Source organism: Lissotriton vulgaris, chromosome 5, assembly GCF_964263255.1.
Source record: "Lissotriton vulgaris chromosome 5, aLisVul1.2, whole genome shotgun sequence".
Lineage (NCBI taxonomy): Eukaryota > Metazoa > Chordata > Amphibia > Caudata > Salamandridae > Lissotriton > Lissotriton vulgaris.
In genome coordinates, this window is record NC_141693.1 from 623,415,618 (window position 1) to 623,559,796 (window position 144,179).

At 42.4% G+C, this 144,179-nt stretch overlaps 1 protein-coding gene across 1 annotated transcript; it reads left to right on the plus strand.

The window, feature by feature from the left end:
* Window positions 1-11,014: 11,014 nt before the first annotated feature.
* LRIT2 (leucine rich repeat, Ig-like and transmembrane domains 2) lies at window positions 11,015-72,855 on the plus strand. The gene is made up of 2 exons (XM_086919462.1): window positions 11,015-11,783; window positions 71,299-72,855. The coding sequence occupies exons 1-2, from the start codon at window positions 11,015-11,017 to the stop codon at window positions 72,117-72,119; spliced, it is 1,590 nt and encodes a 529-aa protein (XP_086775588.1). The 3' UTR covers window positions 72,120-72,855.
* Window positions 72,856-144,179: the final 71,324 nt, after the last annotated feature.

Consider the following 144,179-nt stretch of genomic DNA (forward strand, 5'->3'; position numbering starts at 1 on the left):
TGAAAGCCACATCGACGGAACCCTCGACAACAACGCAGACCAGTGCATCGCTTCTACTGTGAGTCACATCTTTAACATGGATCCTTGCAACGCTCTGCAAACCAGAATTTAAGATACTTTTGATCAGTGGGCCCAACTGGGTACCTGTCGCACACTCCATTGTGGTTGGACTGAACTTGTGACTTTCACCCGGTCCAGCATGACCCGATATACATAGTTGACATTTTGTGCTTTTTGGCACTAATTTACAAAAACCCTTTAAAATTCCATTATCTCTGGGTCAACAGATTGGATTTTTGTTGTTTTGGTCCAGTTTTATTTATTAAAGACATTTCTAGTCTTCTAACTTGGTACAGAATTCTTTTTTGAGGTGTTTTGACTTTATTACTGTTTGAAGTGTTGCAGAAATACTTCACAAAAGGCCTCTTACTTAAGCCTTACTACTCTCTGCCAAGCTACCAGATGGTTTGGAACAGGTTAATTTGGGGTTGGCTTGTACCTTATCTGGACAAGGATTGTGGTTGTTGCTTGGCGAAGGCTCATACCTCAGTTAACCAGCAACCCAATTTCTCACAGACTTCGATTCTGGAGTAAACCTGATGTTTTCTGTACCACACCTTCATGGGTGTTTCCTTTCAACTGAGAACAGTAAAATACTGTTTAATGAACCATTCATACTATTATGAAGCTGTTCAAGTAAAATAGTCAGGTCTTTCAGATCGATGCTGGCATTATCTTTGAAAATCATATTTTTTTTAAATTCTATGTGGCAAAATACATTCGATAAGCCTCCAACCAAATGAGAAAGATTGCCAACACTTACAAACAGCTGCCAAATCCTGAAGAAAAATAAATAAATGTTGCTCAGTACATTTAAAACTTCATTTCATAATTTTAGACTTCGAGATTTTATGGTCTTTCTCTTCAAGGGGGTCTGCTGCCTGCTGCCCTCTTGCCTGGATGAGAAGAACTGGACCTCCACTCTGGAAACCCAAGGGCTAGCTGACTGTCTCCTGATCTGAAGCCTCAGGGACACAACAGACTTCCACCAACCTTGCCCCTGCACCTTGGCTCTGCCAGCTGTGAATATACCCTGCCAGGTAGTGCCACCCCAGTCCTGAACACTTGGAAGTGTAACGAAGGTTCTTTTCAGCCCCTTTGGATCCAGCAGAACAGACACATCTCCTCTTTTGTGTGCCACAGCATGAAGCAGAGCCGATGCAACTCTGCAGCTGCATGGATTGGACCTGTCTTAATAACCTGCATTGCCTCCCATGCCCTCAATGCCTTTTGGAACCACCACTGCATGATGCATCCTCAGTGCAGGCCATGGTACCCCTTGCCGATAGCAGCCTCAACGAAGATGACGAACTCTGCATCGCTTTGCAATTGATGCATCGCCCAGTCCGCACAACGCATCCTCAACACCATACTCCACTCCGAAAGCCACATCAACAGAACCCTCATCAACAACGCAGACCCGTGTATCGCTTGGACTGTGCGTCACATCTTAAACATAGATTCTTGCAACGCTCTGCAAACCAGGATTTAAGATACTTTTGTTCAGCGGGCCCAACTGGGTACCTGTAGCACACTCCATCGTGATTGGCCTGAAGGTGTGATTTTCTACCGGTCCAGCATGACCCAATATACATAGTTGATGTTTTGTGCTTTTTGCCACTATTTTACAAGAAACCTTTAAAATTGCATATATCTGTATCTACAGATTGGATTTATAATGTTTTGGTCCAGTTTTATTCAATAATGAAACTTCTAGTCTTCTAACTTGGTACAGAATTCTTTTTATGAGGTGTTTTGACTTTATTACTGTTTGAAGTGTTGCACAGATACTGTACACAAGACCTCTTACTTAAGCCTTACTGCTCTGTACCAAGCTACCAGACAGTTTGGAACAGGTTTATTTGGAGTTGGCGTGTGCCTTATCTTGACAAGGATTGCGGTTGTTGCTTGACCAGGGCTCAAACTTCAGTTAACCAGCAATCTGATTTCTCACAGACTTCAATTCTGGAGTAAACCTGTACCACAAATTCATGGGTGTTTCCTTTCAACTGAGAAGAGTAACATACCGTTTAAGGAACCATTCATACCATTATGAAGCTGTTCAAGTAAAATAGTCGGGTCTTTCAGATTGATGCTGATATTATCTTTGAAAACCATATATATTTTTTTATTCTATGTTGCAAAATGCATTCGACAAGCCTCCAACCAAATGAGAAAGATCGCCAACGCTTACAAACAGCTGCCAAATACTGAAGAAAAAAACTAAATGTAGGTCAGTACATTTAAAACTTCATTTAATAATTTTAGACTTTGAGATTGTATGGTCCTTCTCTTCAAGGTGATCACCTCCCCTTTGAGATGGAACTTTTAACTGGACTAAATTCTCAGAGAGACTAGAAATACTTCTGTTGTACCTTGTACATGAAGACACTGGTAGCCAGGTTTTAAGTTTCTAAAGTCTTCTTTATTAATCCATGTCTTGTAGTATCAAACAAGGATCAGCCATGTAACAGCTCTAAACCCAGCTCTAATAACTCCTATGCCAGCCCCACCAGGAGCTGCCTGCCTAGCTGCTCAGCCCATCTCCAACTGTCACTACTCATCCACACATGCACCCAGGCATTCCATTCATCACAGTCACACCAACATTCCATCACCATCTCTCACTCTGTCTGAGCAGCTAGGAGGGCCTAGGCTGATTTACATATAAATGCAAACCTTAGAATATAACAACTTCCACTCTTTCTTCTGTTCTACAAAAGATGAGGTTCGATTTGAGTTTCTCTAAAGATTAAGAAAACCAAAGTTATTTAAATATTACTTGATTACTTGATTACATCACGGTCCATTCCTCAAAAGGCTGTACATTCCAGTCAAATACAAAGCAAAACAGTTAAAAAACAATTTTCATAATTAATTTATTAAGATCCAGAGGGAGACATTTAATTACACTGGATAAAAAAGCAACAAAAACAATAACAAAATAATAACTACTCGAGATCGCATAAAATATATAAAGTCCTAGCTATACATACCCTACCCTAAAAGCGAGGAAATTGCCAGTATCAGCTCTCCATCTGGCTGCCACTTTAAGAAAACAACAAACTCTGTAACACATATTATGACTACCTACAAGCTTAAGATAAAATAACGCTAAACTCTGCACCTCCGAATTTTGAGATGCTTTAAAATTGGTTTCAGATGGTAGGAAGAAAGATCTGTAAAATGTACAAAAAACCGTAAAGTGCAACAAGGTTTGAGCAGACATCCCATCTCAAGGAGAGATTGAGAAACAAACTCCTAGATAGTTAGAGCTTTCCAAAAAAACCAAGAACTCGCCAAACCCCACCAGCCTGAAACGGAAAAAGAGTGATCTCTCACACCGCGAGAGGGCTAGGGATAGATCAAATTGCTGGCATCTATTCTCAAGCATACTAAGCATGATATACTTCTTAACTGAACTTTTGTTGGACTCAGAACATAATCTGTTAAAATGGCAACTAATTGTTAAAACTAGACTTAACCACTAACTTATAGAATTTGAGTAAAGTGCCTTGTGCATGAAACATGTGGGATACACCTAGGTCACAAAATGATTCAGAGATATATCTCACCCAGGGCATGTAACAGCCTCTATCTAATCTGAGACAGTCCAAAATATTAAGCCCACACATTGACCCAGAGTAAAAGTGGGTCAAGCTTATTTTTTTCTGGGATAAATGATAAATATAGGTCTGAGTGGATAATAAATGGAGAGCTAATATGAGGAAGATGAATGAGACACCTACATATGCGATTCTTCTCTAACGGTTGGGAGGAAGAATTAAAATGGCCACAGACCCTTGCCCCATACAAAGTCACAGAAACACGGCACATTATATATTTTTAAATGTGGTGGAATTGTTCCCTTACCTACATCCAGGGGAAGATTTCAAAGAGCCCCAGCTGACCTACTCAGTTTCAAACACCAGAGGTAGCCTGCTGCTGCCAGTATACTGACGAATTGACAGCAACACCAAGGTAGCAGAAACTATTCACACTGTGCAGGCACTGAATGTTAAGCTTTAAAGAAGAAGCCCCTTTCTTTGCCAGACCACACGCCACAACATGGGAACTTCTCAACTTGGTGATTAGATCTAGGCAGCTCCTAAAGGTCACAATGTCTCCACCACATAACGCAAAGCTCTAGGAGTTCGGGCGATTCGCTTTTCTTGGGACAACAGTGGTTACATTGGACAAATGCAAGCTCAAATTGTTTAATTTAATAATAAACAACAGAGAGTACCAAAAAGCATCCTTGGTGAATACCTCTCGAGTCAGTGGGAAGGTGTCTGAGATTTCACCGGCAGGACCATATCTCACCTTGGCGGTTAAGTTCTCATGCAGGGTAAATGAAAAGTTCACCATTATGAGCTCCAGGCCCAGATCAAACAGCATCCGCTATAATGTGGTTCTGTTGACACAGTGAAATGCTGCGGATAGGTCCATAAATGCCAGGTACAGTGGGCAGGGTCTGGCAAGGTATACTTGCCAACAAACAAGTGCAAATTCAAGCACTGTTCCAATATGGTTATTTGACTAATTGAAGATGAAACTTCAAGATGACACAATACATTAGCTCTTAACATCACATAGTGGGCATTTTCAGATAATGTTCTAAAAAAATTTTCAAGGAACCTTTTCTTCCCTACAGAGATAACATTTTGCATTGAGACCAATTTTATAGTTTGAAGTTATTCAATTTTTATTCAATGCATTCACATAATTAAACAAACTATGTCATTCAGTATTTTGTTAGTTATGGCTACAAAATCAATTACTGCATGCTGATCGGTGCTATACCAACATAATAGTAATTTGGTGAGAAATAAATGTGTTTTGTCACTTGGTGTGTCAGACCATAGTACCTAGAGTAGGGAAGCTAACTTATTTATGCGCGCCATAATTTTGTTCATCTTGCTTTATATAAAAAGGACAAAATGCTTCCATGACCTGATTACGAAAATAAATCGTCCTTAATATCCTTTTACTTTAATGAAAGAGTCATTGTATAGTAGATTCATTAGGAAACTTTTTTATATTAAAATAATTTTTCACTGCACAATAAACTCTAATTAGTTGATAACAGTAGATCCATTATTATCTGTTGCCTTTGCCTTTCTCCACTTGTGTATCTCCTAATTTATTGCTAAAATTATTTTTATATCAATTCCTGGTAATATATTTTTCTGTATGTCTAATACATTTTGGCCTATAATAGCAATAACACATTTGAGCTAGAAGAGTAGCAACAAAGCTAAAACAAGTGGGTATGCCTAATGAATATTTAGTTAAACAGATATTTAATGAGTGGTGCAAAGTGATCAAAAGGCATCCGTTATTCATACAGGCATATACATTCAGTGTTTGCTGGTTGTCCAACAACATAAAATACACAGAGTCAATAACTGAGATGCAGCTTATAATTATTTTTCTTTGTATACCGACCAAGCTTCAAGACCAGTGGTAAATTCAATTTATATGGTAAAATCTAATTACTGGAGAATTGGTATTAAGGAATTCAAATTGTAAAATCTAATCAATGAAGAATGGTTGTAAAGGAAACCTATGCATGTTTTACATGTGCCCAAAATTCTGAGTTTTGAACCAGTGGTGATTTGTACAGCTCTGAATTTGCTCTGTATTTGTGGTTACCCATACTGTTGTGTGATTCGGTGGCATTTTGGAAAATGTGTTCTTTCTTGCTTTCCAAATTTCATTTGGAAACCAAATATCTAGAGAAATTCAATTGATAATAACAAATGTTCCACTTTTCGGTGTTCTCACTCTTCTTTCGATAACAAAGTACCCTACTTGCTTGAGTGGGCCCATGGTGTGGGATACAAAAGACTGCAAAAAGTGGAGACATCAACTTTTCAATATCAAAGTTGACCAATTGTGAGTATCAGCAGTATTTGGGCCAGAACTCGACTGCCATTCAAGGTATTCTACTAAACCCAGACATTTGTTAATACTAGAAGCCCAAGATGGTGTTATTTGAGAAAATCCAAGTATGTTTTCTTGCATTATTTTAACCAAAGTTACAGGGCATTCTGGATAACAAATGTAGCATGATTCATGCTAGCTACACCACCTTGTATTTAATTGGTTCTCTAAGGCTCAGAAACGGCCAGGGTTTGTAGAGTTATCGGGTTGTTAGCTAATCCACATGGTGTCATAGGGGTCAATCAAAATATGGTAGCTGTTAGACCTGCCATCCTTGGTGTGGTCTTCCTCCAAACATTTTGCTTTCAGTCCTTCTGATTTCTGAACATTGTTTTTGTTGCCATTAGGACTCTCTGCACTTTACCACTGCTAACCAGTGCTTGCGCACTCTACTTAAAACATGGTACTATTGGTTTACACCTGATTGGCATATTTAATATACTTATAAGTCCTTAGTATATGGTAATACATGTACCTAGGGCCTGTAACTTAAATGCTACCAGTAGGTCACCCACATAAGTAGCACTTTGAACCATGTATCAGTCCTGCCATTGTTGCTTGTGGCTCAATGTAAACACTGCCAATTCAACCTGAAGAAAAAAACCTTTTTTGCCAGACCTAAATTTTCTTTTTTAAAACATATAAATCAAACCTAAGGTAGTCTCTTAACAGCCCATTTGGTAAGGTGCATTGTATTTAAAAGCTTGGAAATGTATTTGTATGTTTTACATGTTCTGGTAGTGAAAAACTCCTAAATTCATTTATCACTATTGTAAGTGATATCTCTCCCATTAGATAACATTGGGTTACCTTATTACATGTAATAAGTGCTAACATTTGTGTGGGAACAGATAGGGATGTCAAGTTTGGACTTAAATGAATTGTACTTTAAAACCCTTTTTAATGGTAAAATTGGATTGCATGTCACAATTTTAAAAATGCTACTTTTATAATGTTTGTATTTTCTTGTTCTATCCATTTGGTGCCTGCTGTCTGTGTATTGGGTCACATGACTGCGAATAGCTTGGCAGTTGGACTTTGTGTATTCCTCTCAGACAGTGAGACAAAGGAGGGCTAGGTGTTGGCAGGATGGGCCATCATGCCAGGATGTGTGGGATAGAGCTATTCCCTGACCCTCCTACATTTTAAAGGGCTGCCTCCAGCACACACACACAGAAACTTGACACCAAGTCTGTTATCACCCCAGACTTCTTGCAGTCTTGGCAGTCTAGGGGAAGAACTTCTCAGAACTAGATATGGGGATAGCTGGGATGTCACTGCCACGTCAAAGGCTGGCACCATTTATAAATATTAGGTCTCCTAAACCACCTCTTCAGTACACTCCTGGACCTGTTGAAACTTCAGAAGGAGTGCCTTGTACTCCAGATGAATACCCCGATGATTGAACTTAGAGGCCTGCCCTGCTGCTTGAGGGCAGTCTTGTTTTTCGAAGGACTGCCCTGCTGCTACAGGTATACCTTGCTGCTTGAAGGAGAGAGGACCATCTCCTTAAACACAGGATTACTAGAGTGACTTCAAGGGCTATTTAACTGCCCTGCTATGGCAGCTACAGGGGCATAACAAGCTTCAGCGACCTCAAACCATGCACCTTGCCACTGCTTTAGTGAGTTCTAACTCCCCAAGTGGTGCCCCCCTTCCTGGTGCCATGGGAGTGCCATAGAGGTACTGCACCTGCCCAGCCCTAAAAGATTTTCACCAAAAAGTGCCAGAAAAACTGACAGAAGACTAGGACCTACGTACCAGCCAATCCACCCAACGTGAACCGCTGGTCAGCTTGACTTTGTGGTAGTTCCTGCTGTGTTCTTCTCTACCGAAGTAAATTCTGTTCAGTGAAACCTCCGAGTGACCGTATCCAGCCTTGTGAAGCCCTCTAAAGCTATGGCTTGCAGCTTTGTTCCACTGGAGGTTTTCGACTTCCAATAAGCTGTTCAAGTCCACAGGTAAAAATCTTCACCAGGCTTGACGACAGGCTCCCATCGACGAGGATGGCTTCCTCAGCCTAGAAATCTAGCTTCTCCCACTTTTAGCTGTTTCCTGCCATTGTGAACAGCTTCACTGAGACCTAGTGAAGCATTCCCCGGTGCAACTTCTCCTCTGGCACAGCCTGCTGCCTTGTCTTGCTGAACTCTACTTTACAGGAACTTTTCTCCAAAATTTCTTCTACGTCGCAAGGTAAGCCAAGCCAAGGCTTAATCCCCCTTGTGTGTCCTGCTGTCCTGCTCGAGCTCCATCATGGATAGCCTAAACGTTTGACTTTTTCGCACGCATCCAGAAACCCATAGTTGGCTCTTTGATCTTTTAGGTGCTCTTCTGCACTAAACACTTAAACAATTCATACCTCTGGTTCAACCGCTGGGATTTAATTTGTTATGGTGCCATTTTATTCATTAAAATTAACTCTACTTTTCTAAATTGGTTAGGGATTTTTTTATTGAGTTGTGTTTTCCCTTTATTACTGTTTGTGTGCTTGACACATACTTTACACATTTCCTCTAAGTTAAGTCTGACTGCTTTTGTGCCAGACAACCAGAGGGTTAAGCACCAGTTAATGTAATATTTTGTGTGGTTCACCCTGACAAGAACAGTGGCTATTGTTTGAGTAGGGATTTAGGCCCCTCAATCAATAACCCAATTTCTTACAGTAGTCCATCTGATTACATGAAAGCAAACAGGAGACCAGCATGAAAAGCTTTCTCCAAAAGAGTTGGTGGAGGGTTTGAAGCGTGAAATGATGTGTCTCAGAGGCATTCAGAATATCTTGATATTTGTATCCGCCTAATACTGTAAGTTCAAATGAGGGAGAGTATCCCTCAATAGTATTATTCTTCCAAAATAATACACCTTGAGTAAGTTATAAAAAGTTGAAATAAACCAGGGAAGAGGTACTAACAAGCATATTCAGCTTTTAGAAAGTCACACATCTAATTCATGCACATGCTATTGCAGAAAGTCTTTCTTTCACACACAACAGCTCAGCAAAAGGAAAACATAATTACTTCTCGCTCTAACCACAGATGTACTGTGTGGAGTGTATTTAGTGTGCTGTACTCATAACAGGAGAAGCCCACCAGTATTGGCTATTGTTTTCAGAACAGGGATGAGTAGCATATTTCTGCTATAGAACTAAAAGGAAGACCCCTCTCCTGTGTAGTCATGATTTTTATTTTTTTCAGAACATTATCATCATTGCTTCTAGGATATCAGAATGAACTAGAAGCTGTGGAAGGTTTAACTAATCTTCCTTCAGAACTAAGGAGTTGATTTAGAGTGTGGCAGACAGGCTACTCTGTTGCAAATGCAAAGGAGTATGTACCCGGTCCTTCAAATTGACAGTCATTCAACCTTATTTAGAGAAGGGGAGACTGTCAACATTATGCAAGCTGAGCCATTGTTGCTCCAGCAACACCAATCTACCTCCAATGGGCTAATGGAGGATTTGGAGCCATTGGAGTAAATCACACCTCCTTCTCTATTTAGAAAGGACAGTCTGAGGTATTTCTGTGACCAGAGGGGGGGAAATGGCCCACTCACCCTGAAAGAAAACGCCCAGGGTGTGGGTGTCATTAGATTTTTGTTTTCATTAACAAACTCCCATGCTGGGAGTTTATTTGTGAAAAACAAATTTTAAAATTTTAGTTGCAGGTGCCCACTAAACTTTTCATACCTTGAAAGGACACCACAATGACAGTGGTTCCTTTTAACATGCAGAGATGACCACTGGGTTGGCAGTCATTGCTAAATAGGACGGACTACTGTCCATCACGGTGGTGGACGTTAGGTCCTTCATTGCCCTAACGGGAGGAAGACCAGCCTCCTGTGTCTAGATCAGGCCCTCAATTGCATTATGAGATGATTGCCAAAAATCTGCTAAGATAAACAACCTGCTCCAACTACAGTCCCTTTCATACACCTGAGTGCAGGCATGCCTGGCCTCTTGCATCAGTGCCTAACCTCTCAGGCCAGTCTGCTCCTAGCCCACGCACAAAAACACACACTAACATGCACACTACATATTCTTCCCCCGGGCAAGGAATCTCATTTTTTCCCGCCATATTATCTGTCATGGTTTTGGGAAAAGTTGAGTCCATTTTGTTGAATCAGGTAATGTGTTTTTCGAGTTTGCATTCAAGACACAGATGACTTGTACTTTGGTTGCTGATTCATTAGCCAGTATCCTGCCCTGTTGTTGTCTTGTCTCCTGCGCTCATCCCGCACGACGTCAAGGAAGATTACAGCTAATAGGATTTAAGATTTAGAAGCGGTGGGCATGTCGCTTGTGAAACCGGCGCTACTTCTTCCAAATGAGGAATATGGATCTTATTCATAATATTTTCTTCCTGAGCCTTGTTTTATTCAAAGCCAACCCCGCGCTTTCCTCCTGTGTGACCGGCTGCTCCTGTTCAAGTGATACTTTCGGGAGGTAAGATTCACGTTTATCGTATTGAAGTAGTGCCCTTTCTGCCAGGGATTAGAGACATCAGCAGAAAAAAATAGTTTCACAGAGCACGCCATCAGTACGCTCGGTTTCCAATCATATTTCTTTTTATTTTGTTTTGCATTTTTGTAAGGTGCTTCAGACCACCAAGAGGTAGCATCAGAGAGTCTATATTATCTAGTTATTTTATATGTTATAAGGTGAATGCATTATTTGACTTTAACAGAACCACGTAACCAGGTTCTTTTTTTCCTAAATAAAATTAGCAAGTCAATAAACAAATAAATATGAGATAAATACATATGCGTAAATGTATTTCATTAAAATAAAGAAGATTTTCGATCCTCTATTTGCCTTTTTGTTTTGTCTTCATTGGTACCTTTATTGACCTTTCCAAAAAAATAAATAGCTGTTCGTTGTGTAAGAACACAATATAGCAACGCCTGTTCGTGGCTGAAGGGTGCATGGGGGGATTTACAAAGCTTGGAGAGATTTTTCTTGACTTGCTTATAAATACTGTAAAAATATTCATATTGCAGGAGTCTGATGTGTATGGCGACTCCTATGAGCAGGATCCCAGAAAACATTCCTGCGGACATTCGAAAGATCCGCATTGAAAAATGTCACCTGACAGAGTTGCCACGCGGTTCGTTCCACACTGTCAGTGCCTTGGAGCATCTGTGGTTGAACTTCAACAACATCACAGTCATCCACCTGAAAAGCCTGGAGAACCTGAAGGATCTGGCTGAGTTGAGATTGCAAGGGAACAAATTGCGCTCCATACCCTGGACAACTTTTCAGGACACCCCAGCTTTGAAGATTTTGGACCTGAAGCACAACAGACTTGACGTTCTCCCTGAGCATGCTCTGAGGTATCTAGGCAACCTGACCTACTTAGACTTATCGTTCAACCAGCTTACTGTCATCTCCAAAGATGTCTTCCTCCAATGGCCGCTCCACCAGAAAATTCAGTTGGGAGTAAAGAGACCTGAATCGATGTCCAATGCAGTGCTGGCCTTGCACGACAACCCGTGGATGTGTGACTGCCGCCTCAGGGGCTTCGTCCACTTTGTTCAGACCGTCAGTCCTCCCATCATCCTCATGAACTCCTATTTAACTTGTGCCAGTCCAAACTTCCGCGCAGGCAAGTTTTTCCATGAGGTGGAACTGAACACCTGCATGAAGCCCGAGACCTCTGCCCTCCTTTCGAACCTCACTGTGCAGGTGGGGTCAAATGCCACTTTGACATGCTTGGTGCAGGCAAGCCCCACTCCCACAATTTTGTGGTCCTATCCCCAGAAATCTCTCAAAATATTTAATGGTAAGTTGTGCATGATTTGATTTTCTTTTTTAGGGGTTTTTGATGCACCAGGTCTAAGCGGAATTTACTGTACCACATTATCTAGGTTCAGACCCCCAATCCGTATTAATAATGGGAACTAGCAGGACATACGAAATTTAAATGACGCCATCATTTGCATCATTTTGTGAATTTTACTTTGCGTCTGTTATGTAGAAATCCAGAAAAAAAGCCACCTTGCGTAATGATGCAGTATTAACAGCAAAATTATAGTGCATGCAAAACGATAATGACCAGAAAGTGAGAACAGTTGCGCATAGCATTTGTGCTTTTGGTGCTATTTGTTAGTGCAAAATTTGTCATTTGCGTCGAAAATGGGCAGGAGGACACATTTTGCCATAAAACATAGCATTGAGTCCAGAGTTGCATTTTGTCCAACTTTTGCAAAATTTCCTGAAGTTTTCCTGACATTTCACATAACTATGCAAAAGTAAATTATGCAAATTTCGTACACACTCAAAATTTGGGAATATAAACATTATTCTATTGCTCACTGTGTATTCAGTGAAACAGATTGAAGAGTCCAATGTTGACCGAATTGCAGACTCAGCCAATGAATAAAAGCTCTTCGGAGCACAGAGTTATCACAGTGGTACTTAGGACCCTATTATGATGACTAGCGGATCGCCACCGCCGAGCCGGCGGTGCTCACCGCTGGCCCAGCGGTGGCGATCCACCCACCAAATGTCCCTGGTTCTCCCCCACCATATTATTATGGTGGGGGGCACCGTGGCGGACAGAAAGACCATCCGCCGCCCGCCGCTTTTCCGCTGGTCGAATTGTCGACCAGGCGGAAAAGGGGCACAACATGGTGGCAGTGTCTGCAAGACACCGCCAACCATATTATGATGATGGCAGAAATTGGCCTTTACATGGGGGCAATGCTGCCATGGAAAGCCATACGGTCCTTGTTGTTGGGGGCCCGTTGCAGACCCCCAGGGGGTTAGGGGGGTGCACATAGGGGGTACCTATGGTACCCCCCTCATTGCAATGCACTACGTGGCAGGCACCACGTGGTTCCTGCCATGTTGTGCATGGCAATGCTGTGCACACTCCTTTTACATTGCGAGTGGTCTGCAGCTAGCAGATCCACCCGCAAAGGGCCAGGATGCGCCCGCCAGTGTGGCGGGTGCATCCTAATTTGAATGACGTGACTACCGCAAAATCGGAGATCGGTCGCGTGCTCCGATGCGGTGGGGGGCAGACAAAGTCCGCCCGCCATTGTAATATGCCGCAGAGTTACCAGTTTATATTCAGTGAACACAGTGCCTATATTAACGTTTAGTTGGATGCAGCAGAAGAGACAGTTTTAGAAAGACAAAGTGCACTATAAGGACGTTGTTCATGGCATGATTACTATATGCATAGGTTTAGCCAGTATTTGAGAATGTGCTCAGGGTCTAAATTGCAAAAACAAATGAAAAAAGTTTCAGACTTTCAAAGTTTATTTGCGGCGCCCACTACCTATCCTGCAAAATGCAGAGATTACCGAAAATGAAGGCTTCTATTTGTTATTTATTCTCATGCCTCTCTCTTCCATGACCCTTCACTACCTGTCTCTTGATCGCGATATGCCTATTCTTTCTCGCATGTGTTTTCCTTTTTAGTCACTGTTTTGCTATCTTTCTCTTCAACCTTCTTTCTCTTTTTTCTGCTCTCTTACTCTAGTGATGAAAAATAGGCACTAGTTAAAAAAATTACTTCTGATGCCCATCACCTGCAACAGTGGTAATAGTGGTGGTGGTAGTGGTAGAGTTAGTGGTGATGATAGTAATGTTGCTAATCGTGGTAGTGACAAAGGTAGCTGTAGAGATGTTGGTGATGTTGCTGATAGTGGGGCCGATGGCGAGGCTAGTGCTGATAGTTATATTGGTGATAGAGGTAGTAATGGAGACAGTGGTGGTAGTGATAGTGGTAAGGATGTTAGTGGATGGTGCTGAGAGTAATGTGAAGATGGTGATAGCAGTTGGAGGTGGTAGTGATGGAAATAATGGAGGAATTGTTGATAATGGCAATGGGTTTCTTGATAATGGTGAAAGTGGAATACGTTGGGATATTGCTGCTGATGGTTGTAGAAGTGACCACGGCAGTAGTAGTAGTAGTAGTAGTGGTGGTGGTGATAGTGGAAAATATGGTATTGGTATATAATAAGGATGTTGGTGGGTATTGTGGTAGTAGTAGCACTAATGGTGCTGATGTTGGTGATAATGGAGGAGCAAGAAATAGTAGTGGCAGAAATGAAAATAAAGATGGAGGAGTGAGCGCTATTGGCGATCATGATATATATCGTGCCTTTACGTCATGCTGAGCTGCCATCTTATAGTGAGACACATCACCTTAGGACTCGTACAGAGGAACTTGATGCTTGAGCTCTCAAAAGGTTCCGCATTGGTGTAGTATAGCCGTCTGATAAACATTACCATTCAGGGGCTGTTGTGTGTTGTGCATGGCAAATGAGTGGCATGGCAAACATATTAGAGACCAAGTAATCAAAAGGAGACTAGCTATGAGTGGGGTTGGTATGATATTTATTTTATAAAAATCATGGTGACTCAGTTAAGTTTTGTCAATGGGGGGTGGCACCTGTTGGGTGTCTTTAGAAAGCCCTCACCCACCAACCTAGTTGGTGGCATGCTTCATCATCGGGCCCACCCAGTGACACCTAGCGTGTCCCGGGTGTGCTGCGACGCCTGGTTACAGCGGAGCAGGTATGTCACTGTGTGTGCGGTGAAGGTGGTGAGATAGTGAGTTTAAAACGGCTTGGCGGGGGTCCCAGTCCTCGAGAAACTTTATTAATTGGGCCTCCGTCAGCGGTTAAAAATAAGGCTGTTGGACGTTGGGGGCAAGTTACGACCTCCCACGTCCTTTAAAATGTCAACATGTTTCAGCCAGTGCCTTATCAATATGCTGGCTTTCTTCAGGACTAAAAAATATGGTGTGAATTAAAAATTAAAAACTAGTGGGTGTGTAGTGTGGACTATGTGTCTACACGCCCTAAAGTGTATCTAACTGTGAGAGGGAGGGGATTCCCTTCTCAAGATCACCTGTACAATTAACATAAAGGACAAAGACAAAACATACAAAGGAAAAAGAGTCACTAGAAGATATAGTCATATATATCATGGCAGCCGGCTTAATAGCGATGAGGTGCAGGCTATAAGCGGCTCAAGTGTAATGGTATGGGTGGTACCATTATGGTGGAAGATCGCACTAGAACTTCACCATCGAAGTTCTAGTGAGATCTTCCACCATAATGGTACCACCCATACCATTACACTTGAGCCGCTTATAGCCTGCACCTCATCGCTATTAAGCCGGCTGCCATGATATATATGACTATATCTTCTAGTGACTCTTTTTCCTTTGTATGTTTTGTCTTTGTCCTTTATGTTAATTGTACAGGTGATCTTGAGAAGGGAATCCCCTCCCTCTCACAGTTAGATACACTTTAGGGCGTGTAGACACATAGTCCACACTACACACCCACTAGTTTTTAATTTTTAATTCACACCATATTTTTTAGTCCTGAAGAAAGCCAGCATATTGATAAGGCACTGGCTGAAACATGTTGACATTTTAAAGGACGTGGGAGGTCGTAACTTGCCCCCAACGTCCAACAGCCTTATTTTTAACCGCTGACGGAGGCCCAATTAATAAAGTTTCTCGAGGACTGGGACCCCCGCCAAGCCGCTTTAAACTCACTATCTCACCACCTTCACCGCACACACAGTGACATACCTGCTCCGCTGTAACCAGGCGTCGCAGCACACCCGGGACACGCTAGGTGTCACTGGGTGGGCCCGATGATGAAGCATGCCACCAACTAGGTTGGTGGGTGAGGGCTTTCTAAAGACACCCAACAGGTGCCACCCCCCATTGACAAAACTTAACTGAGTCACCATGATTTTTATAAAATAAATATCATACCAACCCCACTCATAGCTAGTCTCCTTTTGATTACTTGACATATAAACCAGGGATCTGGACTAGCTATCTGGTCCTCTCTCTCCCTCTTGATACACGCAAACATATTAGAGAACCTGATGGGCGGTCAGCATTGGAATGAAATGAAAGACCTGTCAAGCATATATGAGGAGCTGTCAGTTGCGAATGGAGCAAAAAAGAAGCACATGAGCCACAGTAACAAGGAGGGCAGATCAGAAATCAGGATCACAATAAGCAACCCCTCACCACTGCGCCATTGTAGGAAAGAGATGAAATCACACCTCCAATAAAAACGGTGGCCTAGATTTGCTAAGGCTTTGCACCAGTGCAAAGCCATGAAAGGTCTTCCGAGGTTATTTATTTCCATTCACAAAAAGTAATGTGTATTGGTAAGATGTATTTTGTCAGCACAAAAAGTGCCTAGCTCTGCTTTGCACCTATGTGTGTTAAGGGGGAATTACTGGGGGTGGATCAGCACACACACCCGAAGGTTCTGATGAATACCCAATATACTGTGCTTGCCAGAACAGGCTTTGCATCAAACACTAACACCATCTTAAAGCAGGTGCCATTAATGAGAAATGTTTTCATTTCTCCAAAAAAACACACATAGCATGTCTGCTGAAGCACACATCACACATACAGGGTGAGGGATTCATCCATGTTTGTCTAGACTTAGAAGTTAGCCTCTTATGCCACACCCTTTTTGGGCTATTTGGGTAGGTTTGCACTTAGATCGCCATTATGTTTTGTCCACATAAGGTATCCACACCAAATATGTGTCCTTTTCTTTCAACATCCTGGGGATGCTAATGGTACCCATGGTGTGTGGATTGCCTTGAAGGGGACCAAGAAAGTGGGCAAAATACAGCTAAATTTGTTTTTGTAGGGGAAAAATGGGAATAATGCTTTAGAAGAAAGCGTCTGTTTTTTCCATGTAAATTGTATCAATGAAGAGTTTGTGGTCCTAAAATCACTATCTTCTCAGTTTTCGGTAACAGGCAGACCTTTGTCAGAAAACCAACATTTTCTACACAGTTTTGGCATTTTACTGGGACATAGCCTCTTTTTCCTATTTTTGTGTGCTTTCGACCTCCTTCCTGTTAGTGGAAGAAATGGGTGTAAAATCAATAATGGATCCCAGAAAGCTATACATTTCTGAAAAGAAGACACATTTCTGAATTCAGCAAAGGGCCATTTGCGTAGATACTTCAAGGTTTTCCTATAAAACGTAACAGTTGAAATAAACAAATATTGAAATTGAGTTGAAAAAAACAGCCATTTATGACTACATTTTCACCTGTAACTTCTAACTATGCTGGATTTTTTTAAAGCAATATACCGATATGTCCGCAGGACCCTTCTGGTTGCAAGGATACATCGGGCTTGAAGGTTCACCAAGAACCTGAGGTACCCAGTGCCAATAACTGAGCTACACCTTGCAATGTTTTTTCATTGTGTACTAGGGTATACAGCAATTCATTTGGTAAAATATAAAGAATGAAAAATAGGTGTCAGAGAAACCTATGAATTTCCAAAAAATGGAACAAGATATGGAGTTTAGCTGCAGTGGTTATTCAAACATCTCTTAATTTGTGGTTAACCATACTAGCATGTGAATTAGGGGGCTTTTTTCAAAAGGTCTTCTTTTTTACACACTGTCTTACATTTGGAAGGCAAAAATGCATAGAAAGACAACTGGTAATAACTCTTGTTCTTCTATTCTGTATTCCCCTAAGTCTTTCAATAAAAACAGTACCTCACTTGTGTTGGTAGGCCTATGGCCCACGTCAGGAAATGGGTCAAAACGCAACATGGACACATCAAATTTTTTCACTGAAAACGGACCCTTTTTTTGCAATGAGTCTAGCTGTGGATTTTGAGCCCTAGTTCAGCTGGCACCTAGAGAAACCTAGCAAACCTGTGCATTTTTTAAAACCATTCACCCCGGGTAATCCAGGATGGGGTGACTTGTGTGGCTCTCACCAGGTTCTGTTACCCAGAATCCCTTGCAAACTTTGTAAAAAAAGAAAATGTTTTTCTCATATTTCTGTGATGGACAGTTCTGAAATATGGGGTGCCACTCACGGAGTGCTGCTGTTCCCAGGTAGCGAGGGCAGGTCGTTGTGGGATCCCTGCGCTTTGCTAGCACTCATTCACCCTGTGTGTTCTGTTTGAAGGGGAAAGGACCAGGTGTGATACAGACGCCGAGGGACTGCGAGGTCCAGCAGGCTCTCTGCCTACCCAGCTGCTGCCTCTTCCCTCGGCGTTCCCGCCCCCTTGCCAGCAGTGATTTAATCTCGTTTCTATTCCCGCGATGCGGGACACGCGCGGGACATAGCCCGGGGAGAATGCCGGGCAAAGGGTGGGCCCTCTAAGGCCCTCAAAGGCCGGATAAGGACGGGACGGGCCGCCCCCTTTGGCTCTTCCCTCTGCATTCCCGCCCCCTCGCCTTGGACATTTCAAATACCTATCGTGGCCTCGCTCCACGGGAGTCGCTCACGGAGTGCTGCTGTTCCCAGGCAGCGAGGGCAGGTCGTCGTGGGATCCCTGCGCTTTGCTAGCGCTTATTCACCCCGTGTGTTCTGTTTGAAGGGGAAAGGACCTGGTGTGATACAGACGCCGAGGGACTGCGAGGTCCTGCAGGCTCTCTGCCTACCCAGCTGCTGCCTCTTCCCTCGGCGTTCCCGCCCCCTTGCCAGCAGTGATTTAATCTCGTTTCTATTCCCGCGATGCGGGACACGCGCGGGACATAGCCCGGGGAGAATGCCGGGCAAAGGGTGGGCCCTCTAAGGCCCTCAAAGGCCGGATAAGGACGGGACGGGCCGCCCCCTTTGGCTGCCACACTGAAGGCCTACTACCAAGAAGGTAAAGACCCCCTCTAACCGATTTGTCTCCATATTTGCGGATTTTTTCAAATATTACCGCCCTATACCCCTTTATCACCATGACCTCCAAGGGGGACCATTCAACTAGCGTAGCTGGTATTGGACAAATGTTCTCCCTGTTAGACGAGTTAAACCTCCTATGTAAAACTAACTATGCTGCATTGGAGACTCCTCCTCCGACCAAAAGCATTAGTACACTACCAGACAGGGCTACACTCCTAGATCCCCCCATATTATTTAATAAAACCTGCTGCCCAAACACTCAAAGTATTGAACCTCCTCAGGTCCCATCGGTGAAAAGGAAATATAACGGTGTCAATCAAGGTGGAAACGACCTCAAAATCCAAAAACTGAGCCTAAGCCCATTAACTGCTAATTCCTCATTGATCCCACCGACTATTGAGTACCCAGAGGCCATAACACCTTCTCCCCATTTGCACTTATTACCCCTTATTGAACAATTGGTTAGCTCCGTTGTTAGAAAAAATTAACATGTTAGGGGATAGGCTCTCTGGAATAGAGAAAGCCATCAAGTCAAACCTGCTGGCTGACAAATGTAGTGACACATCCAACCGTCCTAAGTCACCTCCTACTCACCTAGGCTTTAAACCATTTGTGCAGGATAAAAGGCGTCAAACACAACCAGCTGGCCCTAGTGCGTCAGGGCAAAAAATAGCTAAACACCCCGCTAAAGTTTCCCTTCTCCAGCTGACCGCACCTAGAGTAGATCACAACAAAGTTAATTCTATTCATTTACCACCGGAAGTGGCCCCATACGTGTGCGGGTGTACCTGCTCTTCCACTTGGAAAAACTGAGAGACAACATGACTTAGTTAATAAAACCAAATTCTGGCTGTCAAAAAATAGGCCACTGCCTCGTAATTTATACGGAGCAATAAGGAGCGTCAGAAGGGTGGGCTGGTTGGGCTCCCTTCCCAAAGATGTTGCTGGGGACTTGGTACTTGTGAGATTTAGAGACAGAAATATTGTCCCTTACTTGAAAACTTGGCCGCCTCAAGTAAGAGACGGCTCAATATCCATATGGGACTTACATGACTTTTATCACAAAACCCCGTGTTTTCCTCCTCTTCCGAAATCATACCCCATGTGGCAGGATTCATAAAATGCATCAGGATTTTTTGGGAAACATCTGGACATGCAACAACAATGACCAACCACGAACTCCTATGACTAACCACAAACTCCTCTGATATTGTCTCAACCTTGGAGTGGAAAATAATTTTTATGATTGGGACCCTGCCTTACTGTATCTTGATCTCTTAAAGTGTTATTTATTATAATCTGGATTGTAATTTGCATGTATTATGAACTTTTATGGTTTTGTTTCACAAAAACCGAATAAAGTATTTGATTTGATTTGAATATGTGGAGAGCCGCAAACTTCTACCCACTCCTCATTCCACAAAGTCTCCTGCTAAAAATGGTACTTCACTTGTGTGGGTTAACCCTGTGCCCACGACAGGGTTAATCCACGACAACGTGGACACATCACATTTTTCCACAGAAATCTGACCCTTTTATTGCAATATGCCTAGCTAAGGATTTTGGGCCCTACCTCATCGTGCACCTAGGGAAACCTAGCAAACCAGAAATATTTTAAAGCTAGACATACTGGGGAATCCAGGATGGGGTGACTTGTATGCCTCTCACATGGTTCTGTTACCCAGAATCCCTTGCAAACATCGTACCGGAAAAAAAACAATTATCCTCAACATTTCTGTAATGGAAAGTTCTGGTATCTGTCGGGAGTCACAAACTTCCACCCACCCAGCATTCCCCTAAGTCTCCCAATAAAAATGTAACCTCACTTGTATGGGTAGGCCTAGTTCCTGTGACAGGAAACGGCCCAAAGCACAACATGGACACATCACATTATTCCACATAAAAGTGATCCTATTTTTGCAGTGTGCTTAGCTGTGGATTTTGGGCCCTAGCTGAGCCGGCACCTAGGAAAACCTAGCAAACTTGTAAAGTTTTTAAAACTAGACACCCAGGGCAACTAGTGTTGAGTGACTTGTGTGCCTCTCACCAGGATCTGTTACCCAGTTCCCTTGCAAACCACAAACTTTGTACAAAAAAACATGTTGCTCACATTTCTGTGATGGAAAGTTCTGAAATTTGTGGAGAGGCACAATATTCCACTCAACCAGAATTCCCACAAGTCTCCTGATAAAAATTGTACCTCACTTGTGTGGGTAGGCCTAGTACCTGTGACAGGAAATGGCACAAAAAATACTGTGGAGACCTGACAATTATTGATCACAAAAAGACCTGGTTTTGCGAGGAAGTCACCTACATTTTTGGTCCTGGACTTGGAGACCATGTAGGGAAACCTACCAAACCCAGACATTTCTGAAAACTAGACAACGGGAGAGTATATTGAGGTGTTACTTGTGTTGATCTCCCAACGTTTTCTTTCTCAGATGATCCTACAAACCTCAAAGTTTGCTAAAGAAAATCACATTTGTGTGGGAAAGTTGTGGAATTACCGAGCTGACACGAATTTCCTACCACCCAGCGTTTCCCCAGGTCTCTGGATAAAAATGGTACCTCACTTATGTAGGTGGGGGTAGTGCCCACAACAGGAAACTGCCCAAAACGTACTATGAAGACTTGAAAATAATCGATCACATAACGACCTGGCTTTGCAAGGGGGTTACCTGTGGTTTTGGACACAAGCTCTACCGCCATCTAGGGAACCCTACCAAACCCAAATATTTTTGAAAACTAGACACCTGGGCAAGTCCAAGGATGTGTGGCTTGCGTGGATCTCCCACTGTTTTCATACCCCAAAATCCATGCAAGGCTCAGATTTAGCAAAATAATTTATATTTTCCTTACATTTCTGTCTGGGATCACCGCCCGGCAAAAATTTCTACCCACCCAGCCATCCCTGTTGTCTCCTGATAAAAATTATACTTTACTTGTGATCGTGACCAATGCAGAGTCAACCTAAACACACATATAAACAAAAATATACCTCTTAGAGCTCACTTTGCTCAATCTCCACCTTTTTGGCCTTTCCCAGTCGCAGGCCCTTGGCCCACCCACACATGTGAGATATAATTTTACTCTGGAGACCAAGGGAAGCACAGGGTGGTAGGAAAATTATGCGGGCACAGGAATTCTCACACAGAAATGTGAGACAAATTAATTTTTTAGCTAAATCGGAGGTTTTCATGGGATTCTGGGTAAGAAAAATTGGGGGATCCATGCAAGCCACACCTCCATGGACTACCGCAGGTTTCTAGTTTTCAGAAATGTCTGGGTTTGGTAGATTTCCCTGCATGGCCACTGAGCCTGGGACCAAAAACGTATGTGACCCCCTTGCAAAATCGGGTTGTTTTGAGATTGATCGTTTTTGATACCTCCACAATATGTTTTGGGCCCTTTCCTGTGGGGGGCCCTTGGCCCACCCACACAAGTAGGGTATCATTTTTATAGGGGACCTGGGGGAATGCTAGGTGGTGAGAAATTTGTGTCATCCTTATGTTCCCACAACTTTCCCACACAGGAAAGTGAGGATAATGTGATTTTTCTTTTAGCAAAATCTGTGGTTTGCAGGGGACTCTGGGTAAGAAAACTTTGGGGATCTATGCAAGCCACACATCCCTAGACTCCCCCAAATGTCTTGTTTTCAGAAATGTCTGAGTATGTTAGGTTTCCCTACATGGCTGCCTAACCCTGGATCAAAAACGGAGATGACCCCCTTGCAAAACTAGATCGTTTTGTGATTGATCATTTTGGATGTCTCCACAATACGTTTTGGGCCCTTCCCTGTGGCAGGCACTTGGCTCTCCCCCAAGTGAGGTAGCATTTTAATGGGTAACTGGGTAAACATTGGGTGGTAGGATATTTGTGATTTCTTTCTGCTTCTGGAAGAATATGGCGGAGTAATGCAAGGAAACTGTGTAACTGTAGTCACATTTTGAGGTTTGCAGGGCATTTTGGGTTAGAAAACGTGATGGGATCCATGAGAGGAACACCACCCTGTACTCCCCTGGGTTTCTAGTTTATGAAAATATCTAGAATCGGTAGATTTTCCCTAGATACAATGTACACCTTGGCAGAGAAAGACAGAAAAGACAAATATTGCCTCACAGCCAACTATTCCTCAAGTACACACACATACTGGTTGGTTTTGGCACAAGTGAAGGTTCAGAATGTCTAACTTTATTAACAAAATATTTCACGGTGCAGGGATAAAATATTGATGTAAAAATATCAATTTGTACAAATATCGAGGAAAAATATTGTGGGTCAGAAATATCAACACAAAAATGAGGTCAAGAATATCGATTTTAGGTAAGTAATGTCGAATTAAAAAATATCTAAGTGTTAAATATCATTTGTAAAAATGTAGTTGGTAAAAGTATAGATTTTTTATGAATGTTATGTATTTTCGTATATACTTTATAGGTGTGTGATGTTTGTTTTTTTGCATAAAAATTGTTTGTATTTTTATTATATGTTTTTACATTTTTGTAGTTAATACAAAAAAATGCATTGAATTTTCTATTTTTAGTTCCATAGGAGGTTGTGGGTTTATAGGGGAACAAGGTGGGAAGTAATTTAATTATATACATTTTGTTCATTATTTATAGTAGTTATTAATTTTCTTAATTGATTTTTGTATTATTAGTTCCGTAGCGGGTTGTGGGTTCATAGGGAAATAGGGTGGGAAGTAATTTAATTATATACATTTTATTGATTATTTAAAGTAGTTATTAATTTTTTTTAATTTGCATTTTGCGTTTTCAGTTCCGCAGCGGGTTGTGGGTTTATAGGAGAATGGGGTGGAAAGTAATTTAAAGATATAACATTAATTGAATAATTTGTTTTTATTCATATTTGTATAATTGTGATGTTATATAGTGTTAAATGTGTAAATAATAATTGTTTGACAATTAGTTGTTCAATAATTTAAATTAATTAATTAGTAATTAGCTATGGTAATTGTGTAATTAATTTTAGATGTGTGTGTGGTTTTTATAGGTGTAAATGGTGGGCAGGGTGGGAAGTAATTACATTTTTATAGATGAATTATTAATTGTTAATTATTTTAAATTAGGTATTTAGTAATTAATTATGATAATTGTGTAATTAATTTTAGGTGTGTGTTGCAGTGTTTATAGGTATAAATGGTGGGAAAGGTGGGAAGTAATTTATTTTTTATCGATGAAATATTGATTATTTGTTAATTAGTTTAAATTAGTTAATTAGTAATTATTCATTGTAATTGTGTAATTAATTTTAGGTGTGTGTTGTGGATAATATAGTGTTAAAGAATGTGTAATTGAAAAAAGTTTATTATCTTTTTTTAATATAACTATATTTTACATTTATTATTAATTATGTTAATTATGGAAATACATTTGAATACAGATGTTGATGTCTTTTTTATTGGTGTAGTGTTATAGGGTAGGAAATAAAATAAATACATTTATGTTTTAAATATTGTGTTTGTGAATATTTGTTTCTTTAAAATAAATATTGTTTATAAATGTATTTATTTATTTTTTAATATCATATTTGTAGGTTTTTATTGTATGTAATTATCATTATAATGTGTGTTATTTTTATATGTTTTATATGTTTAGTGGTATATTTTAAAAATATTTATTTTTAAGAATATATCTTTTTTTTGTAATTGTTGAAACAATATTAGTAATTTTTGTTTTTCTGCTATCCAATACTACTACTGTTGCACTCACTGGAGTAGGAATAGAAATTCTTACCCCTCCCCTATCCAGCACTTTCCCCACGGTTGCACTCACTGGAGTGTGGATAGCAGTTTCACCCTTCCGCTATCCAACACTTTCTCTACCGTTGCACTCACTGCAGTGGTAATAGTAATTTTCCCCTGCCGCTTTCAAATACTTTTCCTACTGTTGCACTCACTGGAGTGGGAATACTCATTTTTACCCCTTTGCTATTCAGTACTTTTCATACTGTTGGACTCACTGGAGTGGGAATAGTCATTTTTACCCCTTTGCTAGCCAGCACTTTCCTTACTGTTGCACTTAATGGAGTGGGAATAGTAATTTGTACCCATTGGCTGGAGGTAGGGTTTTAGATGTGCCAGGAAGTGTGGTGTCTTGCTGTATGTGTATATGGTAATTGTTGTGTGTGTGTTGCACGGTGCTGCCAGGTCGAAGGAATTACCCTATAACCCCCGTATATATGTGAGTGTCAACCCACGCAACTTTTTACCACTCTGCTATCCAATACTTTCCCTACTGTTGCACTCACTGGAGTGGGAATAGTAATTTTTACCCCTTCGCTATCCAACATCTTCACTACTGTTCTATTTATAGTGATGCAAAATGTACATTATATTTTTGTTTTATTAGTTTAATGTTTTAAATATAGAATTTTTTTCATTTTAAATTATTGATATATGTATTTATTTTATTTTTATATAATTTAAAAGTTTATAAATTAAAGAAAGATAAGTTTAAATACATTATTTAAAAGTAAATATATGTATATCTGTAACTTATTATGTTTGTGTGTTTATATTTTTTTTATTAAGTTTATTTTTTATATTTAGTGTAAATGTCCATTTAATGTTTTTGATTCAATATTTTTGTACTTAACTGCTCAAGTATAAGGAGTCGATATTTTTACTATCTATGGGGTCCATTACGATGGCGGGCGGACTTTGTCTGCCCGCCACAGCAACAGCAAACTGGACCGCCCACAAGAGATGCGGCGTTTCCGCCATTGCGAGCAGGATGCGGCTGCCACCCTGGCGGTCGCAGCCTGCAATATTAACATTGTGGCGGGCAATAAGCAGCACCCGCCGCAATATTAATAATACATATTGTGCATTGGCATGCGCAAAGTAACAGGCACTGCAAGGTACCCCCCAAGTACAGCCCTCCCAGGGACTCACAACGGGCCCCCGAAGCGAAAACTGCATGCCTTTTCATGGCAGAGGCATTGAAAATGGCAAATCCTAATATGGATGGAGGTGCCTGCAAGGCACCGCTACCATATTGAGGGTCTTTAACGCCCGGTCGACAAGTCGACCGGCAAATGGTGGCGGACGGTCTTTCCGGTGCTGTCCGTCATACTAATATGGTACAAAGGTGGGTGCTGATGGACGGAGCATCTGAACCATTGAAACACTCACACCCAGTCAACTGATCTGGGTTTATCCATCACCGTTCTTTAGCTCACTCTGCCACCCCAGTTCAGACATGGCCATATGCAAATCAGTCTGACCCTGTGCCTCATGGGAACCGTCCAGCCTGAACTGCTAAGCCATGCCTTCCCTGGACTGGATTCAAGCTTCCTAGGACCGGTTTTGGCATTACAGCTGTCTTCAGCCAGGCTTGCTCGAATCCAGTGGCAAAGTGAGCAGGGGACTCACGTCTGAGCATACCCTGCCAACTTATGGCGAACAAAGTGGTACAAAAGGGGGTGGTGATGGTCAGAGCATCTGAACCAATTAAACACTCACACCCAGTCAACAGGTCTGGGTTTAATCCATCACCGTTCTTTAGCCCACTCTGCCACCCCAGTTCAGACATGGCCATATGCAAATCTGTCTGACCCTATGCCTCATGGGAACAGTCCAGCCCGAACTGCCAAGCCATGCCTTCCCTGGACCGGATTCAAGCTTCCTAGGACCGGTTTCTGGCATTACTGCCGTCTTCAGCCAGGCTTGCTTGAATCCAGTGGCAAAGTGAGCAAGGGACTCGTGTCTGAGCATACCCTGCCAATTTATGGCGAACAAACAGTACAAAAGGGGGTGGTGATGGATGGAGTGGGGAACATCCATGACAACGCGGTCAAAACACCGCGCTGCCATTACCAAGCGTCTTTTACAACGCAAGTCGTTACCACGACTTGCGCTGGAGGGCGCTCTAGACTAAGGAATAGTAGATTTAACATTCCAAAACCTTCCCTACTGTATGTAGGCTGGTGTTGGAATAGTAAATCTAACTATTCCTAAGTCCAGCACCCTATAGCTCAAGTCGTGGTAATGACTTGCGTTGTAAAACCTGCGTTGTGATGTACCGCGATCTAAAAGATCGCGTTGTAACATCATACAATTGGGCGGTGCATCTGAACTAATCAAACACTCACACCCAGTCAACAGATCTGGGTTTTATCCATCAACGTTCTTTAGCCCACTCTGCCACCCCAGTTCAGACATGGCCATATGCAAATCAGTCTGACCCTGTGCCTCATGGGAACCGTCCAGCCCGAACTGCCAAGCCATGCCTTCCCTGGACCGGATTCAAGCTTCCTAGGACCGGTTTCTGGCATTACAGCCATCTTCAGCCAGGCTTGCTTGAATCCAGTGGCAAAGTGAGCAAGGGACTCACGTCGGAGCATACCCTGCCAACTTCGGTTGGCAGGGTATGCTAAAGAACGGTGATGGATTAAACCCAGATCTGTTGACTGGGTGTGAGTGTTTGATTGGTTCAGATGCTCCGTCCATTACCACTACCCTTTTGTACCGCTTTGTTCGCCATAAGTTGGCAGGGTATGCTCCGACGTGAGTCCCTTTCTCAATTTGCCACTGGATTCAAGCAAGCCTGGCTAAAGATGGCTGGAATGCCAGAAACCGGTCCTAGGAAGCTTGTTTCTGGTCCAAGGAAGCCATGGCTTGGCAGTTCGGGTTGGACTGTTCCCATGAGGCACAGGGTCAGACTGATTTGCATATGGCCATGTCTGAACTGGGGTGGCAGAGTGGGCTAAAGAACGGTGATGGATTGAAACCAGATCTATTGACTGGGTGTGAGTGTTTGATTGGTTCAGATGCTCCGTCCATCACCACCCCCTTTTGTACCGCATCATCCTAATATGGTGGGGGGTAAACATGGGACATTTAGAGGGTGAATCACCACCACCGGGCCACTGTATTCAATTCAATTCAATTCAATATTTATTTATGATTTTGGAACTCACATGAGATCCACATAAAATAATAACATAAAAGAAAAATACAGTTACATTCAAATACGGAAGAGAAACAAAGAAGCAATTTCATGTCCACTAATACATATCTAGAAAGCTTTTAAAAAAGTTAAAAATTTTGTAGCAAAACATTTCGTTAGGCCGATTATAAATGGCATCCATTAAAGAGCTGGCAGTCAAAATACTTAATTTTAAGCAAATTGGTCTCAACCACTTTCGTCGGTATAACAGAAGGGCCGGGAATACAAAAAGAACATGAGCAATGTCCTGGATAGAATTATTGCACTGGTTGCACATTGCTGAGGAACCATACCATCTGGATAATAAATTGTTCAAAGGGAGAAGGTCCTGCCTCAAAAGGAACCAAAAGCGCCGTATACCATGAGGAAGGTTCCAAGAAACATAAGGTTGCATGTTTCTAATTAGATACGAATCAATGATCGGAGAAACACCTTTCTTTAGGATAAGGGTATCCCTATTCATCCCAAAACTTAGATTCCATGTGGCCAGTTTTAAGGTGGACTTCAACTGTTGTGTAGATAGGTAAAGAGAGTTGATTCTTCCAATTGCAATAGAGCAACAGCCCTTCTAAAATTCTTTACGATTAGAGAATGCTCTTTTAGGGATCCCAATAGTTCTTTTTGTATAAGGTATCTTAAAGTATCCGGTTTTCCCTTTGCCAGACATGAGACCCTTCGTTCTATCCCAGCAAGGCCCTGAACCCAGCTGCTACACATACCAAATTCTAGCCTAAGGGTAGCCACAGTACAATCAGTGTTAACCGTAGTTAAATACCGTAAGAGTCTCCCCTCAGTAGTATGTAAAAACCCGCTTTGCCCCAATTCAAGTAGTTTGATACCATAAAGTAAGGAGGCCGGGATTTTAGCACGGAAGGCCTCTAACAAATAGACGAAATGTCTTTTGCCTGTGGATTTATAGAGTGCGCTTAAACCCTTGCCTTGTGCCATTGCCTTCCGAGTGTTATTATCTATATGGGCCTTACCAGATACTATTTTCCCTAGAAAGACATAAGATTTTACAACTTCTAGCTTATGTCCACCTACCGACCACATAAAATTCCCATATATCTGTTTTTTCTTCTTTCCTGTCATACACATGACTTTACTTTTTGAGACATTTATCTTCAAATGGTGAGTCTCTGCATATACATGTAGTGCCTGCAGACACTTATTTAATCCTTTTGGAGTTAGGTCCAAAATTAATATATCGTCTGCATACAACAGACATATACTTGGTTTATCCCCCAAAACAGGGGCAATACCTTCACTTAAAGATAAGGACTGGGGAAGATCAGATATATATAGGGAAAATAGTAAAGGGGCCAATAAACAACCTTGTTTTAGTCCATTGGCATAAATAATGGCTTGAGATAGGTCTCTTTCCCCACCCTGAAGAACTCTACACCAGGTATCAGAGTGAAGATCCTGGACTAGATCCAATAGCAATGATGGCATGCCAAGGTCCAATAGTTTCCTCCACAGTAAAGGACGATCAACTTTGTCATAAGCTGTGGAGAAATCTATAAAGGCTGCATAGACTCTCCCACCTCGGACCCTGATGTTATGTTATGTTATTTTTATACTTCTATAGCGCACGGCCACTCCACAGAGTATCCCGGCGCTTTATCGAAGGAAACCCAACCGAAGAAGGGAGAACATAACACTGAAAGGACGTGCAGACACAGGAAGCAACATCAAATTAAGGGAAAAGCCATGTCTTAAGGGCCTTTCGGAAGGACAGAAGGCTAGAGGTCTGTCTCAAAGAAATTGGGAGGTCATTCCAAGCATGAGGAGCTAAGTCGCGAAAAGACCGTCCTCCTGCTCTAGCACGCTTGATAATGGCAACACTCATTTTTGATAGGGACGAAGATCTGAGAGATCTGGAGGGGTGATACCAGGACAATCGTTTGGAAATATATTTGGGGCCTATATTTGTCAGATATTACTTGTAGGGCCGTTCAGTTGTCCATAGTACCATGCCCTTTGCGAAAACCCGTCTGCTCAAAGGGTCGTACATTACTCTTATCCACCCAATCCTGAATTAACTTCAGGAGACACTCTGCAAAGACTTTTCCAATTGCGTCTAAAAGGGCAAATTGGCGATAATTTTGTGGGGCCGTCCGGTCTCCCTTCTTGAAAATGGGAACCAGTATACTCCCTTTCCAAGACGGGAGAACAGTTCTACTCAAAAAACAAAGTTTGAACACCGGGTGAAGAATTTTGCACCACAATATGCTATTTTGCTTTAAGACCAAAATAGGAAGCTCATCCGGTCCCATTGCCCCGGAGGAACGCAATTCCCTGATAGCCAATTCAATGACTTTTTCAGAGGGAGGACCTAGAGCATCACTATCCGCATTAATTCTTCTACTGGGGACCACCATTCCATTACTTGCGTATAAGTTTGTAATGTAATCCACCCAAATTTGCTCTTCAATAGGAATTGGAAGTGGACTTGACCTAACACCACATCCCTCCCCTCTGAATGACCAAAATAGTCTTACTTGGCCTTTAGTAGCAGCCTCCCTTAGTTTAATCCATAAAGAATCCTCCCAGTCTTTTTTCAATTTAGCCTTCAACCTTTTCCTCCTTCTTTTTGATAAAACTATTCTGCGAGATCTTTCAGGAGAATTATTCAGATATTGTTCTCTTACTAGCTTATTTAGTTCTATATTAATTAATCGGAGGGAGTGGGAAAGTATTTTAGCATTTCTTTTCCAATAGATTTTTTAGCAACAGAAATCGCCACCTTCATAAAATCTAAAAAACACACTATTTCAAATCCTTTCCAATTATCCAAGTCATTTACTGTAGCATCAATGATGCTCTCCAAACCCCTCATGGTCCTAGCATTCCAAAAACATCTCCCTGATTTGTCTCCAAAACTGACCAAGTCACTATTTAAAGACCAACAATCGGTTTTAGGAGGATTTACATTTACAGTGATAGCTAATACTTTATGGTCACTATAAGGTGTATTGGAGACCTTAAGATCTTTCAGTAGGGAAAAGGCAGAATTTTCCATCATTACATAATCTAAAATTGATTCACTCTGGTTAGATTTATGAGTATAGTTCGCCGGAGAATCTGAAGGGAGCCATCCATTCACAATAATCCCATCCATTTCAACCAATTCATCAAGGAGCATTTTCCCCCTCCTATTTGTCTTATTATTCCCAGGAAATAGGGCTTGGGGAATCTGCAGAGACTCCTCTTTATGCTTGTTTCTAAACAAAGACAAACTAAAATTAGAGATTGTACAATTGAAATCTCCTACCACGATTATATGGGGAGCAGGTACTTTCTCAGTAATTTTCTTTACATAAGAAAAGACCTTCTTTAAGATTGTATTAAAACAGGCATCTGGGGGAATGTAGACATTTATCAAAACAATAGGATTACAAACTTCAGCATTATCAGAATTAAACAGCGTTACTGCCTGGAAAAGATTACTGGGATCTAAATAATAGGAAAAATTCCAATTAATCCGGTTAGACAGTAGGCATGCTATATCCCCTCTTGCACGACCTCTCCTTGAAGGAGATGCTCTGCCCTCCAGTACGAAGTAATCCCTTCCTGCCGAAATTTTCTCAGCGCACCACGTCTCTTGGAGGCAGATCACACTGGCCTCTAATGTGTGAAGGAATTGTAATTTTTCAGAATTGTTCTTCATACCAACGGCATTCCAGGATAATATTTTTAGGTCATTGCTAAAGCCGGGGATATGTTTCAGAATTATTTATAAGTTTCCTCGAAAGAACTCCAGGCAACCAATTCCAGTGAAGACTATCTTCAACTGCGTTTCTTTGGAGAGAAGAAAGATGGGTATTGATATGTAACACATGACGGATGTCTTTAGAAATGCAGATTTTTAGGTCATCATAACCGCCTGGCCGGTCAGTACTACCAGAGGCTGACTGGAGGAGTGAAAACGTATTAATAAGTCTACCAAAACGGAAATTCTCCAAAAAAGGCATAATGTCAATCCCTTTACTTTGAAAGCCTTCAGACCGCTGAAGGATGTGATTTACCATAAGTTTAGAATAAAACTTTACCCTTGTTAAAGTCCCAACCTCTGTTTTCAGGATCGTTACTATATCTATATCAGAGGATTGTATTAATTCTAGACTTGCGGTCTCCTGAAAACATTTAAGAAGCAGGGATCTGTTTAATGTACAATCTGGATCAAGCAAAGGGAAAAAATCTAAAGTAAGTGTGTCAGTGCTTTCCTCTTTAAGGATCTCAGCAGGTCTCTTTAGAACCCCTTCTCTTCCTACCATTTCCGCGAAAGATTTAGCTAGAGGGTTAAGGGCTGTTAAAGCAAGGCCAGCTGGTTTCCTCAATTCCCCGGGTGGAATGAAGTTGTGAGGCTCCCGTTTCAATATTTGGGACACCAGATAGGAGGGGAATAATATTAGTGTGACAATCGATTTGAATCGATGTTGGGACTACCTCTTGTTCTGTGGATGTTAAAGTTTCTTGAACTAATTTTACTTCCTGGATCTCATCTTCGGGGGAATTAATTAAGGATACTTGACAAGGCACTTTTTTAATTGATATTTCCAACTGCTCATCAAAGTGGATTTTCCTCCGCCTTTTTTTTCCAAATCTGCGAATTGGATTTCTCTTTTTTCCCCCATTCTTTTTAGAGTTCCCTTTTTTCCCTTTTTTCTCTTATCTTCTGGGTCCGGTACACCCTCATCTCCGTCATTTTTCTGCTGTTTAAAAATAGGAAATAACTCTTTATCTACTCTTGTGTCGGGATCATCCGTAACTTCAATTACTTGATCAAGCTCTGTTACACAATTAGCTACGGGGACTCTCGAGGGAGATTCTAACTGCTTTCTATCAGTAAAGAAAAGATCTTCATCCGGTCCTGGTCGGACTAGAACTTGAAGGGCATTCGAAGACTCATTCTCTATCATTGTATGTTTCATCACTTTGAGCCCTTAAGAACTAGATCCCAAGTTAGGACTAGATCCTCTGGGACCAATCTCACCATGATCCCAAGGTTCAAGTACAAAACTAGGGGCGGGAAAACCTTCACCGTTCTGGCAGCAAGGGCATGGAACAATCTACCGGATAATCTCAGATTAATTGAAAAGGAGAGTCTTTTCAGAAAACTCCTCAAGACTTGGGTGTACCAACAACCAGACACCTCTGTACTGGCAGCCATCTAGACCCAGTTTTTCGCCACGTATCACCCATCTTACACAAGCACGCTCAGTGCCATGATGCTCCTTCCGGAGCGAAAGTTTGCGCTCTACAAATACCCATAAATATCAAATATCAAAAAAATATCCTTCCCCTGCTTATTGTTGAATAGAACCTTCAGTATTTGAGTTACTGTTTCCAGAACACAATCTGATCCACCGACAAATTTTTCCAGTAATATTAAAATATAAGAAAGTAAATGTTCTAATGAAGATAAAGAGTCAGAGACGGGTTTATCTAACCTAAATGGTTGAATAGGGTCAATACCTGTTATATTAAGGTCAGGACTCATGGAAGTGTTTGACTGAGAAATGTTGAATAGAGATTTATTAGATGGAGTGCTACTATATAGTTGAAGCCCTGAGGGGGCAAATGCTGCCGGGGTCTTTATAGGATCAAGAATCTTACTAGATTCTTCAACAATGTACCTCCTACAGAGCTCCAAATCTAAGTCTGAAGAAATAAAATCATTACTTCGCACTTCCCTCGGCCGAGATGAGCCAAGAGCGTCTTTTATAAGAAATTCACTGGGATTAGATGGATGATTATGCACTGTAAAACCCACTATTTTGTAACTGGACTCTGGCGAACCGTGGGGGGGGGGGGGTTGGGTAGCATATATATTTTTATCCCCAAGAACTAGCGGAGAAGGCGCCAACATTTCCAAAGAATTAGGAAGACCTTCTCTCTCTTTAATGGGGGAATTAACACCCTCTTCCTTATTACATTGTTCAATTACACAAACAGAATTTCTGAGCCCCCTCATATTGGTGTGATCCTTAACCCCATGGCTGCTAGGCGTTTTCCCGTCCTGCGCTGGGTTTTATTGTTTTACATTGTTTTATGACGAGCTGGCCTTGTCATCCGCGCACGGCAGGTAAGCGCCATGACGAGCCCAGCTCGTCATTAGCCTCGAAGGGGTTAATAACATCACCTCTTTCGGCATTGTCATCGGACTTAGACCCTACTGTGGCAACTTTATTCTTTCCCCTTTCCCATAGACTGAATAACTGACAATTTCCCTTTAACTGCATAGCATGGCCGTCCTTGTTCCGTAAAGGATTAGGGGCCAGATGTAGGTAGCCCTTTACCGATCGGAATCGGCCGAAAATACCGATTTTCGGCCGTTTCCGATCGGTAAAGGGCTATTGAGATGTAGGGGCACATTTTCGGTAATTTTACCGAATCGGTATCATTACCGAATCGGTAAATTTACCGATTCGGTAATATGTACCGAATCGGTAAAATAATTACCGATTCGGTAATATTTACCGATTCGGTAAAATTACCGAAAATGCAATGTAGGTAGGCAATGTACCTTCTGCACATGGCTTACAGAATCGGTATTTTACCATGGAATACAAATCCATGGTAAAATACCGATTCCGGTGTGCATGCACATGTGTGCATGCACACCTATGTCATGTGACAGGCAGACCTGCCCTTAGGGCAGGTATGCCTGCCACATGGCACCCAAGCCTGTTTTGGGGGTGCCAGGGGGTGTCAAAGTGACACCCCCTGCACCCTTGTGAATTCGGTATTTACCGATTCGGTAAATACCGAATCGGTAATGCCCATTCATTCCTATGGGCTTCAAAGCCCATAGGAATGAATGGGCATTACCGATTCGGTATTTACCGAATCGGTAAATACCGAATTCATCCGATTCGGTATTCCAGCACATCTGGAATACCTACATATCGGACCCATAGATTTACCGAATTTAAATTACCGAATCGGTAAAATTCGGTAATTTAAATTCGGTAAATCTTTTCTACCTACATCTAGGCCTAGATTTGGTCTTAGAGCAGGTTCTTCCCACTAACAGTCTCCCCGACCTTAATTTTTTAGCAGTCATTTCAGAAATAAATAAAAAAAATCAATAAAATATTAAAAATTACAGTATCGGCTTTTGCTCCTATACTAAAGTTCCAAAGCATGACAACAGCTGAAAACTATACAAAAAATATAATTAGATAAACACATTCATGATTATACTGAAAAAAGCTTTTTTTAAAAGAATGGGCCCAGCCCAGTCTACTTCTGCCTATGAGGGCCCGCCCTTTGCCCAGGCTTAGCCCCGAGCTTCAACCCGGGCACGTCCCGCGTACGCGGTAGACGATTAAACTAAATACCGTGGCAATGAGGGCGGAGACGGGAAGAGGGGGCCGCGAGGCGTGAAGGTTATAAGCAGCAGGAAAGCCGGGAATCAGCAGAAGCACAACAGTCTCGCTCCCAACACCAAGGTAAAAACACCGGGCCACTGTAGCTAACGCAATCGTAATGGGCCCCTATATTTTTACATCAATACTTTTACTATCAATATTCTATCAGTGAACCAGATTTTACAAAAAGGAATTGCACCGTTAATAATTAAAAGGTCAAAAACCTGAACCAATGACACAGGTCGGGAGCTGAAAAGCCACTGCAAGTCAGCAACCTCTTTAGAGGCCATTGACACACCTTTCATTCGTGACACATACAAGGCCATTTAAAGCACATTACAACACTCACATCGACAGTCAGTGCCATTCAGATCCCATCACTTTCAAACACCCAGAGTGTATCGACTGGTGTTTGGCTAGCAGGGCTTGTGGTAACCAGCAGCAAGTCACTACTCACACGCTGCCAGCCAAGCACCAGTTCACCCACACCGCGAGCTAAGCTCCAATTCACACACACCACCAGCCAAGTGGCAGTCCATGCACACCACCAGCCAAGTGCCAATCCACATTCACTGCCAGCCAAATGAAAATTAACTTCATTAAAATGACAAAAGTGTGTGTCTTATGTGTTGTCTCTCTTGGTATACTGTTTTATGACACTCTGTGCAACATTTTTCTATTATCAGATTTTTAAATCGTTTTTTAAAAAATACGTATGAATTTTATATAAACTTGGAGTGATATATTAAAAACAAATTGTTTAAAAATTGTCTTTTGGGTCCCTTATAAGATGGGTGTAGATATATGTATGAGTACGAATGTAATGAAGTATGCAATGGTTGAATAGAAAGAATTGATTCCTCCAAGGGATTTTTTATTGTTTACAATTAAATTGTATATGGAACCCTGTCTCTTAGAGTAGCGGGTACCTCTCTTTTATTTTGACACAATTCACTCCACACACTGCAACACAACTAAAGGCAGGCAGCACCAGCTGCACCATGTTTGGGTCATCCCAGAGCCCATCTGCAATCCAGATGCCTCTTGCTGCACTATAAGCACAGAAGTGTCTTCTTCAAAAAGCAGCACTTCGCCCACACTGAGAGTGGCTTTGTCATCAGAGTTCCTCTCAGACAGAACATTCACTGCCAGAATCCTGACCTTCAGAGTCAGCGTCATAGTCATAGCCAGAAGAAGACTCGAAAAGCATACCAACTACCTGCTGGGCGGTCATCCGCTGGCTAGCCATAATCCTTACCAAGGAAAGTAACTTGACAAACAAGTCAACAATACCCAACACAGTGTAAAATAAGTAATGAACAAAGTGTGGATTTATAAAACAAAAAGTAAAACTACTGGCATATAGCAGTTGAAAGGTAAAGTTAATCAATACAAAGCACACAAATACCTATATACTGTAAAACATTACCATGCACTTGCTAAAGACAGCTAGACTCATCAGCACCTACTCTGAACAGACACAGCAAGCACCAACAATAGCCCACTAAAAAGAACAACAAAAGAAAATTACACAGAAGGAAACACAATACACATTGTGCTCAACCACAAGGAACATTTCACACACATTCAAGAAGAATCTAAATAGGCTGGCTGTGAATGTGACAGCATTTCCAAAGAACACATTCATGTAGGTCATTGATACGCCTTTGGAGTAAACAGTATAAAAACCTTTTTGTTACCAAACACTTGCAACTACACAAACTGCAGATCTACCAGTGCCGAAACCTCAACCACGATGAAAACAAAAGCTTTGCACTGGAATAAAAAGGAGAAAAAAAACATTACAATCACCAATGATGACAAAAAATAACATTTAACATTATCAAACACTATGTAGTTTGCCCATGACCATCCAAATGCCAGCCAGACACACCGGCCGCCAAGTGCCAGTTGAGACACAGCCAGCCAAATGCTAAAACACTCAGACCATCAGCCAAACCACTTTTCACACACAATCTTTCCCTGATGGTCTAGTGGCTTCTGCCCCACTCAGTGGCCCATGGGTCTACAAATATGGCTGATAGGCGCGGGGGTAGGGAGGTCAGATAACAGCCAAATCATTCACCCCAAAAAGGGGAGTGACTCTTGGCCAAGGGGCTGCTCCTCAAAACAGAATGGTTTAGTGGCTTCTGGCCGCCCCTTTGGGGCAGAGGGGCCTAAAAATATATGGCCAATCTGCCCCTAAGGGGGGGCAGAAACATTCACTTATCAAGTCCCAAAAGGGGAGCAACCCTTGACCAAATAGTCGCTCCCCAAAAATGGTCTAGGTGCTTCTGTACCACCTCAGGGACAAATGGGCATAAAAATAGAATGCCGGTCTGTGGGGGCAGAAATCGGTTAATTATCCAGCCCCAAAGGGGAAGCAACCCTTGCAAAAGGGGTTGCACCCCTTAACAAAACAAAATCTCTGGCTTCTAGTGGGTTTCCACCCCCCCACAGGTTATGTTGGTTGACAAAATGGCTGATCTAGCCCAGGGGGGGCAAAACACAGAAAACATGCTGCCTCCTGCGCAGCGACCCTTTCCCAAGGGGTCACTCCCTTATAAATATATGTAACCTTAATTCCTGGGGCCTAGTGGGTTTCGACTCCCCGGGGGCAGACTGGCCAAAAAAAACATCTGGATCAGCCCCCAAGGAGGGGCTAAAACCTGGATGGAATCTGTCCGCAGGAAGCGACCCTTGCCTAAGGCGTTGCTACCCTAAATACCACTAAAAAAAATCCTGGTGTCTAGTGGTGTGGATTGCACAGGTAAGAGCGGTGGGGCGATGGGGCGGGTGGGGTGAGGGAAGATGACAGATGACAGGATAGGTAAAAATAAATAAAAAAATAAAACCACTTACCTTGCGCTCTCTGTATCGCCGAGTATGCAATGCAGTGAGCGCAAGGTAAGTGGATTTATTTATTTTTGTATTTCATTTTACCTATCCCGTCATCTGCTAACTTACCCACACCGCTGCCGCCCTGCCCCACCCACAGCTCTTAACTGTGCCAGCCGCTCCTGCAAAACATGTAAATAGTATGCATTTTGAGTAACTGGCAGAGGTTCAGATTGAATCAAACATTTGTATCAATGTGTTATCTAAACAAGTTGAGCAATATAAAGAAATGGGTTCCAAACTAAGGGCCCGATTAGGATGGCGGACGGACCAGCCTCCGTCCGCCACCCCAGAGGCGGAGGGACCGTCCGCAGGGGCTCCCTCGGAATTAGGATGTGAATTAGCACCCGCCGCAAGGTTAAATGTGCATGTTTTCCTTTGCATGCACGAAGCGGCAAGCACCACGTGGTGCCTGCCGCTTTGTGCATGCAAAGGCAGGGGGGTACCATAGGTACCCCCCCATGTGCACCCACCACCCCCCAACACCCCTGGGGGCCCGCAACGGGCCCCCATACTCAAACTCCACATGCTTTACTATGGCGGAAAACCCGCAGTGGAAAAGCATGTCTCCGCCGGAATCCTAATATGTCTGGCGGTGTCTGATAGACACTGCCACCATATTAGAGCTTTTCCGCCGTGGTCGGAAGGCGCCCGCGGCGGAAAAGCGGCGGATGGAAAAATGACCCCTCAGCCATCCTAATCATGCGGGGGGTCTTTTCTGTGTCCACCGCGGTGAATCCGCATCCTCCGGGCCGGCGGTGGATCCCGCCGGCCCGGAGGATGCGGATTCACCACGATCATAATCGGGCCCTTACTCTGCTATTCGGATTCCAGCTGTGCATTAAGACTGAAACATGTCTGACATTGCTTGTGTTTTCACTGAGGCACATATGCTACCAGTTGAGGCTAGACTCCATATTCTTGACTCAAAGCCTATTGATATGGACAAGGAAAAACAAACAGATAGATAGAAAATGCTTTATTCGATTTCACAGTTTTATAAAATAATGAAAGCAGCAATGCATTCGATAATTAATACAGTCATAGAAGTTGCAGTTCATCATAATTATACACCCATAAAAATTTAAGAACAAACTAAATATTTCTTTTTCCTCAAGATGCTTTTTAAAAAAACGGTCATAATACCTACACAATACAAGCAATGTAGTAGTTGTAGAAAAATTGTCGGGCCGGACGGCATTGTCGCCATGTACCCTAGCCCTTTCTGGAGAGTAAAATTTACAAAAAAGATCACGTGTATTGTAGATTGATTTGATAGGTTATCACACAGATATTTATTAAGCTGTCTGGACCAATCATTAGTTTTAGGAAAAGTGACCAGGCAAAAGAAACAATCAAACCTAAATCTGGTCAAGATATATCTATCAAACACCTCTTGACACCAAACCAAATAAGGTTGAATGGAGGTTGAGACCAAGGTAAGTTGTTGAATCACAGTTTTTTTATTTAACGCCACCCCTAATCGTAAAGAGTCAAAGTGATACGAACACAGTACCTTTAGGTCTTTTCTAGATATGGTAAGTAAGGAGTCAGGATTGCTATAGAACTCAGGCCTACCCATATCCTTAGTAAGGTTACAAATGTAATTCAGCCATGGGATCTTTCTAGCCTGGTCTAGACCCATGGAGTCGTTAATTAATTCTCAATGTAATCCTAATTCAGGTGAGGTCCAAGCTCTATGCCACAACAACATGGGTTGCATTTTAATAACATCAATAATATAGCCAATCCCTAATTCGCTGTGGCAATTAAAACAGATGCACTTTGAGGAATAGCTAAAATAAATCTTAAAAAAGCATTCTCTACCATTTGAATAGGTGAAACGTTATGAACCCCCCAGATGCCTGCTCCATACATAGCTATACTGATGCACTTAGCCTATAAATCTCCGGCGGCCTTTTACCCATCATTTTAGCAAAAATCATTACTGCCGATATGGACGAGGAAAAACAAACAATGAAATGTCACCAGAATCATTATTAGCTGGTTCCGCTGAGCCAAACATATCCATACCTCAATTTTTATTCTGTGTGAGGGACATTCCAAGGAAAACAGCCTAAGGTTCCTGAGTCAATTCCATAGTGCCCACTGCAATAACCAATTGTCCAAAGCTGCTGAGTATCGACAAGATTAAACAAATTGCCATAACTCTGACAGCACTCAAAGCCAGATATTTGCAGGCAAACAGAAGTTAGAATATCTCCTTAACGGGCTGTATGTCAGAAAGTCATTAGCAAAAATATCTTGTGACAGAAGTATTTTTTTCTTTTTTATTAGCCAATAAAATTGACATATATTTGAATTTCATTAATAGAAACAGAAAAGCAAAATAGTCTGAGAGGGATCATTACATATTTTTCTTTACATTGTACTTTTAAAATAAAACAAGGAGCATCAGAGGATAGGTCGGGGCATGTTAACATATAAGTTGTGAAAGAAGAAAGGTATTATTGTAGATACTCTAGTAGCTTCCCCCAGATCTTAGTGCCTAATCGGCGTTTCTGAGAACCATTGAGAGCATATAGGCTATATTCCAGACCACATATAGAATAAAGTTTACCCTTCCACATTTCGAAAGATGGTGGCTCTTCCTCCCTCCATATTGATGCTATACATAATCTTGCTATCACCACAGCTACAAATACAAAATACCTATATTTATACATTCCCTGTGGATCTACTAATTCCTCCACTACACCCAGCATCATCCCAGTGAGTGTAATCTTTATCCACACCCCTGTCATCTCTATCAGAAAGATTTCCATCTTATTTATAACTTGTCTCAGATCTGGACATTCAAAAAACATATTAAAGTTATCGGCTTGATCTGATGCACAGCGTGTGCATTTACCTTCATTTTGGCCCCCCATTGTGCAATTTTGGCAGGCATATAATACAAATCATATATAGTTTTGTAATGTTGCGATTTAAGACTGGAGGAGACCAAAAGCTTTTCTAACAGTGCTATTGACTATTGTAAAAGATTCCCTGCCTGATTTAATCTATTGTTCCATTTGGAATTTTGTTTTTCAAGATCTTCCCCTTGCAAATCCATGAGATTCTGGTTTAAAATACCAATACTCCCATGCGTCCTAATTGTTTCCAGCAAATTACTTTTTATGGCCAGGTTTGATACATCTACTCTCTTTTGTGAATAGTCACAAATTTGTAAGTATTTAAAAAAATCCGTTTTTTGGAGATCATATTCAGATATTAACGAGGCATATGTCTTGATGCCACTACAGTCATTTAAATCTTCCAAAGTCATCAGTCCTTTCCGTCTCCATCTAGCCACAACATTATAATAAAAAATAAGGGGGGTAGTGTTAAAGATGAAGAGGGTGTATAATAATTAAGTTTACCAAGCTTCAAGTATTTCCGAACGTGTTTCAACACTTTATAAGCGGCTTGGAGCACCTTAAAGCAAGTTTTTTTTATAATAGCTAGGTTCCAAGTTTAAAAATAAGTGCCTCTCTGTTCTTGAGCCCAATAACAGCTGAAAAATATTCTGAAGTTCTTCCACCTTTCCCTCTCTTTCCCCAACCAACAGAATGCCCATTTCTTGCAGCATACATACCCAATAATAGAACGAAAAATTCGGAACAGCCCATCCCCAACGAGATCTAGGCAGGATCATATACCTCATAGCTCGGCGAGGTTTGCCGTGCGCCATAGGAAACTACCACAAATGGATTGTAATTTTTGAAGTTGCTTCACCGTGAGTTCCAAGGGAACACACCTAAAATAGTACATCACTTTGAGCACAAAATCCATTTTTAAAACTTTACATCTCCCGACTATCGATAAATGTAAACTTTCCATTCTATCCAGGTCTTTCTTAATTGTCCGCATTAGCGGTTCCCAATTTGATAATACCATTTTGTCCAGACAGGCATTAATACGGATCCCCAAGTATGTGGCATCCTCTGTAACCCTGGAGACATTGCTACAAACTTATTCAGTGCAGATTATTTGCGTTTTTGTAGTATTTAATTTAAATCCTGATCCTTCCCCAAATTGAGCTGCTAATCGTTCAATCTCTTTAACCGTTTTAATTGGATCCGGCGAGATAACCGCAATGTCATCTGCATATGCTAGTGTAGTAACCTCAAACCCAGGTCTCGCTGTCATAATGTTTAACCTATGTTCTAGTAAATTCAGAAACGCATTATTATATAGGGCAAATAATAAGGAGGAGCAAGGACATCCTTGTCGGGTTCCTCTTGATATTATAACAGGGCTAGACTCATGCCCCAGCGCACATATGTTTGCCTTGGGTGAATGATTCATAGTCTGTAGAGCTTGTATAAAATCTGATCCAAAGCCTTGCCATCGCATTGTTGCCCATAAGAACTCCCAAAACACATGGTCAAATGCTTTCTCCGCGTAGAGTAGTAGGACCACACCGCACGGAGCTTTCAATACAGTAGCGACATCGAGTGTCATGACCACCCGACTAACATGATTGACCGTGCCTCTTCCGGTAATAAAACCGTGCAGTTGAACAGAGACTATGGGGGTTAACACGCGTTAAAGTCGCTTTGCCAATATTTTTCATATATCTTCCCATCACAGTTTAAAAGTGAGATGGGTCGATACGATCCTGGCAGTAGAGGTGGCTTATCTTTTTTTAAAATGACACTGGGGGATATCCTTTCTGAGCCTCTCAAAAAACCATCAGCATGTCTGCTTGTAATTCTGTTAAAATGTTTTTGTAGAATTCAAGTGGGATCTTATCAGGCCCGGCAGCTTTTCCTGTTGCTAGTGATCTAACTGCCTCTTCTAATTCTTCCACAGTTATAGGCTTTTCTAAATGTTAATTGTCATATGCTCTTAATATCTTCATAAGAGAGTCCTTGAAAAATTCTGTAGATGTATCTTAACGTATGTGATCTTCTGTATATAATTCCTCGTAAAAAGCTCGGAAAACATCGAGAACCTCTACAGAAGTTTCTACCGTCTTTCGGTTAACATCTTTAATTGCGGTAATAGCATCTTTTATCTCTCGCCTCCTAATTTATTTAGCCATGCATTTGACAGTCCTCTCCCCATACTCGTAGCCCTCTCTTCTAAATGTTTGATATTTACTAGCATTATCTTTAGCCAATTTCTAATTTATCTTCGACTTGCCTTGTGCTCTCAGTTTGTGCCTGAGAGCTATCTAGCACTAGGATTTTCTGTAGTGCCTTGTAAACCTTGGGTTTTTGACCACTATATTTTTATCCAGAAGGGCCCTTAATAATTTCTTTCAGCTGAATATTAGGATCCCCACAAACTATCAAAGTAGATGCCAAAGAGGCCAATTCCATATTTTGATATTCCAATATTTGAGCTTCGTCATGATTGAATCCATATACCGAACATATTCAAGAATTGCCCAGCGCCCATATTTATCCACCAGATGTTTCCCAAACTTTAAATGATTTTTTTTAGCCAGGATAGCCACCCCTCTGGTTGTAGTCCCTTGCGATGTACAAGCCAGTAGCTCATACTCTAATTCTGTGAGTACCTTATTTTTAGCCCAGGGGATGTGGGTCTCCTGGAGACATATCACATCGGGAGACACATTTTTGATTTTCTGTGCTACTCTTTGTCGTTTAGACCTCTCATGAAGGCCCCGGACATCAAAAGAACATATCGAGAACGAGCTCAGCATTGACTTTCTACAAATTTAAAGAAGCACCACCCTCTCTCCCAACATAACAAATCATTTCTTCTCATTGGTGTAACCTCATTTATTGGCTTTTTTACCCCCTTTTTAAATGCCTGTGCCCTTCCATCAGCCACCCACCCCCCTACTACTCCACCCTTCCCCACCCCTTGGTCTCTTCTGCCAGCAGAAGAGACCAAAGTCTTCAGTGATGGAGAACCCTGTCCCAGCACTGGCCATTCTTCCCCTCCCCCGCAGTTCCCCTACCATTGTGATCAATACTCATCAAATATTTACAGAGAGAGAGAAAAAAAGAGAGAAAGAGAATGAGAAAAAAAGGCATAATCCAAAACCCACACTCATGCTGACAATTATTTTATACAAACTGGCTGCTAGAGTAGCTTCAAAAGGCAACTTTCGAGTTAGGGCACAATATTCTGGAGATACTCTTTAGCCTTCATTGCAGATGTGAAAAACCTTTTGCTGTCCTTGTATATGACCTTGAGTTTGGCAGGATTCATTAAGAATACTTGGGCACCTTTGACTTAAAAGGGTGAAATTAATTGCCGAAGCTGCCACCTCTTTTCAACTGTTTGATGACAATAATCAGGGCGCACAAAACACTCAAACCCATCCTCCTTCTCTTCCTACCAAGCCTGGCCAAATCGTACAAAGCCTGCCTAGATACAAAGTTAGATAAAGCAATGAGAATTGCCCTAGGTTGACTAGATTTACTGGTCTCATAGTTAGTCTTTTGTTGAAAGGGGAATCGATGGACCCGTTGTACCTCATTATCCCATGTCCACTGTGTCAACTCCGGAAAAGCTCCTGTAAGGAGCCCTACCACAAATTTCCGTGGATCGGACCCCTCTCTTCCTTCAGGAATTACTAGAATTCTTAGATTATTTCACCGGAGTCTATTTTCCATATCTTCGAGTTTCCAGGCCACGTCACTGCGCTTTGCTGTTAAGTCCTCTGCTACTTCCTTCTGAGCAATCATCTGATCCTCAAGTGTGGAGATCTGATTCTCAGCTTCCATTATCCGTTCAGCAAACTCAGAACAAGTCTTGGCCATGGTCAAAGTGAATTTTGCAGTTTTCGGCACGCCCCCTGTGTTTTCTGACTCTCAGCCTAGGTTTCCGCTCTATGTGACATTATTGACTCATAGATGACAGCTAGAGAGATTTCTTCCGTGTCACCTGATAAATTAGGATGGTCTTGCCGCAGCCCCTCTGATGACTCAGGTTGTATCTCACTAGTTAAGGACACAGACCCGTCCTCCTCTTTGGGTTTTGCTGTTGTTTTTTACGTATTGTGTCTAACCCATGTGTCCTAGTCCAGCTCCCTGGGGTCTCATCTTGATGTAAAATGCTTATCTAACTCCATCCCCCACCAGGGGAGCAGGCAAGACCATCCGACAGTTGTATGGACTCATCCCCTGATGAGTTAGAGTGAGCAGAGAGTGAAAAAAAAGGTTCCCCGAGTCCATTTCGGGTAGCTCATGGGGTTTACTCTGATCTGCCTGTTTGCTCAGGTGCTGCACATCACAGACTTTTTCAATCATCTCTAAATTGTCGCCCGTTCCAGCCACATTTGTGCCATTCTCTGCCCCCTCCAAGATGGGATTAGCAGTACTCTCCCCCCCTGGCCCATCGTGAACCACTGGGGTATGGATAGTAAGGGTGACATCAGCGACAACAACATCCCCCTGCCATCCTTATCTTTGCCCATTTTCTGTCTGCACATTACATTTGTGGAACTGTGTCCCCCCCTTGCTCAGCTCATCCTGATGTACATCTACAACTCACTCTTTCATCACAGTCATAGTCCCAGTCTCTTCTGAGCTGAAATTCTTGCCTTTCATACCAGTGAGGAAAATGGCAGGGGTGACTTTCTTTGAGGATCGAATATTCCCAAGTTGCAGGTTACTTCCTGGATCTTGTGTAGCCGCTCCCTGTCTTTGTTTCTCTTGGGCGTTTTCTAGCTGTTTAGCCGATGCTTCAACGGCGTCTCCACTGTACTTAGCTCCTCAGGCAACTTTCGGTGGCATCTCCACCTCCACTGCCCCACACCAACTGTCCAATACAGCACACGAGTTCCCAGTGACAGGGACCAAAGCACGCCACAAGCGGGATCCAGAGACCAGGGAGCGCCAAACGCAGGTATGTAAATATTAAGTATGGGTGAAATTTGCGGGTTAGTGGTCTGCGAATTCGCACAAAAACGAATTTGTGGTCCGCAAAATTCGCGAATGTGTGCGAACTTGCAATTTTTTTTATTTTGGCGTGTTCGCTGGGTTTTTTTTCAGCGCGGCTACCGCGAACTTACCCATGCGGACGTTTTTGGGCACAGCCACCTTGTTCGCGGGAGGAAAACAACTCGGCAAACTCAGATTCAAGGTAAGTCAACGCAGCGGCGCTAGATTGTATTTTTTAGGAGCGAACAAGCAAAAAAAATTTGCGAACTTACGAATTGCGGACTGTTTGGCAATTTCACAAGATTTGCAGATCGCGAAATTGCCAAAAATCCACAAATTTCGCGAGCATAATGAATTTTCAGCCCATGCTTAGTAAATATGCTCCGGAGAATCGGAGGGTCCTTTGCGGGATTTCCTGTATAATTTTACTTTGCCCCTGATCAGCTTCCATAGCCCTGCATCTGCATCAAAATCTGCATCAAATTGATAGGATTCAGGGGTAGTAGGGGGCTGTCAGCTACAGGAGTTCACTCTGCCACAGTAGCGGCCGCCATCTTGCCTCACGCTAAGGGATTCCAGTATTTTTGTTTTGAATGTCATTTACAAAAATATTGCTCCATTGGGTGTGCTTTTTATAATATTAACGCCAACTGGGTGATATTTTCGTAAATTATATTTAAGAGACAATGTTTCTGTCAGGCAATATTTTGATTATGGTGTTACATTACAATTTCCCTTTACGAACATCTGCAATAGTATTACAGCACTTTAAAGCCATTAGGCAAGGCATTTATTTAGGAAACAAAATGCAGAAAAAAGTCAAAACATTTCTTAATCATATTACATTAAAGTCACTGACAGCCCTCAATCAAATGAAAATATAGGGCCCTTAAAGTCTGTGGGGAACATAAATATAGTAAAAGATGATGTCGTTTGAACCACCCATGAACGTGGTCAACCTAAGGTTACAATGTAAAAATAGTCACGAAAGCTAACTTCAGTCTTGATCGCTTTTATGAAGAACATTTGCTCAAGTGGGGGCTAACTGGAGATGCTGGCTGAGTGGAATTCCACATTTTCAGCCTATCTAGGAAGAATCCCAAGGTAAGGCAAACTTGAAATTAACAGGAAGGTCAAGGCAAGCTTCTTCTGGCAGCTCTTACTTGAATCAAGGTTATTGAATCTCTCCTATACTTCAGTTGCTAATTCTTTAGGTCCTGAATTAATGTTTTGTGGATGGAGTACAGCCTGTCAGGGTGGTCGGGGACAATGATTTTGCCACCCTGATGGGCAATCTCCCCCAAAAATTTGAGATGACCACTAGCCTAGCGGTCATCTTTGTACATTGAAAGAACCCACCATGTTGGGGTGAGCAAGATGGGCGCCTAGACACTGTGTTAGTTGCTATCTGATCCCTGTCCCCGACCCAAGATTGATGGTTGGGCTTACCTGGTTGTTGGGTCATGCCGGTTTGCTTCTCCGGCACTGCCTCTGCCTCCTCTTTTGATTGTCACAGATTGGCATCCGGAGGAGAGCGGGCACGTCTAGTGGGTTCCATAACGACTACGGATGTCTGGGGAGTCCGGAGACGCGAGAGCCCAGGATGCCGCTGAAGGCAGCCAAACAAACAAAGGAGCAAGCAGAGCTGCAGGGGATGCTCCCAGCACACCCTTCTCCTCTTGGAAAGAGACTAGCGCACAACCCGAGGTATTGGCAGGAACGGGGAATAGCAAAGTATTCAGAGGAAACTCTGAATACTGTGCAGACAACCGGACAAATGGCTTGTATGTCTGGATCTTCCGAAGGTCAGACAGCCCTCCATTACTGAAATATTTACGGGCAAATTATGTGGGCAACCTCTGAGTGATCAAGGTAAGGCTACTGCAGTAGCCTTAGTTCATGAGCTGACTACACCACTGGTCACAGGGGATAATGCAGTGGAAAGGAGTAAGAAGGGGGGTTTAGCCCCTTTAAAGGTCCGGCTCAAAAAGTGCCTGAAAATAATTGTGAGTAGCAAGCTGCCGCAGGAGGAGGGGCTCCGGCGGCTTGTGGAACTGGGAGTCAGGATCTACAGGGGTGCGAAACAACTACAGTGGTTCTAAATGATGTAGAATCGCCAGGCCAAGGTTTCTGTATTGAGCTAGACCCCCCACAGGTTATCAGGCAACTCAAGAACAAACGGACACAAATCAGAGCGAGGGATCCTCTGCAGAGAATTTTTTTTCTCTAACAGATGAATCAGATCTGTCTGGCTTAAGCGAGGTGCTGACAGACAACAAATCTGCCCAAGGATCATCGGGGGACAGCTCAAAGGATGGGAAAGCAAAGCCCATAATTCAGAAAAAACTCTCCATCTCTAAAAGAAGCCGCATGAGAGCGCAAAGAATTGAGAGGGAATCTGGCTCAGAAGTCGGTATCACTCAGCAACTGAGGTGTGACTACTCAGCAACTCGCCAGGTGTACAGTGAGAATGAGGGAGAAAAACCAGGTACCTCCCAGGGAGCCCCTACACCAGATCTGTCTGTCGCCCCCTCAATGGAAGTAATCTATGCCACTCTGCAGCAGATGCAGTCTGAGGCAAAAGTGGAACATAAAAGAGCTCACCTGGCCACTAAAAAGATTCAAGGGGCTGTACGAAATGTATCCAAAATTTGCTCAGAGATGGCAGAGCGGATTACTTTGGTCGAGGAGCAAGTAGAGGCTGCCGCCACAGTGGAAGCGGCAGTTGAGCAATGGCAAATTGTACAGGAGACACAGCTTGATGATGTAAGGTGGAAGTTGGAAGACTTTGAAAACCACCAGCGTAATGACCACCTGCGGTTCCTTGGTCTAGCAGAGATGGTGGAGGGGAACGACATTAGATCTTTTGTGGTGAAACTACTTAAGGGAGCTTTCCCCGATCTTGCCCAGTGGGACTGGTAATCTGAGATTCAAAGAGTTCATCATTTTCCCCTGGTGCTCAAAAAGAAAAAACAAGCCCAGCAGGAAGAGAAACCAAGAGCATCTCCGGTATATTTTGGCAAGAGAACTTTGAGGGCCATACCTTCTTTACTCGTCCGGATTTCTGCCATGCAACGCTGGCGCGGAGGTGGCAGTTCCGTCAGCTGTTTCCACCATTTCAATGACTTGGTTGTGAAATATATCTATTGAGCCCAGCCCGCGCCAAGATTATGTTCAAGGGGTAGATGAGGACTTTTGTTTCTGACATCAAAGCACAAAACTATTTCCAGGAGATTTCTATCAAGACTTGAATGGGCTGAATGTTAGACATGGCTGGCTCTGGCTCGGTTGTCTTCTTTAGCTTTACCTCTCTAAGGGGGGTAGCTTACTTGTTTTCAGATGTTCTAGTCTGGAAGTGGGTTCTTGTGGCAGGTGTCCATCTGGGGTTTGTGGGTTTCTTTTTGGGGGTGGTTTGCCAGGTTGAGGGCCGGGACAGGGGCAGCATTGGCTTGGTGGGTGGGAACCATCAAGAGGGTCAGGATTGACCCTTCTGCTCATAATAAGGGATAGGAGCGGGGAGGGCTAGTCGAAAGGGGGTGGGGGTGGCATCCAAGCCATAAGGCAGGGGTTGGTCACAGGAGGAGTAGGGCTTTTTGGCAGGTTTTGCAGCATAATAAATGACTAATGTAAGAATACCCTCAATTAATATTTGTGGATTAAATAACTTCCAAAAGAGGTAAAAGGTGAACATAGAGGTACAGTTTTGAAAGCAGATATCCTCTGTTTATAAGAAATGCATGTGGAAGGGTCTCAGAAACAGTTATTAGAATTTTCAGACTATCAAATCATTACCAGGACCCTGCAAGGTTCCCGTACAAGGGGGGTAGCATTTCTAGGGGTGCAACGGCAAGATTCGCTATAATAAAACTAGAGCAGATAGCCTTGGGAGATGGGATGTTTCAGACATTATGCATACACAAGGCTCTTTTACTCTCTGCTCTATTTATGATCCTGTTATTGATGACTCCACTTTACTAGATGGGAGCTGCACCGAGCTAGCTGGATGGACTTTCCCTTTAGTTATCTGTGGGGACTTTAATATTAATATTAGGGGAGACTCTTTAAGGGTAGATACCGGGTCCTGTCAGGGATGCAAGCCTAAGGTCTGTCGGTCACTGAAACACCTAGTTCAAACCCATGAGCTATATGTTGTATGGGCGGAAAAGTTCTAATGAGACTCCAGCTTCACGTATTATTCTGCTCCACATAAAGTTCACACCTTTCGCCATTACTTTTTTATTTCAAGCCGATGGTTTCAGGCGTCACGTCTTTTTAAATACCCATGTGTAATGTCCGACCATAACCTGTTGGTACTGGAGGTAGATATTCAGGCAACACCTCAGATTAATAGAACATGGTCGTTCGAGCGAGCATTACTCTTAGATGAAGACTATCTGTACCAGATGAGGAAATGGATACCGCTATTTATCATAGAGAACGTGGGGACTGACCCCTGAGTACTGTATGAGATGCGCTGAATGCAGGGATTAGAGGCGAAACAATGAGGTTCAGCTGGGGCAGGAAAAAGAAGGAGAAGCAAAAACTGCAGGCTTTCTCTTATGCAGAGACTGGGCTGGTGGGGGCAGTCTTGGCTAAACAAGATATTGAGGAAACCCAGCTCTAGGTTATTCTCTCTAAATCTGCAATTGGCGATATAGCTACCAAAAAGGCAGCCAATAAATATACCTTCTGGAACAACAAAACTTATGAGCTTAATAATAAAGTGGGGCGCACCTTAGTTTTACGTGCAAGACAAGAAGTGGTATTTGGTGAGATTAACCAGATTAATTATCCAGATTGTGGGCTCACCTCGGATGTAGGTGGGATAAGGTCGGCTTTTCAGAGATACTACCAACAACTCTATAAGGAGGAGATTTTGAATCTAGGGGAAATAGAGTCCTATCTAGAGTCTTCTATCAGGGAAAGTTTGGGTGAGGAAAATAGAAGTAGTTTGGATCAGCCAATCTCTGCTGAAGACATGGCCCTTACAATTGCAGAGCTCTCATCCGGTAAGGCGGCGGGGTGGATTTAATACCTGGGGAATTTTATAAAGTATTTTCTACTACCCTTAGCAAATTTATGCTTCAGGTGTTTTTAGATATGCAAGGAGGTTTCCCCCCCCCTTCTCCGAAGCTTGGTCCTATACAAGGATTGTGGTCTTTCCAAAAAGGACAAACTAGTGCAGGAGTTAAGATCATACCACCCAATCACGTTAATCAACTGTGATCCAAAGATCTTCGCAAAAATTCTGGCCTCAAGGTTATCAGGGATTATAAGGAAAATTGTGTCACCATCTCAACACGGTTTTATTCCGGGGTTTGGAGCAACAGATCATATTCGGCGGGTAATCACCTTATTTGATATAGCTAAAACTCAAGGGGGCCCCATGCATTGCTGTTACTGGACGCCAACAAGGCCTTTGATAGGGTCTCTTGGCCCTGTATATGGTCAATCTTGAAGAAGAAGGGATTGGGGCACAAGTTTATGGGGTGGATGAAAACGCTATATACTATTACACCAATGGGTGGAGAGTACGCGCTAGTTACAATTCAGCGGGGGACAAGACAAGGTTGCCCCTGCTCTCCCCTGCTTTTTGCCCTTTATATAGATCCGTTGATTATCTGAATTGAGATCAACCACCTAATTCGCCCAATTTTCACCTCAATATTTCAATGAAGAGGGTTTTGTCATATTTGAGGACTTGAACAGGAGATTTTTTTCTAGGAAATAATGAATTTTTGAAATTTTGGCAAATTAGGGACTTTGTTGGGAAGAAAAAGTGGGGAGGTGAAGGTTTTAACAAAGTAGCCCTGGTGGAGATGTTGATGGGAGGAAAACATTAGATTGGGGAGATTTATAAACTGTTAAATGGTAGGCTAGGTGATCACATTGAGAAACATGTGGCCCATGGCAGGTAAACAGCCATGTTATGGAAAGGGACAGTCTTCTCTCATTAGAGCTTGCTTGATCGATGCTGCTCTCCACTAACCTTTAAGTGAAACACTATAAGACTTGGTTTAATTTATATATAACTCCGGCAAAGATCAGCAAATGGGGGTGGGTTAGCGGTGTTAATTGTCCCTGCTGTCAAATGTTTGTGGTTGATCTAGCTCATATGCTGTTGGATTGCCCAGGGTTAGCTAGCCTAAGATGGGAGCAAAATGATTTTTTTAAGTCAAATTGAAATGAAGGTTTCGGTCACGTCACAATTAATTATTTTAGTAGTTCATGAACAGGGAATCTCCCCGATGGCTCATCCTATGTTTCTGTTTATCGTTATGGCGATGTTTAAACTGTACCTAATGGCAGCTTGGCTGGATCCTGCCCCGCCTTCCTTTAATCATTGGCTGGGTCATTTATTGTCGGTGTATCACATTGAAAGGGCTGTGGATGCTCAGAAGGGCTCTCGGGCTCCCAAAAAGGGGGTGCTAATCTGGGCTCCTTTGAGGGAAGGGCTGGAGTTCCATGAAGATGGCCAATAGACACTCGATCTATGGTGCTGCATTTTCTTTCCCTTTTGTTTGTTGTATATAAACCTGGTTTTGTTTAAATTGATGCACAGCTCAACCGATGTAGGTATGAATCTGTATAATGACTTGGATAGTGGGTAGTGGGTGGGTGGGCTTAGGGAAATTAAGTTGTAAAAAATTAATAAAGATGGTTAAAAAAAAAAAGAAAGAGCCCACCATGTCAGAAGTTCCTTTCAACTCCTAAAGCAAAAGGTTACTTTTTAAAAACAAAAAAACTAATGCATAGGAAATAGTTGAAATTGGTAGGAAAATATTATTGCAGCTGCCATGATTCCCAGGTCCATGTGGGATGAGCTGCCTCTGCCCAAGTTTTTTTTCCCCTTAGAATCTGGGACTTGTAGTCTGGTTTTATAATGTAGTAAACAAGACTGCTAGTACCAGTATTAAGTAAAAAACCCATACTGGAACTGCTTATCAAGCATGGACATGGAAAAAACTTGGCAGGTCTGATTCTAATGGTTCCTAAGCCCCCAACTTCCCAATGATCCATCAATCAATAAATCAATCAAAGTACTTTATTTTGTTTCATATTATTAAAATCATAAAAGTCAAAGGCAGAGAAAAATCAGCACACACAAAGCCATCAAAATCAGGTGCAAATAGGAAGCAACACAAATATTAAAATTGTTAAAAAAGGAACACATCATACATCAGTAATCATAGAATTACTTATTCTGATGGCACAGCTTGAAAAAACAAGCAACCAACCAACAACTATGACTCTCATCATGTAACTACAAAAACAGTAATGCAGACCTGGCTTGAGTAAAGTTTCTTCCAACTTAGAGTGGCCTTAAAAAATGAAGTCTCAGGTGTTTGTAAATTGGACCAAATTAGATAAAGTGCACAGTGTCTAGTATGGATTTTGACTCACAAAGAAAGGGAGGTTGTACCACATCATGTGACCATCCCTAAGGTGTGCTCACTAGAAAGTGAATTAAATTTGACATATTGTACAGTAGATATGGTTCTACTGATGTGGTGTTCTTTACTATGGCATACAAACTAATAGAGACTTTTGTCAAAGCAGAGACTTCTCTCTCAGCACATTACTTTCTTATAAAGGACTCCTTAGCTCAAGCAAGGTCCGCTTTAACTATACTATTAAGGTTGCTAAAGAAAGAAGAGAAGCCAAGTTTGAAAAAACTCTCCTAAGTACAACTGTGCCATGTAAACTGTAGGGCATAATCTAAGCTCATGCCGTCCAAAGCAAATTTCCTATTAAGATCCAGGTTTATGCCACTTTGACAACTATAAAATAAAGTGTCTCAATCAAATGGTGTTACACAGGACACAAGAAGCCTTACCCCAACTCTTCATGGGCAATGATGGTAACTGGGGAGTGCAATGAGTCTTTTCAGAAACATATTCTCAACACATTGTAGGTTAGTTATGTTGGCATACCGCCATATATAACACCATTCGTCGCTATTGGCACACAATTGCCTTATAGATCTGTGCCCAATTCTGGCTGCCAAGTCAAAAACAGAAGCAATACGTCTACCAAACACATATCAGCCCTCCCTGGTCAATGGTGGCCAAGTGATAGAAGAGTCAAACAGAATTCCAAGGTAGGGAAATGATTTAACTTTGCTAAGAGTACAGCCCCAGCAAAAATGAATTATGCATTTAGTGTTTTTAGATCCTATGGTCATTGAGTGAGATTTAACAGAATCAATGATCAGATAAAGTGAGTACATATATTTGTTGTACATAGCCTGTAGAATTTGAAGGCCCTGAGATATTTGAGAAATTAAAACTGTGTTGTCAGAATATAATAGTGCTGGAACATACCTTCCACCACTTGGTCCATCTTGGTCATGTAAAGGGTAAATAAAAAGAGGGCCATAATTCAATCTTACTCACCCCCATTAAGTGTAAAGTGCTCAGGGCGTTCTTCCTATGAGCCATATCTTACAGAAGCATTCAGCGTAAAGTGCAAATCACGCAAAAATAGAACAATATTTTTATCAATCGCCAAGGCCATCATTAGAGACCCCAGTTTCTCTCTATTGATGTGATTGAACGCAGAACTAAGGCCGATGAAGGCTAGATGTACTGCTCCTGTTTTAGCCACAGCGTATTTAATAATTACAAGGTACAGATTCAGACTCTGATCCACAATGCCCTTCTCCAGCCTGAAACCATATTGTACTTCAGAGAGCATGCGGTTATCTTTGTCCCAGGCCATTAACCTGGAAAATACCATCTTCCATAGTACCTTAACCTGGGAGTTTATCAGACGAATTGGGCGATAACACCGTTGGTCATCTCCTGGGAACATTTTAAAGACTGGTACAATGACTGACTTGGACCACGAGCCAATAAATCTATACCTAAGGACTGTGTTAAGTTTAATAGTAAGCAGAGTGGCCCATAAATAGGCATTGGCCTTAAATGAGCCTATAGGTACCTCATCAGGGCCCAGAGCTTTGTTGCTGGGTAGTGCAAGGTTCGCATCTCTAACTTCCTCCCACTCGAAAGAGAGGGAAAAACCATGTTGAGGGACTAGAGTAGAAAACTACTTAGTAACACAGTTGGTATCACAGGACACCTCATAAGTTACTTTGAAATGCTTAACACAGGCCTCAGGAGAAACATGCTGCATCACTAAGTTTCCCAGAGTAGGTTTAAACAACAGGCGATCAGGATGATTGATAGTTTCCCAAAAATTGGATCTAAGCCTGGAGTTGCAGGCAGCAATAAGATCCAGCCAAGCCTCCTGCTTCAAGCTACTTTCCTAAGCTGGAGAGTGGATTAAGCAGCTGTGGCGCATCTTAATGGGCTGAGGGGCCATGCCCCCTCACCTGTTGGCCACTAAAAAGAGTGTCTGTCAGGCATAGCAAACTTCAGATTGACAGACACTCTTTATATTTTAAGGTCAGACAGCCCCCAAGACATGTGCTAAATGTGCAGGCTCCTGGATGCCTGAGCTGAGCTTTGCCAGTCTGAAGAAGTCACAGATCCTGAGGGCGTGACATCTTCAGACTGGCAAAGCACCTCAAGGCCCTCCCCCTCATGACAAGGAGGAGCATCACTGACGTCTCGTCAAAAAGGGGAATGGGGTCAGTGTGAGTGAGGGACTGCTGCCTCAGGTCAGCCAATGAGGAAAGGCATCAATCCCAACCCTCCTGGGACCTCTGAGGCTTGGAACTGCTGTCTTTCCCCATTGGCTGGCCTTGGGTTAGCCAATGAGGGAAGGAAACAGTCCCTATCCTCCTTGGATCTCTGCGGTGGAGCTAATCAGGTACACATGACTTTATTTTTAATGTTAGGTGCATCCGGGCATGCTTGAATATTTGAGAGTGAGTGTTGTGGATGGAGTGTGTGTGCATGCATTTGTGAATGCATGAGTGTATGTGAGTGTGTATGTGTACTTGTGTGGCCCCACCCCCTCCCTGGTAAAAAGTGCAGGCCCTCACTGGATCCCAGGGAGGCAACTTTCAGCTGAACTCCTTGGAATTTCCTTAAGGGTCTTTAGGATATCTCTGTGGGCCTTGGTGCAAGATTGATTGAACCATCTCACAGGGACTGGTGAGTGATACCTTTAAGAAGTGATAAGTGGGTTATGGTATTAAAAGAGCTAAAAAGAATCTCATCAGGGAGCTGATCTAGGGAAGATAGAAAGGCGTCAAAGCAAAGACTGAGTAGTTTGCAATGAAAAAATCATAGTTGATGCCCTGCAATCTGTGTCTCCTTGCTTAATCAAGTTGGGTTACTGCCCCAAGGGGTAATCCCTCAATCAGATCCATGTTATCATGAAAATGAAGCTGTCAGTGAATTTTGGTACCTGGAGTGTACCAGAGTACCCTAAATGATAACAAGAAAGGAATTAGGGCAACAGAAACAAAAATAAAATCTACCACAGAGACTGCACGTCTTCCAATGAATGTGGGTGTTAAGGCACTAAGACCAAAATGCACTTTATCATCAGTCAAAGGTGATAAGTTATAGTCATTACCCACACCATTAAGCAATTCCCCTTGGGTTGTTGCTTAAAATGAGTTTCAGAGTAGGAAAAAAGGGTCAAGTTGTTAGGTCTGCAGTTCTGTCGCTAAATCACGGTAGAAAAAACATAATTAACATGGATCTAAGAGCCTTAACATTATCCCCAATGATAGAGTAAACCTGTCCAGAATCAGGGCTTAATTTGTGCTGATATTTATGAGAGTCCGCCACATGGTAGCGCTGAGTTTCTATTTTTTTAGCAGAGCAAACCAGGAGAGCATTGCATTCGGTAGCGGTGGTTGTGTCATGCGGTTCTTACTATACCAGGAAGACTGTGCATTTGACAACATAAGTGTTACAACTGTACGGGACTGAGTCCATGCACACCATCAGGATATGCAGCCCTTAGTGTTGGCTAACTCACAGTGCACCATCTGGTTCCATAAACTATGAGAGGTACCAGATGGTATGTGCAACCTCAGAACATGACACCCCTGACTCCCCAAGGAAATTGTGAAAACAGATCTAACCCTTTCATTAGTAACTAAGGCATGCCCAAAGGGAAACACAAGAAAGACTCAAATTGGCATTTCAAACATTTATTGAAGCAATAGGATCCTTGTGTGAAATAAGTGTGATGCAATGATTAATAGAAGGAAACAAAACAGAGTAATTAGCATTACGAGAATGGTGAAGAAAATAAACAGTTCAACTATAGTGCTGTTACATCGAATATAGGAAAACATATAATTATTATTATTACCAAGGCAAATATGTGCCAAAGTAGGAGGGCCTAGGAACCCAAACAGCTCTAACAACCCCCCGATGGTAAGGGTTGCTCCACCATCCATTACCCCATTGCAATGGCAAACCCACAGTAATGGTTTAAACTGCAACTATCTGGAAGGCATGCAATGTTTGAATTGGGGTTGTTGACCAAAGTTTGACTATTGGAACAATAGATGAGGTACATCTTGTTGGAAGTCTTGTTGGAATCCTGATGTCCCTGCATTGAATACTGATGTTGTGTCAAATGAAACAAATGATGGTGAAAGGACTGTATTTGAGGAGGAAGCTGTCGGGGGGTTAATGCAAAACTCGGGGAGTGGGGAACCATTTGTTTTAAGCACTACTGTTTCTCAAGGAGATGAACAAAACACCACAGGTAACGACCAAAACTGGGGAGAGCAGGGTGGTAGTCCAATGAACTCCCCTAGATTGCCCATTACAAGAACAGTATGCAGGGATGGATCTGCTCCAGGGAGTTTTATATCTTGGAATATTGCAGGACTGGGGAGTAAGCTGATGTCGCAATCATGGATTGATTTTATTAATGGGTTTGAACTATTCCTTCTACAGGAAACATGGGCTTGTGATCCTATTTATCTCCCAGGTTATTTAAATTTTTCGATTCCAGCAAGTAGAGGTGTCAGGGGTAGACCTATGGGAGGCCTCACAGTCTGGATTAGGCAGAGCTTAGATACCACTGTGAAAATGTGGGATCTGGGTTGTAGAGACATTTTAATGTTGCGAATTTCATCAGCAAAGTGGGGTGTGATAGATCTGTATAATGTCTATGCCAGAGGCTCCAATATTGGGAGTTCCCCTACTTTAGAGGCCTTATCTATTTCTCTGCAAACCAAGTCCCTTGGAAATCGAATAATAGTGGTGGGGGACCTAAATAGGACCTTCGAACCCTTAGATAGTACTGAAGATCCATTGGGGCAGGAGGAGGACAATCTATGGGGAGTCCCTTATCCGAATCTAGCTCCTGTTAAACGCTGGACAAAGGATATACTTCTCCTAAATACTATGTGCTTGGAACATGGGATGAGAGCTCTCAATGGAAGAACAAAGGGAGACAAGGAGGGTGTGTATACATATGATAATGGTCACAACAGAAGTAGGATAGACTATGTTATATGTAGTCTTAACCTCTGGCAGGGGGTTTGTGACATGGAAATCAAGGGCAGGATAGAAAGTGATCACAACCCCCTTTGTGTGACCCATACCTGGTGGAAGTTACCACAGCCCAATCTCCAAGCAAGTGATGGGTTGCTCCCAGACATGGCAAATGATATGCGCCGACTTAAATGGCCATGTGTGTTGGCGAATGCAGCATCTATGGACTCTATCGCTTCCGAGGTGGATAACGCAATTGTCTCCATGGAACTAGCAAGCTCTACAGTCCCAGGATCTAGTACAATTACTGATATTCATAACAATCTCTTCTCCCTTTTAAAACCCCATTTTGTGAGAGCATGTAAGGGAAATCGTACAGTACCCACCAAACCAGCCAGGTGGTTCAATCGAGAGTGTATGGCAGCCAGATTAACCTTGGGAAATGGTATTAGAAATGGGGATAGGGCAGCAATTATAGCAGCAAGGAAGCAATACAATACAAGCATTTCCATGGCAAAGAAAACGTGGGATGAGAAGTATTGGGATGAACTAAAAGAAGCCTCTAGACCCAAGGATTCCAGGCTTTTCTGGAAGATAGTGAAGTGGGGCAGAGGCGGTACCCCAAACAAACCAGATAATACTGTTGCAGAGTCCGCTTGGGTGAACTATTTCAGGCCCCAATATGCAGAGACAAAGGAGATGGTGGGAGGGGATGCAATTTTAGCTGTATTTCCCAAAGACAATTTGTTTTCCGCCAAAGAAGTTGAACTTGCAATAAGTTCCACACAAGGGGGTAGGGCCCCCGGTTTAGATGGGATACCCTTGGATGTTTTTAAAAATGACAAAAACAGGTGGGTTAGGTATGTGTTTTTATTGGGGAATGCCATCGCAAAAGGTGCGCTAGTCCCAGACCAATGGAAGGGAGCTATTATTATACCGATCCATAAAAAAGGAGACCGATCCCTTCTGGCTAATTATAGGCCAATAAGTTTGATTGCCACTATCCAAAAAGTAATTGGGAAGATGGTGGTGAACAAACTTATGGAATGGGTGGACGAAAATGACTCCCTTTCCCCCTTCCAGGCAGGCTTCCGGAGGGCCACTAGCACCATTGACCAGGTGTTTCGTTTTACTATGCTGCGGTGGGGGACGGTACTTCTTGGCAAGGGCAGCCTGTATGTTGCTTTTGTCGACTTGCGGGCTGCCTTTGATTTAGTTCCAAGAAGTAAGCTCTGGACAGTTTTAAATAGGATAGGCATTCCAGCGGAATTGCTCACTCTAATTATGAGGTTGCACGAGAGCAATTTTGCTAAAGTCCAGTGGGGGTTGAATGGCCAAACCTCCATCGACTTTCCAGTGGAAAGAGGGGTTCGCCAAGGCTGTGCCATGGCACCCTTGCTTTTTACATTATATATTAATGGGATAGTTGGCAGGATGCTGGACGCTAGTGTGGATGCACCTTCGTTAGCGGGCATCAGGGTTCCAATCCTGATGTTCGCCGACGATACGTTAATAATGTCCAAGACCCCGGCTGGGCTACAGCGTGCCTTGAATATTTTTGATGAGTTCTGTCTAGAGCATGGCCTTGAAGTAAACATAGGTAAGACTAAGTTGATGGCTTTTTCCCGAGGATGTAAACCTCGCCCTAGGATATACATGAATAACATCGGGCTGGAGGTAGTAAGGGAGTTTACCTACCTGGGGGTACAAATAGCAGATAACCACGGCTGGTCCCACCACATAGAAAAAGCTGTTTTGAAACATCAGCAAATTTCGGGGGCACTACGGGTGGAGCACAAAAGATCAAAAACAAAGCCCATAAAACCTGTCCTTGCTGTATATGATGCAAGGGCAATAGGGTCGGCCCTATATGGGGCCGAGCTGTGGGGTTTTGATAAGTTTACTTCCCTACAGATAGCAGAGAATAGGTTCCTTAGGGGAATTACGGGACTCCCCCAGAGCACCCCACTAATCCCTCTTAGTTTTGACCTGGGGAGAAGATCTGTCAGCGATCGAGCTAGATTGCGTCCTATTTTATATTGGAGACGACTCTGGTCCACTCCCGAGATTAAGCACTATGCAGATGGGTTTCTGGCAATAATTAAAATGGACACCTTCCATAAAATACCATGGTTGAAAAACTTAAGGGTAATGTTAGGTGAACTGGGTCTTTCCAACCTCTATGATAATCCTGCAAGGGAAGTTTTCCCAAGCAAAAATACACTCAAAACTCTATACTGGGAGTGGATAGATGGTAGGCTTTGGAGGGGGGTAAAATCTGATTCGATGGGTGGTCGTTTCTTGGAAAGCAAAATGTGTCCCGTATTAGAACAGTATTGGGACAGCATAACTGTCCCTTTGGACAGGAAGTTGTTTTTCCAGCTAAGATCTGGCTCCCTCCCCCTGAGACATTTAACAGGCAGGTGGAAGAGTCTGAATACCCTGTGCTGCCCAGCATGTGGAGCAATTAATGAAAGTGTGGGTCACTTCCTATTTGCTTGTAACGCCTATGCCACCCCAAGAAGGGTATGGTTAGCCCCAGTTTGTAAGAACCTTGGGACATCCAGTGCTGTTGAGGCTCAGAGAATTATCTGTACCACCACGGAGGAGCCTATTGTCATGGGAATAGCTAAGTATTTGGGGTGGGCCTGGTCCATTAGGCGGAGAGCCCTCTCTTCAAATGTGTTTTGATTATTGTTTTAAATCTGTGCTAATTTTTATATTGATCAAACTTGCACAACTGTTTTATAAATATGTATCTGACTAAATGTTTTATTATCAATTGTGAAGTTTTAAAATATATGTTGTGCTTTTATGAGTATGCAACTCGAATAAAGCTTTCCTATCTATCTATAATTATATATATGCTCCTACCTAATGCTTCCTATCCTAATGTGCATAAAGTGTGCAAATCCGCCAGAATGCCCTAGACTGATCTAACTCCCCTCTTACCTGAGGGTATGTGCCATCTGATAACCTGTGTTTGCTATAGAGCAGGCACTGTCCTATTTAGAATGGTAACAGGATTCAGCTGGGCTGGAATTCCAGCACGGGGCGACCTAGACAATGCCAGTGAAATGTTCCTCTCCTTAAACAAAGGTGATGGGAGAGTTTTTATAATAAACTTCATCCATACTCTCTATGTCAGAGTTCTAGGCTGGCTGTTATTGTTTATTCTACTCTTGCAGAGCTGTCTCTAAACAGACAACAACACACAGCAACATTTCACCCAGTGAACTTAGTCCTTGTACAGAATGTTAAAGGGCCTGATAATATGCCTACAAGGAAGTGTAAGCAAAGCTATTTCTTAGAAAATTACCAAAAATCGGTGCACAAGCAAATGTTAGTTTAAAGTCATTCACCAAAAATAAGTCAACTTTAAGCATGAGTATGTAAAATGACTGTGCTCTGTGCCTGGAGCCTATGTAACCAAACAACACCCACTCCTTGTTTGTAAGATGACTAAAAAGCTTAATAAAAAATGTGCTAAAACCAGAGTCACTACATCTAAAAAAGTTATCAAAAGACAGTGCTCTTTTGTCGTAAATCAGAAGGAAAGCCAGAGTGAATTATAAAAGGTGACTTAAAAAAGTGCATAAAATTCCATACATAAAAGCAGTTGTGCAGTTAAAAACATTACCAAATTAAAAAAATCTCTGCTTGAAAATGCCCGATTCTTTAAATGTTTTGAGTAGGAGACAGAAAAGCATTGTTGCTCAAAGTTGCCGCAGATGATATTTTCGTTGGCACCCCCTCACAAGTTCAAATGAACAATCATGGTCAAATCTAACCCCTACAGCAGCCACTGATGGTGTGACAGTTACTAGTGCCTCCGTAGAGGATGAGCCAGGATCCGAAAAGCCAGGAACCTAGGCATCCAGGGAAGACCCGAAATATGCATTTTGTAGCAATGGTAATTGCACAGGGCAGCTTTCCAGTTCAATTCTCACCGGACTCACCAGCAGTTTTATGTTCATAGATAGGACTGGTTGCATTCCAAGACATATGTCCCGGGCACACTCAGAAGTACACAGCAGTACATAGGCTGCACGCAATGTGACCAGATAGGCTGAAAGGACAAGAGCCAGCCATCATTAAGTTCCTGAATCAAGGGTGCACCAAAAAACTGTATCATCTTTTGATGACACAGTACCACATGTGTCAGTGCTATCCCCATTAGGCTGTGAGATGGAGCATGCATTGCAGAGCAGAAAAAACAAAATCACTATCCTGACAAGTGGTGCCTCCAAAAAGGCTTCCAAGCATGGAGTGTATGAAGTATGTGCGAGAATCAAGAGGGAGATAGAGGACCAGAAAGCTAGTCCAGATCCCCGGTTTATATGTCAGTAAATCAAAAAGAGACTAGCTAGAGATGGGGTTAGTGTGACATTAATATTGTTATTGTCATAGCGACTCAGTATTGTTTTGCCAATTAGTGGTGGCACCTGTTGGGTGTCTTTAGAAAGCCCTCACCCACCAACCTAGTTGGTGGCATGCTTCATCATCGGGCCCACCCAGTGACACCTAGCGTGTCCCGGGTGTGCTTCGACGCCTGATTACAGCGGAGCAGGTATGTCACTGTGTGTGCGGTGAAAGGTGTTTTGGTATGTGAGGTTAAAACGGCTTGGCGGAGGTCCCTGGGGTGAGGATACTTTATTAAAAGGGCCTCCGTCAGCGGTTAAAAAATAAGGCTGTGGGACGTTAGAGGCGGGTTACGACCTCCTACGTCCTTAGAGTGTCAACATGTTTCAGCCAGTGCCTTATTACTAATCTGGCTTTCTTCAGGACAGTAAAATATGTGTAGGTTAAAATAGGGGTTGTGTGGTGTAGTCTATGTGTCTACACGCCCTAAAGTGTATATAACTGTGAGAGGGGGGATTCCCTTCTCAAGATCACCTGTACATTTAACATTGAAAGACAGGGACAAGACAAACATGGGAGAGAAGAGTCACTAGAAAGTATTGATCATCTGTTATGACAGCCGGCTAAATAGCGATTTAGTGCAGGCTATGAGCGGCTCAAGTGTAATGATACTGGTGGTACCATTATTGTGGAATCGCACTAGAACTTCGAGAGTGAAGTGATTAAAACAGCGGTATAATATACTGCAGTAGTGAATTTGTGAAGAATTTTAGGCGCAAGGACCATGTCTTACGCTATTTTTGGCTTGCTTTTGCTCCAAGGTTATTGAAGTGGCAAGGGGTGGCCCTATTAGGGAGACAAAGGTAGGACCACTAGGTGTTCAGCATACTCACAGCATTTCTGGCCAGCATCAGCGTGGGACCTGTTGTGCCTCCTTCACTATCGGTTCTGCGAAGGAGGCACAACAGGTCCCACGCTGATGCTGGCCAGAAATGCTGTGAGTAAGCTGAACACCTCTACAATAGGTAAGCGCTACCTAAACTTTCTCCTACAGGTCTCCTAACCCTAGTGGTGCTACCTTTGTCTCCCTAATAGGGCCACCCCTTGCCACTTCAATAACCTTGGAGCAAAAGCAAGCCAAAAATAGCGTAAGACATGGTCCTTGCGCCTAAAATTCTTCACAAATTCACTACTGCAGTATATTATACCGCTGTTTTAATCACTTCACTCTCGAAGTTCTAGTGCGATTCCACAATAATGGTACCACCAGTATCATTACACTTGAGCCGCTCATAGCCTGCACTAAATCGCTATTTAGCCGGCTGTCATAACAGATGATCAATACTTTCTAGTGACTCTTCTCTCCCATGTGTGTATGAAGTATGGCATCCCTCCAAGGGCAGTCTGGAAGGTACTAACAAATCCAGACCAAATCGTTTTTTTAAAGTGTACTAGTCCCACAGGATTTGAGGCTTTTGAAATTTGGTGCTCAAGTTCTCCAAAATGTTGTGGGAGGTAGGTACATAGTATTGACTGGATCTCAGAAGAAGACCTTGCGACCTGAAGATCAAACATCTCCTTTGCAGATGTTAAAGAAACTTCTTTCTGAAACAATAAGGCTTACAGTCTACTTAAAGTATCAAAGTTCACATTTGAAATAGAAATTGAAGGCCAAATTGTCAATTCCCTAACTGTACCGGCAGGTGGAATAAGCACATTTGTACAACTGGTTATGACCTGAGAAACTGGCACCACATAGAGCACTCTCAGTCTCAACCCACAAACAACTTTTGTAGTTCAATATCAAACTATTCGAACATAAACTGAATGGCAGACGAATTACAGCAGCTGGGGAACCCTGCAAATGACAGAACCAGTTTGACTTGGACGCATTACATTCTCCTTGAAGTATGACTTTCCTGCAACCAGTAAATGGCCTAAAGGGTTCTCACAGTCTGTACTGGTAAGAATAACCTCAGTACCCCTATTTTTAAAGGAACGAGAAGGAAGTATGTATCGGTATCCTGATACCTATCAGGCTGTTTAATTGTTTCACCAGCATCTAAATTGAATGAATGAATGAAGTGACTTTTTATAGCGAATGGCTACCCGGGAGCATCCCAGTGCTGTGACAGTAGCTAGAGTGGACAGACCTCCTAGGGGAAGAGCCAGGTTTTTAGCTGTTTTCGGAAGGTAGAATGGTTGGGTTCTTTGCAAAGATACAGCAGTAGAGTATTCCAGAGTCTGGTGGCGTTGTATGAAAAAATCTGTCCGCCACTTCTGGCCTTCTTAATCCTAGGGACCGCTGCTAGATGAAGTTCATTTGAGCAGAGTTTTCTGTTTGCTCCATAGGGGCGAATCATAGTTTTATTGATGGGAGGTCCGCTCCCTTCCAGAGCCTTATGGACAGTGCAGAGGGCCTTAAAGTTGATTCTCTCCTGCACTGGGAGCCAGTGGAGGGAGCGCAGCGCGGGACTTGCTAAGCAGGGATTGGGGGTCCCTTTGAGCAGTCTTGCAATACAATTTTTCACGATCTGCAGTTTTGTGACTAATGAGTTTGGGGCCCCTAAATAAAGGGCATTGCCGTAATCTATCCTTGAGAGGATTAGTGCCTGGATCAGCAGTTTTTTCACCTGAAAGGGTAAAAGGGGGAGGATTTTGCGGGACATTCTAAGCAAGCCATAACAAGAGGCGGCAGTCTTCCTCACCTGTGATTTAAAAGTAAGATTCTGGTCTAGGTAAATTCCCAGGTTTTTTATCTCTGTTTTTGGGACCAGCACTGGACCCATACATGCTGGCCAGACAGTACTTCCTTTGAAGCTTAGAGGGTTACCGAGAATCATTAACTCAGTTTTTTTGCCGTTAAGTTTTAGGTGGAACAAGCTCATCCACTTGGCGACTTCCTCCAAACAAGGTTGGGCACAGGGCATCTGGTCAGGATGGTTCAGTGCTACAACCAGCTGTGTGTCATCAGCGTATGTTAATATCTGAATCTCGAAGGGGAAACCATATCTGCCAATGGGGCCATATAAACATTAGCCCTTTGGACGCACGTGGAATTCCCCTGTGGTGCGGGCGAATTCCACGCGTGTGCAAATTGAACGGCCACCGGCTGTCCTATACACACGCACACCGTGATGTTGGATGGCCGAGGGCCGTCTGATGCATGCAAGGGGTTAAACAGTGTTGGGCTAAAGGATGAACCCTGCGGGACTCCACACTGTAAGGGGATGGGGTTTGAGGTGTTGTTGTCTTCAAAAACCTGGAAGAATCTTTCTTCTAGGAAAGATTGAAGCCATAACAGGGCAGTGCCCATCACTCCTGCGCTCCTAAGGCGGTGCAATATGATTCGGTGGTTCACTGTGTCAAAGGCCGCGCTCAAGTCGAGGAGGATTATTGCAGTAGACCCACTGAATCCAGATTCTTTCTTGATTCTTCCACCACTGCTAATAAGGCTATTTTAGTGTCTTGGCGAGGGCGAAAGCCCGTTTGGGAGGCGTGGAGCAAATTGTTGGACTCCAGGAATGTGGAGAGCATATGGTTTTGTTGTTTGAAAAGATTGACCAGGGGGACCGAGAGTGTCCTTTACAATTCCCTCTCTCTCAAATTGTTGTTACTCACATGTTTTTCTGCAATCTTGCTGATTTCAGGGAGCAGTGAGATGGGGCCATAGTTGCTCAGGTCGGCAGGGTCCAAATGGGGTTTTTTCAACAGCGCCTTTATCCTTGCCCTTTTTCTCTCATGGGGGACTGTACCTGTAGATTGTGAAGCATTGATAAATCTACTGGCAATGGGGGCAATTACAGGTACAACCTGTTTCAGGATGTTGCGGGGAGCAGTATCTGAAGGCAACCCACTTTTTACTGATGACAGGAGGACTGAAAATGTGTCCTCAGCCAACGGGGAGTAGGTCTCCAGTTGATGTTCAATTTTTTTATGCCCATACAAATTTGTATGCTCAATTAGAAATTTGCTGTCTTTTTGGGGAAGATGCTTAAGACTGTTTTGTACTTTGGCAGCAAAGTATTCTGCATGTTCATTGTAGCTGAGACCTGAGGTGTCCGGTCTAGGCAGCGGGGCAGGGGCTTTGAGTGGCTTTTTAGCGATGAGGAAGGTTTCCTTGGGGGGAGTTGGCGGCTAATGCAATCTTTTCCTCATAATAGGCGGCTTGGACTTTTTATATTTCTGTCTTGTAAATTCTGATGGCCTCCCTATATTCCTATATTTTATCAGGCGAGAAATCTCTTCTCCAAATCCTTTTCCATTTTTTACAATGTTGTTTTAGGATGCGTTATTTAGGGGAGAACCAGGCGGACTTGTTAGGTTGACCTTTCTTCTTGATTGAAATCTTTGGGAGCACCAGATTCAGTGATCCCTAGATCCAGTTGCAAAAACTTTTGTTAGCTGCCACTGGATTAGGTTCAAGGTTTGATTTGGTTTTTTCAAGTACTTGAGTCCACCTCTTCAACTGAAGTTTGGACTGAGGTCTGATTCGGGTACTTGATGGTTAAGTATAAAGTACAGTGGTTGATAGCAACCAGGTAAAGGGGATCAAGGAATGGTCCGACCAAGGAAGGGTAATGGGCTCTTTCCCTATTAGGTCTCTTAAATTAGAAAAAATGGGTTCGAGGTGGTGCCCTTTAACATGGGTTGCTTGTGGGACCTTCTGAGGCAGTTGATAGGGAGCAAGTCTAGGGCTAGTTTAGTTGTGGTAAGCGCTGAGGGGTCATCAAAATGCAAGTTAAAATCTCCTAGGAGAGTAAAATTAGCAGCAGCACTAGCAAGGTTGACAACTGTTTCTAATATGGATTTACAGAATTGGCCAGGTGGGTGATAGATGAGAATACCTGAAAGTGAAAGGGTGGGAGTAAGTTCTATTGAGAAATGGGAGATCTCGCTGTCAGATAGTGGACTGCCTAGCAGGCAACAGGTCAAGTGGTCTTTTTAAATAATAGCAATACCACCCCTCTTGCCTGTGGCTCTGTTGGTCCTTTGAATTAGTTATCCTGGGGGGAGTCCTTGAATGATATCCGATAAATTTTAGTGCCTCTCAAAGGATTCCTGTTGAGGAGATCCATCCATGGTTTAGTCTTGATTTTATTTTTCTTACTATCCCACCACTTTTTAGATGACTCTGTTGTCTGTTTTAAGTTACCCTTATCGGAATTTTGAATTAATGATGGCAGCTAGCGAAACTGGTGCCGCACCACCTGAAATTATCACTATATTCCAAGCATAAATTGCTCTCCTCCAAATGACCAGCTGCTCATTGGTCATACATTAGAGATATTAAACACATAAGCAAAGGTAACACAAGATAAAGCATACCAAAAGGAAAATTATACAAGAAACAGTGGGTCCTTTACTTTGCATCTTGTCCTTTAATCGTGTTCTTCTCCAAAAGCACCAATGCAGGCAACGCGTTTCACCTCAACAGAGGTATTTTTTTCCTGCACTCCTGCATGGGGAAACACTGCTTCAACCTGGTTTGTTTTTTTCCAATCCAGAATAGAACCTTGTCCTGTCTGACGGTACCCTTACCCTTAATTGCATTATTTGTCACTGGACTAATTCTGGGCATCGCTAATTTTGGTTGTGCAGCTTGAACAGCCCTTGCTGGGCTTGATGTTATGGTTCGCAAAACAAATTGTATTTGTTGTCTGTTTAGTGTAACTATATCTGTGTAGAATATACCAATTTCTGCTGCTATGTGCACTCTTATCTCAGAATATGCTGTATAGCCTGCTAGGACCGGCCATGTTGGCCCATCATTAGTGAGAGACTCAGTCTGAAATTTTGTAATGTATGTGGTAGACTGGGTAGGAACCAGTTTATGTGTTCCTGATCTGTTAAAAGAATTTCTAAATCCTCCTGTGCTCTATAGTTGTTTGGTACTAATGATTCAATGTTTGTGTGAAGATTCCCTGTGTTGGCATTTACAAACGATAGTGTGACCCGTGAATAGAATACCTCTATTCTATACACTTTGTGAGCCTCTACCATGAAGGTAAGACCCCCTCCAGCTTGTTGTATTAACATTTGTGTTAACGTATGTCTGCAGTTTAGTGGTAAAATCGTCTGTCCTCAATAAGTAATTTGAATTTGTGGGATTCAGAGAAGGTAACTATTATGGGGTAATCATTTCTTTTTAAAGGTTCAAGCTTGAATTACCTACAGTTAGAAATAGGGGTTACCTGTTTTGCTGAGGAGGATGTATGCCTAACACCACAGACATTTCAGTTAATTGATGAGTAGGACTTTGGGCACACGGAAGAAAAACTACTCAGGAGACCCATTAAGTAAGTACCCAAACTATAACGGTCGAGGTGCCATGTCCCAGGGTTCATACTATTCCACTTAGACTGTGCCTTAGGACAACATACACATCAAAACTTAGTGGGACTGAATTCATGCACACCATCAGGATATGTTGACCTTAGTACTGGCTAACTCACAGTGCACCATCTGGACCCATGAACTCTGAGAGGTACTGGATGGAATGTGCAAACTCAGAACATGACAACCCTGACTCCGCAGGGAAATCATGGATACAGATCTAACCCTTTCATTAGTAACTCAGGCATGCTTAAACGGGAACATAAGAAATACTCAAAATGGCATTCCAAACATTTATTGAAGCAATAAAATTCTTGTGTATATATACATGCACTGCATTGATTAATAGAAGGAAACAAAACATAGTAATCAGCTTTACGAGAATGGCAACGAAAAGAAACAGTTGAACCATTGTGCTGTTACATTGAATATAGGAATACATATAATTTAATCCATACTCCTACCTAACACTTCCTATCCTAATGTGCACAAAGTGTGTGGATTTGTCAGAATGCACTAGAGTGGTCTAACTCCCAATTTACCTGAGGATATGTGGCAGGTGGAGCCCATCTATGGTGTAGAGCAGCCCACAGTCCATCTCAGTTTGGTAATAGGATTCAGCTCGGCTGGAATTCTGGCATGGGGCGACTGGGCAGTGCCCGTGAAATGTTCCTTTCCTCAAACAAAGGGCTGGGAGTTTTTTAATAATAAACTTCACCCATACTCTCTATGCCAGAATTTTAGTCTGGCTGTTATTGTTTATTCTAGTCTTGCAGAGCTGTCGCCGAAGAGAAAACAACAAACAACAACATTTTGTGCAGTGAACGTATTCATTGTACAGGGTGTTCGGGGGCTGATAATATGCCTATGAAGAAGTGTAAGTGTAAGCAAACCTAAATGAATGTGTTCTGTGCCCAGGGACTATGTAACCACATGACGGCTGGAGTTGTAGTTTCTGCCAGCTAAAGTGGAATCCTATGAAATATCTTGGGCTTTGAACTTATGTTTTTTACAAATTAAACACTGCTCTGAAACCAGTACCCTACCTATGATGCTTTCAAATCGTACTCTTCAGTATATAAGACTAGCTTTAGCTACTTTGTCGTTTCATTCCCTTTTTTTTGGTTCTTGTCACATCCTCTTTCCTATTGAAGTTCTTTCAATATTTCAAGTATACACCCTTTCTCCTCCCATTTGCCACATCCTTCTTTTTGCAGAATTTAGGCCCAAATTTACTATAATTTTACATTGCGTTTGGCCCACTTTTCTGACACAGCTATGATGCTAAATGTTAGTTGGTGTTTACTAAGCCACACAAGGGCCGACCTACGTTGCTTTGAGTGGCTTAGTTAAGAAAATGTGGTGCAACGCAATCCCCCTATTCTGTGTTACCTTACACTCCACCTGGGAGCTGTTCCATGGGTGAAACATGGGTGTTGCCAGGAATCTACCCTTGTAGATTTTTGTACATTTTGGGGCATTCCCAGATTTATTACGGTAGTAAATGCATCAACATGCTATGCTTCCCCAAACGAGGCGTTAAGTGGAGAAACAAACATATTTGTTTATATTTGTGAATGTTTACTTCTCTGTGATACTTCCATTTTCTATGTGTAATTAATTCTGCCAGTGGAAATTGACATACCAAATTGTCTTCCTGCATAAAATAAATCCTACCTGGACATCCACAAGTAAGCCAGAGCAGGGTTGGAGCAGACGAGGCCATATCTTAGTAGATATGGTTCTTTTCAGCACATTTCAATACACGCAATAAAGCACAACTTGTTTGCTTACTGTCCTGCCTTAATCTCTACAACATAAATTCTCTTTGTACCTTCCCTTTATCTTTCTTACAATTTCATTGTATGCTTTTTTGTCCAACTCTCTGCTTTTTTAATGATCCTTTAACATATTTCTCCTTTTTCCTATTGTTTAAATGTATATCTTCATTACAATTTCTCATTTCTCTTTCCATTTCATTGCCATTCCAATCAATACTCTATTTTCCATGCTCATTTTCTCGCTAACTGTCCTCCTACACAAACATTGACATTTTCTTTTCACTATTTTCTTCCTTTCTTTCCAGCATTTCTATTTAGCATTTTACGTTGCTTACCTAATTACTCTACATTCTTTCTCTTCCAACTTCAGTTTATCTTCCATTTCATTTCCCTCATCACTTTCACAGTTGAAAAGTATTACCCTATTTTCTTTACTTCCTTCTTCTGTTTCCTGTCCCAATAAGTCCTCTTAATGTTCATATTAATCTTATGTTTCTCTTACCGAATTGTCCTTCTCTTTTCCTTTTCATACTCTTATCTCCTGTTGCAGTCGTTTGAAACCTACACTGAGAGCAGAGGCCAGAGTGTGAAATGTGATATGTTTGAGCCTCATTCTGATGTAAACTTGTTTCTCTAACTGTCCCCTTTCGGTTTTGTTTTATAGTATCTACATCTCAAATAAGTGAAGACAGCATGATATCAGAACTGGTCATCCCTTCCACACAAATTCCGGATCAGGGCACATATAAATGCACAGCAACAAACTTTATTGGAAGCTCCTCTACTGGGATCTCCCTCAAAATTCAGTTTCCCGAGAAGTTCATCCCAGCACCCTCCTCCCTCTTCTCGTCATTCCCTCCTTCAGTCTCAGATGAAAATGTGTTCATAGACATCCGCATTTCCAAGCAGACTGTGTATGGTATTATCCTGGAGTGGTATGCAGCAACCGAGAACCCATCAGAGACTTGGTTCACCATTTACTTCGGCATATATGAGAGTGCCAAGAAGGAGATGATATACATTGGTCCTGGAATCAACACCTATGCAGTGGACAACCTGCTGCCAGCGACAAAGTATGAGGTGTGCATCTCGCTGAAGAACCAGCCACCCAAACGTGGCCAGTGTGTCATATTTGTCACTGGTAGTGACCTTAGTCAACTTGAGCAGCGAGAGAAACTGATCCACATTATTGTCATTGTGTGTGCTATGGTGCTGGCGGTGCCAGCAGGCATGTACGCGTGCACAACGGACACCAGGATCAACTGCCTGGAGCGGTGCTCAGGGATGTGTCGCAGGAAGCGCAGCACAAAGAAGACCCTGAAGCGGGAGCCTACCAAAGAGAGCACATTCGACAGTTTGCAGACCAACAGCGATGTGGAACTCTGCCAGGGTGAGGCCAAGGAGGACAACCGGCGGCGTAGGCTTTCAGAAGACAAGATCAAGAAGCCCAAATCAGAGAAAAGAAATAATGCAGAATTATATTAGTGGGCATTATGCTCTTATGTACTTTGCTTTTTCTCAGATACACAGATGTACAGTATCAAACAAGCCACCACCTAATAGTACATACATTAAGTATGGCAAGCAGATATCTTCTCTTCAGGCTCCAGTTCTCGAAAACTAAGTCCCTTTCTCATTGGTGTCCTACAGCAGGAGGATATGATATATTATGATTTGATACAAGTGGGTAAGACTTTCCAAAGCTGGGTAACTTAGGCTACAAAATATATTTTTTTGTAGCGAATTTTATTTTGTAGTATGGGGCAATGAACAGGGTCCAGTTGATGGTTATTTATTCAGACACAGATAAAGCTTACATGTAGACTAGAATTGGCTGTTGACAACCATTCTCGGTTCCTAACAGTACTGCAATGTAGTTCACCTACTATCAAAAAATGCACCATTTTCACAGTTTGCTTTCATTAATTGGGATTTGACAGCTGTAAAAGAAGCTGGCTCAAGTTGGTGTTAGAAGCTGGCACAAATGGGTGCTAAAACCGGGTAGTAGCAGATGCTAGAAGTTAATCATTACTTCCCAGAATGCACACAAAAGGGTGAGCTTTCTATTTGTCAGGCTTGGGAAATCTCCCTGACTGGATCAACGTACAGCTACTCTAGTAATGCATGGAGAGTGTCTTTTATGGACGCTTGCAAGAGTATATGGGGTCATTGGTGTTCCTAGGCAAGAACCACACCAAGGTATGCCCGGTTCTTTTCTGTGACATTGGGCCCGATTCACAGAACTAACTTAAGACAAAATCCTAAACTTACTACCATTATGGTATTCACAGAACGCATTACTCATCTTGGTATTCACAGAAGACACTTACTCATTTCGGTATTCACAGAAGTTAGTAGTCCTAACTTTAGGACTCCTAAATGCCTTCTGTGAATACCGAAAGTCTTAAAATTAGGATTTTGCGCCGTTTAGTAGTAGTAAAGTTAGGACTCCTAACATTAGGACTCGTAAATGCCTTCTGTGAATACCGAAAGTCTTAAAATTAGGATTTTTCTCCGTTTAGTAGTAGTAAAGTTAGGAGTCCTAACTTTACTACTACTAAACGGAGAAAAATCCTAACTTTAAGACTTTCGGTATTCACAGAAGGCATTTAGGAGTCCTAAAGTTAGAAGTCCTAACTTTACTACTCTTAAACTGAGAAAAATCCTAATTTTAAGACTTTCGGTAATCTCAGAAGGCATTTAGGAGTCCTAAAGTTAGGAGTCCTAACTTTACTACTAGTAAACTGAGAAAAATCCTATTTTTTAGACTTTTGGTATTTACAGAAGGCATTTAGGAGTCCTAAAGTTAGGAGTCCTAACTTTACTACTAGTAAACTGAGAAAAATCCTAATTTTAAGACTTTCGGTATTCACAGAAGGCCTTTAGGAGTCCTAAAGTTAGGACTTCTACCTTCTGTGAATACCGAAATGAGTAAGTGTCTTCTGTGAATACTAAAATGAGTAAGTGCCTTCTGTGAATACAAAAATGGTAGTAAGTTTAGGATTTTGTCTTAAGTTAGTTCTGTGAATCGGGCCCTTAGTTAGCAACAAGAGTGAAACGGCTATGGGCATGGAATCTAGGTTTGCTGGCAATCTTGAGTTTTTTAGACAAGTTGGCCACCTTTGATTTACTGAGATATTAGCTCCTGATCTGCATGCTAGAATGTAGGCTAAACATTGGAAGGAAGAAAATGGAAAGAATTGATTTTTTTGCAAATGCTTATACATGTATGCTAAAGTGGGTCCGTTCATGTCTGAAATGATTTCCTTGAGCAGTGGAGTGTGTCAGGGGACTGTGTTTTTCCAACTCCTGCTCAATATGTACATTTGACCAAATTCAGGATCCGCATGGTACTTGAATTTCAATTTTTAGTTCTCACAAACAGATAGCGTTTAGGTGTTTGTTGTTGAATACCTATTCTGTGCTATACCAGTATTTAGAGTAGGCTTTCGGTCAGCCATTTGCTTACCATTGATTTGCTTTCTTGTTCATGATATTTGCTCGATTCACATTCAGCATCTTTCCTACCTTTTCTTACATTTGTCCCTTCCCTGTAGCGTGACTTTATTACAATACTTTCATCCTTTTGACTGTTGGCATTACATATATCCTTCCACAGCTCCTAATTAGGGATCTTCATGTTGCTTATTCTTTCAGCACTCAATGGAAGTGCATTTGTTTTCTTGCTCTCTTCTCTGGGGATTGCTTCTCTCCTCAAATCCCCACCTCACCCCATCTAGCCTTTTTAAAGCTGTTTTGTAAAACCTCCATCCAGCAGCTCCTCCCTTGCTCCTCACTCTTCTCTGTCCCCATTGCTCCTGCCTAGGGAAGGATTGGGGATTCAAAACCGGCCCTGGCAAAAATACTCAAACCAGCCCCACACACGGTTTTTCTCCTCACTCTACTTCTCATTTTCCATCCATCAACTTCTTTCTCCTCTCTCTTTTTCCTTCCTGATATCTCTCTCTCTCTCTCTCTCTCTCTCTCTCTCTCTCTCTCTATCTCTCTCTCTCTCTCTCTCTCTCTCTCTCTCTCTCTCTCTCTCTCTCTCTCTATCCCGCTTTCTCTTTCTCTCTCTTAAAGCCCTGTGCCTGTCGCAATTAACTTTGGAGAGCTGGGAAAAGTGACAGAGTATCAAGCCCTTTCATTTCAGAACCAGCTTCCTAAGGTTCCAGCACACCAGGAAAATGCCAGATCCAACAATAAAACAACCCCACCCGGCTCCTGCGTATATGCAACATTTATGTGCAACCCTCAATGCCCCATCTAGTCCATTGCTACTTGCCCCCTCACCTTTGCAATTTTTTTTTCGTTTACATTTTTGTTTTCAAAAGATTTTATTGATTTTTCTCCAGGGAAAAAAGGGGAAGAATATGTACAAAAGTTATATACATGCCATTGTTTGTTTAAAACTTATTACATTGACAAAACAAGATATATTAACCCGTTGGCTGCTGCTGTTGGCCAACGACCGTTGCAAGCACTACGCAGGGAGTGCTGTGCACGTCCGTTGGCCGACGCGGCCCCGCCCGTTTCTTAGAACGTTCCGCACTGGCGCGGACCGTTCAGAGGAGCCAACGGGTTAAGAACAGGTGAAAGTGTAATACATCCATTAAGGCACTCAGAGATCATGTGGAAGCGTATCTTATGTTTTTTATTCTGCAGATGGCCAGGGGCTGCAATTTGCTGCTTGGTCCTCCATTCTAAATAAGGAACATTCACACATTTTCTATAACTTTGTAATTTACATTTCCAAAATGGGTGAATGAACGTCCACCATCTTGGAATGGTAAACTAAAGAAGAAAATTTTTTACTCTTGCACGACCCATATGGGCAACTGTGTGATGACACATGCATGCGTATACCTCATTGCACTAGAAGTTTTATTTTGTTGATGCTAATAACCATTTAATTTTTGGGCATTGACAAAGGCAAAAGATGAGATCTATTGACTTTGCCAATGTTTTTTTACACGCAGTTTATGGACTTCCATGTATTATTACAACTGGGGGAGTAGAGGTGATTTCTGATTGTCTTAGAGATAGCTGCAAGTGGATGTGGTATGGACAGCTCGCCATCAATGGGTCCAAACCACAGAATATGCCGCTATAAGTCAATGCACCAGCTGTCCAATCACTATGGATCTCTCACCTCCCCAGTAGTTAAAGATCCCAGAAAGTAACTTAAAATTGATTTAACCTGATGAAAGTCAGCATCCTACACTTGCAAATTGTAAAGGATATTTCCCACATTTTCTACAGCACTTAATTTGATAACACCGATCATACCGTTGACACTCTTGAGACACGATTATGTCATTGCTTTGTATGTAGTTATTGATGTATATCACGGCAAGAAAACAAACCGAGAAGGCATCTGTAAGAGTAATATTAAGGCTCTTCAGCTACATGAAATACATCACTATGGGCAGATTAATAGACACCGCCTTCCATTCAAGAACTCCGAGGCAAAGTTGACAGGGATTCTTAGATTTCTATAGGTCCAACCGGCTAATTTGTACAAAAAGAGTCCTAGCTGATCAGTGCCCCTAAAGTTAGGAAAGTGAAATCAGGAGGGTGAACACTATAAACATGGGGCTCCCATTTATAAAACTGCATTCTGACATGAAAAACAAGACTAGGCAAAACCAAGAGTTTTGACTGTTGAAAAAGCCAATACAAATACCTGCTGCTGTGTTTAACAGAACCAAAATATTTCTTTATGTATATCATGTATGAAAGAAAAATAATTCAATATGTGAATACCAGGTGTACTTTATGGATGTACAATAGTCCCTCTAATAATCCAGGACAGGTCGAAGGCTGCACCTAAGGAGCCATTAGAAAGAGAGAGGGACTGAAATACTCCACAAGGCTGATCCAGGATGTAATTGGGATTGCCTCAAACCAGTGATTGATGATTCATGAGTCAAAAGAAGCCACAAGCTGAAGAAGACTGAAACAAAGCCTGTTTAATAATATATATAATAAACTATGTTTGCCATGAATTGTGCAAGCACCATTTCACATCAATTTTAAAAAGACCTGTCTGTTCAGAAAATTCCCCAAAACCAACTCACTTTATTTGCATTAGAAGACCCGTGTACCTCTATCTCCTTTAAGTCACACGAATAACATCTTGCTAGAGAATTTGTCCAGTGCTCTGAAGCAGCTGTATGGTTATAAGTGGACCAGTGTTAAAAACTTCTAAAACAAACTGTACACTTTGCTCATGTACATGATACTTCAACGTCTACTGAGACTATGATCTTCAGTGAATGCTGCAGGAACAGTGTTCGAACCAGACACCAATATGTTGTTCAAAAATCCGTGCAGTAGGTGTATTAACCCGTTGCCAAATAAAAACAATGAACAAGCCAAAGAATGCATATTATTGGCCATCCCGCATTAGCCACGCCGCACTGTCTCTTAGTGGTTTTAATGCGCAGTACTTTTGTAAAGCAGCTCAATGGAACACATTTTATCCTTGTCTAAAGGATGAAATGCCGAGGACGAGTGTTCTCGGTATTCTGAAGTCTGCAAAATAGCTGCTCATCCCAGATTTTTCCCAGTACATATTCCGCAAAGTAGTATCTGGTAAAGTTTGAATAGGGAAAAAGGGCGCTCAGACGCACATAGTGCAGTAATCCGATTTGCAGACTCCGATTTCCTGGATGATTCGGGAAATCCCATTCCCATTCCGACCTCTGAAATACAAAATTGGCTGGTAATTCCCCCTGAGTACATTCCAAGGTGCAGAATTTCTTTTTTCCACTGGGCTAAATCAGGAAGTTCGAGGTACTTGTAAACACGGGTAAATCAACATTTCAGCAGGCGCATTAATCATAGATAAATGTGTCTTGGTTAAAGATTACATAGCCTTTATTACCTCTACTCTCTTCGGCTAATATTTTCAGTACAAATGCCTTTAATAATATTTAGCATCTAATCACAATTTATCTTAAAATGTGTTGCATTTTTAAATACAATTTTTTTTTTGGCTAAAATGTTTTTTAAAGTCTTTGTGATATTTGGAAAAACAGACCAGTGTTTTAAACTAATGATAGCTTATAACAATTCCCATCACTTCCTACAGGAATAATGTACTTATTTCTTACTTCAGTCAGCCACTGACAGAAAGGCAAAAGCATAGTCTTTTTGGCATAGGAAATTTTGCTCAGCGTATTTCCAAATGCCTATGGTAGATCAACATGGTCAGCCACGTACTTATAGGTAAAGTACCTTATATTTTCCATGCGTATGTTTTGTTTTCTACTACCAAGAAGCATCTACCAAATATTATCTTTTTTATCGTATGTTTTATCTATAGCTCATGCTTTCATCTTTTCTTTTAATTTAGAATTTCCCAGTTACAAAAGCTGAATGTGTATGTAGGTTCTTGAAGCGTTTCTAGAGAAAGGCACTTTCTTTTGATGTATAAATAAAAAATAAAAATAAAAACATAGGTTTGGGTCCGTTTATTTCTAGCACCTCCTGTTAACTTGGAACAGGTGGGGTATGCCTCTGGCAAAAGTAGGACTTCGGGGTGCTCCATTTTGGAGTGGACGAGGACATGAGATTGGAGGAAATTGTTTGGTAAGTGATCTTATTCTGATATTACCTTATTTTGTAATGTATTCGTGTGCAACAAACCGAATTGTGGGGCCATTTTAAAAGAGCCTAAACAATTTACAGGTGTAAGTTATTTTGACTAAAGGCATAAGTAGTACTGGAAGTATGCACATGTATATGCGCTTCATTAATCAAATATGGAATGGGTACGTAACGACGCTGTAAGTGTGCACAGCATACACAGAAAATGTGTAAAATGGTTAAGAAAAAATTAGTATACCCAGGAAATGGAAATCAAAATTTGTCTTTTGCGTATGAATATTGCGTGCGTCAAGGGCATGTCCTAGGCTAGACCAAGGGTAGACCACACAAACCATGGTACATATATGGAAAGTAGCATGTCCAAAGGAAAGTGTACTCATTCACTTAACGAGAAGCACTGAGCCAATCTAACTTCTGCTATTCTGCATCTAAGGAGTGAAAAGGCCATCCATGACTGCAAGTACTCCAGCAGGGCTGGATGAATTACTCATGCAGGACATGAGTAAACATGGGAGGTCTTTTATTACATTTCTGCTACGTTTTACATATACAAGTTGTTGCAACAGAAGAGTGAATGTTGGCGATAACGCACTCTCAGCCCGTTAGTCTGTCAATCATACTCACGTGCAATAGAGCTAAAGGGGGAGGATATTTTGTTCAAGTGCCACCAGTGCTTTAAATGGAAGTACAGGAGGGCTGGTACTCACTAACAACCGTTCCAATTTGGTCTTGAGAAGTGCTGGTACTCTCCCATTAAATGTATGTCACCTATGCTGAGAAGTGCAGGTACTCTCCCTTTCAAAATAAAGAAGTACTGGTACTCAGTACCAGACAGTACCTTCCCACTTAAAGCACTGAGTGCTACTCTATCGCTTGAGGGACAGAAAAGGTGGGCGGTAGGAATTGTTTCGCACAATATGTTATCCTACACACGCTTGCTAACTGCATGCTCACATGATTTCAAATTACTTGGGGCCTGACCCATAATTCCCATTTGCACACTAGGGATGAGTAACTTTAAGAAGACAGGTTTGTGAATGGGAATGCAATTTGCGATGCAACTTTTGTTCTTATAGCTAATGACCTGCCTAATGAATATTAATTAAGTAGCCCCCTCTGATTCGTTTTGAATGTAGGGAAGGAGGCTTGTGAGGGACCGCAGACCTCCGTCCCTGCATTTGCATCCCCAACAGGAAACATTTCATTTGAAAGCAGCCCAGGTCCAGTTAAGGAGCAAGTGCTCTTTTAAAATTAAAAAGGTTTCTAATTTAGGAAGACTTTATGGGAGCAGGCAATGGTCCTAAGGTGCACTACGGCCCTCCCTGAGACCAAAGACACAATTCCCAAAATGGAAGCTCTCCATTTGCGATTCAGTTACCCCCTTATCTCTGGGATAGGAAATTGACCAAAGATTTCCAACAGCAGTTGACCTCACAAACCATTGAGCATGCAAGTCCTCTATCCAGCCCGCTCCTGCCTATCTGTTTTTCCACTTATCCCACTCAAATTGTAACTTTTTTTACAATAGCTGTACTCGTTTTGTTTTATTTAGTGAGGCTTTCTCTTTTGTTTGCTTCTGGGTTGCTTTTATTTTTATTTGTTTATACTGTCTGTTCTTTGTGAATTCCTAGCTCCTCAGTCATGACAGATGAAGGCTCTGAGTCCCACTCTCACCTGTGTTAGACCCCAGAAATCTCTTCCTGATCAGGAGGTAGCAGCACTGATTTGATCTGTGCTGTGTTATTTCCCCTTTGTGTTAGTGGCCGGGGTTATAGCCATGTAGAGCCACATGGAGTGCCAAATCTGTTGGGTGGCAAGTGAAGGACAGCATGCATGCCCACATTGGCATCTCAAACTACCAATGTCAGACCATGCACAATTGGGCTGACATCCTCAGCTGGCAGAAGGACCTGCCTGATCAGGTCGGAATTGAGGTGGTGGTAACAGGTAAGGGATGGTCACTATTTTTATGTATTGGCTACAGACAGTTTTAGATGTCTTTTGAAAGGGCCTGTTGTTTCCAATTCATATCATATTCTTAGAGTGGTCTTTGAATCAGACGCTTGATCATGCTTGGATAACTTTGTTGTCTGTCTTTCTCCCCTACTTTTTATTCAATGGCTTATGGTCTCAGAATTTTTTGATGGAATAATGTATCTTTTCATGGTGGAGGTTAGACCTTGCTCGTTTTTAGTGCATGTGAACAAATGAATTAAAATGAGTTTATACAGCGCACTGATACCAAATGTTTCTTAATGCTAATTGTCCTTACCAGAGAGAAAAGTTCAGACCTAAAACTGAAAACGGGGGGAACTAAAATGACAAAAGCTGTGTCTGAATAAGAGATGGCCATCTATTTTTTGACTATCTAATGGAAGGGAATTTCTGGGTTGGTTATCAAAAATGAGAAGGATCTGCATGCAAGTCTATATGTTTGATCCTCGGAATCACAACCTCCAGCACGAGGCCTGATCTTAGATTGTGTATGAAGGCATATCAGGCTAATATAGCTGAGATAAAGCCTGGTCTTAAATTATGAAGACCTTCATGAGCTAAAACAAAAACAATGGTTCTGTCGGGAGTCACGTAAACTTAGTTTCCACTGTACCTAATACATTTCATGGATATTACATTAACCATTTGTAGTAATGAGGTCCACACGTTGTAAGTTTTCAGAACGTTTATTAAGTTCAATTCAACATAGGTGCTCCCAGCTTGGCAGAAAAATAATCGTCAACATTCTACTGCTGCCTTCAGGTGACAGCACGGGCCATACCAAGTGGGAAGGAGGCAGAGGGGGAACAGGAAGGAGTGGGAGGAACCAAGGGATAAGTTACAACACATCATCCTCCCTAGGGAGACCACGAAGGGATGGGGAAGAAGGCAGGAGACAACTGGGTGGGAGCGGGGTGGAGGAAAGGAAAGAGCGGGGAAGAGAGAGGGATAAGGTAAGAGAGGAGAAGACAGGTGAACACAGGGGTGGGATAACAACACCATCAGCACCATGGTTTAATGAAACCCTTCGGCTGCAGAAACAACATTGCAGGAATCTTGAAAGGCACTGGCGACATAACTATAATCCTGCAGATAAAGTGACCTATAAAAATGCCCTGGCCATCTACAAAGGATTTATAGTCGCAGAAAAAAGCCGCTATTACACCTCTCAAATTGAGCAAGCAAAGAATTCAGCGGGAGAACTATATAGGGTGGTCAACACTCTGTCCAACCCCCCGGCACCTCGCCTAGAAGGCTCTCAGTCATTAGTGGATGCCCTAGCCACCTACTTCGAGGAAAAAGTCAGATCCATCTTCATCACCTTTACGAATTCCTCCCCTCTTTCTCTCTCCGAGACACCTCCTACTAATATCCTGCCCTCCCTATTATCTTTTGATGCTGTTGACCAGAGTCATATTCATCGCTTGGTCTCCAGCATCAAATCCGGCTCTCCTCTTGACCCCTGCCCTCCAGCCATCTTAAACCGCATCCCTGATGCAATCTCTCCTGCTTTGACCACTATCTGCAACGCCATGTTTGCAACTGGCATATATCCTTCAGTTTGGAAGGAGGCCATTATCAAGCCCCTCCTAAAAAAGCCTTCACTGGACCCCCAGCTTCCAGCTAGTTACAGACCCATCGCCTGTCTCCCCTTCCCAGCCAAAATCTTTGAAAAGTCTATTAACATCCAGCTTTCCAAATTCATCAACGATAACAACCTTCTTGATGAGACCCAGTTTGGTTTTAGACAGGGTCACGGGACGGAGACGGCACTTTTAAAGGCCGCAGATGAAATTAGAACCACCATGGACATGGGAGGAGCAGCAGTTCTTATACTTCTGGATCTTTCGGCTGCTTTTGACACGGTCGATCATGTCACTCTGATCGACCGTGTCTCAGCTTTAGGAATTAAAGGCAAAGCTAAAGATCTGATTGCATCATTCCTAGCTAACCGTCCTCAGACCATCAAGATGGGCAATTTCACCTCTCACACCTTCTCCCTTCCATGCGGTGTTCCCCAGGGCTCCTCGCTAAGCCCGACGCTATTTAATATCTATGCGTCGGACTTGGCGAGGGTGATAAAGTCTTATGGAATTGCCCTCACTACATACGCCGATGACACCCAACTAGTGTTATCGGTGTATAATAACGGAACATCTGTTGCAGCCAACTTCCAGGAGGGAATGAAGGCGATAAGCTCCTGGATGTCATCAAATTGTCTCAAGCTTAACTCCGACAAAACGGAGGTGATGACATTCGGGAGCTTGCGCCCAGAATGGTCTCCTCAGTGGTGGCCATCTCAGTTGGGACCTCCACCCAAGCCGGTGGAAAAGGTTCGCAACTTGGGAGTCATCTTTGACAACAAGCTGACTTTTCACCACCATGCCAATGCCATTGTTTCATCGGCTTTCTACACTCTCAAAAAAATAAAAAAACTGCTTCCTTATCTTCCTCAATCAGCTGGAAAGACTCTCATCAGCACATTGGTGTTCTCGAGAACAGATTATTGTAACTCACTTTTACTGAATGCGCAGGAAGGAGTTCTTAATAAACTACAAACAATACAAAATGCTGCAGCCAGAACCCTACTGGCCATCCCTAAATTCTCATCCGTCTCCCCGTACATTAGAAAACTCCATTGGCTCCCCATCAGGAGCCGAATCAAATTTAAAGCTATGTGTATAGCTTACAAGACCCTGAACAATACTGGACCACAGTTTCTAAAAGAAGCTCTCCTTCCAGCTGAACAACACAGGATTCTACGGTCTTCCTCAGCCTTTCTGTTGAAAGTCCATCGAACTAAAAGGGCCAACTGGGGAGATAGACGTTTCACCATTGCCACGGCCAAGCTGTGGAACACTCTACCTCTCCACATCAAAACTGCTCCTACGCTTCTAAAATTCCGTAAAAGCCTCAAGACATGGCTATTTTCTTCCTCCTAATCCCCTTCTAGACTCCCCTGACACCTTCTAGTGAGTTCTGTGAATTAGCGCCGAGACACCCTTATGGGTATTTGTTTGCGCTTTAAAAAATTGCCAAAATAAATAAATAAATAAACATATGCACAAAGAAGCACAACAGTGGGTCCTGCACAGAAGACCCTAGCCCAGGTTAAGCGCCTGGGACGACCTGATAGGATAAGCCCAAGGCCTCCGCCAAAGTTGGCAGGGAGCCCCTTAATACATGTTAAACTATCTACGCCAGGACGGGGTGGAATAATCCAGTGACGGGTGGTTGGTTCCTGGGACTCTCTCTTCTCTGCCCCCCTTTACTACCAACCGTAAAGTGACTCTGAAACTCCTTCCCCCTCCTGGTTATATCAAATGCGAATGGGTAATGTCAGGTCTAGACACCCCAACTTCCCGACTTTCCCGACAACCCCTAAATTATTAACAAGTAACTGTTAGAAAACATGCTCCTAGAAATACAAGTGTCTGACCTCCAGGAAATCATGAAGACAAGGGTAAGAGGTCACTTCCCATATGTCACTAAAGTCTGTTCTTGAAATGACCAAGATGTCACAGAAAAGATTACAATCCTCAGAGTCATTTTCTGCGTTTAGCTGAACCACATCCGTGTGGCTATAACCACTTCCTCCTTCTTCTGTGGTGTTGCTGTGAACCAAGTTAGTTTGTTCCATGTGGGCCATGGCCCCAATCTGTCTCTTCCTCGAGATGGATGAATGGGCTAGCCAATAATATACGATTGGTGCTGTTGGAAACCGGAACTTTGCTCCCCCCACAGTTCCTATACGCAACAAGACACTCCCTTGTATAATTCATGGTGAGGTTTAGTGTGGGTACGGGTGCCTTTTAGTACTCTTGCATTAACTCCTCAAGAGCCATTCAGCCCAAACAATTTCTCTGCAGTCGAGCTCTAGTCCTCCATCTCTCGTACCTCATCTCCATCCTGGAGAGTGACAACTGCCATAGGATCCTTTTTCTTCGGAAATTTCCTGGACCATGTTACATTGCTTCTAACCCTGCTCATACGACCAGTTTCCTTCTCATCGACCTCATAAGTATTGGGTCCAGCATAATTTCTCTTGTGGCACTCTGTGCCTGAGCCACTCGTACCTCCTTCTGTACATGCCTCCTCGGGTACTAGACTTTCCCCTGACTTCGTCAAATGGGTTCCACTTGAGAAAGTGGCTGTGTCCCCTGTGTCTTCTAACACATATTCTTTCCAGCCTTCTATAAGCATCCTGTACCTTCCTTCCGGACCTTTAGAGTGCTGACCTGGTAAGTCTCTGAGTGAATCTTCACTTTCCTTCTCCGACTCTACGCTATATAACCAATCCCAGTACTCTCCTTGCTTGTTATTCTTAGACTTGATCATACTCTGACCAACTACTCCTTCCAGGTACATGTCATCAACATATTTTTCACTTGACCTAGATTTGGATTCGACCAGTGCCGTTAAGGTCCAAGCTTTCTCATCTTTTATTCGGGTAGGCTTGCAAAGCTCCTCCTTTACCATCGTGGATTGTGTAACCACACACGCTTCCTCATAGACAAATTCTTGTACTTCCAGAATATAATGTTCACTGATTATCTTCCCTAAATTTTTGCTTATATTGTCTTCAACATCCTTTCCCAATGACGTATTCTGTTTTCTTTCAAATTTGACAATAGCTGCTTCTTTTATTCCCTTATACCTCCAAACCCCTTTTTTCCCTGCTTCATTGTCCATAGATGGAGGCGTTTTCACCCTCAAAATCTCCAGCCTGGTAAATAGACTACTGTAGTTTACAGCCAACCCTCTCCTGGGCTCAGAACTTTTGGGATTTTGCAATGTTCTTAATTTCCTTCGTTCCTCCCCTCCCAGTACAGCAGACTCTTCTTCCGAATTATAAATCTTAGTACTTCTCTTCACGTGACACCATTCCATCTCTCCTCCTCCACTCGAGATAATGTATTCACCCGTTTCTTCTTCTTCTAATTCATTTCCTAGTGTTATTGACAATTCACTCTTCCAAATGTTTTTGTCTACCACAGTACTATGTGACCCTGAGTCAGCGATAAAGCCCTTAAATGCTCCACCTATAATGATGGTATACCTCTGTTTAGCTTCACTTTTGTTCATCACCATTTTGTTATCTCCCTCTTCTCTGTATATTTTGTTCACTAGTAGATTGGCACTCCCTACTTGCTTATAGTGTTCATTTAAAACATGCAAAACATTTTGCCATACATTTCTGTCTGTTCCCTTTATGTGTCTCTTTTCTCTGTTATTATACACTTTCCATCCACCAGCTCCAGAACTGTGTAATAATATTTCCGCTTTTTTTTTTAGTTTCAGTGGTTCTTCCTTCTCGTCAAAAATGGATAAACGTTTTTTAAAACACTCCTTCCTCTCTTCCTAATCAGCGATACTTGTTCCCTCTTCTTTCATTAATGGATCAGGTGGCTGTAAATTACACATTTTGCTTTTGCTATTGTAAATTTCTCACAAATTTCCCCCTTATATTCACGAACACAAATTACTTCTTTCTGTTTATATGTGTTCCTCACACAACAAAGTTTACACTCTCCCCAGAATTTAACTTTAAAGGATACAGTCTTTGTGCTCTGCCAGCTATTGAAGCTCCGAAGATTATTGTCGAGTGCCACGCTGTGCGTGATGTGCCCCGTAGGAACGTTCCGAACTACCTCATTCACTGAGTACAAAATTTCAACTCGTTTAGAAGTGTCTTTTGTACTATAATTCGTGGTTCAAGTTCCGATAAATGACTGTTATTATTATTATTTTTTTTCCTTCTTCTACCGCTTTAAGATAATATATTTTTTTACGTTTTGATCCTGTAACAGGGTTTCTTCATAAAGTGTCTTTCACACTCAAGATGGCCCCCCCCTTGACGCTCTACATAAAAACGTTAGTTCCTTCAGGACGGCGATGTTCTGAGGAGAAGATTTTGTTTCCTGCTCCGCCTCCTGCTTCCCCTCTCGGCTTACAGAGTTTACTCAAAAATGCTTTGCGCAGATACCTGTGTGAGCTGACTACGGGTCTTATTAATTTTCGCAGTTTGATTCAACACACGCTTTTCCTTATTTTCACTAGAAAGTGGCTATCATTCACTTCATGACGCTTGTATAATCAAAATCCTTTTCAACCCTAAGTTAAAGTTCTAAGGAGATACACATCACACTCTTTACGCGCTGCCTCAGATCAATTTCAAACACTGTACCAGGGGTTTACTGCACACCCTGTTCTTCTCAAATCTCCTCACGCAGCTCAAGCACGCTGCCTAAGATCAGTTTCAAACGCGGAAGCAGGGGTTTACAGCACACCCTGTCCCGCTCCCGTCTCCTCTCATGGTTTCAAAGGCTCCCCACATGCACTTGCACCAATTCTGCGTTATCCAACTTGGGTCCAGCCTTCGGGAAATTTTCATCTCAATCACATATACGAATATGCCCGAATTCACAGAGGCTGTTCTTTACTCGCCATCCGATAATACTTTGTGTTTAGAAATACTAACTTCCCAATGCCGTCACTCACTCATGCTTCAATCGCTTGACGCACTGCCTCGGGTCAGTTTCCAATGCGATGTCGGAGATTTTACATAATTCCCTGCTCCGTACACTTCTCCTCAGACAGCTTAAAAGGCTTACCTCATTGACTTGCGCAGATCCCCTCGTTCTCCGACCTGAGTCTTGCTTTCCTGCACCATAACAATTTCAAGGGAACGCCAAAGGTTAAATCTGATTTTACTTTCGCCTTTAATCCTTTCCCAGTTCAAGTGATAATAATTACCGACTCCTTCTCATCTCATTTCTTACTTGGGATTCACTGCACCTCAATTCAAAAATCCATGGAGTACGTTGAACTCACTCTTGCCACAGCCGTCATACACCTTGGCACTTCATGTCATCAATTCCACCCGTGGGTAGTTCACCGGTGTGCCGTTCTTTACACCGTTCAAATTGCGACCAGCCTCCTTTCAACTCAGGAAATGACCGGCTCTTCAAACGGGTAAGTCATAAATCACCTTCTCTTTATTTTTATTTTCCTCGTCCAAGCTCAAACTCTTCCAGGGGAGAGACACCTCACTGACCCTGGCTCAGCTCCGTTTCCTCCGTCGCCAAAAGTGTAGTAATGAGGTCCACACGTTGTAAGTTTCCAGAACGTTTATTGAGTTCAATTCAACATAAATGCTCCCAGCTTGGCAGGAAAATAATCGTCAACATTCTACTGCTGCCTTCAGGTGACAGCACGGGCCCAAGTGGGAAGGAGGCAGAGGGGGAACAGGAATGAGTGGGAGGAACCAAGGGATAAGTTACAACACCATTGAATGCAGGGAACACACAAGCACACAAAATGGAAGAGAAGAGGTTCAGGGGATGAATTCCTTTTTACTCTTTAGATTAATCAATCAAACATATATACGGCTGTCCAAAAACAGTAAAGCCCGTGGACTGTGAAGCAAAAGTGACTTATCATGTTAAGTGACAAGGTGCTGTACAAAAATAACATATATAACACATATTTACACAAAAGGACGGAATCTTACACTCCCGACAGAACCATTGTTTTTGTTTTACAATCATACCCAGGTTCTAAGGGTTACTGGGTTACCCCATTATCTTTAATGACCTTTATGAGCTAGGCATAAAGTCTTAAACATCATGCATTTATACATGGGGAGCCAGGGTAGAAATTTCGAAGGAATCAGAAACCAGCCTATGCTTTGGTCTATCCAAGATCATATGAGCAGCAGGATTTCATACCACCGGTCAGGGGCGGCCTTAGGCATGTGCAAGCTGTGCACCTGCACAGGGCCACCAAACCCCAGGGGTCACCACGCCAATATATATCCTTAATATAATAATCCTCTGAGGTTGGATAAATATTTGCTTGGCGGCCCCTGGCTGGGATTTGGCGGCTGTTCCACTTCCAAACACCCTGACCCCCCCCCCCCCTCTTTTGGGGCCCCACCCGGACCCCCTTTTCCGGGGCCCCCTACCTACGCTCGCTGCCCAGGGCCGCCATGAGCCTAGAGCCACCCCTGCACCGGTAATCTCTGACATTGCGATTGATGGACTCCTAGGTATAAAGAGCTACAACAGTCTACGGAAAAAGAGATAGATGGGTGGACAACTGTTTCACGTGAGGTAACCTAGATGAGGGTAATATTTTTTTTAGAGATATGTAGGATAAAGAAGTAGATGGGAGACATCTGATTGATTTGCATGGCTAAAAGAATGTTCTAAACAATTATGCTGAGATTTCTGGTTGTGCTAACTGGAGGATGAAAAGCACAAATTGCTTCTTGCCATCTAGAAGTAGATCATACCGTGGAATGCTTCCCAAACAATAGTACCTCGGTTTTCTTCCCGTTCAATTCAGGACAGTTCATCCAAAGGGCAAACTTCCTCATACACTATTGAAAGTTTGTTGATACTCTTTGGATGCCTTTAGTACTGGAAACCATAATCTGGGTTTCATCTATATATCAAGACATTTAGTTTGTTCTAAAAAAAAAGATAAATCTAGATTAATCACCTTTCTCTAGATTTTTGGAGGAAAAGGTAGTAACGATATAGGCCATTGGTTTTTAAGTTCTTTAGGGCTGCCAATATATATATATATATATACATGTTCGAAAGATGTCTTTTTGTAAAAAGAATAAAGAACTTCTTACCTGATCAGTGGGCTTGTTTCCGTTTCTACTCGCTACAGTTGTCATATATATATATATATATATATTCACTGAAAAAACCATAGGTTATAGACCATATATAGTTAGGAATTTGCATTTACAAAACCTTGAAAATTCACTGAAAAAAACCATAGGTTATAGACCATATATAGTTAGGGATTAGCATTTACAAAACCTTATTTTACTAGCACAAAACCATTGAAATTCCATATATAGTTAGTTACACTAACTATATATCGCGCACCCGCAATCCACTGCTAATGATGTCACATATTTTTTTTTTTCTTGCCCCGCGTGGCTCTATAATATCCCCCTCATCAATCCTAGGGGGTCAGAAGGGGTCTACCTTGCCCCCTTTCCTTCATTTCCCCCTTTGTTTTGGCCTCCTCTTGTCTCTCGATCCTACCGAGAGACAAGATGGCGGCCGCTCCGGACTGTTTAGAATGTTGACAGACACCGGAGAGCCAATCAGCTTCGCTTCGCAATGTTCCGTTACGCGTCAAGTACGCGAACCTGAGCGCTGCCCGGAACGCTGTCACAGATATATATCTTTTTTTGAACATTAATTTCTCAAAATCCACTGGAGCACATATATTGAGACCTAGCAAAGACACATCGGGCTAACAGTCCCTACAATTTTGCCAAGTTTCTTGCAAATCCATTCAGCCGTTCGAGCTAAAAGTGAGTCCAACCGCCCTATGGAAATTAACATGGGAAAAACGCGTTTTGGGACCCCCCTTTTTTCTCGGCCCCCCCTTGACGAACCCCCCCCTAATTTTCAGGGGCTACTCAGAAACAAAATGTGCCATTTTCCTGAAAATTTCAGCCAATGCCATCCACAAACGCCAAAGTTATTAGACATAGAATTTTCAAAAATCCCATAGAGAAAAAATCCTAACTATATATACCTACTGGCGACCGCCAGTAGGTAATATATATATATCCAACACAACCTCCCTCCAAAGAGAAAGACGAGACCTCAGCAGGGCAACCGTTTGGAGCCAGCTTTTATTAAGGAACACCTCCGTACAGACGAATGCATTTCGGCATAATGACAGCCTTCTTCAGCGCCTGGGGTATTCTGCAACAAAGAAAGAAGGAGTTCATATGTCGGTATAAATACCCGCCTCCCCCCTTGCTGTTCTGTGCTTGCTCCAGCCCTTCCAGGTACAGTCCATAAGCATATGCCTCCCGTTTGGTGCTAAATTGTTATCGCCTACAGGTCCCAGAATGCAGTATAAAAGTGGGTAGGCATTGCGGGGATAGGAGCAAGTACGGGCTATGATGTTATGCAGTATACCCCAAAGTACGAGTGTCCCAAGATTCAGTGAGCTCCTCTGGTCCCCTATATCGCAGCGCTCCTCAGGCCAATGGGGTTCTTGTATATATATATGACATTTCTTTATCCCCACGGAATTCGGCATGTTCAACTCCTGTGCGTGCCAAAGACTGCAAAAAATCAGCAGACAGTGGCGCACTTTCCTGCCACAGGACCCACTATGGTTTTAATTTGTATACAACAGCCCCGGTCTGCATCCACTATGGGTAATGAAGGACTACGTATCCCAGAATGCCATCAGGCTAGGGAAGTCCCACTTGGGCGGGGCTACTTGCTTAACAGTCCTCACAGCTGCCGGGACTAAGTTGATTACAGCCAGTGAACAAGGGCATGGAGCCCGAAACATGTTTGGCTATTTCTTGTGGTGGGGATCTGCATGCTGTTCCTGCTGCCCACATTAAAGGAATTGCTCATGTTCAACTGTGTTTGGCGTTTCCATGCAGAGTGTTATAGGGTGACACCTGCCTTTTTGGTGATATATATATATATATATATATATATATTCACTGAAAAAACCATAGGTTATAGGCCATATATAGTTAGGAATTTGCATTTACAAAACCTTGAAAATTCACTGAAAAAACCATTGGTTATAGACCATATATAGTTAGGGATTAGCCTTTTCAAAACCTTATTTTACTCACACAAAACCATTGAAATTTCATATATAGTTAGTTCCACTAACTATATATCGCGCACCCGCAATCCACTGCTGATGATGTCACATATTACATCATTCATGACATGGTTAGTGACATCACTGATGACATCACTGATGACATCTCAAATGACATCACTGATGACATCACTGATGACAACATCCAGTGACTGTATGTTTCTGTAAAGTTAAAATATGTCTTACATATTGAAGAATGAGTGGATGTATACGTGTCTGGATGAAGGATTTAGTAGGTGCAGGACTGACTGTATGAGTGAGTGATTAAATGTGTCTCACTGAGTGCATGGGTTAGTGACTAAACTGTTTTAATTTGTGCATCATTATATCTGTTGTTCTACAAACTGCTGCATATGTTGATCAGTAGCTATATGAGTAACTGTATGGGTTATTCATTGGTTGTCCAAGTATTTGTATGGGAAACTGAGTGTGTGTGTATGGGTGGCTGGGAGGTGTGTGACTCTGTACATAGATGTGTGAGTAGTTGATTCACTATATGTATGGGTTCAAAAGTGCATGTGGAAACAGCTGTATGGGCGGTTGACTGTGCATGAGTGTATTAGTGAGTGAATGGATATCTCAGTGCTACATGTCAAAGTAAGTACATATGTAAAACACAGTACATGTGAGAGTTGACATATATAAATAACTGTGCATAAGAGCCAGTGAATGTGTGAGTGGCTGTATGGATCATTGTGAACATGTATCAGGGATTGTATAAGAGAGTAAAGTAAATATGTGTTAGTATATGTTTGAATAAGTAAGGTGTGTATAACTGTATAGTTGAGAAAATGGAGGTGTGATTGATTTTTTGCATAACTGACTAGGTGTGTGAGTAACTCCATGGATGAGTGACAGTCTGTGACTGTCTGTTTACACTGATTGTATCTAAGGTTATATTAGAGTCTGAAGAGGTTCATGGTATTATCACATGAATGATATCATCAGTGATGTGATCAGTCATGTCAAATGAGATGTTATCAGTGATTTTATCAGTGATGTCATTTGAGATGTCATCAGTGATGTCATTTGAGATGTCATCAGTGATGTCATCAGTGATGTCACTAACCATGTCATGAATGATGTAATATGTGACATCATCAGCAGTGGATTGCGGGTGCGCGATATATAGTTAGTGGAACTAACTATATATGAAATTTCAATGGTTTTGTGTGAGTAAAATAAGGTTTTGAAAAGGCTAATCCCTAACTATATATGGCCTATAACCTATGGTTTTTTCAGTGAATTTCATTGGTTTTTTAATAGCAAATATCAAAAGCTGTAAAATGTCAAGTACGTGATAGGTAAAAACGTTTTCGTGTTTATGCACGCTGATGTGCTTTGAACGCTGCCCCCCTCCCCTCTTTTCTCTTAGTAGTACTCTCTCTTTGCAGATAGTGAAGAGTAGTTAACGCAGGCCTTTACCCCCGTTGTAATCCGTCGTGCCTGCTTGTCTCTCCATTTGATTGATTGTTATCCAAGCATTTACTGTTTTACAATTGATTCTCTTTGGTTCATTCTCTATTTACAAACAAGCACAAAGTCGCAATACTCTGTTTAGTCTTTGCAGATAGTGAAAAATCGTGAAAAATCGTGTAAAAAAATAAAATTAATCGAGCAAAATCAGTAGGCCACTAATTGGATCTCTTTTTGACCTCGCTAAAATAGAAATATTAGGAACAACCCTTCATGAGAAATACGAAAATAGTGAGATGAACTGAGCTCCACACCATGAGGGCTGCAAGACAGCTCGGCTCCGTCACCCACCCCGCCCAAAATAACGACAAACCCTATGCAAATATTAAAAATATAGACAACACACCAGCAAAGTAACAGGGTAAAACATTTTATTAAAAAACTATTTACATTACGTTGGTTTATGAGATGATGTCAGTAGTGGACCGATGTGTGAATAGGTCGGAAGCAGCACAAGGCGCCAAGATCCGGATGGCAAGTCCTGGATGTTGGGTGCCATAGTTCAGAGTTCTGAGTTTGAGTCTTTTTCAATGCCTGTGCTTTGTTGTTTCCCCTCCATCAAAAACAAAAAAAAAATATAAAACTGTGCAAAAATACAAAAAAATCAAAAAATGTTTAGAAAAGCAGTGCTTGTAAGACTGTCTGAAGCTTATTTCCACCTACTGCAGCTTCACTATTCTCAAAGTAAGTGAGGGTCGTTTGTGGACCTGACTGCATTTGAAAACAATGTTATATGGTACCTCCCTAAACCGCTTGACGGAGGCCCCTGAGGTGCGGTGTGATGGCACGGACCCGGAGAAGACGCTTAGCTCCGACCCCCTCCCCAAGTCTTATAGCACTGGTGTAGCCTGAGATCGCCCCCGACATAGGCGGCCGGCTCCCGGGGTCCGGCGGAACTTTTTGCCTTTTGATGACTCTTCTATTCTGGACTTTGTCCCACAATCCGTTTGACCTGAAGACACGCTGTAGTGGGGCGCCCCTTTACCGTTTTAGTTGCCATTCCGCCCGCTTTTGCTACACTGTGCCTCTTCCGCCATTCAGTTGTTTACCGCCCGCTCTTGCGACTACAGCGTCTCGCTCACCATGTAGTTGAGTTGCGCCCACTCTTGCGGTGCAGCGATAGGCGACTGCCACAGGACTCTCAAAATGGCGGCCGGCTCTTCAGATTTGGGCGTGGTCCACTAAAATGGCCCTGGGACACCTTGGAACTCGGACGCTTCCCTGATAGGGCTTGGGTCCCATTCTCAAAAGCGTCCCCTCAGCCGTGAAGATTCTACAAAAGTCTTGGGGGCCCCCGACTCCCGCAGGCTTCTGGTGCGGAGCGGCTGCCATGTCTCCTCGTGGAATGGCCACGACGGAGCTACGAGATGGTAGTGCTCTCATGCTGACGCCAGCTTTAGTCTGAAACATCCAGAAACACTGTAGACTACCAATTCGATCAGTTCCGGTAGCGCCCCAACGTGACCCGGTAGGGAAGAACTTGCCCTCCCCTCTTTGACTGATGGTTCTTATTGCCTGTCCCCTCTGTTGTCATTTAACAGAACTTTTTGTACTGCTGAAAGGGGTTGTGTTCCGAACGCTGGTTGGTGGAGACATTTTGACTATATTCTTGACCTACGTTGTCGCGTAATGCGTTATATGACACGCCGCGTTAGCGCACCCGGAAGTGATCCGGGGCGCGGCGCGCAGCGCGTAACGTAAGCATAACAGGTCATGTGACTTGTTAATAAAACTTTTTATTGGTTCATTTTACTTTTGTTATTTTAATAATGAAAAGCTTGGTCATATGACCTAAAAAATACTCTTTTTATTGATTTCGAACTTTTTTTTTTAAAACATATATGTTATAATATTCCAGGCTAATGTACTTTCCCGGAAAATTTACAACTGTCCTGCAAGTAAAATATATTCCTTTTTCGAGAAAAAGGGCGTTTCTTCGTTCCATGACGGAGCCGTTGAGTAAAAGAGACTCGGCCTGCTGTCTTAGTCGCCGATACGCCTGATTATCAGATTCTTATCGATCACTTTATGTTGCAGGAGTGGAAAACACAACTGCCCTTGACCATTTATCTTTACTGCGTTCCTACATATTATACCTTTTATCCGTCATGTAATTTGACTGCTTTATTTCACTTGCCTTTTACTGATTCGAAAACAGTGACTAAAAGTAAAAACTTTACCAATGTAAATACTACTACCATGTTTTGTTTTAAAAACCTTTATTGTGAAAATGTCAGTATACAAATACGGGCCTATAACCACGTGGGCCGGCCACGGAGCAAACTGAAATCGTATATGATGAGGAGACATTTACATTATAGAGGAACGTAACGAGCGAGCCATTAGGTTGCAAGAACTAAGGTGTCTAACAGTTGCGGAATCGGTGGACGTACATTTTGTAATTAAAATACGACAGGGCCACTTACAAAAAAGTTATCTAGATATACATTTGCGTGCAAGTACCATGGGTGACGTTAATTCGAACTTTCAATAGTACAGTAATCAATAACACATCAGAACTTAATATCAATAGGGATGTCGAAATATTCAATCAATTCTCGTCCCCGCCCGCCATGAGCATCAAAACTGCATTCATATCTCGTGATATCAAGGTTGTTCAACCAGTACACAACAAGGAGTTACGAGTCCCATTTATACCGGCGCCATTTTGGGCGAGGCCGGGCAGGTCCAAGATATAGTCAAAATGTCTCCACCAACCATCGGCCAGACCAGAACCCCTTTCGGCCCTTTATGCTACAAGATGGTGTCTTCCATTCAGAAAATATTGTTCGCAGCATTTTGAAAGGAAGGATAAACAGCCGTTCTCCTAGTGAATCTCACATTGTTACATTTAGGAAGAATGTTGAAGAGTAATATGTGGAAAATCTGAAGCCATTTTTCTACAAACTCTCAATCAGCCTTGGATGGAAAAAAAAATCCTGAAGAATGTACAAACTGAAAACCAATTTTTGTCTGTATAGCATTAACAGCAACGCTTGAGTCAGCTTTGTGTCAAGCCGCCATTTTCATTCAATCAATAGCGTCCCCCTGCACACATTCAGGGACCTGGTCGTGTCTTCAGATGAAACGGATTGTGGGACAAGAAGCAAAAAGGAAAAGGAAAAAAGTTCCACCGGACCTCGGGAGCCGGCCGCCTATGTCATGTGCGACCTTTGGCCACACCAGGGCATTAGTGAAGCTGCAGCAGGTGCAAATAAGCTTCAGACAGTCTTACAAGCACTGCTCAGAACTCTCAACTATGGCACTCAACATCCAGGACTTGCCATTCGGATCTTGGCGCCTTGTGCTGGTTCCGACCCATTCACACATCGGTCCACTACTGACATCACCTCATAAGCCAACGGGGCACCCCACGCCGACTTTCGGCGCAGCATTGTAGGATGGCCACACCAGTGCGGCAACTTGCTGGACACCACCTCGGTGCCATCCGGATCTCGGCACGTTCGAGTCACTGTACCGCAAGAGTGACCGGAACTCAGCTGGACACGCCGTCTTTCGGCGCAGCATTGTAGGATGGCCACACCAGTGCGGCAATTTGCTGGACACCACCTCGGTGCCATCCGGATCTCGGCGCGTTGTGCTGCCTTCGGCCTACTGTAGCCGCAAGTGCGGACGCAACTCAGTTGGACGGCGAGTGAAACGCTAAGGGGCGCTCCACTGCAGCCGAGGAGCCTCCATCTTGGGGGAGACGCACAGCCCCCACTGACTGACGCGACCTCACAGGCCAATGGGGCGCCCCACGCCGACTTTCGGCGCAGCATTGTAGGATAGCCACACCAGTGCAGCAACTTGCTGGACACTAACTCGGTGCCATCCGGATCTCGGCGCGTTGTGCTGCCTTCGGCCTATTCGCACATCGGTCCGCTACTGACGCCGCCTCACGTGCCAACGGATTTTCTACGCTTTTTGTAGCCCTATGCCGCATAACAGATCATGTGACTTGTTTATAAAACTTTTCATTGGTTCATTTTACTTTTGGTTTCCTAAAGATGGAAGGCTTGGTCATATGACCTAAAAATAACACTTTTCATTGGTTTAGAACATTTTTTTTTCCCAAACGATGAAAGCCCCACCTTGTTTCTGGATGATTCACACTGAAGCTGGCGTCAGCATGAGAGCACCACCATCTCGTGGCTCCGTCGTGGTCATTCCGCGAGCAATCATGGCAGCCGCTCCCCACCGGAAGCCTGCAAGAGTCGAGGGCCCCCAAGACTTTTGTAGAATCTTTACGGCTGAGGGGACGCTTTCGAGAATGGAGCCCAAGCCCTAGCAGGCAAGCGTCCGAGTTCCAAGGTGTCCCAGGGCCATTTTAGTGGACCAGGCCCAAAACCGAAGAGCCGTCCGCCATTTTAAGAGTCCTGTGGCAGCCGCCTATCACTGCACTGCAAGAGTGGGAGCAACTCAACAACATGGTGAGCGAGACGCTGTAGCCGCAAGAGCGGGCGCAACTCAGCTGGATGGCCGCCACCTGGGAAGGCCCGTTCACGCCGCCTCCCCCACGCCCCCCCCGGGCCGCCCCACGCCAATTTTCGGAGCAGCATTGTAGGATACCAAAACCAGTGCGGCAGTTTACTGGACATCACCTGGGTGCCATCCACATCTCAGCGCGTTCTGCTGCCTTGGGACTATTCGCACAACAGACCGCTACTGACGAGGCCTCCCTCCGCACCACCCGGGACGCCCCACGCTGTTTTTCTCAGCTGCATTGTAGGATCCCAAAAACCAGTGCGGCACCCAGGTGACATCACCTGGGTGCCGTCCAGAACTCAGCACGTTGTGATGCCTTGGGACTATTCGCACAAAAGACAGCTTCTGACCATTGTTGCTTTTTTTTGTCAAAAATGTTTAAATGTTTTTACAGTTTTTGTTCCGTTCGTTATATTTAAAAGTTAATAAAGTTTTATAATCCTACTTTGTTGGAGTGCTATATATTTTTAAAAAATCGGGTGAATGGGGCCTTGAATCGGGTTATTGTCATGTGTGGGCTTTGCAAGTGTACTGCTACAGGATCGGACATTTCAAACTCAAATGCACGTTCTTTTTCTTACCTTTCCGAAGCATGGAGCGCAATAGCAGGCAGAGAAAGGGTGATGCAAGTGTTGAACACTGCCTGGCCTGGCAAGTTGCTGGCAGTGCCCCCCCCCCCGCCCGCTCCTAAAAGAGGACACACACACACCGCCGCCCCGAGTACTTCACAGATCTTTAAAAGACCATGCGCTTGTTCATGAGGCTTAAATGGTTTATCACCCCTTCTAGAACCCCTGCATCGACCCTCTGACGTTTCCTGGAAAAATTACCACGTAACACAATACCAAGCCTTGTCAGCTGAAATCCCCGAGGAATCGTGGGGCATATTATCAAGGGGGTTTATCTCCGCTTTTTTGCCTTTAAAAGCCAAGAAAGCGGAGATAAAATTATCTGCCTATTACCAAGCTGTCGCTAACACCAGTTAGTGACAGCTAAAAGGATATAGCGACCATCTTGGGCCCCGCTTTGCATGTCAGTGATATTTATCACTAATGACATGCAAAGTGGGCGTGCCAAGATGTTAGCGACTGGAAACAGTCCCTAACCTCGCTATCTCCTATTACCAACTTTTCGAGATATTCGCGCTAAGCGCGTATATCTCCAAAAGCTAACACCTGCCCCTGAGCAGTTCTTAGCCATGTTATCCAATGGGAAGTGGATAACATGCCTAAGAGCATTTGCTCGATAATGCATGAATATCGCTGACTTTTCAGCGATATTCATGCATTGCGGCCGTTTTTTATCGCATTTGCGATAAACCTTGCTAATAGCAAGGTTTATCTGCGATAAAAATCGCCGATGTGCGGCGATAATTTTTGTCTCTAAACAAGTTAGAGACAAAAATTATCGCTAGTTGTTGGTAATATGCCCCCGGATTTTTGCTTGCAGAAATCGGGAGGCGGGAGACTAGCACTGAAATCAGTAGTCTCACGCCTGAATCGGGAGGGTTGGCATGTCTGGATTCTCTACAGCTGGGGCCATAAACTACATCCGCAGGGCTAGGTGATAGCCTGGGACCGGCCTGGCATCTAAAATGGCTGCCGTGCACGACAAAATTGTGGCATTGGAAAAAAGGCAAGATGGCGCAGACAATGTTTATCAATAAGGATTCATTTATAACAAAATATTTTATCGCACTGACAAATTGGCGGTCAACACTTCCTGATTTCCATTGAATCGAAAGTTAACAGACGTCACGCAGCAAAAAAAAAAAAAAGCTCACGCACAGCCGCTGGAAGACATGTATCAACATATATGAGCCTCCTCAGCCACCCTCAGAAAACATAAGGGATTAGGATACGTCTCCCGCACCCCCTTATACCTAGTAATTTAATTAAAACGAAGCACAAAATGGCGAATTCCCGTTTCGCTACCAGTTTGCGGCCCAGTTCGCGGCCCGAGAAGCGCTTCTACCGTGAAAAATCAATTTTTTTTTATTTTCCCCACGGGACCCTTTAATAACCCCAACAACATTCCTAGGGGGTCAAGAGGGGTCTACCTTGCCCCCTTTCATTAAATTCCCCCTTCGTTTTTCACCTCTTCTTCTCTCTCGATCCTACCGAGAGATAAGATAGCGGCCGCTCCGGACTGTTTAGAATGTTGACAGACACCGGGGAGCCAATCAGCTTCGCATCGCAAAGTTCCGTTTCGCGAAAAGTAAGCGGACCGGAGCGCAGCCCGGAGCGCTGTTACAGATATATATCTTGTTTTGAACGTTAATTTCTCAAAATCCACTGGAGCACATATATTGAGACCTAGCAAAGGCACATCGGGCTAACAGTCCCTACAATTTTGCCAAGTTTCGTGCAAATCCATTCAGCCGTTCGAGCTAAAATTGAGGCCAAAGGCCCTATGGAAATTAACATGGAAAAAACGCGTTTTGGGACCCCCCTTTTTTCTCGGCCCCCCCTTGACGAAACCCCCCCAAATTTTCAGGGGCTGCTCAGAAACAAAATATGCCATTTTCCTGAAAATTTCAGCCGATTCCGTCCACAAACCCCAAAGTTATCAGACATAGAATTTTCAAAAATCCCATAGGGAAAAAATCCTAACTATATATACCTACTGGCGACACGCCAGTAGGTAATATATATATATATATATATATATATATATATATATATATATATATATATATATATATATATATATATATATTACCTACTGGCGGTCGCCAGTAGGTAGTTATAGTTAGGATTTTTTTCAATGTTAAATCTCAAATTTCTATTTGGAATAACTTTGGCACCGGTTGACGAATCTGCCTGAAAATTTCCTGAAAATGGCCTCGTCAAGCTCCGGTTCTTCCTTGAAAGTTTGGGGGGGATACGTCAAGCGGGGGCCGAGATAAAAGGGGGGTCCCAAAACGCGTTTTCCCCATGTTAATTTCCATAGGGCGGTCGATTTCACTTTTAGCTCGAACGGCTGAATGGATTTCCACCAAACTTGGCAAAATTGTAGGGACTGGTAGCCCGATGTGCCTTTGCTATGTCTCACGATATGTGCTCCAGTGGATTTTGAGTAATTTAGGTTCAAAAAAATATATATATCTATAGGCGCTCTCCGGTGCGCGCACCGGAGTGCGCTCCTGGCGCGACACGCGACTTGCGCGCAGAAAGCTGATTGGCTCTTGGGTGTCTGTAAACATTCTAAACAGTCTGGAGCGGCCGCCATCTTGTGTCTCGGTAAAATCGAGACACAAGGGGTTTGAAAAAAAAAGGGGCAAATGACCATAAGGGGGAAGAGTAGACCCCCTCTGACCCCCTAGGTTTGATGTGGGGGCTAAAATAGGGTCCTGCGGGGCATTACATTTTTTATTTTTTTTTTCGTTTTGCGCGGGGGAAGCGCATGGTACGCGCACCGGGGAGCGAAGCACGGGGAAAATCCAGGACCATATTTATGAAGGCCTTGCGCTGCCAGTTTTGCGCCGCCTGTGCGTCAATTTTTGTGACGCACCAGCGGTGTAAAAAAATGCGCATTGTTACGCTATATTTAAAAAGTGACGCATCTATCTAGATGCGTCACTTTTTAAATATAGTGCAACGAGGCACATTTTTTTACACTGCTGGTGCGATGCGTCACTTTTCTGTGCGCACTCCTTATGACATTCCAGATGTGTCATATTTAATGTATGACGAATCTTGTTGCAAGGAGTTACAGATACATCAGTATTTCTGACATATCTGTAAACTTAAAAGTGACGCGAGGCAGGCGCAAGATTTTGACGCAACAGCATCCTAAAAGTGACGCAGAGAAATCTTATAGATTTCAGTACGTCGTTATTTCCAAGCTTTTTGCGGGGGAATGCCCCCTCTGCATACATTATACCTGACGCAGATATAATGTGGCGCAGAGTTTTAAAAAGTGACCCATGTACCTAGATGCGTCACTTTTTAAAAATAGCGTCAGGTATAATGCATGCAGAGGGGGTGTTCCCCCGCAAAAAGCTTGGTAATAATGACGCAGTGAAATCTTTGAGATTTCACTGCGTCACTTTTAGGATGCTGTTGCGTCAAAATCTTGCGCCTGCTTCACAGCAGACCTTTCACATGGTGCTTTTTCCATGTGAAAGGACACATTACTGGAGTTGCGTCACTTTTGTGACGCACTGCAGCAATGCGTTACTTGGAATGTCATAAGGAGTGCGCACAGAAAAGTGACGCATCGCACCAGTGGTGTAAAAAAATGCGCCTCGTTGCGCTATATTTAAAAAGTGACGCATCTAGGTAGATGGGTCACTTTTAAAAATCCTGCGCCACATTATATCTGCGTCAGGTATAATGCATGCAGAGGGGGTGTTCCCCCGCAAAAAGCTTTGTAATAGCGACGCAGTGAAATCTTTGAGATTTCACGGCGTCACTTTTAGGATGCTGTTGCGTCAAAATCTTGCGCCTGCTTCACAGCAGACCTTTCACATGGTGCTTTTTCCATGTGAAAGGACACATTACTGGAGTTGCGTCACTTTTGTGACGCACTCCAGCAATGCGTTACTTTTGTGTTTACAGATACGTCAGAAATACTGACATATCTGTAACTTCTTGCGACATGATTCCTCATACATTAAATATGACATATCTGGAATGTCATAAGGAGTGCGCACAGAAAAGTGACGCATTGTACCAGTGGTGTAAAAAAATGCGCCTCGTTGCGCTATATTTAAAAAGTGACGCATCTAGGTAGATGGGTCACTTTTTAAAATCCTGCGCCACATTATATCTGCGTCAGGTATAATGCATGCAGAGGGGGTGTTCCCCCGCAAAAAGCTTTGTAATAGCGACGCAGTGAAATCTTTGAGATTTCACTGCGTCACTTTTAGGATGCTGTTGCGTCAAAATCTTGCGCCTGCTTCACAGCAGACCTTTCACATGGTGCTTTTTCCATGTGAAAGGACACATTACTGGAGTTGCGTCACTTTTGTGACGCACTCCAGCAATGCGTTGCTTTTGTGTTTACAGATACGTCAGAAATACTGACATATCTGTAACTCCTTGCGAATTGATAAGTCATAAATTAAATATGACATATCTGGAATGTCATAAGGAGTGCGCACAGAAAAGTGACGCATCGTACCAGTGGTGTAAAAAAATGCGCCTCGTTGAGCTATATTTAAAAAGTGACGCATCTAGGTAGATGGGTCACTTTTTAAAATCCTGCGCCACATTATATCTGCGTCAGGTATAATGCATGCAGAGGGGGTGTTCCCCCGCAAAAAGCTTTGTAATAGGGACGCAGTGAAATCTTTGAGATTTCAGTGCGTCACTTTTAGGATGCTGTTGCGTCAAAATCTTGCGCCTGCTTCACAGCAGACCTTTCACATGGTGCTTTTTCCATGTGAAAGGACACATTACTGGAGTTGCGTCACTTTTGTGACGCACTCCAGCAATGCGTTACTTTTGTGTTTACAGATACGTCAGAAATACTGACATATCTGTAACTCCTTGCGAATTGATTAGTCATATATTAAATATGACATATCTGGAATGTCATAAGGAGTGCGTCCAGAAAAGTGACGCATCGCTGTTTTCACGTAGCGATGCGTCACTTTTCAGAAATGAGGCCTCCAGTTTATTCACTGTGTCACCTCTACGACCCTTTCTTGCGTCAATACGTCCCTTTTGCATACATTACACCTGACGTAGGAATAATGTGGCACAGGGGTTTACAAAGTGATGTATTTACCAAGAAACGCCACTTTGTAAATATGAATAAATAAGGTGCATTTTTTATTGGAATGTTGTGTCACAAAAAGTGATGCTTTGGTGGCGTTAAAGTGACGCATGGCTTCATAAATGAAGCCTTCTACCTTCAACTCCAGCAATGCATCTTTTCTTATCCTTCAACACTCGTGTTCTTTTTCAACATTTTCATTGAATATCAACATTCCCCATATTCACTCTTCTTCTCATAACTTTCTTTTCTAACACTCACCTTCTTTCATTCCTCCTACTTCACTTCTTTTTTCCTCTCATACCTTTCTGTTCTTTCTTACTCATTCTCCTTTGAATTATCAATGCACTATATTTCACTTACTCTTCATTTTTTTAAGAATATAGCTCTTTGATGAGAATTGGAGGTAGTTCTGAAAAGAACTTTTGGTTTTCTTCTTTTAACTGAACAGGAACAAAAACAGGGAATGGAAACTGCTCAACAGGAGCAAAAAGAACAAAAAAAATTAGGGGTGGGAAGGGCAGCGATGGTTCTCCAATGCTCGAACCATGAGCTGGACACTTTGCTCCCCATAGGTGAGGAGTTGATTGCAGTATCTGCATCTGAGGACACCATGGTTAAAAGCAGGTTGTATGTTTGGCACCTGCTCCTGCAATTGCTCTCTCCCAGAAGAAGTTGCTCCTCCGGTTGATGTAGAGGCCCCATCTCTGGGAACCTCTTGTGTCAGAGCCCTGACACTTTCCCGGGCAAAATTCTGGGGGTGCCTCCTCTCCACATGTCGGATCATCGTAAAGTTCCCAAAAGAGTACTTTTTTTTGGGGTCACCCCGTGACAGGACCTGTTTGCAGATCCTGCACTCCACTTTTGGTGCATTCACTTTCTTCTGGTCAGCTGGAATCTTAAAAAATTTCCATATGAAATGTTCCTTCACCTTTGGGTTAGGAGGCTCTTCATTGATGAACTCAGGTTCATCCTCACTGCTGGATTCTCTGGCAGCCATGGTAAATCACAAAAGATCCAGGTACAAAAAACAGGTCTTTCAGTCACAAAAGTGAAAGAAGAAGTGAAGGAAATGGGTGGGGATTTCATTCATTGTAAAAAAAACTGTTAGCAACCAATGAAAAGTGTTATTTTAGGGTCACATGACCCGACGCGTTTACGCTGCGCGCTCCGGAGCACTTCCGGGTGCGTTTACGCAGCGCGATCGTAGGCGCTTCCGGGGCGCAAACGTGGCGCGATCGTAGGCGCTTCTGGGTGCTTTTACGCGGCGCGAACGTAGGCACTTACGTTGCGCGCCGAAGTGACGTCATCAAACTTTTACAGAAATGCATAATCATTTTCCTTATAAAAAAAACTGATTTTATTAGTATAGTACGAAATGTTTTGCATTATTATTAACTTTTCATTCATATTTTTTTTCACGAACGACAGTAGCGCTCTGGGTGCGCATTCAGGTGAGCACACCGGAAAGCTTACCGGAGAGCTTAGCTGAAAGCTTCCCGGAGCGCGCACCCAGAGCGCAAAAGAAAAAAAAATAAAATAAAAAAAAATGAATACTTACAAAAAAACAGCAAATTGTAAAAAAAAAAAAAGGTTAGAAACTCGATATAGAAAGGAATTAGCATTTAAAAAACCTATGAAATTCACTGAAAAAACCATAGGTTTCACACCAGTTATAGTTAGGAATTAGCATTTAAAAAACCTATTAAATTCACTGAAAAAACCATAGGTTTCACACCAGTTATAGTTAGCTGGAAATTTTACTGATATAAAACTATTGAAATTCCCACGTTATAGTTAGTTGGACTCACTATAACTTGCGCGTGTAATGCACTGCTGATGACGTCACATATTACATCACTCATGACATGGTCAGTGACATCACTCATGACATCACTGATGACACCATCCTTGTGAGAAAGTGACAGATATCATTTCAGTGTAATGTAACTCTTGAAACACATATTCAAAAATAGAAACTAACATTTTCAAAAAATGGAGATACCTATACCAGTTACAACAACCAATTCAGTAATTCCAACATTTATATACACATCCACTAATTCACTAACAGTTCTATATAGTCACTCGTATATATGCTTACTGATTATATATAGTGATACAGCTATACATCCTATTATATACCGACAGACATCCAAAAGTAAATCACACACATATTCACACTTGGAAATAAACTAATAAACATCCATTTATTTACATATACAGATATACACACACTAACACCTTACTTCTAAGTAAACTTTCAGTTACTTACTCTTTTAAGCAATCACTTATAGAAACACATACTTATTTAAACAGGAACTCTTTCAATCTCTCACTGTCACATATACTCAGTTATATATATCAATACTTACATAAACTACATTAAAACATATGTGGTTACTAATAAACACACTAGTGAAGCAGGTATTCACTTACTAACACACACATATACACACTCAGCCATCCATACAGTCCTGCACATCCATTAAGACACTTATTTAAACATTTATTTTTCCATCAACCTCTATATATACATATATAAAACATATTTATTTTTTAAAAAGACACACATTCACTGAATAGTGTCATCAGTGATGTCATCAGCAGTGCATTACACGCGCAAGTTATAGTGAGTCCAACTAACTATAACGTGGGAATTTCAATGGTTTTATATCAGTAAAATTTCCAGCTAACTATAACTGGTGTGAAACCTATGTTTTTTTCAGTGAATTTAATAGGTTTTTTAAATGCTAATTCCTAACTATAACTGGTGTGAAACCTATGGTTTTTTCAGTGAATTTCATATATATATATGTGTGTGTGTATATATATATATATATATGTATATATATATATATATATATATATATATATATATATATATATTCACTGAAAAAAACCATAGGTTTCACACCAGTTATAGTTAGGAATTAGCATTTAAAAAACCTATTAAATTCACTGAAAAAACCATAGGTTTCACACCAGTTATAGTTAGCTGGAAATTTTACTGATATAAAACCATTGAAATTCCCACGTTATAGTTAGTCGGACTCACTATAACTTGCGCGTGCAATGCACTGCTGATGACATCACATATTACATCACTCATGACATGGTCAGTGACATCACTCATGACACCATCCTTGTGACATAGTGACAGACCTCCTTTCACTATAATGTAACCCTTGAGACACATATTCAAAAATAGAAACTGAAATTTTTAAAAAAATGGAGATACCTATATCAGTTACAACAAGCAATTCAGTAATTCCACTATCTATATACACATCCACTCATTCACCAACAGTTCTATATAGTCACTCATACATATACTCACTCATCATATGAAGTGATACACCTATACATCCTGTTACACACCGACATTCATCCAAAAGTTACTCACACACATATTCACACGTGCAAATAAACTATTGGACATCCATTTATTTGAATATAGAGTTATACACACACTTCCACCTTACTTCTATTTAAAATTACACATATTTATTCTCTTAAACAATCACTTATAGAAACACATACTTATTTAAACAGGAACTCTTACAATCTCTTACTCTCACATATACTCACTTATATACATCAATATTCATATATACTAGATTAAAACATATGTAGTTACTGATAAAGACACTAGTGAGACAGTCATTCACTCACTAACAAACACATATAGACACTCATCCACCCATACAGTCCTGTACATATGTTGTCTTCAAAACACATACAAACAAAGAGTCAGTCACTCATGCATCTATGTGCTAAGTAATACCCCCACCAAACCATATAGACACTCATACTGATACTAATAAAAATATCTAATAACCCATATACATACACATGAGTGGATATGTATTAGATGGTGGTATTACTGAATTGGTTGTTGTAACTGGTATGGGTATATCCACTTTTTTGAAAATATTAGTTTCTATTTTTGAATATGTGTTTCATGGGTTACATTACACTGAAAGGAGGTCTGTCACTGTGTCACAAGGATGGTGTCATCAGTGATGTCATGAGTGATGTCACTGACCATGTCATGAGTGATGTAATATGTGATGTCATCAGCAGTGCATTGCACGCGCAAGTTATAGTGAGTCCGACTAACTATAACGTGGGAATTTCAATGGTTTTATATCAGTAAAATTTCCAGCTAACTATAACTGGTGTGAAACCTATGGTTTTTTCAGTGAATTTAATAGGTTTTTTAAATGCTAATTCCTAACTATAACTGGTGTGAAACCTATGGTTTTTTTCAGTGAATTTCATAGGTTTTTTAAATGCTAATTCCTTACTATAAGTTTCACTTTATAAATAAGACTGTTAGCACTCTAGTTGTTCTTTTTAACACTCTGGTACATTCTGTCATTGGGCTACAGTTGTGCTACATCTAGTTGAATTTTGGGCTACATTTACAATTTTTGATCTCTGGTGGCCATCTTTGGGCTTCATTGGGCTACTTTGGGCTACATTTGGGCTACATTTTGGCTCTAACATATATTAAGCCCAATGTAGCACAATACATATTTTTATAAAGTTAATTTTTTTACAAACCACTTCAGAATAGGGCTACCTGTCTCTAAAATTATCCCATTTTTTTTTTTTTTTTTTTGGGGGGGAGCGCTCCCAGAGCGCGCCCCGGAGTGCGCCCCGAAAAGCGTATTTCTGAAAAGCGCCCCCGGGCGCGCTCCGGGGAGCGTCTCATGAGCGCCAATATCGCAAACGAAAACATGATCGTGACGTATCGCGTAGCCGCGACCGCGTGATACGCACGGCGTAAGCGCACCCGGAAGTACTCGAACGAATACGATCGCAAAACGTAAACTTCCAACGCGCTTACGCTGCGCGCCCCCGTGCGCGTAGCGTAAGCGCGTCGGGTCATGTGAGCAGAAAATAACACTTTTCATTGGTTCATAACAGTTTTAGTTTCATAATGATGAAGCCCCTGGTCTTGTGACCTGAAAATAACACTTCTCATTGGTTCAGGACAGTTTTGTTTTCCAAATGATGAAAGCCCCCACCTTTTTTCCTTATTCTGACTTTGTCCTTTGACTGAGGAAGATCTGTTTGGAACTCTCTGTACCTTTTTGTACTTTAAAATGGCTTCAGTAGCAGCAGCAGCAGGAGCATCTCAGCCACCACCACCACCACCACCACCAAGAGGACCAGCTCCAAATTATATTGGTGGTCAAGAACAGGAGGAGGAGGAAGAGGAAGATGAGGAGGGGAGAAGAAGATGGCTGCCTGAAGAAAACACACCTTATAAACCCAAACCACACTTCATTTGGCAGTTTTTTTCAATCCCAGAGGGGCAAAAAAAGGTGAATGCTCCCAAAGTCACTTGCCTCATCTGCAATGATGAACTTTCACGGGGCAACCCAAATAAGAAATATTCTTTTGGTAACTATACCATGATTCGGCACATGACAAGAAAGCATCCAAACAACTACTCTCGCGCAGAGTTCCGGGAACTGGCCAGTAACCTCCCCCAGTCATCAAGGACCCCCTCCCAAAGAAAACAACCCTCTTCCTCGCAACCAGAAACATCTGAGGTGATGCCTTGCATTCAGCCGAGATTTGCTGATTTTAAAATTACTTGCACTGCTTGTGGCAAGCTTATCTCCTATGGGGAACAAAGTATTAAGCTCATCGTCCTTGCAGGTGATAATCACAAGTGCCCCAAAAAGAAATAATTTTTTGGGTTTTTTGTTTTTTTGCTCCAGTTGAGCCAGTTTCAATTCCCTTTTTTTGTTTCTCCCCCTAAAAAATACAAAAAAAATATAAAACTGTTTTGAAAAGCCAAAAAAAGTTTAAAAAGTTCCAAAAACACAAAAAAAATATAAAACAACAAAAAGAAGAAAAAAAAAAGTTCTTTTAAGAACTACCTCCAATTTCTAAATGAAAACTTCATTATTTTAAAACTCTGTCATCTTTTTCCCTCATTTTACGCTCCCCGGTGCGCTACCTGGTGCGCGCACCGAGCGCTTCCCCCGCGCAAAACGAAAAAAAAAAAAATATTTTAAATGCCCCGCGGGGCCCTTTTATAGCCCCCACATCAAACCTAGGGGGTCAAATGGGTCTATCCCTGACGCCTTATGGTCAGTTCCCACTTTGTTTTAGCCACCTCTTATGTCTCGATTTTACCGAGACACAAGATGGCGACCGCTCTGGACTGTTTGGAATGTTTACAGACACCCGAGAGCCAATCAGCTTTCCATGCGCACCTCGCGTGTCGCGCCTGGAGCGCACTCCGGTGCGCGTACCTGTGCGCTGCTATAGATATATATATTTTTTTGGACCTAAATTACTCAAAATCCACTGGAGCACATATCTTGAGACATAGCAAAGGCACATCGGGCTACCAGTCCCTACAATTTTGCCAAGTTTGGTGTAAATCCATTCAGCCGTTCGGGCTAAAAGTGAAATCGACCGCCCTATGGAAATTAACATGGGGAAAACGCGTTTTGGGACCCCCCTTTTATCTCGGCCCCCGCTTATTGTATCCCCCCCAAACTTTCAGGGAAGGACCGGAGCTCGACGAGGCCTTTTTCCTGAAATTTTCAGGCAGATTCGTCAACGGGTGCCAAAGTTATTCCAAATAGAATTTTGAGATTTAACATTGAAAAAAATCCTAACTATAACTACCTACTGGCGACCGCCAGTAGGTAATATATATATATATATATATATATATATATATATATATATATATATATATATATATATATATATATATATATATATATATATATATATATATATATATATATATATATATCAGGATTGCTGCTTCAACACCACCTTCTGTCTCCTTCGGTAAGCAGACACAGACCCAGAATTAGTGCAAAACTTCAAGTTTATTCCTTGTCGGCCATTAGGCGTTTCACCACCGCCGTGGCTTGATCACATGACAACGCTAGTTCAATTGTAGACCAGTTATAAAGCAGCACTAGTTACACGTGATTAAAGTGATGAATAGACATAAACGAAACATTTCGGTACCATTCCAACAATCATTGTTTTAAAGAAAGTGGAATTGTGATTGAAACATATACTTCTGATGTACTCAATTTGTCATAAGTAGATTCACTTTCATAGATATTGCATTTTAAATAATCATATAATATACATTTTAAATAAATGCGGTATAAAAATAGAAAAAATAAATTCGATCTTTATAAATATCTAAAATCTTCATTGGTACGGGGAGCTTTAAATACATCATGTCAATAATTTTCATTAGCATGGTTTCTCATAAACGTCAGTGAATCAAGTAATGCTATACGTTCCAAATATAAAATTTTGTCTGCGATAACTGCATGAATGCATGTTTCAACTCTCCATACAAATTTCATATAGTGCTAATGCCCACAAATGTTTTGTTATAAAAAGTGAAAAAACCCTATTCCTGTGAATGAAAGTGCATGACGTGAAAAACATAAATTGTTTAAAAATCAAAAATGTTCTTTGATTTGGAGACGGGACCGCTCTAAAAAGTCTTTCGAAGGATTGTTATTTGGGCAAGAGCGAAGAAAATATACTATTTATGTTTCTTCTAAAAAGGTATAGATACATATCAGTAATTCATTGTTAGAAGGCAAGGCCTAGAGAAGGATTTGCGGGTTCGAGACCAAAGGTGGATTTTTAAAATTCATAAACACTCTCTGTGTTATTCAGGCCTCCAGGGCTTTTACTGTTAAAGTTTAGTATATAGTGTGTCTCTAACTTCCTCATTGCCTGTTTCCTGTCGCCACCCTTTTTGGTCTTAGGGTTAGTGCCAATAACATAATACGAGAGGTCATGGAAATTGCTTTCATGAACCTCGCGAAAATGTCTCGCGTCGGGGCAGGTCGGGTCACAGTTTTTAATGGCCGGAATGTGTTGCAACACTCTTTTATTTGCTGGTAGTTTTGTGCTGCCCACATATCGAAGAGGGCAGGTACACTCTAAGACATAAATCGCGTATTCAGTTTTGCAATGCAGAGGTTTAGAGATCATGATTTCTTTTTTACTAAAAGCCGTACAGTAACTATTTTTGTTTATCCCATGTTGACACGCCTTGCATGACCTACAGGCAATGAACCCATTAGATGTTGCTAGCCAATTGTTTGATGGTGATGTTTCAGGATTACTCGAAACCAAGTCCCCATACATTGAAGGTGCTCTCATAAATGTTATGCTAGGTCTAATCAGCATCTCAGCACCTATTACTGGGTCACTTCTCACTAGCGCCTAGTTTCTGTTAATGATTTTGGTGATGTTTTTCTCCTGAGCACTGTATGGAATAATTAGTCTTACAGGGTCAGGATTACCAACTGTCATATCATTAGGTTCTCTGATTTTTTTAGGGACAAGTAGGGTATTACTGTCTAGCTTCTGGGTTTTATCAATAGCTGTTTGTATTGTTTTAAGAGGGTATCCTCTTGCGAGAAACCTCTCTTTGCAGCCAAGCAGGGCCTTTGCTAAATCTGCTGGGTTACTGCAAATTCGTTTGAAGCGTAGCATCTCCCCGTAGGGGATGCTATTTATCAAATGGTGAGGATGAAAACTTGTAAAATGCAGAATAGAATTTCCCGCTGTTTCCTTTCTATATAACTTGGTTTCCAGCCTCTCATCAATCACCTGTACCTGAACATCTAAAAAATTGATCTGAGACGGGCTAATGGTAGATGTAAAACGTAAATTGACATTGCTTTTGTTCAATAATTCTACCCATTCTACATTCTAACATGATCATCATATTGCTTTCCATGCGTGCCTCTGAGGACCAGCTCCTCCCACCAGCCCATAAAAATACAGGCATAACTGGGGGAGAAGCTGGCCCCCATTGCCACCCCCCGCATTTGCTGATAGTACATTTGGTTAAACATGAACATGTTATTATTAAGACAGAATGTAACCATGTCTAGGAGCATAGTGTCATGTTGGGAACAAGTGGTATTCTTTTTGTACAAAAAGTATTCTAGGGCATGAAGACCATCTTTGTGGTCTATACAAGTGTACAAAGAAGATACATCCAATGTTAAAAGATAAAAATTGGTTCCCCATTCGCAGTCCTTGATTTTATTTAAAAAATCACTTGTGTCCCTTAAATATGACGAAAGTCCAATCAGTCTCTTGTAGAAAAAAGTCTATATATCTTGAAGTATTTTCTAACAAGCTCTTTTTTGCCGATATTATCGGTCACCCTGGCGGTTTTATTGCATCTTTATGGATTTTTGGTATAATGTAAATATTTGGAATAATCGGGTGGTCATTCCTTATAAATTTATACTCGTCCAGGGTTATAAGACCAGTGCTTTTCCAGGCTACTAATTTCATGTAAAAGGAATTTGCTGTCTCTTTAATAGCTGCCGCACTGCTTAGCCTGTAATAATGATCGATCATCTAATTGCGATTGAGCTTCAATAATATACTCTTTTTTTTTTTACCACATTGCCCCCTTTGTCCGAATTTCTCACAATTGCATCATTGTTCTTTTTGAGCTTAGCAATCAAATTGTGATATTGCCTGTTCCTGTATGATACTTTTTTCTTTGAAGCACAAGTCCTGAAGTTTAGTTTTTTAATTTCTTCAGTCACTTGTTTATTAAAAATATCAATACCGTCTCTTAGTAATATGGGGTTGAATTTGGACTTCATTTTGAAGGGAGTTGGCCGTTTAGCAACAATGGCATTATCTGTGGGTTGACTGTGGCCTGTGATGATTGGATTTCCTAATTCATCTCAATAGTTTTCATTGCGTAGGTCACTAAGTACTGTAAACAAGTTTTGCTCCAAAATCTGTGTGGGAGTGAGCTCAGATGCTGCCAGATTTTGTTCCTGAGATATGGCGCTTTCTGATGCATTCTTAGATTTCTTTAGAGAGTGGAATTTACGCAAGTTCAATTTTCTGATGAACTGATATATGTCCATTCTTGTGTTATCGTAGTCAAAGTTGGACTCATTAAAAAACGATAATCCTAATGCCAGGATTTGGGTTTCAGCTTTACTTAAAACTGCTTCCGTTAGGTTGAAGACAGTTTTCTCATCAACATTGTTGGTGCCTTTATTATTCACCGGCGATTCCACGACCCCTTCCACGTTTGTTGCTGTTGTTTCTGGGGGTTCCCACGTTTGTGGGCTTTGCGCCTCTGACCTCGTTTGTAGTTCCGCTTTTGCCTACTTGATTTTGCTGGTTCCTTGGCCGTAACGTTGCCATGCGCTCCTCTACTAAAAAATGTATTACTTCACCAGGAGAAGGAGTCACGCATGTTTTCATTAATGGCGTTTTGTTTGTTTCTCCATCCGTGTCACTTTCTATGGCCGAACTCAGGCTTGAATATGATGACTCTGAGACTTGCTTGTTGCCAGAAGTTCCTGCTTTTGCCCCATCAGTTCGGGTTAGTTTTGCCATCTTTATTGCATCATATTTGCGCGAGAAGGTAAAAATGCGCCCGCATTCATAATCCACTCTGTCACGATGGAATTTAAATGCTTTGCGCGCCTTCATTTTATCTTCCTCTTTTTTCAATCGGAAGGTCATTTCTGCCTTTAGTTTAGCGGTCTCCTCTGGGGAGCCCATTTTGTCGATTTCATCAGTTAACAGCACAATGCGTTTTTGCAAGTCCACTCTATCTATATCAGCATACTTAACAAGTATTTCTACCAAGCCCCTTGAGGAATCTAAATTCGCTTGTGCCCATTCTTTCATCATGTCCGGGTTGGGTTGCTCATAGCTTGGAGCCAATAGAATACGCAATCCCCTCGGAATTCAATTAGCATCCAAATAGCGTTGTAATGATTTATTTTCCCACCATTTGGACTGTTCTCCGCGCATCAACTTCTCTAATGCCTTCATTTTACTTTTTGGATCATCATTCGTTCTTGATATCGATTGCCCCACTGTATTTTGTTGGTAATTTGCCAGCGGTATATAATCGAATAAATCCGAAGCTGCCGCTTCTCGGTCCAAAAGCGTGTCGGCCGACATGTTTTTAAACTGATTTCTCGGGAATTATTTATCGGTGCGGAAGTGCTTAATAACCTCCCGTCTTCCGTATTCCCATGCACTCCAATTATATATATATATATATATATAATTTTTTTCACCAATTGTCCTTTCGCAGTGGGAGCGCATTCAAGTCGGTGCCATCGTCGAGACCAGGGCAGTGTCTCGCATAATATCCTACACAAAGAATTTACTCATGGAACTCCGCTTGGTAGGTTTCAAGATTGTTTATTTCAAAACTGAGATGACCTAAATTCTTTGTGTGGGATATGTATATATATATATATATTCACTGAAAAAACCATTGGTTATAGACCATATATAGTTAGGGATTAGCCTTTTCAAAACCTTATTTTACTCACACAAAACCATTGAAATTTCATATATAGTTAGTTCCACTAACTATATATCGCGCACCCGCAATCCACTGCTGATGATGTCACATATTACATCATTCATGACATGGTTAGTGACATCACTGATGACATCACTGATGACATCTCAAATGACATCACTGATGACATCACTGATGACAACATCCAGTGACTGTATGTTTCTGTAAAGTTAAAATATGTCTTACATATTGAAGAATGAGTGGATGTATAAGTGTCTGGATGAAGGATTTAGTAGGTGCAGGACTGACTGTATGAGTGAGTTATTAAATGTGTCTCACTGAGTGCATGGGTTAGTGACTAAACTGTTTTAATTTGTGCATCATTATATCTGTTGTTCTACAAACTGCTGCATATGTTGATCAGTAGCTATATGAGTAACTGTATGGGTTATTCATTGGTTGTCCAAGTATTTGTATGGGAAACTGAGTGTGTGTGTATGGGTGGCTGGGAGGTGTGTGACTCTGTACATAGATGTGTGAGTAGTTGATTCACTATATGTATGGGTTCAAAAGTGCATGTGGAAACAGCTGTATGGGCGGTTGACTGTGCATGAGTGTATTAGTGAGTGAATGGATATCTCAGTGCTACATGTCAAAGTAAGTACATATGTAAAACACAGTACATGTGAGAGTTGACATATATAAATAACTGTGCATAAGAGCCAGTGAATGTGTGAGTGGCTGTATGGATCATTGTGAACATGTATCAGGGATTGTATAAGAGAGTAAAGTAAATATGTGTTAGTATATGTTTGAATAAGTAAGGTGTGTATAACTGTATAGTTGAGAAAATGGAGGTGTGATTGATTTTTTGCATAACTGACTAGGTGTGTGAGTAACTCCATGGATGAGTGACAGTCTGTGACTGTCTGTTTACACTGATTGTATCTAAGGTTATATTAGAGTCTGAAGAGGTTCATGGTATTATCACATGAATGATATCATCAGTCATGTCAAATGAGATGTTATCAGTGATTTTATCAGTGATGTCATTTGAGATGTCATCAGTGATGTCATTTGAGATGTCATCAGTGATGTCATTTGAGATGTCATCAGTGATGTCATCAGTGATGTCACTAACCATGTCATGAATGATGTAATATGTGACATCATCAGCAGTGGATTGCGGGTGCGCGATATATAGTTAGTGGAACTAACTATATATGAAATTTCAATGGTTTTGTGTGAGTAAAATAAGGTTTTGAAAAGGCTAATCCCTAACTATATATGGTCTATAACCAATGGTTTTTTCAGTGAATTTTCAAGGTTTTGTAAATGCAAATTCCTAACTATATATGACCTATAACCTATGGTTTTTTCAGTGAATTTCATTGGTTTTTTAATAGCAAATATCAAAAGCTGTAAAATGTCAACTACGTGATAGGTAAAAACTTTTTCGTGTTTATGCACGCTGATGTGCTTTGAACGCTGCCCCCCTCCCCTCTTTTCTCTTAGTAGTACTCTCTCTTTGCAGATAGTGAAGAGTAGTTAACGCAGGCCTTTACCCCCGTTGTAATCCGTCGTGCCTGCTTGTCTATCCATTTGATTGATTGTTATCCAAGCATTTACTGTTTTACAATTGATTCTCTTTGGTTCATTCTCTATTTACAAACAAGCACAAAGTCGCAATACTCTGTTTAGTCTTTGCAGATAGTGAAAAATCGTGTAAAAAAATAAAAGTAATCGAGCAAAATCAGTAGGCCTCTAATTGGATCTCTTTTTGACCTCGCTAAAATAGAAACATTAGGAACAACCCTTCATGAGAAATACGAAAATAGTGAGATGAACTGAGCTCCACACCATGAGGGCTGCAAGACAGCTCGGCTCCGTCACCCACCCCGCCCAAAATAACGACAAACCCTATGCAAATATTAAAAATATAGACAACACACCAGCAAAGTAACAGGGTAAAACATTTTATTAAATAACTATTTACATTACGTTGGTTTATGAGATGATGTCAGTAGTGGACCGATGTGTGAATAGGTCGGAAGCAGCACAAGGCGCCAAGATCCGGATGGCAAGTCCTGGATGTTGGGTGCCATAGTTCAGAGTTCTGAGTTTGAGCCTTTTTCAATGCCTGTTTTTTTGTTGTTTCCCCTCCATCAAAAACAAAAAAAAAATATAAAACTGTGCAAAAATACAAAAAAATCAAAAAATGTTTAGAAAAGCAGTGCTTGTAAGACTGTCTGAAGCTTATTTCCACCTACTGCAGCTTCACTATTCTCAAAGTAAGTGAGGGTCGTTTGTGGACCTGACTGCATTTGAAAATAATGTTATATTGTACCTCCCTAAACCGCTTGACGGAGGCCCCCGCGGGGCGGTGTGATGGCACGGACTCGGAGAAGACGCTTGGCTCCGACCTCCTCCCCAAGTCTTATAGCACTGGTGTAGCCTGAGATCGCCCCCGACATAGGCGGCCGGCTCCCGGGGTCCGGCGGAACTTTTTGCCTTTTGATGACTCTTCTATTCTGGACCTTGTCCCACAATCCGTTTGACCTGAAGACACGCTGTAGTGGGGAGCCCCTTTACCGTTTTAGTTGCCATTCCGCCCGCTTTTGCTACACTGTGCCTCTTCCGCCATTCAGCTGTTTACCGCCCGCTCTTGCGACTACAGCGTCTCGCTCACCATGTAGTTGAGTTGCTCCCGCTCTTGCGGTGCAGCGATAGGCGACTGCCACAGGACTCTCAAAATGGCGGCCGACTCTTCGGTTTTGGGCCTGGTCCACTAAAATGGCCCTGGGACACCTTGGAACTCGGACGCTTCCCTGATAGGGCTTGGGTCCCATTCTCGAAAGCGTCCCCTCAGCCGTGAAGATTCTACAAAAGTCTTGGGGGCCCCCGACTCCCGCAGGCTTCTGGTGGGGAGCGGCTGCCATGTCTGCTCGTGGAATGGCCACGACGGAGCTACGAGATGGTAGTGCTCTCATGCTGACGCCAGCTTTAGTCTGAAACATCCAGAAACACTGTAGACTACCAATTCGATCAGTTCCGGTAGCGCCCCAACATGACCCGGTAGAGAAGAACTTGCCCTCCCCTCTTTGACTGATGGTTCTTGTTGCCTGTCCCCTCTGTTGTCATTTAACAGAACTTTTTGGACTGCTGAAAGGGGTTGTGTTCCGAACGCTGGTTGATGGAGACATTTTGACTATATTCTTGACCTACGTTGTCGCGTAATGCGTTATATGACACGCCGCGTTAGCGCACCCGGAAGTGATCCGGGGCAGGGGGAGCGGGGCGCGGCGCGCAGCGCGTAACGTAAGCATAACAGGTCATGTGAATTGTTAATAAAACTTTTCATTGGTTCATTTTACTTTTGTTATTTTAATGATGAAAAGCTTGGTCATATGACCTAAAAATTACGCTTTTTATTGGTTTCGAACATTATTTTTTTTTAAACATATATGTTATAATATTCCAGGCTAATGTACTTTCCCGGAAAATTTACAACTGTCCTGCAAGTAAAATATATTCCTTTTTCGAGAAAAAGGGCGTTTCTTCGTTCCATGACGGAGCCGTTGAGTAAAAGAGACTCGGCCTGCTGTCTTAGTCGCCGATACGCCTGATTATCAGATTCTTATCGATCACTTTATGTTGCAGGAGTGGAAAACACAACTGCCCTTGACCATTTATCTTTACTGCGTTCCCACATATTATACCTTTTATCCGTCATGTAATTGGATTGCTTTATTTCACTTGCCTTTTACTGATTCGAAAACAGTGACTAAAAGTAAAAACTTTACCAATGTAAATACTACTACCATGTTTTGTTTTAAAAACCTTTATTGTGAAAATGTCAGTATACAAATATGGGCCTATAACCACGTGGGCCGGCCACGGAGCAAACTGAAATCGTATATGATGAGGAGACATTTACATTATAGAGCAACGTAACGAGCGAGCCATTAGGTTGCAAGAACTAAGGTGTCTAACAGTTGCGGAATCGGTGGACGTACATTTTGTAATTAAAATACGACAGGGCCACTTACAAAAAAGTTATCTAGATATACATTTGCGTGCAAGTACCATGGGTGACGTTAATTCGAACTTTCAATAGTATAGTAATCAATAACACATCAGAACTTAATATCAATAGGGATGTCGAAATATTCAATCAATTCTCGTCCCCGCCCGCCATGAGCATCAAAACTGCATTCATATCTCGTGATATCAAGGTTGTTCAACCAGTACACAACAAGGAGTTACGAGTCCCATTTATACCGGCGCCATTTTGGGCGAGGCCGGGCAGGTCCAAGATATAGTCAAAATGTCTCCACCAACCATCGGCCAGACCAGAACCCCTTTCGGCCCTTTATGCTACAAGATGGTGTCTTCCATTCAGAAAATATTGTTGGCAGCATTTTGAAAGGAAAGATAAACAGCCGTTCTCCTAGTGAGTCTCACATTGTTACATTTAGGAAGAATGTTGAAGAGTAATATGTGGAAAATCTGAAGCCATTTTTCTACAAAATCTCAATCAGCCTTGGATGGAAAAAAAAATCCTGAAGAATGTACAAACTGAAAACCAATTTTTGTCTGTATAGCATCAACAGCAACGCTTGAGTCAGCTTTGTGTCAAGCCGCCATTTTCATTCAATCAATAGCGTCCCCCTGCACACATTCAGGGACCTGGTCGTGTCTTCAGGTGAAACGGATTGTGGGACAAGAAGCAGAAAGGAAAAGGAAAAAAGTTCCGCCGGACCTCGGGAGCCGGCCGCCTATGTCATGGGTGATCTTTGGCCACAGCAGGGCAATAGTGAAGCTGCAGCAGGTGCAAATAAGCTTCAGACAGTCTTACAAGCACTGCTTTTCTAAACATTTTTTGATTTTTTTGTATTTTTGCACAGTTTTATATATTTTTTTTGTTTTTGATGGAGGGGAAACAACAAAAAACAGGCATTGAAAAAGGCTCAACAGTGCAGGGCGCCTTGTGCTGGTTCCGACCTATTCACACATCGGTCCACTACTGACATTGATGGAGCAAGGATTCGCACGTAAAGCGCCTTGCTCACATACAAGAACCTCGCCTAAATGTATAATCATATTAATCCAGTTGTTCGTCATTTATTAAGCGTTTTTCCAAACACACGGGTGTCCCCAGGATGCTTGCTTGTATGTCTTTCCCATACTAACGAAGCTTGCACTAAAGAAACGGCTGCTTTGCTGAAATTCGGTCTGCGCATGCGTCGGTCATACCCATGTGATGTGACGCACTCGCATTCTGGAGGGAATCTATTGCACATGCGCACTGCTGCAAACATGGCCGCTTGTCTTTCACCACTCTCTGTGCTTGCTACAGCTGCTTCAGCCTATCTGTCTTTTCGCACTAAACAGTAATGCTATAGTTATTATAAAGTAAGGGATGTTTAGAATTTCATCATGGTATACAGTGTGATCATTTTATATGTGATTTTAATTTGTTCTCGCTTACTTTTCATGTACCGCGTCTCTGGGGCTGGGAAATTCGGGAGTGGAGCCATACTTGAGGCTCTGCTGGGCTCCGACATGTGACCAGGGAAAAACTCTACTGCGCAGAAGCTGAAACAAGCCAGCTGGCTCCTGAAGCACAATGCGCCTGAGAAACTCTCTGGGAAGAACAAATCTCACCTTGGAAGAAGCAATACTGTTGCTACCTATTATGAACTTTACTGTACTGCTGTATGCTTATGCATGGGAACGTGAACCCAAGGGGCGGGTAGGAAAATTTTAATATTTAGGATGGGAAAGTCGAATTCTAGGAGGTGGTAATGACCGCACCACCTCTCCTGACCAATCATAATGTGGGAAATTGTCACTTGCAACATTAGTGGGTGGTCTGAGGGACCCCAAAACAGTATAACTACCCTAGTTTAGCTTAGGAAAATTGTCCGACTTGTCCGAGTAGCAGACCTGTCACTGACCCTACGAACTCTATAGGTGCTCAATCTAGAGTGCTGCGGAGCACTCTGTCCATACTTCCCACAAACTCCTAAGGGGTGGAAATAATCCTAAGTGCTGGCGAAGCACTTTGCTGGGAAATTCGAAAACCCAATCGGGGTTGCTGGCGGATTACTTGCAGGAGAGGGGTAACGCAGGCGTTGCTGTCCGAAGCTGTAGGTGTTGGTCGTACCCTGGGAGGCCCAGTGTTGACCCAAAACCTGAGAGGTATCCTGTCCTGACTGTCCTTGGGCTGTGTCTACTCGCATTCTGGGATTCCAAATCCTTGAGGGTCCTTGTCCCCGTCTTTTCCAAACTGACCCGTGGCCAGGGTTAGTTCTCACTCCTAATTAGGTAAATATGAACTGTGGGTTTGCGTCTTTCCATAGTCTTCTCTCACTTAGACTCATATCTTTTTCTCTTTCTTAAGGGAATAATCTTGACTTTGATATTGATTTCTGAAATGCCAAACTATATATGTTTTGCTTATTAGATTTGTTCCACATCTCTCCCTTCCTTTAGAACTTTGCTGAACCGTCGAATTTATTAGTGTGTTCCAAGTTTTCCCTTTCCTTTAGTATGATTGCGGTGAACTTAGCAAGAATAGTCTAAAGAACGTAGGTTAAGTACATGTTTTAGGTCCCATCTATATCCAATGTCCTACTATAAAATTGCAGTGACTAGCTCTGTTCTAAATTCCTTCCGTTTAGTCTTCCCATATACTCAAATGGTCCTAGTTTTAATTCATAGTTACCTAGTGGTTTTGATCTTAATGATTGACGTATTACTCTGCATATCACTTATTGCCTTGGCATATTTTCTTTGAACTTCTATATAAAACTTTTAACATCATCAGGTGTCTGTGGTCATTTTACAGAAAATTGTGGATAAGTATGTACTGATTTATAAAGAGTAATTTTTTCTAGGCCCCTGTCTACTATTTCCCTGATAGCTCCAGATCTGTCATAAATAATGTGCCTGTGGTAAGTCGGGTACATGGTAAGCCGAGGTGAGAAACCAAACCTTAATTGCTCATAGAAGCGTGCAGGAAGAGAAGAAAAAGTAATCATCACCCGGTTCACCCAAATGTCATTATAGTATTGAATTTGCACGCCAGGGCCCAGTGCGTGTAAGAAATTGGTAACCTCGGTGACCCGGGTGGACTGCCCGCTCTATCAGTAATTTTCTGGTAACCAGAGGATGGTTTGGACTAGTTAGATTAGGTAGACAGGATAACTGATAAATACACCGTGAAAATAAAATGTGCTGCTGAAATTTCTATGCTGCTGATTTTTTTATTACATTGATTTAAAGATTTTGAAAAGTTTTTAGGATATATATGTCTATGTATATGAATGTTGCATTGCTGCTATTAGTGTGTATGTTATATTAACAGAAAAATTGTTTGTAAATGTTCTGTGTAGTCCGAATCCCCGGGGAAGTATTTAGCTAACGGTGAGCAGAATCCGGTTAGCTGTTGAAGTCACTGGTTTGAGTCATTAGTGCAGGGTTAGGAATAACTGGAAGCACTAATTAGGACCTTTGTTTGCATCTGAAGTAAATGATAGCTACGAGTCCTTTATAAAACTTTCATTGCGATATCACCTAGTAAGGGTCGCATACGGAAGAAGTAGTAGGGTCTCCGAGGCTTGAATGGTAAGTAAATTAGTCCGCTGGTGAAAGCCTGACTTAGTATATATCCCAGGAAGAAGTGGATAAGTCAGGGGAATAACAGGTTCTATTTTACGTATGTGAAAGGTGAGGCAAAGAAGTCCACCTTGAGTGAATGAAAAGTAGACAGAAGTGGTTTACTAGCAGTGAAAGAAAATTCTTCTATCTCTTTAGAACACTCAGACATAGTGGCAAACGTTGCGTGTTGTTGACTAAAATTTGCATTCGCACTTTAGGGAGAGTAAAAAGTTTCCGTTACCTTGTGAAGGAAGGAGTCGGTCGGAAGACTGCCCTGACGTCACTCCGTGCCGCGCTGGTATTGGTCAAAACAGCGGGTGTGTAGGGAAGCTGAATTTGTGAAGGAGGGGTGAGTGCCGAAGCGTGAGACTCTGTCTTGCGAAAAGGCCGCGCACCCATTGGTTAAGGATCTTTTGTGTTCTCTGAGTGGATTGGGTATTACGAAATAAAAGTCGCGCTAGCATTGGAAGCACAAAGGTAAACAAAATTAATTAGGCCGAGTTAGAAGCGAGTCTGGAAAGTTGCATGTGGTATCCAGATTTCATACCGAATCCAAAGTACCTAGGATTTCATAAGGATCAGCTTATACGAGGTAGACCGCACATGATGTATGGAATAAAAAGGAAAATGTCATTTACTGATAAAATAAAGAATTTTTTCAAAACTGACAAGCCCATTAGAACGAGGGAAGGCGTGCTCATTCCCCCGCCAAATACTCCTGCCTCTTTCATGATGTTTGATAAAGGGTACCATACCTGTGTATGGTTAGAAAACTGGGCAAAGTATACTGCAGATGACGGAGTCCTAGCCTTCCCTGTTGAAGGTACATTTAATGGTCGGATTCTGTTTAACTTAAGGACCCGCATGAATGAATTACATCCTAGACCTAGGTTGACCCAGTACGAAGCCCTGGAAGAATGGGAGATTGAGGCTCTAGAGAGAGATAGACCCCGGATGGACAAGGGAGTAAGTAAATGGTATCCGAGGGTTCAAGCGCAAACCAAAGAGCAGAAAATGAAACAGTGGAGGCAAACCATGATGACTGAAGGACTGTTTCCAATGATGGGGGTGTTAGAAGAGGGGAAAGGAAAAAGTAAAGAAAAGACCCATCATTTAATGCCCGTGGGGGACTCAGAGGATGAGCACCTAGAAGATTTGTTAATGAAAAATCCACCTCCCTATGTTGCAGAATCAGAACCTGTGCATTCTCCAAACCCTTTTTCGAAATATCCCAGATGTCGGAGGGATAGTGATACAGATGGAACGGGTACAGACAGTAAAACCAGTAATGGGGATGGGTTTTGCAGACCAAAATGTACGGTCCCAAATTATCAGCCGTTCGGAGAAGATCCACCTCGGTTGGTCACTCCGACTGCTCCAAGTATTTATCCTCCCTTGGTACCTCAGGTATTGCATGAAAACTCTGCAGAAAAGGCTTTAAGAGAGAAGGAGAAAGAAGCCCTGGCTAGACAGCGGGATGATTTAGTTCGAACCATTACCCAGATACATCCCCATCCTGATTCCCTGACTATTCCAGTAACTATTGGTCCAGCTATTCCACTGTATAGGGATGACCTGGCTAGTCCTCGTCCTCCTGTTATCACCCCAATTATGCCCACTCCTAGCATTCCACTCCCGAGAAAAGAAATGCTCATAGATGATGATCAAGAGAGTGAATGTGAATCAGTGGTTCTGATGGACATGCCCATCAGGGAAACCAGAACTAGCATGTCAGGATCCAGAAGTCAGAATAAGGCAAAAGAGGTTCTGATTGGGAGTACGTCGGGGGTTAGGAGTGCCACAGTAGTATCCCCAGAAGAATTAGACAGATGGACCAAAGAGTTGGAGAAAGAGACCACTCCCCAGTCCAGACCACTAGAAATTTATAAACTAAGGATAGAAATAGAAGAAATGATGGCTGGAAACATAGGAGTTGAGCGCCTAAACTCGTACAGTGAAGAAGAGTTACTGTTTATCAGCAAAAATCTTACCCGAAATGCTAGGTTGCTCCATGAAAGGATAATGGACACAGCCTCAGAAATGGGAATCGATGTCAGTCGCTCCAAAATCCTTCAGAAACCCTACAGAGTAGACTTTTCAGACAAAGATTTAGAAAGCTTGAATGTGGTGGGAAAACAGATCCAGATAAAGGAATTGTTGAAACTCTTGCAGAAGTGGGGAGAGGTGGGGAAATGGAGAACCCGGTGGGCAAAGAAAAAGGAAGACAGCAGGGCTAAATCACAGGCTTCAGAATTCGTGTTGAAAGAAGTAAAGCCGACAGAAAAATTGTGCCCCATGAGAGAGGTCCCAGGAGGAAAATATGTACACGTCCCTTGGTCCCGACAGGATATTGTGTCATTTACAAATGACTTCCCGAAATTACGGGAGAAGCCTGTTGATTGGTACAGGCAGGTAGAACGCTTCATAAAAGTTCAGAAATGTCTCTTGAAAGACCTAGATGGGTTTTTCGACATTGTGGTCCCTGTAGACCTATGGACCGAATGTAAAATAGAAATAATTGGCCCAACGATGAATATCCCAGAGATGAGAAAACCGGAGCTCCCTCACCTGAGGTAATGAGGAAGTATGATCAGGTCATACAGTACCTGAAGAAAAAGGTGCCCGCAAAGGAGACAGATTGGACCAGAATAGATAGAACCACCCAAGAACGTGATGAAACTGTCCATTCCTTTTATGAAAGGTTACTGCAAGTATTCAAGACTTACAGTGGAATCGATAATGTGGACATGAAAGACATGACCCATTTAAGTTACAGATTTGTGCTAGGATTAAGACCTGAAATATCACAATGGATTCGAGATAATAAAATCAGTTGGCAGGGAAAACCTATAGATGATGTCTTGAAATACGCAAAATATTGCGAAGACGAAATTGAAAATAAAAAGAAGGCTCTCAAGGAAAAGGTAATGTGGGCACAGGTGAAATTAGCTGAACAGCAGGAAAAACAGTTAAGTAAATTAAATTCTAATAATAATGCTCAGAATGCCACTGCTGGGGGAGGAGGAAAGCCCCGAGCTAAAATGAGTCGGGAAGAGGCCATGAAGAAGTTTCCTTGCCATGGGTGCGGCCAGATAGGGCATTGGAGAGACGAGTGTCCACACCTGCAGGCCGGTAATGCCCCTGTAAATGGTTTAAATCCACAGGTGCCGAAAGAGGGGACAAGAAAGAACCAGCAACAGGTAAAATTACCTCCAGTACCTCGCGCTCCTAGACAAAATTTTAAGAATCAGGGTCAGCAGAATGAGAGGGCGGAAGTATGGGAAATCGAGAATGAAAGAGATGCCATCATTCCACAGTATTTGTTAAATGATACCTTCCTCCGTGAAGGTCAAGATTGACGGGGCCTGAGAGGGGAGGACGAGGAGTGCGTGCTTGGCGCCTCCTTACCGGTAGACCAGACTGGACCATACATTGAAGGAAAGGTTGAAGGAAAAGACGTCACCTTTCTGTTGGACACTGGTGCTACCAGATCTACTGTAAGAACAGTGGATGTTCCTAACCTACCCCTCTCGGGAGAAGCGATCCAAGTAGTGGGTGTCTCCAATCAAATAATAAGTACTCCAGTAACTGAACCAATGGAAGTTTCTATAGGAAATTTCAAAGAAATGCACAGATTTGTGGTCTGTGATTCCAGTCCTGTGAACCTGCTAGGACGTGATTTGTTGTGCAAGATGCATTGTACCATCTATTGCACACCAAAAGGCGTCGAAATTCAGACCCCCGATGAAGATGGTCTGTACAAACTGATGTTGGTCAGACAAGATTCTGATATCAAACCTTTAACAGTTGAAGATTTACCTGAAGAGCTCCAGTTAAGAGTAGTACCAGAAGTGTGGGATTTCACAGGAAAAGATGTAGGCTTAATGGCAAATGTGGACCCAGTTAAAATAGCAATAAAAACAAATGCTGTATACCCCAAAACCAGACAGTACAAAATGAGTGCAGAAGTAAAAGCAGGAGTAGCGACTGAGATTACCAGGCTGCTCGAAGCAGAAATAATAGAGGAAGTGATGAGTAGTCCCTGTAATTCACCTATCATTGGGATCAAAAAGCCTAGTGGAAAATACCGGGTGGTGCAAGATTTGCGCAAGGTAAACCAAATTGTTGTGCCTTGCTGTCCTGTGGTGCCTAACCCTGCAGTGATACTATATCAGATTCCCTGGAATGCAGAATGGTTCACTGTCATCGACCTGTGCCATGCATTCTTTTCTATCCCATTGCATCCAGAAAGCAAGTTCCTTTTTAGTTTTGAATTTGACAGTCATATCTATGTCTGGAATCGTGTCCCCCAGGGGTACACCGAAAGTCCATCGATTTTCAACCAGATACTAAAAAAGTGCCTTGAAACCCTAGTGCTGCCAAGAGAGTCTGTTTTGGTACAGTACATAGATGACCTGTTAGTGGCATCTAAAACCCAGACGGACTGTGTCACCGACACAATTGCCTTGCTGAATCACCTAGGAAAAGGAGGACATAAAGTGTCACCTGACAAGTTACAATTTTGTAAGAACTCAGTAAAGTATCTGGGGCACCAGATAGAAAAAGGAATCAGGAAAGTTACTACAGAAAGAATCAAAATAATTAAAGCAATGGAATTGCCCAGAACTCAGAAAGAGGTAAGAATGTTCCTAGGAGTTGTGGGTTACTGCAGACAATGGATTGTAGGATTTGCAGCTCTAGCAAAACCCCTGATAAAAATGACCAAGAAAGGAGTAGAAGACCCCGTCAGTTGGGACAGTGAAAGCATGAACGCTTGGGTAACTTTGAGAAACTGTCTATATACCGCTCCTGCATTGGGTATGCCTGATTACACTAAGCCCTTTGAGCTATTCTGTGACACGAGAGAGAATTGTGCTCTTTCAGTCCTGACCCAGGAGCACGGATTAGTTAGACGACCGGTGGCCTATTTTTCGGCCACCCTAGATCCGGTGGCTGCTGGATTACCTGGATGCCTGAAAGCAGTGGCTGCTACTTGCGTCAGTCTGGAACAGAGTGAGAACATTGTCATGGGACATCACGTCACTGTATATGTTCCTCATTCTGTTGTAATCCTACTGACTAGAACTAAGACCCAGTACCTCACACCTAGTCGGCTGACTAAGTATGAGAGAATTTTGATTGGTGCTGAAAATGTAACTATTTCCCGGTGCAATGTCCTAAACCCTGCGACACTGTTACCTGTTCCTCTGGATGTAGAAATTGAAGAGGGAGGGGAACATAATTGCATCGATTTAACTGAGTTCAGTACTAAGCCCCGTCCGGACATCCGTGAGATAGCTTTACTTGATGGAGATCTTACCATCTTTGTGGATGGCTCGTGTTTAAGACATGAAAGTGGAGGACTGTGTGCTGCCTATGCTGTGGTCACATTGACGCACACTCTGGAAGCATCTTACCTGTGCGAGGTGAAATCTGCACAAGTGGCAGAGCTCATCGCGTTAACCAGAGCATGTAAGAGGGGTAAGAACAAGAGAATAACTGTTTACACCGACAGCCAGTACTGTTACGGGGTTGTTCATGACTTCGGCCAATTGTGGTTACAAAGAGAATTCATGACTTCCTCAGGTACCCCTATCAGGAATGGAAAGGTGGTACATAACTTACTGGAAGCTATTCAATTGCCCAAAGAATTGGCTGTGGTCAAGTGTGCGGCTCACCGATCAGGAAATGACGATGTGACAGCCGGTAACAGGTACGCTGACCAAATTGCCCAATTTTGCGCCCGATACCAAATGTCCCTCCAAATTGCGTTGTGGGGTGGAACCAGCTGCCAACTTATGTTGTTTGAGAATGTGTCAACGTGGGAAGAATTAAAGGATTTGCAACAGGCAACAGACAGGCAAGAAAAAGGCAGGTGGGCAGCAGATGGATGCAAATTGAGAGATGATGGTGTGGTGGTAAACTCGACTGGGGTGCCTGTACTGCCTGATGGCTTGATAGACCCCATGATCAGAATGATACATGAACCAACACATATGGGAAGGGACGCAATGTGTCGGGTGTTTGACAAGGTGTTCTGTAATTCAAAGTTCAGGAACCAGGCGGAAAGGCTTTGCCAGAGGTGCCTAGTGTGTCAGCAATTCAATGCAGGAAAAAGGACTGCGGTAGAACAGAGTACTATTGGAAAGGCAGTAGGTCCCTTTGTCAGAATGCAGGCAGACTTTATAACAATGCCTAGGTGTCAAGGGTATAGATACATCTTAGTCATAGTTTGCCTGTTCTCCCGGTGGGTGGAGGCATATCCCGCAAAGAAAAATGATGCCCTAACTACAGCCAAATTATTGCTCAGGGAGTTGATACCTAGGTACGGAATTCCTGAGACAATCGAAACGGACCAAGGTGGGCATTTTGCCAACGATGTCCTAGAAGAACTCTGTAAAGCATTCAAAATGAAGCAAAGACTGCATTGTGCCTACCGTCCAGAGGCTTCTGGGGTAGTGGAGCAAATAAATGGCACCCTGAAATCCAGATTGGCCAAAATGTGTGATTCCACAAAGATGAACTGGATAGAGGGTTTACCCCTTGTGCTGATGAGTTTGAGAAGTATCCCGAACAGAAAAACTGGCCTAAGCCCCCATGAAGTGTTAATGGGAAGAGTGATGCGACAGGCATGGGTACCCGGACACAAACTGCTAAGCATTTCTGATGATATGGTATTAGAATACTGCAAGCAGCTGGGTGACCAAGTGCGTTCTCTCTTTCAGCAGATTGGAGAGACAGCTGACGAGTGGCCAAAGACTCCAGCACATAAACTGCAACCAGGAGATTGGGTGGCGTTAAAGAAACACACCCGGAGCAGTTGCCTGAAACCAAGGTGGGGAAAGCCACGACAAGTGATCCTCGTCACTACAACTGCTGTAAAGTGTGCTGGTGTACCGAAGTGGATCCACGCCAGCCACACGAAGCGGGTAACTGGAGAAAACGCGACTGGAGCTGAAGGCAGCGCAGCTGAAGAGGCTTCCGAGGAGGAAAGTCCGGGGCTAGCTGACATCGAACTGCCGAGCACAAGTCGAGACGTTGAATGGTTCCCCGCCGACGACCAGGTTCATGATCCAATACGAACCAGGAAATATTCCTACTTAGACAGTGAGTGGGATAGTCCAGGTGAGCTAGAGATAGAAGAAGAAGGTCAGGTCAACGAGAATCACATTACACCTGATCAGGAAGTAGGCCAAGTAGGGTCAGATCAAGACCTCGAAACTCCTCCTGAAACTCCGGAGGCTGGAGAGGGACAGATAATAATTAGAGCTGACGTTCATGCAGAAGAAAACGAAGAAATCGAAGAACATGAACAGGAACAGATAGAAATAGACCAACGTGTTCAGACAACCGAAATAAAAGCAACCCAAAATAAAAAGCAAGTACGATTTGAACCTGAGCAGGGTCAGATTAGGGACCAGGCAGAAGAAATAGATGAAAGACCTGGAACTAGTCAGACAGGTAGGGAAACAGAAGTGCCACAACAAAAAGTAAAGAGAGTGCACGAGGAAGGCCAAGTTTCCTCAACTACTGGGAGGCACGGAGGCAGAAGTGCACCCCGATAAGTCAAGAGACTGAGGCTCAGACTAAAGACAGTCGAAGAAAAACTGAAAGACCGAAAAAGGGCTGAAAGTGAAAGAAAGGCAGCCCAAGGCAAATCGCTAAGAAAGAGCGACAGAGTAAAGAAACAGAACCGACTGTATCGGAGCCCTGAATGGACTTACTTTGTGTTGGAGGAAATTGACGAGCCCCACCACAGTGGCAAAAGTGACGAAGAGTCCATCACTGATGGGAGTTCTGACGAAGACCCTCCTTGAGAAAGCCCCGAAGTGAGCCTCTGGTACAAATAAACGAAGAGGGGTAGCAAAAGCCACCTGTAAGCTAAAAATTTCTGATCCGAATGTCTCTGGAAGGTCCAGATTTGGGTGTTGCAAAACCTGTTGTAAAATATGCTTATGTAGTATAGCTATGTTGATAGTGATGTGGATAGGACTAACAGTTTTCCTACCTTTTATGATAAGTAAAAATCCTAACTTGTCCCCTACTGAACCAGAAGCAGTAGACGTAGGGGCTGTACAGACTGCAGAGACACCACGAAGCTTAGAAAGACGTGACAAACAAATAAGTCTGACACACACACGAACAGATTTAGAAGCATCAGATGAGGATGGACTACACTTTCACAAAATGAGAAACAGGACACATTTAAATGTTTTTGCTAATTTGTTAGTGCATTACGTAGAAGCTATGGAAATAGAAGACTGTTATGTCTGCATGAAGCTACCAACTTCAGTGGCTGAAGGCGTGACATATCACCATCTACCTTTAACCTATGGAATTTCTTGTAGTATATTAGCTAGCTTGTTTTATAGGAGCACTTTGCAGTACTATTATTCAAATGCTGACGTAGTATTTTCTGAACTTCCCATTAGAGGACACCTGAACCTTGTGCATGTTAGAAGTGAAGTGACCCGTTATATGGGAGAATATTTTCTGGCTATAGGCAATATAGATTTAGACGAAGCAAGACAAGCTAATCTGACCTGTTCTCTGCAAGAGCAGGAAAAGATGTTCATAAAGATGGCAGACAGAAGGAGAGAAAAGTTTCAGAAGAAAGCAAATGACGAAAAGGATAGAGTCCCTAGGTGGGCTGAGCACATGGATAACACCTCGCAAGGCGAAGCTAATCCTGCCTTGTTGTTGGATTTTGAACGAAAGGGGAAACTTTGTATCCATAGGGAAAAGACAGAGTACTATAACAATGTATTCATCGGTTCCAGCGAGTGTGAGCATAATTACAAGGTAATTGGAGGTTGGGGTTTCAAAAATGGGTCAGAACCTGTGTTTCCCAGAATATATTATATATGTGGGAACAAGGCTTATTTCAAATTGCCGGATCACTGGTATGGAAGCTGTTACTTTGGCATTGTTTTCCCGAAAATATACCATGTGAATAATGCAGCTGGAAGCGATGAAGAGACTAATGGCTTAGTGCGTAGTAAACGTGAAAGTGTAGGTGAAATTATAGGTGATATTTTTAGTGCACTGACACCTGGAATGGGGGTAGTTCTGAACACTCATAGAATCTGCAAATTGTCTACGGTAGTGGACCGGCTATCAACGGACACTGCTGCTGGATTCCTGATGGTCAATACTGAAATGGTTGCAATCAGATAAATGGTTTTGCAAAACCGTCTTGCTCTTGACACCCTATTAGCAAAAGAGGGCGGAGTCTGTAGAATGCTGAGAGCGCAACATTGTTGCACTTACATTCCTGATAAAAGTATCGAATTAAAACAATATGTGAAGAACATAACTAATTTGGAAAAAGAACTCAAACCATTGGAGGTTGACAGTGCCTGGACGAGACTGACTGGAGGTCTCTCCTCTATAGGTAGTTGGTTTACTAACCTAGGTAGAAATATTTTGTGGAAAATACTGATGCCAATAGTTGTAATAGGCGTAGTTGTATTGATCATTTTCATCTGCTGCAAATGCCAGAAATGCAAAAAGAAGTATACAGTAAATAAGAGGGGGGTGAAGAGAAATATTGATGAACTAGAATTAGAAGAATTAAGGAATGAAGTCTACAAAAAGGTGAAAAATCACCACTCTCATAGAGAAGCTGAAAGAAAAATCAACAATAAGTTTGTTGAAATCCAAATGAGTGATGTGGATGAATGAAAAAAAAAAAAAAAGTTGGCATCTGTTTCCTTTATGTGGTGATGATAGTAAATATCATCAAAGAGGGGATTGATGGAGCAAGGATTCGCACGTAAAGCGCCTTGCTCACATACAAGAACCTCGCCTAAATGTATAATCATATTAATCCAGTTGTTCGTCATTTATTAAGCGTTTTTCCAAACACGCGGGTGTCCCCAGGATGCTTGCTTGTATGTCTTTCCCATACTAACGAAGCTTGCACTAAAGAAACGGCTGCTTCGCTGAAATTCGGTCTGCGCATGCGTCGGTCATACCCATGTGATGTGACCCACTCGCATTCTGGAGGGAATCTATTGCACATGCGCACTGCTGCAAACATGGCCGCTTGTCTTTCACCACGCTCTGTGCTTGCTACAGCTGCTTCAGCCTATCTGTCTTTTCGCACTAAACAGTAATGCTATAGTTATTATAAAGTAAGGGATGTTTAGAATTTCATCATGGTATACAGTGTGATCATTTTATATGTGATTTTAATTTGTTCTCGCTTACTTTTCATGTACCGCGTCTCTGGGGCTGGGAAATTCGGGAGTGGAGCCATACTTGAGGCTCTGCTGGGCTCCGACATGTGACCAGGGAAAAACTCTACTGCGCAGAAGCTGAAACAAGCCAGCTGGCTCCTGAAGCACAATGCGCCTGAGAAACTCTCTGGGAAGAACAAATCTCACCTTGGAAGAAGCAATACTGTTGCTACCTATTATGAACTTTACTGTACTGCTGTATGCTTATGCATGGGAACGTGAACCCAAGGGGCGGGTAGGAAAATTTTAATATTTAGGATGGGAAAGTCGAATTCTAGGAGGTGGTAATGACCGCACCACCTCTCCTGACCAATCATAATGTGGGAAATTGTCACTTGCAACATTAGTGGGTGGTCTGAGGGACCCCAAAACTGTATAACTACCCTAGTTTAGCTTAGGAAAATTGTCCGACTTGTCCGAGTAGCAGACCTGTCACTGACCCTACGAGCTCTATAGGTGCTCAATCTAGAGTGCTGCGGAGCACTCTGTCCATACTTTCCACAAACTCCTAAGGGGTGGAAATAATCCTAAGTGCTGGCGAAGCACTTTGCTGGGAAATTCGAAAACCCAATCGGGGTTGCTGGCGGATTACTTGCAGGAGAGGGGTAACGCAGGCGTTGCTGTCCGAAGCTGTAGGTGTTGGTCGTACCCTGGGAGGCCCAGTCTTGACCCAAAACCTGAGGGGTATCCTGTCCTGACTGTCCTTGGGCTGTGTCTACTCGCATTCTGGGATTCCAAATCCTTGAGGGTCCTTGTCCCCGTCTTTTCCAAACTGACCCGTGGCCAGGGTTAGTTCTCACTCCTAATTAGGTAAATATGAACTGTGGGCTTGCGTCTTTCCATAGTCTTCTCTCACTTAGACTCATATCTTTTTCTCTTTCTTAAGGGAATAATCTTGACTTTGATATTGATTTCTGAAATGCCAAACTATATATGTTTTGCTTATTAGATTTGTTCCACATCTCTCCCTTCCTTTAGAACTTTGCTGAACCGTCGAATTTATTAGTGTGTTCCAAGTTTTCCCTTTCCTTTAGTATGATTGCGGTGAACTTAGCAAGAATAGTCTAAAGAACATAGGTTAAGTACATGTTTTAGGTCCCATCTATATCCTATGTCCTAGTATAAAATTGCAGTGACTAGCTCTGTTCTAAATTCCTTCCGTTTAGTCTTCCCATATACTCAAATGGTCCTAGTTTTAATTCATAGTTACCTAGTGGTTTTGATCTTAATGATTGACGTATTACTCTGCATATCACTTATTGCCTTGGCATATTTTCTTTGAACTTCTATATAAAACTTTTAACATCATCAGGTGTCTGTGGTCATTTTACAGAAAATTGTGGATAAGTATGTACTGATTTATAAAGAGTAATTTTTTCTAGGCCCCTGTCTACTATTTCCCTGATAGCTCCAGATCTGTCATAAATAATGTGCCTGTGGTAAGTCGGGTACATGGTAAGCAGAGGTGAGAAACCAAACCTTAATTGCTCATAGAAGCATGCAGGAAGAGAAGAAAAAAGTAATCATCACCCGGTTCACCCAAATGTCATTATAGTATTGAATTTGCACGCCAGGGCCCAGTGCGTGTAAGAAATTGGTAACCTCGGTGACCCGGGTGGACTGCGCGCTCTATCAACATCACCTCATAAGCCAACGGGGCACCCCACGCCGACTTTCGGCACAGAATTGTAGGATGGCCACACCAGTGCCGCAACTTGCTGGACACCACCTCGGTGCCATCCGGATCTCGGCGCGTTCGAGTCACTGTACCGCAAGAGTGACCGGAACTCAGCTGGACACGCCGTCTTTCGGCGCAGCATTGTAGGATAGCCACACCAGTGCAGCAACTTGCTGGACACTAACTCGGTGCCATCCGGATCTCGGCGCGTTGTGCTGCCTTCGGCCTATTCGCACACCGGTCCGCTACTGACACCGCCTCACGTGCCAACGGATTTTCTACGCTTTTTGTAGCCCTATGCCGCATAACAGGTCATGTGACTTGTTTATAAAACTTTTCATTGGTTCATTTTACTTTTTTGGTTTCCTAAAGATGGAAGGCTTGGTCATATGACCTAAAAATAACACTTTTCATTGGTTTAGAACATTTTTTTTCCCAAACGATGAAAGCCCCACCTTGTTTCTGGATGATTCAGACTGAAGCTGGCGTCAGCATGAGAGCACCACCATCTCGTGGCTCCGTCGTGGTCATTCCGCGAGCAATCATGGCAGCCACTCCCCACCGGAAGCCTGCAGGAGTCGAGGGCCCCCAAGACTTTTGTAGAATCTTCACGACTGAGGGGACGCTTTCGAGAATGGAGCCCAAGACTTGGCAGGCAAGCGTCCAAATTCCAAGGTGTCCCAGGGCCATTTTAGTGGACCAGGCCCAAAACCGAAGAGCCGGCCGTCATTTTAAGAGTCCTGTGGCAGCCGCCTATCGCTGCACTGCAAGAGTGGGAGCAACTCAACTACATGGTGAGCGAGACGCTGTAGCCGCAAGAGCGGGCGCAACTCAGCTGGATGGCCGCCACCTGGGGAGGCCCGTTCACGCCGCCTCCCCCACGCCCCCCCCCCCCCCCGGGCCGCCCCACGCCAATTTTCGGAGCAGCATTGTAGGATACCAAAACCAGTGCGGCAGTTTACTGGACATCACCTGGGTGCCATCCACATCTCAGCGCGTTCTGCTGCCTTGGGACTATTCTCACAACAGACCGCTACTGACGAGGCCTCCCCCCGCACCACCCGGGACGCCCCACGCTGTTTTTCTGAGCTGCATTGTAGGATCCCAAAAACCAGTGCGGCACCCAGGTGACATCACCTGGGTGCCGTCCAGAACTCAGCACGTTGTGCTGCCTTGGGACTATTCGCACAAAAGACAAAAGACAGCTTCTGACCATTGTTGCTTTTTTTTGTCAAAAATGTTTAAATGTTTGTTACAGTTTTTGTTCCGTTCGTTATATTTAAAAGTTAATAAAGTTTTATAATCCTACTTTGTTGGAGTGCTATATATTTTTAAAAAATCGGGTGAATGGGGCCTTGAATCGGGTTATTGTCATGTGTGGGCTTTGCAAGTGTACTGCTACAGGATCGGACATTTCAAACTCAAATGCACGTTCTTTTTCTTACCTTTCCGAAGCATGGAGCGCAATAGCAGGCAGAGAAAGGGTGATGCAAGTGTTGAACACTGCCTGGCCTGGCAAGTTGCTGGCAGTGCACCCCCCCGCCCGCTCCTGAAAGAGGACACACACACACCGCCGCCCCGAGTACTTCACAGATCTTTAAAAGACCATGCGCTTGTTCATGAGGCTTAAATGGTTTATCACCCCTTCTAGAACCCCTGCATCGACCCTCTGACGTTTCCTGGAAGAATTACCATGTAACACTATACCAAGCCCTGTCACCTGAAACCCCCGAGGAATCGTGGGGCATTTTATCAAGGGGGTTTATCTCCGCTTTTTTGGCTTTAAAAGCCAAGAAAGCGGAGATAAAATTATCTCCCTATTACCAAGCTGTCGCTAACACCAGTTAGTGACAGCTAAAAGGAGATAGCGACCATCTTGGGCCCCGCTTTGCATGTCAGTGATATTTATCACTAATGACATGCAAAGTGGGCGTGCCAAGATGTTAGCGACTGGAAACAGTCCCTAACATCGCTATCTCCTATTACCAACTTTTGGAGATATTCGCGCTATCCGCGAATATCTCAAAAAGCTAACACCTGCCCTGAGCAGTTCTTAGCCATGTTATCCAATGGGAGGTGGATAACATGGCTAAGAGCATTTGCTCGATAATGCATGAATATCGCTGACTTTTCAGCGATATTCATGCATTGCGGCCGTTTTTTATCGCATTTGCGATAAACCTTGCTAATAGCAAAGTTTATCTGCGATAAAAATCGCCGATGTGCGGCGATAATTTTTGTCTCTAAACAAGTTAGAGACAAAAATTATCGCTAGTTGTTGGTAATATGCCCCCGGGTTTTTGCTTGCAGAAATCGGGAGGCGGGAGACTAGCACTGAAATCAGTAGTCTCACGCCTGAATCGGGAGGGTTGGCATGTCTGGATTCTCTACAGCTGGGGCCATAAACTACATCCGCAGGGCTAGGTGATAGCCTGGGACCGGCCTGGCATCTAAAATGGCTGCTGTGCACGACAAAATTGTGGCATTGGAAAAAAGGCAAGATGGCGCAGACAATGTTTATCAATAAGGATTCATTTATAACAAAATATTTTATCGCACTGACAAATTGGCGGTCAACACTTCCTGATTTCCATCGAATCGAACGTTAACAGACGTCACGCAGCAAAAAAAAAAAAAAGCTCACGCACAGCCGCTGGAAGACATGTATCAACATATATGAGCCTCCTCAGCCACCCTCAGAAAACATAAGGGATTAGGATACGTCTCCCGCACCCCCTTATACCTAGTAATTTAATTAAAACGAAGCACAAAATGACGAATACCCGTTTCGCTACCAGTTTGCGGCCCAGTTCGCGGCCCGTGAAGCGCTTCTACCGTGAAAATTTTTATTTTTTTTTATTTTCCCCACGGGACCCTTTAATAACCCCAACAACATTCCTAGGGGGTCAAGAGGGGTATACCTTGCCCCCTTTCATTAAATTCCCCCTTTGTTTTTCACCTCTTCTTCTCTCTCTATCCTACCGAGAGATAAGATGGCGGCCGCTCCGGACTGTTTAGAATGTTGACAGACACCGGGGAGCCAATCAGCTTCGCATCGCAAAGTTCCGTTTCGCGAAAAGTAAGCGGACCGGAGCGCAGCCCGGAGCGCTGTTACAGATATATATCTTGTTTTGAACGTTAATTTCTCAAAATCCACTGGAGCACATATATTGAGACCTAGCAAAGGCACATCGGGCTAACAGTCCCTACAATTTTGCCAAGTTTCGTGCAAATCCATTCAGCCGTTCGAGCTAAAAGTGAGGCCAAAGGCCCTATGGAAATTAACATGGGAAAAACGCGTTTTGGGACCCCCCTTTTTTTTTTCTTGGCCCCCCCTTGACGAAACCCCCCCAAATTTTTAGGGGCTGCTCAGAAACAAAATGTGCCATTTTCCAGCCGATTCCGTCCACAAACGCCAAAGTTATTAGACATAGAATTTTCAAAAGTCCCATAGACAAAAAATCCTAACTATATATACCTACTGGCGAGACGCCAGTAGGTAATATATATATATATTACACTGGTCTGCTTCGCGGCACTTTGTTTTCTTCAGTAATGGAGTAGTCCGGCACCCGCCCCCCGCACTGGAGGACTAGAGCAGTGGAGGTGTACCTCTCTCTTGGGCACTCTGCATCCGCAGTTTAGCCCCTGCATCAAGGAATCCTGGTTCTGGAGGCTGTGGCAGTATGAGGGGACCCGATGGGAGCCTGAGTGAGCCTGGGACATTGTGGTGTTACATCGAACCCTGCCCTACGGGTTCCGCATGACACGCATCACATTCACTCTCCAAAACAAACACTCACCGTCCTGAGCTGCCGGTGTCACTGGGCAGCATGGGAATTGTAGTCCTGAGAATCACGAGCGGACTGCACCTGGTGAGATGCATTAGCAAGGGGGAGGAGCAGACCCGTGTTCACTGCTAAAATGGAAGCAGGGAAAAACTTTTGCTGATTTACCATACTGGTGTTGGGCGCTGATGAAGGCACACGCCGAAATGCATTCGCTGCCACCAGATTTGTTTCAAGGTTAATAAAGGCTTCCTACCCTGTTCCCCTCAAGGCTTCCACTTCTTCATTTGAGGGAGTTTCTTTGGACACATTTTTGTGCGCCTGCCAGTGACGCACCTTGGAAGCCCCTGCCACGTCCTGGGTCCGGACTTACACTGGTCTGCTTCGCGGCACTTTGTTTTCTTCAGTAATGGAGTAGTCCGGCACCCGCCCCCCGCACTGGAGGACTAGAGCAGTGGAGGTATTGTACCTCTCTCTTGGGCACTCTGCATCCGCAGTTTAGCCCCTGCATCAAGGAATCCTGGTTCTGGAGGCTGTGGCAGTATGAGGGGACCCGATGGGAGCCTGAGTGGGCCTGGGACATTGTGGTGTTACATCGAACCCTGCCCTACGGGTTCCGCATGACACGCATCACATTCACTCTCCAAAACAAACACTCACCGTCCTGAGCTGCCGGTGTCACTGGGCAGCATGGGAATTGTAGTCCTGAGAATCACGAGCAGACTGCACCTGGTGAGATGCATTAGCAAGGGGGAGGAGCAGACCCGTGTTCACTGCTAAAATGGAAGCAGGGAAAAACTTTTGCTGATTTGCCATACTGGTGTTGGGCGCTGATGAAGGCACACGCCGAAATGCATTCGCTGCCACCAGATTTGTTTCAAGGTTAATAAAGGCTTCCTACCCTGTTCCCCTCGAGGCTTCCACTTCTTCATTTGAGGGAGTTTCTTTGGATATATATATATATATATATATATATATATATATATATATATATATATATATATATATATATATATATATTACCTACTGGCGGTCGCCAGTAGGTATATATAGTTAGGATTTTTTCCCTATGGGATTTCTGAAAATTCTATGCCTAATAACTTTTGCGTTTGTGGACGGAATTGGCTGAAATTTTCAGGAAAATGGCACATTTTGTTTCTGAGCAGCCCCTGAAAATTTGGTGGGGTTTTGTCAAGGGGGGGCTGAGAAAAAAGGGGGGTCCCAAAACACGTTTTTTGCATTGAGTTTTCCATAGGGCGGTTGGACTCACTTTTAGCCCGAACGGCTGAATGGATTTTCACGAAACTTGGCAAAATTGTAGGGACTGTTAGCCCGATGTGCCTTTGCTAGGTCTCAATATATGTGCTTCAGTGGATTTTGAGAAATTAACGTTTAAATCAAGATATATATCTGTAACAGCGCTCCGGGCAGTGATCCGGTTAGCGAACCTTTCGCGTATCGGAACTTTGCGATGCGAAGCTGATTGGCCCTCCGGTGTCTGTCAACATTCTAAACAGTCCGGAGCGGCCGCCATCTTGTCTCTCGGTAGGATCGAGAGACAAGAGGAGGCCAAAACAAAGGGGGAAATTACCATAAGGGGGCATAGTAGATCCTCGTTGACCCCCTAGGTTTTATGTGGAGGTTTTAAAAGGGCCTAGGAGGGTCCAAAAAAAAAATATAAAAATTTTTTTTTTTGCGTGGTAAGCGCCAAGTTCGCGAACCGGAAAGCGTTCTGGGCAGCGAACTTTATGGATAAAAGAATGAAAGACTTTTCTAATACTGTATGTTAATTATTTGTTGGTTTTGTTGATTATTTTTTAATTTTTTTATTTTTTAAGCAATTTTTTATTGTTGTGATTGTGTTTCAAAATTTAATAACATTTCTAACATTTAACTAGTTTATGAATTACATATAAAAATGATTAAAGACTCAAACAATTTTTTAATATTACATACAATTTTATTTTTCGGATTGTTTTTCGAAATTTAATACAACGTCTAGCATTTCACTGTCTGATATGTGTTCTTGTTCAGTGAACATAAGTTCAAACATTTGACCGTCATCATAATGAAGTAAATGATCCACTGATTCTACACATTGAACTAATTCATGGTCCCGTGATTCATCCATGAAATCTGAGTCATCATTGTCCGCAATAACTTTTTCTGTGTTGGTCTCCAGAACAATTTCGAAGGAAACATTCTGCTCACCTTCCATTTTATTGCTGTAATTTGCATAAAAAATAAATATATCAGTAGAGATAGGGCACTGTTGGGTTTAAGTTCAGACAGGCACTTGTGAGTTTATAACAGAGAAGTAATCTATGGGCACTGTATGGTTTCAGGCGTGAAGTAGTACTATTAAAAAGTGCCTGTGAAGAAGCCTAAGTAAATTCATAATTATACCACAGAAACCTAAATCAGTCCATAATTATAATAAAGAAGCCTTTCTCAATGTCTAACTCTTACAGAGGGATAGTATATAACTATCTGAAAAAGTTTACCATATTTACTTATAGTGCACAATATACTTCAGTTTTAAAAATAACAACTTACCTTTAGAAACAAGTTGATGTTATTAGTGATATTCTAAATGATATATACAACAACAAGTAGTAGTCAAAATGGCTGTGTTTCCTTCTCTCCCTTTATATATATACAGGTATATAACCAATCAAATGTCAGGTAATAAAAGTAGAAAAGGAAAGTAACATTTTCATTGGTTGTCAATTCCAACAATTCAGATGTGTTTTGTGAAGTAATTTACCTCACGGTATTTGGAGAGGTCTACAGGCTAAATGGCTAAATGGAATTTCAATGAAATTTGTGAGAATGGAAGGGATTGTTATGTAGTATGAGCTAATCTATATTTGGTGAGAGTGTCTCTAGTCGTTTTTCTGTAAATTACTTTCCCGCCTTTTTTTAGGACCGCTTTCCGGGAAGCGGCCCGGTTAGCGAACCTTAAGCGTCACGGGAGTCCACCATTTTGTGTTTCGGTCGCATTAAGATACAAGATGGAGGGCAAATAATGTTTAGAATGGGTAGAAGGGGTCATGGTAGACTTATCTTGACCCCCTAGGTTTTCTGAGCGTGGCTGAGGAGGCTTATATGTGCGGAAAAAAAAACTTTTTTTAAAAAAATTCCGCGAGGTTAGCTTTCGGTTAGCGAACCGGGTAGCGCTCCGGGGAGCGAATTTTGTGGAAAATTAGTGAAAAAAGTTAGAGAAAAATAATAATTGTGAGTGATCAGATGTAGGGTAGCTCTGAGAAGAGCTTTTGGGTTTATGGTACATTTAGGTACTTATAAGTAGGTACCAATGCACAGTCTTAAATTCAGAATGAAAATTCTGTTGCCCTCATCTGAGAAGCGAACTCCATCTCCTCTGTAGATATCTTGCATGTAGTAACGCAAGTTATTGTTGTACAGAGAGCCCATTCCATGGTCTCTCATGTAAGCTGAAACAGATTTGTTTACATGCTTCCTCGCTTTCTCAATTTGTGGACAAAATTGGTTGGACCACCTCCATTTCTGTCTTTGGCATATATTGGAATATACCAAGGCAGTTTGAGGAAAAAGTGCCATTAATTGCTCAAAGGTGTCCTTTAAAAGCATTTCCAGACCTACCCCTGTCAAAGTGCCCAAATCATTACCTCCACAGTGCACTATTAACAGGTCAGGTTTTGGCAAATGCATAAAGGTTTTCACCAATGGTATCAATTGGTGACATTTTAATCCTCTTTGGCCCAACCACTTAATTTCCACATCTTGTAAATTGAGGTTAGGTAAATTTCTGCTCTCAGCATACCTTTGAGCCCAGTGGATGTAACTATGTCCAAGAATCCAGACCTTAAACATGGTGGGAGAAGGTTGTTCTGCAGTCAGATGAAGTGTGGTAATGAAAGGGCAGTTGAAACAGTAGGAGTTTCTAAAGAAAAAAAACTGTGGATTTACAATGCTAATGATTCATTAGCAGTGATTGGTGCATTTCCATTTCTGAAAACAGAAAGTTAGGGTGCATGGATGTGTTCTTTGAAAGATGTAATTTGAATGGTCAAGGAAGAAACATTTAATGAAAGATTGCACTGGATACGCAGGTGCACTGAGAGTTCAGAGTTCAATTGAAACATTGTTGTGTGAATTTGCAAACATGAGAGGTCTTCCAGGAGGTGGTTGCTATGGAAACAAGGCAGACAGGGCAGAGGGGGGAAGGGTTTTGATTTGAAAAAAGTGAGGGAAGAGGTATGATTGGCTAATATGAGAGATATGTGAAAAGAATATCTGTATTTCTGTGCTTTCAATAGCTGCAGCCTTTGGAGTGCATCGTTTTTCTTCTGCTGAAGACAATTTGGTGTATTTCTCAGACTGTTTTCAAAACTCAAAAAATATTTGCTAAGGTGAGAAAAGATTTATTTAATTTAGATAGAGAATAGTATGATTTAAGGAGAAAATGATGAAGAAAGCTGTGTTTTTAAAATGTGGTTTTGTCTCTAGTGATATACTAATAGAATTAGTTTCATAGAGAAATTGTAATTGCATATTTGGTGTAACATTCTGGCATGCAGTAACACAAGTTATTGTGGTACATGGAGCCCATTTTATGGTCTGTTATGTAAGCTGAAACAGAGATGTTGCTTTTAAAAACGATTTAAGAAATCAATTTCATTTCTGGATATGTACTGCTAGAGCTTCATAGGTTGTTTTGAGCCATATTTATAAGGTATTTGAGTGTCTAAGATGTTATGTTTTCCTTTTAAAATGTAAAGTGTTCCTCATGGGGCAAGTGTCTTGTAAATACGCTCCCACTTGTGCTTGGCAAATTTAGATTTTGATTATGGGAGTTACCTAGCCATGTTAATAGTGTCCCAAAAATGGTGCTAGTGAATTGCAGAAAACACTTTCATGTGTCTCAAGGACATTTTTAGTCATTTCTTCATGAATGCAGGTATACAATTGATTTATATGCTGTGTTTAAAAACGAATTTTGAAATCAATTACATTTCAGGATATGTTCTGTTAGAGCTTCATAGGTTGTTTGGGGTCATATTTAGAAGGCATTTTAGTGTCTTTGATGTTATTTTTCCCTTTTTAAATGGAAAGCGTTCCTCATGGGGCCCTGAGCAGTTCTTAGCCATGTTATTTAATAGGAAGTGGATAACATGGCTAAGAGCATTTGCTGGAAAGTGCATGAATATTGCTGACTTTTCTGCGATGTTATTTTTCCCTTTTTAAATGGAAAGTGTTCCTCTTGGGGCAAGTGTCTTGTAAATACGCTCCCACTTGCGCTTGGCAAATTTAGATTTTGATTATGGGAGTTACGTAGCCATGTTAATAGTGTCCCAAAAATGGTGCTAGGGCATTCCAGAAAACACTTTCATGTGTCTCAAGGACATTTTTAGTCATTTCTCCATGAATGCAGGTATACAATTGATTTATATGCTGTGTTTAAAAACGAATTTTGAAATCAATTACATTTCAGGATATGTACTGTTAGAGCTTCTTAGGTTGTTTGGGGTCATATTTAGAAGGCATTTTAGTGTCTTTGATGTTATTTTTCCCTTTTTAAATGGAAAGCGTTCCTCATGGGGCCCTGAGCAGTTCTTAGCCATGTTATTTAATAGGAAGTGGATAACATGGCTAAGAGCATGTGCTGGAAAATGCATGAATATCGCTGACTTTTCTGCGATATTCATGCATTGCGGCCGTTTTTTTTCACATTTGCAAGCACTTCTTAGCCATGTTATCCAAGGGGAGGTGGATAACATGGCTAAGAGCATTTGCTTCAAAGGTTGTTTGGGGTTATACACCATTTTTGGGAAATTAGTAACATGCCTATCTAACTCCCATAATCAAAATCTAAATTTGCCAACCGCAGGTGGGAGCATATTTACAATAAATTTGCACCAGGAAGAACGTAAAATAGCATACTAGATACTCAAATGCCTTATAAATATGACCCAAAACATCTTATGAAGCACTAGTAGTGCATATTTCCAGAAATGTATTGGTTTTCATTTAATGATTTACTTCATTGGTAGGCCTTCACATGTTTTTTTATTTTGATATTTTTCAGTGAAAATCTTATCTGCAACCATGTGTTGGCCTCACCTCAAATAAACAAAACAGGTGATGGACTGAATGTGGATCAATGACACACATTTACCCCAGTCTAAAGATCAGGGCCTAAACAAATCTTTAGATAGGCTACATCTTATCGTCATCCTGAATTAATGATTTAAAATATTAGGGAGTGATTTATGAGTGTTGTATGCCTTTTTTGTACCATTGAGTGTCATTTTTGTGATGCAGTGCTGGTGGAAAACATTTGCTATGTTAAATTATTAGTACGGCATTAAGTTTTAGATGACTGTTATTTATTTACTGTTTGGTAATAGTGGTTAATAACATTTTATATTATATTTTTCCACAGATTCAACTGCAGATTCTTTCATAGTTTGGAAAATGCCTTCCAAAAGTCGAATACGAAAGGCTAGAAAACGTCAAAGACAGCAGGATGATGTTTTATTGCAGCAGTCCTCTTCCCCAAATACTTGTCAAAACACCAAGAAAGGTCCGGGTAAGAGCACGAAATCATTCTTAAGAAATATTTGTAGTAAAAAAAGTTTTGCTCAAAAAAATGTTTCAGTTCACAAAAAGAAAAGTAATTTAAATGGAAAGGAGAGACCCATCACAAATGTTACTGGTAGAGGAAGAGATAACTCTGTGCATGATAGTAGAAGGAAACAACAGTTTAGGGACATTCGAAATCGAATGTTCCGTAATAGGATATTAGTTAATTTATTGAAAAGTATTAAAAAGAAAGGCCAACAGAAAGCGGCATTTTATAAGAAGAAGAAAAATGTA

Excerpts from the sequence above, each read along its gene's own strand:
- LRIT2 (XM_086919462.1), top strand. The coding sequence starts at position 11,015 with ATGGCGACTCCTATGAGCAGGATCCCAGAAAACATTCCTGCGGACATT. Across the intron at positions 11,784-71,298 it reads ATCTCTCAAAATATTTAATG|TATCTACATCTCAAATAAGT; the intron begins GTAAGTTGTGCA and ends TTTGTTTTATAG.